This window comes from Thalia democratica, chromosome 2 (genome assembly GCF_965202585.1).
Source record: "Thalia democratica chromosome 2, ktThaDemo2.hap1.1, whole genome shotgun sequence".
Taxonomy (NCBI): Eukaryota; Metazoa; Chordata; class Thaliacea; order Salpida; family Salpidae; genus Thalia; species Thalia democratica.
The window spans coordinates 90,070,403-90,214,581 of NC_139166.1; positions in this window are offsets into that span (position 1 = coordinate 90,070,403).

The following is a 144,179-nucleotide window of genomic DNA, read 5'->3' on the forward strand; positions in this document are numbered from 1 at the left end:
CCGTAACTATTTTTTTTAAGAAATTTGTTTTGTAATACAATTATAAATTGAATAACTTCTATAGAAACTTGGGGTTTGTAAAGTTTTAATATTTCGAACTAATAAAAACCAGTAAAAATTAAAGAGCGATACTAGAATAAGCTTTGTTATTGTAAAAAAGTCCTTTGAGTGTGCATTAAATATCTAATTTAATTAATTTTACATATACTTTGATATTCAAAATGCAAAAAAAAACTTTATTAAGAACTACATGTAATCTCAGCTTAGTAATGTTTTATCTATATTCTTAAATAATTGTCAATATGAAATAGGTTTTTTTACAATATATTAAGTTTCATTAGTTTTCACTTTTGCAAACTTCTGGATTCAAAAATAATATGTACCAATGTTTCGTGTTTATATAAGTTCAAGTTTCGTCAGCTTTTTATAGATAAAGGGTCAAATAAAAAAAAAATAGTATTGTGTGCCGCCGTAGTTTAAAAATGTTTTACTTAAGTGAAATAAGTTGTCACTAAGAAACTTTTCCACTATTTTTTATTAAATTAGAATTTAGAAATATTTTAAGTTGTTTTCTAAAAAAATTTGATAAATAATTTCGGTTAAACTTTAAAACTTAGCTTTTTAGTAAATAAATATAGCACCGTTAAAAACTTATAAAGCAAAAAAAAACTGTCATATTTTTTTCATTGACAAAAAGTTTCACTCTAAATAATTGTACGGTTTTTTTATTATCGAGATTTTATAAATGTTAACTATTTTAATAAATTTTTTTAATAAATTAAGTTTAACTTTAAGACATTTTCGACCATAAATTTCTTTATATTAAAAAAATCTATATACTACTTAATGGTACTAGAACTAAGTAAAAACAATTGAGTTTTTTTATAAATCAATTTGAAAAGTTATAATAAAATAAAATCATTACCTAAACTTTTTGTAAATCAAACCTTAAAATCAATTTCTCTTTTAATTAAACATCATAACTTTATGCAATCATTAGCTACAAAAGTCAAACAGTTTAAGGTACGAGATATGCTAAAAATTCTACAAATATAAATTTTGAATTGACGTAACAATAATCAAAAAAATTTAGTAATGTTATAAATTAAAAATCAAATAACATACATATTTAAATGATGGTTTTATAATAAGCACATTAAACATTGACTAAACTTATATTTATATGTTGTCATCTTTAGTATAATGTATTTGTGAATAAACATATGAAGAAAAAGTTTTGTCAATTTAAAGTTTGTTACTTTTATGTAAATTAACAAGCTATAGAATTAAAAATTAAGCATGTCACTAAATAATATATTATTTAAACATAATTGTCGCCTTTTATTTATAAGTAATGGGCTTGAAATTTTTAAAATGTAAGTCTTTTAAGCTTTGAATAGTATACTTAAATTTATAAATTATTTAACAAATATAAACAATATACTTCATCAACGTTTTATGTATAGTTTAACAAATTTTTTATAAAAAAAAAAGGGTTTAGTTTATTCAAAGAAGTAAATTAAATTTAAATACTTTAACCAATTAGGCTTTGTTTGCCTAAAAGTATTTGTTATATAATAGGACAAATTAGAGTCAATTTCTTATTCATTGAATTTATTTAAACTTTTTAACACCATTTAATTATTAAAACCAGTTTTAAAATAAATACTTAAGAACATTTCTTTTTAACAAGTTAAAACTTTACCTTCTTAAACTGTTTTAAGTTTGTACTTTGAAATTCCACAACATAAAAAATGAATTAACTTTTTCTAATGTAGTTTAATTTTCCTTTACACTACAGTTTTTAACCTAATTTGTTAATTATTGAACACTAAATCATTTCCTAATTATAATTCAACTTTCTAACGAAAAATCACACCTTTATAAAATTTTACATCTAAAGTTTATATTGAAGTAACGGACATTAAAAAAAAAATCCGTTACATTACATATAAAATGGAGTAAATTTTTAGAATAGAAACCTTTTAATTACTAAATATCGTTTCACACTAGTGTTTAACAGTAAACATTAACTGTACAACTTAAACTAAATATATACTAGCCAATATATTAAAAGTCCAATGCTCTACCTACTGATCTAACCAAGCTAACGAATAAAATGGTTATAACGATTAAAAATGCGAGCAACAAAAATTTGAATACAAAACAAACTACCACACTTAACAAATATGTGTGTAACTAAATTTGTAAATACACAATATAGTTTTAAATATACCTAATATAAATACTTTAGTGGTCTGAAATTGTAATATATTTTCTTGTTGTGTAAAGTAAATAATAATGATTAGTAAATTGTGTGGACATATAGTTTTTTATCTAATCAAATATAGCTTTACATATATAGTACAATTAAATGCTAAGTTAGTTAAAACGTATTTTTTAGAGTTAAACTACTCTGATGATTATCACTTTATAAGAAGTTTATGTTACAATTTCATTTATCTTAATTTTTGAGTGACGTAACGAATGTTTAAAAGCAAAACTTTTTTATACTATAGAAATAAATTGAAGCAGTTATAATTCTAATTAAAAAGATGTAATTGTTAAATTTTTAGCTGATAAGAAACCAGCATAAACTTAATTATACAACTAAGATAGCTCTTTTGCTGCTTATAAATATACTCCTATGTGATGTTTTCTTAACTATTTTAAATAGAAAAAATTAATACAACATATGTTGTTTTTACAGAAATCCATTAAAATTCTTAATAAACGATATTTGCTGATATTTTTTACATAATTTACAAACAAAAAAATTAAAGGGAATCGAAAACTATTTTTATTAACAAAACTAGTTGTTTTTGTTGATAAAATAAATTTACTATTTTTGCTCTGACCAAATTTCAAAATTTAAGTGTTACTTAAATTTGAATACCATGTAGATTAAGAACAAAAAAAAAAGTAAATGCTTATTAAGTAATACAATTTATGTTTGAATACAATAGGTTTTAGATATAATTAATGAAAAAAATCTCTTGAAATACCTGAACAAGATTAATGAAACTTAATAAAAATAAGTAATTAAGAATATATCGCTCTATTATATTTTTTTGATATACCAAGATAATATTTTATCAATAAAGCAAATTTTAGTTTTACTAAGAATTACAGTAACCAAAATATGGTTATAATATTTATTTTATAAAATAAATACTAGTGCTAAATTTAAACGCTTAATACTATTTACATAACATAATTTTGTTTGATATATGTTTATGTTACATAAAACTTAAAGAATTGCGAATATATTGAGTAAAACATTTTTAACTACTTTTAACAAAGCTTTTAGATCATAAAAATTATACAAGTAGCTTTAAGTTTAAGTGTGTAACTATTTGCGAACAATATAATAGTTCTATGACTAACAAAAGATAACAAAAGATAACAATGTTAATTAAAAGTTTAGTAAACATTTAACTGATGTGTACATTAAAAGAAGCACTTTAATTGTTTACTTTTTTATACAAAAAATGTAAAACATTAGTATGAAAAATTAAATAAAAAAACTGTTTTTATATTAATGGCCAGTTGGTAAGTTAATTAGACTAATAAAACAAGCAGTTGAGGTAATAAACTTTGAGATAACTAAACATTTTTATTATTTTACTTAAATGGATAGTTTAAACAAAAAAGTATGCTTAAGATAATTTGTTGTTGAAACTTAATTATAATCTTTTTTTTTGATTTAAATTTTATCAATGTTTTTGGTTTTTTATTTGAGAAAATTTTCTAACAGATAAAATCTTTTTGAATCAGTACTGAAGAACTTTCTTTCTCTATAATAAAAATACTTCCTATTATATATAACATTTATGTTTTTAGAAAACACGTGAACAGATTTAAAAAAAAAACAGTTTTTTAACTTTAATTATTGTTAAACGACATTTTCTTTTATATTTACTGTATATCTTAGACTTTATATGTTACTTTAAATTTAAAAAGATGGTTAATTACTTAAATTAACGAAGGAAAAAAAGTGTTGTTTTTGTTACTACACGGTACGGAATTGTTTTAAAATTTGTTACCTAAGTCGTTTATTCTATAATCACAAAAAAAAAAACTTTTCTGAATAAATAATTTTTTCTTAACTTCCTGATCCACTTCAAATCTCAAAAGCATTTTAATTACCTTGATCTCTCAACGCAAAAAAAAGTTTATCTCGGTACAAGGAAAAAAAAACCTTTATTTTCTTACAAGGAAAAAAATCTTTATTACATAGCAAGTAAAAAAAAATTAATTACGTTGTTATAAGGAAAAAAAAAAAATTTACTACTTTACAAAAAAATACTGTTTACTTGTTGACAAAAAAAAACTTTATACTTTAGCCCTAGGAAAACCAAACTGTATCCTTTTTTGGAAGGAAAAAAAGGTTGGAAATGTTGCTTTAAATACTATATTGTTTGTAAATACTTTGTTTATAGAAAAAAAAAGTTAAGTACAGTTTTCGGGGTAGCTGTCTAAATTTCATGTTCGTACAAAATTGCACGAGGGGACAAAATTGCACGAATGTACTTTTGCACGAAGTGATAAGATTGCACAAAGATACTTTTGGACGAAGACACTTTTGCACGAGCAAACAATTTTGCACGAGTTAACTTTTTTTATCTGTCTTTAGTTTTTTTTTAACAATTTTATTGTTTTTCTTTTTTTTACCATCACTATTACCCCTAACCCTTACCCTCGGTTAGTAAGAATTTTTTTTCATTGATTTATTTTTTTACTTTTTTTTTACTGTTTATCTTACCCATAACCCTTACCTCGGTAGGTAGCTGTTTATTTTTAATTATTTATATATATACATATGATTTTTTTTTAATATTACTATCACTGTTACCCCTAACCCTTACCTTCGGTCATTAACTTTGTTTTTTTTTTTTACTTTAAAATAGTTGTCATTTTATTGTTTTTTTTTATTTAATGTTTTTTTTTCTGTATTTTTTTTACTGTCGTGCTAAAATATAACTTGTGCAAAATTGACCCTTTGTGCAAAAAAATCTTCGTGTTTTTTTGTTTTGTTGTTCAGTTTTGTGCCCTTATGGAAATTTAGCATCGTGCAAAATTGGATACGATACTTGCACTTTTTTTAATTAAAAAAGTTGTCTAAAAAAATTTTTACTTTTATACTAAAATAGTTTGGCTTATTGTTTAAAGATAGATAAAAGTTTTGAATTTAGTTGGATTGTTAAATAAAGACTGATCAACTCAAAAAACATTTTTCGATGGTTGTGTGATGCCTGAAGTTGTTTTTTTTTACTACAAACTCGACCCGCATTATTCCTCATAACACAGTTGTAAAATACAAATGCGATTCGTATTATGAGGCGGAAGGTGAAATCTTGAGAAGTTGTGGAAAGGAAAAATACTTCCAAGTTTTGAAACTAATCTACTCGAATGTGCAAGTAAGCTGTTTGATCTAAATGAATTAGTGGTTATTGTAAAAAAATGTTTGTTGTTTTGATTTTCTTTTTAATTTCATAGCTTTTGAAATGTATAGAAGTTTGTTAGTTAAACAATTATTGGACAGACTTATAGTTTTTAGATCATGGTTTGTTAAAGATGCACAAAAAAGTTTTTTAGTTACATTTACAACTCCTAAAAAGTTTAGTTAGGTGCAGAAAACGTTATGTAGGTTAGCAAACTTTAAACTGTTTTCATTTTTTTAACAGGAAAACCACTTTCGTTCAAGGAAGCTAGTGACAACTGTAAGAAGCACAATATTATCCTAGCCCAAGCCAGAATTGATACCACCGCAAAAAGGCAGTTCGTTAAATAATAACAGTTTGATAATCAACAAATTGGTTTGATCAAATTAAAAAACAACAGTGCTTCTTAAAACATTAAACTAACACGATTTTAATGATTTTTAACAACAGAGAGCTGTGCACAAGAAATGGATTGTGAGGAGACATGTGGATCGGGATGGAGAAGGAATCCAGTGGAGGGCAGAGGTGGAGGCTCGCTGACGGGAGCGACGTCCCTGCTTCATTCAACTACGAGTGGGTGGGAGGAAGAAGGGGATTACCCAATTATTACTCAGATGCAGGATTCAATTTCATGCGTGTATGGTGTGGTAGCGGTGGTAATTTCGGTCGGCTCGGTAATTATTCTAATAAACACATTTTCAACCTTATTTGCAAACATCAATAAAACTGAACAAATGTTTCGTTTTAGACTCGTTTTTTACCTTTTAATGGTTTACTTATGTGGTTTTTTTCATTAATCAACATGAAGTTTAATCTGTAAATTATTTTTTGTTTTTAAGTTTACGTACTTAATTGTTTAAAAAAGTTTTTTTGTAAAATTTTTTAATTATACCACACCTTACTAAGGTAGTATCATATACTATCAACTATTTTAAATCCTTTATTTTATCTAATTCATTTTTGACACTTGCTTTACTAAAATTTAAATAATTTTAAATACAGTTATTGAGTTTTTTTTAAGTTTTTTTTTTTTTTGAGTGCTTATACTAAATAAACGATATGTACAAAAAACATTAAAAATAAACAATACTAATAGATATTAAAGTTTATATTGCTGATTATAAATAAAAAATTAAATTACACTATTTTCTTGTACAAAAATCACAATATCATTGATTAAAAAAATAAAAACAGTTTCTAGCGACGTAAAAATTATTAAAAAGAAGAATATTTTTACAAGATGATAATAAATAAGTGTTCGGATAAGATGAAATAAGTTATGTCACTATAAACTTTAAATTGGTACAAATCAGTATAGAATAGCCCTATACTAGTATAACCTAACTGGAGCAAGATTATCGTTAAACAATAGTTTTATAAATTATATATTTAACATAAAATGCATTTTAAGAATTACCTCCAAATTTGGTGCATTTTATATATGCTTATATATTTAAACAAATTTTTAAAAGTATATTACATATTATATACATTAATAATTATCAATAAATCATGTCTGAGTGATGCAAGTATTAAAAAAAAGTAAAATTTTCTAACAAGGTAAGGTTAGATATAATAACTTTTGGTATATATAGTTAAAAAATAAATTAAGCAAATTTATAGCCGGTAAAACCATCATAAACTAGTATAAATCTAGTGCAACAGTTTTATCAAACTATAATAAAATAAGTTATATTTTCCACACAATATTACTTCTAAATGTATTTAAAGTTTTTTTAAACTTATATATGTTGTAAGCAGGTTTATGTATTACACAAGAAATTATTTTATTTTTAAAATACTGCAAAAAAAGGCTAAAATAAGATATTTTGTTTTACAAAAGATTTTGATATAAGTACTATTATAGGAAAGTTTTTGAACGTATTTATATACCATTTAAGTTGCAAATTGAGTTGCAAATGGTATATAAATTTTGATATAAACTTTATTATTAGCAATTTTACTAATTGTTAGTTTGTGTGAATTTTTATCACAAAAATTTTCTTTAACTTTATGATTCTTAACTTTTTAGTAACCTAACGATAATAAAACTATAGAACTTAGTTTTAAAATATATAAACAGAAGCATTTTTACATTAGAATTGTCAGAATTATATGTTTTTTATTTTTGACTGGTGAAAAGCCAATATAAACTTTTTGCAACTTAGCTTTTTATTTACAAATCACTATTCAATCTATGTGCCTGTTATTTGAGTTACTTTAACTTTTTAGTTTGGGAGTCGATCATTTCTAACCCGCTATCATTTTTAACCCGATCACTTCTAACCCGATCACTTCTAACCCAATCACTTCTAACCCGATCACTTCTAACCCGATCACTTCTAACTCGATCACTTCTAACCCGATCACTTATAACCCGATCACTTTTAATGATCACTTCTAACCCGATCACTTCTAACCAGATCACTTCTAACCCTATCACTTCTAACCCGATCATTTCTAACCTGATCATTTCTAACCCGATCATTTCTAACCCGATCACTTCTAACCCGATCATTTCTAACAAGATTATTTCTAACCCAACCACTTCTAACCCAATTAAACCCGATCATTTCTAACCGGATCATTTCTAACCTGATCACTTCTAACCCGAACGTTTCTAACTTATTTTACTTATGTTATGTTTTAATTTTTTATCTTGACTTCATGCAAAAGCAAACTAGTCTTAATGAACTTATTAAAATAATAAAAAAAATATAACTGTTAGTTACTTTAAAACATAATGATTTTAATAAGTTACGTAAATAAGTACAAAATTTAATTTTAGTATTAACTCAACATACTCTAAATTTATTTTTTTTCCTCATTTTTTATTTTTTTACCTACTTATAATTTTAGTTTTTTTCTATTATTTTTTTGTTTTTTCAATACACTTTAAGAGACGTTTTTCGTTAATCATATACAATTTACTAAATTGTTTGCTTTGAAGTATTTTGAACTCTTCTTTGTAGGGTTTTAAAATAAGTAGTGATAATTATATTTTAATTGGATCTTATTGTAATTAACGTGACTACATTACTTTTAATATTAGCAAATTTTAAAAAGTAAACTCTTACAATTGTAATATTCGGATACAAACACTTTTATATTGCGGTTTAAAAACTACATCTAAAGTATGACGTAAATGTTTTATTTCTGCTTACTAATGTATTAACCTTTTATAGCAGGATAGTATTAAGTTTCATCTTAATAACTTATTCAAATTGTTATGCAACTTGCATAGGCCTATTAAGATAATGTAATTCAAACAAACATTAGGAGAAGTTAAAAACTTTTGTTATGTTAAGTGGAAAAGCCTGGTTTTTAATAGAAACATGCTATTAAAACAGTTATGTCATATAACTAAACCGCAAAAGTTGTTATGTCGATTGACCGTCTAGATTTCACATCATTAATAAATTCCTACTTAGTTTTAGAGCAAAAAAAAATGTTTAACACTAATAGTTAAAAAGACAAGTTTATTTGTATAACAAGATCGAGGGTAATTAAATCTCGCTTATGTTTTAATTGCGACTTAAATTAGTACTTTAATTGACAAACATTTCTTTAAAATTATTTTATTATAAGCAGTTAAAATAACGAAAGTAAAAACAAAATAAGTATTAAAAATAAAACATTTTGAAATAGAATAATAAATTAATTATAGTTAAATTAAGTATAACTAGGAGCAGAATTTTATAAAAACTCCATTAAGTTCTTTTTTTCTTTTAATTAAATTTTTTTCCAGACGATTATTAAGCAATACATATTTATTTTTTATTCATTACTGTAAAGCCAGCTTGCAGTCTATTGACTTTATTCTCGGTGGTTTTTTGCACCTCTAAATTTCCATAAATATGATGAGTTTTTTCTTTATTAAAAATTTAAACCTATATAATAGGTTTCACAATACAAAATGGTTTTATTGTTTTGTTACAAGTTTTTAAGTTATATAGTTTACTGTAATAATTTATACTTACATTTCATATCAATGATCGCTAAATAATCTAAAGTTTTTGTGTTTTTGAAAACCTGTAAAACAACAATTTTCAATAAATATCAAGAAAATTATTTTACAAATATCTACTATTAATCGTGAGAATAATCGTGTTTTTGCAGTTTAAAATTTTGAAAACTTTTATATTTTTATGAAAAATGTAAATTTATTTTGCCCTACATAAATTTTATTTCAAAAGAAAAAGAAAAATGCGTAATAATAAGTTTTCGACACTAAACTTTCATAGTTAAGTTTATTCCAATTAATTATGACTTAATTACAGTTAATCTTTATTTACAATTTACCAGTTGATTTAAGAATTAAAATTAAATCAAAGTTCGAGTAAATGACAATTTCTGAATATTTAAAAAACCTTCTACCTCTACTTTTGGCTTTGTATTAAACAGTATGAACTTTCGTTTAAAGAACTTAGAATTTATTGATATTAACTTTAAATGAAACCACCATTATAATTACAATTACTAAATTTTATTAACTGTATTATTTAAATTTTGATAAACGCTGATATTAATATTTTTAAAAAGTTGTATTTCATATAAATTCTCCCTGAACTTGGCGGCAAATTGGTAATCTGGTTTCTACACTTAAAAATATATATTAACCATATAGAACCATTTCAAAAGAAAGTACAGAATAGACTTTATCCGCTGCAATACTCATTATATTTCTTACATTGACGACTATCAAAACTTAATATTTAATCCTTAGAATACAAAAGACTTATACTTTTCCTAATGCTTTTTAAAACTAATTAACTACACTTAATCAATAGTCCAATTTTAAATCTTATTGTCAAAACAATAAATAAACCAATTAACATCAACAATTAAATTTTAACAAAAGCTATCTGAATATTAGGTTTTAATTTAAACAAAATAAACTAAACTTCACAAAAAGAATATTTGTTGAGGTTAATTTGTTTTTAAAACAAATCCTTATCTTAAAAAAAACAAATTAATATATTAATACAGGTCGGCTAAATAAATTTCGGGTTAGATATGATCGGATTAGAAACGATCGGGTTAGAAATGATCGGGTTAAATTGGGTTAGAAGTGATTGGGTTAGAAATGATCTTGTTAGAAATGTTCGGGTTAGAAGTGATCGGGTTAGAAGTGATCGGTTTAGAATTGATCAGGTTAGAAATGATTAGGTTAGAAGTGATCGGGTTAGAAGTGATTAGGTTAGAAATGATCGGGTTAGAAATGATCGGGTTAGAAGTGATCTGGTTAGAAGTGATCGGATTACAAGTCATCGGGTTAGAAGTGATCGGGTTAGAAGTGATCGGGTTAGAAGTGATCGGGTTAGAAGTGATCGGGTTAGAAGTGATCGGGTTACAAGTGATCGGGTTATAAGTGATCGGGTTTGAAATGATCGGGTTAGAAGTGATCGGATTAGAAGTAATCGGGTTAGAAGTGATCGGGTTAGAAATGATCGGGTTAGAAAAGATCGGGTTAGAAGTGATCAGGTTAGAAATGATCAAGTTAGAAATGATAGCGAGTTAGAAATGATAGTAAACCTTTTAGTTTATATTATATTAAAATTTATTTAAATAGTGTCTTTAGTTCATTACGGTGATATTACAACACTTAAGGGAAAATAATATTTCATTGATAACAACAATGTTCACTTTTAACGCTAAGTTTTTGAAAAGCAACGGCTTTGTACAGACATATTCTTTAATTTGTTAATGACAGTTTTTTTAATTATATATAATCAAATTATACTTTTTTTTGAGTAAGCATTTTTTATCACACTCTTAATTGAAGGTTTAATTTGTTTACGTTTTATAAATACAAATTTAGATTTGTAAGCTTATGATAGGTTTGAAGTTAAGCAAAATACTTAAACAGAACTAAACAAAGTATTTGCAACTGACTTTGAAATCTTTGAACTCTCTACATGATTAGTGTATCTAAATAAATTAAACTCATCTTAATTGTAAGTTTAATTATAATTGATTACCTTTTATTATTTTAACTTGAAAAGTATCAAACTTTTTTTGAAATAGTGCTTGTTAACTAAAACTTTTGTACAACTTTTTGAAACTTTCCTCACCAAAATGTATTATTTTTATTTTTCGAAATAAATATTAATATATTTTTACACTTATAGAATATTTAAACTAAATAGAAAATTTCATATATTAGTAGTTTGTTGTTAGATTGTTTTTAAAGGATAAGTGTGAAAATAAATCTATTTATTAGGTTTTATAATGCTAAGATCACTCTGTTGAAAACATATTAAAATAGATTTGTGAAAGTAATAGGCTATAGTCGTAGATAACATAATATTTAAAGTTTACTTACTAATTTAAAACGATAAAAGCTTTTAAAAAATAGGTAAATAAATATTTAAAGCATATTTTTTTGACTTCAATTTTATTTAAAGTGTAAAAATAAATCAAAGTATTATAGAAAAAAAAGAATAAAAAGAACAGCTTAAGTTTTTTTTTTAACTAATTAATTAATTTTGTCTTTAACTAAACATTTGTAGTTTAGGTATTTTAATATACAAAATCAAAACAGTTTTTACAAAAAAAATTTATTAAAAAAATTTGATTAAAATTTTATACATCTAACTTTGATAATGACGTAACGATGACTACAAAGTAAAATTACTTTTTAAAATTAAAATTATAAGAAACAATTTATTGAACGCACCTTCAGAGCACTTTTAATTTCATTTTTAACTGGTAAAAATCAGTATAATGTTTACAGTTGAGTTTTTGAACCAACTTTAAAGTATTTGAGCGTTATTTTTTTTTATAGTTTCTAATACATTTTATTTAGTAAAACCTCTAAATGCGATTTATTTAACTTGTTTATATGCTGTGTCTTTTATTCAATATAATTTATGATTTTTATTCAATACAATAAGTTTTGTTTTTTTAGTTTTTAAAGTTAATAATTCTAAAGAAAACAAAAATAGGATGTCAATAATTAATAACTACTATAACTTATGTCATCTTTAAAACAGGTGTTAGCAGTCTTTTTAAAGTAAATAAATACACAATAATTATTTATTTAAAACAAGTTAACACCTATACAACTAGAACTTTGTTAATTTGTTACTATATGCAAGGATAATGTTTTTTAGTTTACTTTGTAGTATGTACTATTACTAAATGTATTTAAAATGTAATATACATTTATTTACGCTGGTTAAATGAAACTAAAACTTCTTTCAACAATAATAAATGATATATATTCTAACCGAACTAGCGGCAATAATGGATTAGTTAAGAAACTGCAATAAACACGCAACACCTTAAATTATTAAGCTCTAATAAAAAAGTGTAACTATTGTTCAAAAAAAGTTAAAGGAGTACAATTGTACACTCATTTCACTGCTTTTTTGTATGTTTTTATATAAATAAATTAAATAAAAAAACTTTAACCCAGTTCAAAATAAACTTGTAATAAATAAAGAAAGAAGTGAATTGTTATACGTTAACTATACTTTAAACTTTTGTTAAGCCATGTTAGCGTTTTTAGGCAAAAATCAGACTTTTAATAACAATTTAAAGTTAAAACTTTGTTATAAACCGTCGTTTGCATTATACATTTATTTATTTTTTTTAATAATCAAGCATGTTGTGTTTAATTGGTATACAAAAGTTCGAAAAAAAAAGAATCTCTAAACTTTATTCATCTTAAGTTTGCAGTGACGTAACTTATAATAATAAGTTGAATTATCTTATAAACTAAGAATAAATTAAAGCAGTTCTGCAAATAAATGATACTATCTTTACAGCTAAATTTTGACTGGTGTAAACCAGTATAAATTACATAACTCAAAAACAATCCATGTTAACGGTAATTATAGCAGTTCAAAAGATTAATTTACTATTTTACACCTTAATTTTTAAAATTTTATTAGGTAAGATTCTAGATTGCTAAACATATATTTCTATTTATTACATTCTAACTCTGTTATAGCTCATGATAGGGTAAAGTTAAAAAAAAAATAAACAAAAAAATATATTTAATTAAAAAGTGTACAACACTAATTTGAAATGTATAAAATAGATTTCGTTTGTTTTATTACAGAACTTTCTTTATAAAAAAAATTCAAAAACCGTATAGTTAAAAATAAAAAACGTGACAAGAAATGTTTTAATGAGCAAACTTTTGATTTAATGCATATAATTAAGTTGAGAACTTTTTTTTTAAGTTTATTTTTAAAATTGTTATTGTAATTAAGTAAAAAAAAACTAACTTTGTTAAAAACTAATTTTGATGTATATGTTGTATGATATTCTAAAAATAACTTTCAAGAGCTTAAGTAATTTTTATAATAAGGTATACATTAAAAATTACATTGTTTTTTAAATTCAGAAGTTTTAGGGGATCCTGTGTTAAATAATATTAATGGAATTAATAAAACTGACAAGATTTAATCTTACGTACTTCTAAACGCAAACTTTTGTATTATTGTTTAAAAGAACATATTTTAAACGAAATCTACATAACAAGTAAACAAATATATTTATGGTTTATTAGTAAAACTATGATTAGTTTTTTTAGAATTTGAGTTATTTGTGTTAGAGCTTTATGAGCACAGCAGGTTAAAATAAAACCGGCATTTTAATTTAAGCTTTTTTTGTTTTAAAGTAGAAGTTTTATTTAATCATTTTTATAATTATTACTTACAAGAACTATTAAACTGATAAATTTTTCTCGCAAAAAATTTACGTTAATTTCGAATCATATAGTATTTAACATATCTCTGGAAAGTTTGAGAAAGTTAAATGCTATAATATTGTTAGAGTGATTTCTAATCAAAAATATTGCAAACCATGAATCTAAGTTTATAGTGTCGTAACTCGTTTTAAAAAGTAATTTTTTTCATATTATAAAAACAAGTCAAACAATTTTTTTCTACAAATTTGGAAGCCATATAAGTTTTCACATTTTAAACTTTATTTTAAACTACAAACTATAATTATGTCTTATGTAGTATCAACGTGTTGTCAGCATGTACAATTTTATTAAAGTAAAATACATTTATATTTAATGTTACTTCTAATTGCGTTAAAAGTTGTATTGTACATATGATGTAAATTTTTTTGTTTGTTGTTTATGCGATTTAATTGATGTTTGAGTAACTTGTTTCGTTTAGTTTTTCTTATCTTTATAAACAAACGATGTTTCAATTAGAAACACTAACCAAGTAGAAAGTTAGTTTGATACCATGCGATATAAAGATACTTTCTTTTTTATTTAAATTTCAATTAGTATTATATGATAAAACATTTGTTTTTTGAGGCAGAGATTAAATTTTAGTTTGAAAACAGCAATAAAAAATTAAAACATTACTAAAAGCTGTTGTTAACATTCGAAATTATTTTTGTAAAACTAAAAAAATTGTTCAATTGCTATAAAAAAGCATTAAAAAAGGAAAGTTTTATCGATATTTCAACCATCCAAACTTTGTGTTGACGTAATAAATAATGAACATGTAATATTTTAATAAACTAAATTTCAAAAGAGTTTTTTTCATTTTATATTGAAACTTTAACTGGCATTAACCAGTATTAACTATATTATAAAGGTAAAATAAGCATATTTATTTGTTAGTATAATGTGCGTAAATTGTATATAATAAAATGTTTATAAAGATAAAATTTGTTAAAAGACACATTTTTAATTGTTAAAATTTTAATTAGATAATGTTTTTAAGTATTTAAAAAAACTATTATTTCAATTTTAACATTTAAATAAACACCCGCTATTTTTAGCTATTGATAGGTTTAACGTTTAGACATTAATAAAGAAAAAATGCAAAAATATTATTTGATTGCAATATTTGTATAACTAACCAGAATTATTTAAGATAGTTTCCGTTTACTTAGTCTTACAGTTTTATTCTAATAAGTGTTTTATTCTTACAGTTTATTTTCCTACGGTAAGTTTCTACATATTTAGTATTGAGAAATTAAGTTACAATTGATCAAAACTTTGCTTAAAAATTTATACATTTTAAAGTTTTCGTTGACGTGACAACTATTTAAATATTAAACTTATTGCTTTGATAGTTAAACTGTTTAAAAAAACTGAATATCCTAAACTCTAAATCCATAATAGATTTTCAGTCATGTTATCTACACCTGCTTTTGTAAAGTTGTTAAGATGTATTTAAAACAATATAGATAAAACATTTCTTATTTATATCGTAATGTCTTTAAATTTGTTATACAAGTTTTTTTTTGCAATTGTAACAACACTAAAGGCAAAGTGTTTCGTATTCAAATCGTAATGTCGTAAATCGTATTGTTTATTATACAAATTTTTATGCATTTGTTACAACACTAAAGTTAAAATTGTTCTTATATAAATCGTAATGTCTTTAGATTTGTTTTACAAATTATTATGAAATTGTTAAAATACTAAAGGTAAAATAATTGCAAGTTATATCAAATAATAATAATGACCTTTTCTTTCAACCTGGCTATCTGACGAGTGTTTTAAAATAATTGACGACTTTAAATAGTCTTTTGCAAACAAGGTAGTTTTAAAATTTGTGCTCAAAATAACAACTTATTGTTTCTTTTGCAAAAAATTGCTGTTTTCAAACGTTTTAATAAACAATCTTTAGTTTAACCCGACTAATGGTAGTCTTTAAAAAAAAAATTAAAAGTTTTTTGTATACTAGTTTGTACTACGGCGTTCGATTTAATTTTGTCTTTTAATTAAATGAATTCTAAGTTTTAATAAAAATATAATATAGTTCAATCATTATTTCAAATGCAGCTTAAAAAAGAGTTTGGGTTAAACTTTTATTTTAGTGATTAGTTTAGCTACTATAAATTTATGCAAATATCTTGCTAAATATTTACAACTAATTTTTTATAAAAATTCTCATAAAAATTTTTTACACCTAAAGTTTGTGATGACGTAACGATTAACAAAAGGTAGAAAATTCTTATAAAACTGAAATAAATTTATAGCTGTTTCAACTCTTAATATCACATTTGGATAGTGTTTAATTTAAACTGATGTAAGGTAAGTACAAAAATTAAAAATATAATTAAGTTTCAGGATGCTTTAATTACATTTGCTGTTAAAAATTAAATAACTTACAATTTCGGTTTGTATTACCAGTATGCATTGAAGTTTGTGATATAATTATTTTATTTAATTCTAACAAAAAATATTAATATATAATCTTTTTTTTAACCCAGCGGTTAGTAGCGATTTAAACGTAAAGCACTAAATAAGTGATAGTGAGTGCAGCTTTAAAGTTAATACTTTAGAAAATAATGTAAAACAGTGTTATGACAAAGTGTAAAAAATACTTATGTGCTTAATCACTTAACTTAAGTGTGTGTTTGTAAATTTACTTAACTAAGTTAAGTTTTGGTTTATTGATAATTTATAACTTTATAACAGAAGAAATATACTTTTGTAGAATGCTTTTTAACCTACAAAAATTTTGTTAGAATAAATATGTTGTCAAATTAACTGGTCAAACAAATTTGTTTGTTAAAACTATTTAAACTTAAAGTCGAAAAAAAAAAGATAATTAAAATATTAACGCTTTACAACGAGAAAAGAAAATATTATGTCATTTATTATCTAAAAAATTAAAAACTTAGTTGTTTTTTCTTGGAGATCTATAAAAGATAAAATTATAAATTACTCGCTCATACAGATACTAAAGTCAGAATAATAGTAGTTTAAAAAAATAGATTAATTTAAACAATATAGATGATGTAGATTTTTGAACTTAACTTACTGTATAACATAGATTAAGTCAAATATAAGTTATTTTTGTAGGTTTAACAATACAATAACGATTTAAACTAATTTAAAGGTAATGAGTGTTTTAAAAAAATAAAAGTATGTTGATTTTACTTGATCTTAGTTTTAAACTAAATATAGTATGTAGACTTTTATTAAGAACTTAGCTTTGAAATTTGAAGATTTTTTTTATTATTAATAAAGTACACTATACTAATGCTGACATACGATCTCTGAACTTATTTTTTTTATGATATTAAGTTGTTTTCCATTTTGATAAAATTAGTTTTACTTTATGTACTTTTTTAATGATTTCCATTACTTATAAACATCTATGCAGTAGTAAGTAACAATAAAACTTTTTTTGAGTTTGTTATAGTCTTATAAATGATGAAAAAAACTTTATAAGCAAAGTACAACGATACAAAATAATACTTATAACTTGCGTTTGATTTTTTAGATAAAACCTTCTTTATAATTTTACTGGTACTATAGTAAAATACGCGAATTACTTCTACAAAGCTCACAACACTTATATTTAAATATTATTAAGTTTCTTACATCTAAAGTTAATATTTACGTAACTATTTACGTAACTAATATTCTAAAAAGAAAGTTTCTTATAGAACAAAAACAAAATAACTAAATCTTTTAAATAAAAAAAAAAGATTGCTTTGTGTTGAGATTTTAACTGGTATAAACCAGTATAAATACCCATTTTTAATGAGTACGGTTATAAAAACAAACTGTATACCTTATACCGTAGATATTGAAACTCATACTAGGTATGACTCATTGTACGTTATCAAATGAGTGCTTAGATTTGCGAGAGGTGACTGTGCTGAAATTTTAGAACTGCTTTGTAATAAAACTAGAACCATTATTTAATTAGTCACTGTTAAACCTAATGATAAATGTTTTTAATACTACAAGATTAAGTTTATTTACTTAACTTATATTAACTTAAACACTTTAAATTTTGCTTGGTTTACTAAATTAATATTAAATTAATTTGAAAACTTCTAGAAAAATATTTTTTTTTATTTTAAACCTTGTAAAATTGTGTATCTAACTTACATTAGTTTTTAAACTAATTAATTAACAAGTTTATTCTTATGTACTAAAACTACATTTACATTACAAATACAAGAAAACTAATATACCTGTTGTAGTTTAAGTTCTTTCTAATCTAAAATTTTTACAGTTACTCTCTAATTGTTAACCCATTAGTAAACATTTAAGTTTAATTTAAAAAACGACAACTTTTTTTTAGTAAAAATTTGTCTTTATAAATTTAACGTTTTAAGTGACGTAAATAACAAAATAGAGTTTTATATTTTAATATAGTTTATTAAATGGAAGGAGATTTTAAACAATACTTTAGTAATCCATATTAGATTGTTCTATTTTAAACTGGTACAAACCAGTCTATATTTCTTTAGCTGACAGAAATATTATAGCAATATGATCTCTTTATATGTAAAGGAAGTAAATTATACTTATAACCATCTTATTCAAAATCAGTTTAAATCGAGTTAGAACTAGTTTATATCATTAACTTAGACAGCTGTAGAACACTTCTAAATGATAAACAATGCCTAAATTTAAATAGGGTTGTCGGTCAGCCACAATTTGTTGCTTTGCATGCTTTTGAAATATTTAAAAAGAACAAGTATCGCAGTCAAAATAAGGCAAAATTAGTCAGGAACTATATTAAATTAATATTATTTTGAATTAAAGTAAAACTACATTTGTTTTCATAATTTTTCATTAAATAAACTCTACACGATACTGTTTAAAAAACTTGGAAGTATTTTTTAACAGTGAAAGTTTGTTTTACTTCATAGGTTCAATATGGTATTAAAAACTTTTAAATTAATTGTTTTAGAAAATGTAGTTAATTACTTGAATCATTATTTTTATATCTTTTAATAAATTAACATGTTGTGACGAAATCAGAAAGCAGAAGGGACTTTTTTCAAATAGTCTTAAAATAGTTTTATGAGTGTAACTATAATAAATGTTGTATGTTTAATTGTGCGAAATATTTTAACTTATGAACACATGTTAATAGATTTAAGTATAACTTGATAATTTTAATAAACTATATTTAGAAGATAACGTTTACTGTTCAAAAAATGTTTCTTAACGTCTAATTAAAGTTGTTAGATGTCTTTTTTATTGAATGCTGATATGTAGCTATATACTAACTATTAGATCTTAACTAAACATAAAAAACATGTCAGTAATTAGATAAAAAGTGAAACGAAAACTAGAGTAGACTTCTTGTGTTAATAAACCTTAAATATACGGCTCATAGTTTATTAAGAAAGCTGTGATTATTCATCTTTATCAAGTAATAGGAAAAGACAAACTGTTAAAATAATATTTATTTGAACTTAGTTTTTACCTAAACAAAGTTTATAAACTTTTTATCAAACACTTAGCTTTTTTGTAGTTTTACTTGATGTAACTTTTAAATACTTTCTGTTACTAATAAACAACTTCTAATAAGTTATTTCAACTAATATTAGACCACTAATACTGTATGTAATTATAGCTGAGTTGAAAACTTCTTAGCAAAATGCAATAAAAGGACATTCAAACTTGATAAGGAATTTATTTAATTTAGATAAGACAGCAACAATTAATTTTACCATAAGTTGTGCGATTTTTACGAGTAAAATTCAAAAAACTTTAATAAAAAGTTTCTAACATATAAAATTTGTGTTGACGTCACGGTTAAAATAATGTAAGACCTTTTACCAAAAAGGTATAAATTAAATCAATTATAACAAATTAACAGCTACCTCACGTTTGTAAAATTTGAACTGGTGTAAACCAGTATAATTTACTTTGAAATAAGAAAGTTCTTTTTATAAACAGTTGTAGCCGTTAGTGTTTTCTATCACAATTATTATATGTATATTTAGATAAAGTTTTTGATTCTTATAAAAAGTCACTAATATTTAAACTTCAGGCTCAACATATTTTGTAGAACAAGATGAAGTAATAAATTTAGTTTGACGTTTAAATTAAGTAAAATGTTCTCTTAAAACAATAGTGATATTATATATGATTTTATTAATTTAAAAATAATTCTTAATCAATTTATCTTAATCTTGTAAAAACCAGTATAATATGTATTTTAAAACTTGAATATAAGGTTTATAGTATCAAAGTACTATTCATACATTTAAAAAAGTATCATTTTACATTTTAGTTATAAAAACTTATAAATGCTTTGAACATTGATTCAGCTTATGAGTATGTTGTCACCTTTGAAATAATAAGTTCATACGTTATCATTTAAATAAACAATTTTTATTAATGCATAGCTTGTTACTTTATTTTTTAAAATCCTTTAAGTTACGGTAATACATATGTCAATAGTTTGTATTATAATAAATCAGGTTAGAGCAACTAAAAGGAATTTGATAAAAAAAAAATTGCAGTCCACTGTAGCTTTGAGATTTATATTTTAAATAATAAACAGCTAAAAATTAACAAAATCAATCAAACTGTATTCTAACTTAACTTAACATTCTTAACCAATATGACAATAATACTTGGATTTAAGCTTCTCTTAAATATCTACAATAAATAACTGCAATAAAATCTCTTCACTTAAATAACTTTATATTAAATATTTTAACCCTTTAAGCTTAATTTTGCCAACGTAACATAAACTTACATAAAATAGACCAAGAAAAATAAAAGTGGAATTTTTGAAGATTCTTTTACTATAAACTCTGTAAAAATATGGTATTTTATAAAGCAATTTTTAGTAACTTCTAAACTTAGTTACTTTAACAAGTTAAAACTTGTGCTAATAAAAATATGTTTTGTACTTCGGTATAGAAAGATACGTAAACAGTAAAAATTAAATAAATCTTTCTAGTGTAGCTTACTCTCTAGATTACTAATACAACTTTTGAAATTGTTTCGCTGATTAGTAATACGATAGGAAATTAATGTAAATTTAAGGTAAAAGTTGCTACTTTACTCAACAAAATTTTGCTTTTATATTTAATATTTAAAGTTTGTTGTGACGTAACGATTGTTAAGAAATATAATTTAATTCTAAAATATTAAAAAGCAATGCTGACTTCATAATATTATATATTCGTAGGGTACTATTTAAAACAAGAAACTATTTTCCTACTTAATAAAGCCACAAACCTAATATGAAAATAGTTTAGTGTGTGAATAAATATTTTTATACTTTTTTTAGTCTTTTATAAATAAATAGCAAATTTAGAAGAACAAAGAAGACCATCGCAGCAAGTTAATACAATGTAATAAAACTGTCAATAGAGAACAAATTAAAAAAAAATAGTTATAAAATAAACTAAACTAGAAATAATATTTGCTATTATTTTGATTTATGTTTGTATTTTCTTTAATAAAATAAAATTTGATTGTTCTACCCAAAAAACTTTTAATTAAGTACTTTAACCCTTTAGTTCTTTTTTGTTTTTTTCCAATACAAAACATTAAAACATTAAAGAATTCTAGGTTTTACTTAATTTTTTTTTTTTAAACTTTCTGTTAAAAATAAATAACTATGTAGTAGTTGGTTATATTAAAGGTTTTTATCAATTTATGTTTTTTTTTTACTTTAGTCTTATAAAAATTTAAATGAAAGCTTTTAAGGTAAATAATCTAAATCATACTAAACTTGCACTTAAACTTTTTTGACAAATTTCTCTGTGCAACAATGATGTATGCAATTTTTACGTACAAAATTCACAGCAGTATAATAAAAATTCACAAAGTTTCTTACATGTTAAGTTTGTGTTGACGTAACAATCAAAATAAGGTTAGATTTTTTACTGAAAACTAAAATAAAGTAAAGTCATCTTAGCTAATAAATGTCAATCTCTGTGTCTCTCAATTTTAAACTGGTGTAAACCATTATAACCTTTATTTTTATCTTAAAATAATTTTTTGTATAAAAAATTTGCAGCAGTTTGTATTATCTATTATAATATTAAGGTTTATTTAGGAAACTTTATGATTCTTATAAAATTTAATTTTATTAAAACTTAACTTAGTAAGCTGGTAGGTTATATGTTAAAAATTAAGTCATTAACTTAAAAAAAGCTTTAGAACCTAAGTTTCTTTTTGGCAATTAACGTTATGTATATTTGAAAAATTATCACTATCATTTAGGATAGTTTTTATTTTTTATTACTTTTGAAACTAAAGTCCCAAGTTCAGAAAGTAATATAAAGTTAAAAAAAAGCATTTGTAGGTCTAATAAGTACCTACAAACACATTTATTTTTTACCTTTATAAAGTATTTTTGAGATATAGCTAGAATAGCCTGTTTTTAAAATATAGTAATTATTTGTAGTTTTTTTAGTATTTTTTAACGATTATTTTTTATAGTATAAAAATAATGTATTTGTATGTATTATTTTGAATAAAGTACGCATTTTATATTTTTTCTAATTATGTATTGTTTTGGAGTTGTGGCCATTATTTTATAATCTTTTAGTTTGATTTGTCGAAGTTTGAAGTGGTCAAGTTTTAATGAATAGATGTGTCATATAATTTTTTTAAGTTTGTTTATAACCTTAACGAAGTATGTAGGCATTTTTAAATGAATAAGTTAATTTTTTTTTTGTATAATTTTAAATATCTGCTAGTCTCACTGTAACTGTTTGCTTAAAGTTATTAATGTGTAATTATTTATATATCCGATGTAGTTTGTTAGTAAACAGATTTTAGAACTAAATATTATATACCTAAATTTAAAATTTTTAATTAAACAACAACAATATTAGATTAAATTTTAAACTTTTTTAAGTTAATCTAGTAATTATTTTTGATGATTATCGATACAGTATTAGTTTATGCAACTTTTATGTACAGAAGTAAATAAATTTTCTATTGTGAAATTTTGGTTTAAACTTCGGATTAGTAAAGTTTGTATTGACAGAACGATTCTTAAAAATTAAAGTGTTCCTAAAAATAAAACTAATTAAATATATTATTTACGAAAAACAGTAAAAGCACTTTAGTTTTTATTTTTAACTGATATTAACCGATATATTGTGTATATTTACATGTTTGTGAAAAATACTAAACTTGTTAGTATAACTTATTCTTATTAATTCAATAAACATTGATTTAACTTATATACATGCTATCACCTTTGATATAATTATTTTGTTATTAAATACAAAAACTAGTTTTGTTGAGGTATAGGTTGTTGCTATAGTTTAAAATTACATAGGCTAAAAATTTAAAGGTGTCAAAAGTTATAATTAATTTTAATTAGGTTCTCAGCAGTTTTTTTTATAAAGAAAAAGATTTTTAAAAATGAATACATGCTACCGTAGCTATAAAAGTATACTTAAACTTTTTTTTTTGAAGAACACTTTATATTTTTTAAAAACAAAGAAAACACCTAATTTTACTATTTATTTGAATTTATACTTATAAATGTTGATTTAAAAACTAGGGCATAGTTTGCCAACCCTATACAATAATAATTTAATATAGACTAAGAAAAATAAAAGTCACAATGGTATATAACAATTTTTTTTTAATTTTCAATCTTGTCAAAACATGTAAATATTGTAGAGTATTTTTAAGCTGATTTTTTTAGAATGTTAATAAATATGCTACTTAAGATATGTCAAATTCTAATTCGAAATAAAAGTACAATACAAAAAAACAAAAAATACAAGATTAATACAAACCAAATAAATCAATTCTTTCATTGTACCTTAAGTTCTATATTTAGGACACCACTTTTGAACTTATTTCGCTGACTAATAATTCAACTGTAAATTCATGCAAATATATTGCTGAACTTAGTTAACTTTTTTTTAAATTTGCTTAAACTTATACATTTTAAGCTAGTAGTGACGTAATGATAAAAAAAATTGAGTTCTATTTAAAATAAAAAAATAAATAGAAGCATTTCGCATTACAATTACATTATGTATTTTTTTTATTTTAGACTGGTAAAAGGCCAGTAAAAATTTTACACGTCTATTAGGTTTATTTAAGTTTTCTACTAAATAGATGCATGTAGTAGTTGATTGAATTACTTCCAAGTTTTAGTTTGTTAAACACTAAAATTTATTTAAATAATGTCATACAGTTATTAATGCTAATATCACATCATTTTAGGTAAAGAAACCTTTTATTGATAATAAATAGTTTTCACTTTAAGCGAGAAGTTTTCAAATAGCTACGGTTTGGTATAGACAAATTCTTTAGTGAGACACTTTAAATAGTTATACTTAAAATGAATCAGGTAAAATTATAATTTATTAAAAGTTAAAGTAGTACCACTGTTTACTAACAACATTAATAGTTTTTTTGTAAATTCTTATAAAAATCAATGGAGTCGTGTTTGTTTTCAAAAAAATATCAAATCAGTTGTAAAAAACAACTATTTCTTTTTTATTGATATTTCTAAAACATTTTTTAAACGAGTACCAATGTAAGATTTTAGGATTAAGCAAGTTATATTTCTTAATAAATAAGAATAAAATAAAAACAATACTAAAAGTTGTTTTCACGTTAATTTTTTTAAAATAAATAAAACTAGAAATTTCCAATCGGTATACAAAAGTTCTAAAATAGAAAACGTATATATTATTGTACCTAATACTTGCAGTGATGTAACTATCAATTAACAATTAAATTTTATTAAATACAATATATAAATTAAAGCAATCTTGACATATAATTAGATTTCTTCATTTTCGGTATTTTTACTGGTACAAACCAGTATAATTTTTACTATAAACAAATTTTTTGATAAATTTGTAGTGGTAATAAAATCAAGGTTGATGTTTTATACCGTTACTATCGACATTTCGATTAGACAGGTTTCTAAATTGTTCAAACAATCTTTTATTAAAACTGAACATTTATAGAAACACTATATTTGTTTTAGCTGTTGATAGGCCTAAATTTTATCCATGGTGATATAAAAAAAACCTTTATTTTATAGTTTGTCAACCAAATATTTAGTCAATTTGTCATATAAAGTAACAATGATTTTGCTATTAATTGAATCATCTTATGTTTTGAACCTTGAAAAAAAGTGTTAGTATTGGTAATCCAAAACAAAGTATTTATTTAAAACAGAAGTTTTTAAAAAGTTAAAACTTAATAACTAAAATTACACGAAACTACTACTTTGAAAAAAAAAATATTTCAAAAAAAAAGTTTAAGTTTTATACCTTTAAAGTATGATTACTAATAAAGTATGTGTAAAAAGTATATATTTTTAATTACGATATAAATCCAAGCAGTTTTGGTATTGTAATTGGTTTAATCATACTGTAATTTAAACTGGTGCCTAATCAGTAAAACTTTTAATTATGTGCAATAAAGTCACGTTTCGCCGGAAAGTGGTTGAAAATTTAGTTCTGTGTCAATATGAGCCTCAAATATAATGTTTGTTTCTATTAGTTTTAATTATCACAAACCAAACTTATGATTAGTATTTCAACATACTTATGCTATTATTACAATATTAAAGGCAAAACAATGTTTAAATGATAATAAGTAATCTACTATTTAACTTAGCTTTCGGATTTTATGAAAACAAATCTTGATAAGTTTTTTTTTTAAGCCAGGTTAGCTTTAAAAATTATTCTAAAAAATAATGAAAACATTAAACTAGAAGAAAATAGTACTTTTATTTTTTCATAAATACATTATGAGGATTTGCACAAATTGTTATTTAAATGTGACAGAATTATAAATGAAGTATATTACCACTTATGAATATTTATCTAAATTAACACGTAAATATTTTGAAAGTACTACGTATAGCAATTGTGTTTTTGTTTTCTTTAATTTACTTATATTGTAATTAAGAAGCAAAAAGAAATTTTGATTCTTTTTTTTAAGTACAAACTACTAGAAGAAAACTATTTTGTCCAAATATTTTTGAAATAGTTTCAAATAAAACTATTTTGGCATTCTATAAATAATGTACTATAAGAAACTACACCTACACTTGTTTTTTTTGCACTACTTTTTATAACATTCCTGGTCAGTAAAGCTTCTAACAAACTAAACTCAACATATAATTTACATGCTGTCTATGTAAATGTAATTAGAACTATGATTATAGATATGATTATAATCATTTAAAAAGATAAATGAGCATGTTAAATGTAGCTTTAAGTATCATGCAATATACTTAAATACAGAATAAATTTTACTACACATTTTCGGTTTTTCTTAAACTAAATTAGAACTAATTAGTATTAATATATAACCTTGAAATTACAAATTGAAAAATAAATGAAAACAGTTTAAATTACTTTACACTAAATGCTTTAACCATCTAGGATGCTTTTTTAAACTTATATTAAGTTTATTTAATGTAGTATAGAAATAGAAAAGTTTTAAAAATGTTAATTAGTTGTATTTAAACCCTGTAAAAACAAGTTAACATTATGAAGTAATTTTTAATCTGAAATGTTTAACCATGTTATAATTTGTGCTACTGCAGCTGTGTTTATTTTGTACTTCAATTTTAAGACAGTACAAATACAATATAAACAAAAAGTGACATTTATTTTGTTGTAGTTTAATTTAAATGTATTTTCAGAATATAGTGTATGTATCTTTTTAGCTGAAAATCAATCAAACATTTAATTTTTGAAAGTTAATAGCGCAAAAATAATGTTGTTTTATTTAACTTTTTTCATTAAAATTTATTAAAATATACACCTTTGAAGTTTGTAGTGACGTAACGATCAATAAAATAAGAATAATTCTACAAATTAAATATAAATTAATGCGATTTTAGTCTTTATTATGATTCCTTACAACATGTAATTTTAGACTTGTGGAAAGCCAGTACAAAATTACGCTGTTAAAAATTTAGTTTATATTGTTAACTTGTTCTGTTTTAGTTTCAGTTATTTTCACTAGTTAGTTTAAATACATTTAAATTGTTCGATAAAATTACTCGTACTTATAATACTCACCCAATAATAAAACAATTTTTTTGTTTTTGTTAATAAAAATAAATTTTACTTTAATGGGACAATCAGCAGTGTTTGGTAAGAAATAGATTTGTTAAGAAAGAGTCCTTTAGCCAGTCAATAAAGCTTAAAGTATTTTCCTTTAAATAAAATTATAAAATAAATACTCAATAAAAGTTAAACTAGTTTTATTGTTTACTAAAAGTATTAAAAAAAATTTCGTATATTTATATATAAAAAAGGTAAGTTTTGATTTTTTGATTTTTTTTTTGGCGGTGCAAAGTCTTTGTTACTAACAAAAACGAAATACCTTTCATATATGCTTATTTTATTTTCATTCATTTGTGAAAACTGTAAGTGTTTTGAGGGAGAGGTCCTTTTTTTGTTTTTTTGAAACTTACTTAACCAAAATTTAATTAATTACGATTGAGGTGTATAGTTTGACTTTAATACGAACAAATAAAACAAGTTTTTTTCTAGTTTTTAAGTTAACATAATACTTTTTAATACCATTTAAAAATTCAGCGTGACACTGAAGATCATTATTTTGTTTATTTTAGTTATTATTTTGTTAGTTTAAAGAAAAAGTGACGTCACTTCAAACCTTTAATGCATGAAATTTTGAAAAAAAAAATTTCATTTACACTTTTGTTTACCTATTGAGCAAAACATTTTTTTAAGTCTCTAAAAAATCTTTAACTGCAAATCACAGGTTTTAATAATGTTGTAATTTTTATTTGCTACAAAGAATTATAAATTTGATAAATTTCTTAAAATATTATCATGATCTTACAAGCAAAGAAAATGAAATCAATATATGAAAAATGAATTTTGTTTCGCTTTGTAACAAACTGTCTTTGCACCCGGTCAAAGGGTTTTATCTAAAGGCTGAAACTTAGTTTATTTACTCAAAACTTACAAAAGTGATGCTGTTTTGACTTTTATTAAGTTTAACTTATATTATCACTTTTAAGCATAAACTTATTAGATTTGTAACCAATCATTTTAAAAAAATATGCACTATCTTAATGATTATATTTAGTAAACCAAGTTTTACTTAAACCAAATTTTTAACTAACATTTATTCAAAAATAAACAGTTATATTTTAACAAAACATATTTAAAAAAATTTTAATTTTTTATTATTATTATTGTTATTATTTTTATTAAAAAAAATTATAAACAAAGAACTATGAAAACATTAATATTGCAAATGTTTGTTAAAGTAAACATTATTTTAATTTTGCTGATAATTGATATAATACTAATTTATTCAGTTCTAATATACGAATATTTAATAATTTTATATGTAAAACTTTGCTTAAAACTAAGAACAAGTAAAGTTTGTAATGACGTAATGAATATTAAAAACTAAACGCTCTAATAAAAATATAATTAAATGATGTGTTTTGTGCAACAATGGTAGAAGCGTATTTTTTCATGTTTTGAAACGATATTAACCAGAATCAGTTTTGTGATACATGGAAAAATGTGAAAATGTCTTGAATTTCATAGTTACCTGTATTAATTAAAGCTTTAATGATGAACCAAGTTATCTATATATATATATATATATATATTGTCATCCTATACATAATTTATTTTTATGTTATAAGTTAAAACAATAAGTTTAGTCAATGCATATTTTGTTAATTTAGTTTTAAAAATTCACAAGCTTAAAGCAAAGCGAATATAGATTGTAAATAAAAATTATATGATTTAACTTTGGTGTAGCCAGTCTTTAATAGATAAATGACCGGGTTTAATATAAATAATTGCACGTAACTGTAGCCTTGTGGATTATGTATTTAAAATAATAAAATGATCCTAAAAATTTTATATATATTTTTTTATATTTAACTAACACCCATCTTAACAAGTAGTTGAATTTAAGTTTGTATACTTCAAGTTAGTTACTTTAAATTTAAGAGCTTTACCCTTTAGGCTTATTTGCCCATTTCAAAGGTACATAATATAGATTTACAAAAAAGAAAAAATAAAATTTAAGGTATTATTTTTACTTTAATTAAAAACCTTCTAAAGTATGTAATATAAATACTACAAATACAAATAGAGTGCTATAGTTTATTTTGTTTAACAACAGCTGTTTCAAAAGACAGATAGTCAATCTCTTCAGGCTTCAACAAATTAAGAATAAGCACGTTTTAGGCAACTATTAATAAATACAAAATAACTATTCATGCGTAAAAAGAAAGTAAATGAAAGTAAAAAGAGAGAGAAAAAAAAGAGAGAGAGAAAGTAGAAATGCTTTTTGTTAATTTTTTTGATTAGATTGAGTTAGCAATTAGAAAAATGTATTGTATTGTAATTATAATAATAATATCAAAATGTTTGATTATAGTTAAAGGTTTTGGCAAGAGGATTGGCTTTAATTCTTAATATACTTCGAAATAAAACAAAACATTAAAAAGCAACATATTAACTAGTAATGGTTAAACACAATACATGAATTTAATTTAAGTTGAAACAAAATATTTAACATTTAACAAAACAAAATAATAAAAAAACAACAAATAAAACTCAAAATTCAAAACCCTAATTTGAACATTTGTTATGCTAGCTAATTTCTTGCTTCCAATTCATCAACAGAAATTTGTTCCTATGTCTGCAACTGCCCATAAGTTCGGATTTTTTGTTGATACAGTTGTTGCTTGCTTGTAATATCTTGAGGGCTTCTTTCAAGCAAAGCTTGCATGTTGTTTTTCCTGGTTGGTGTTTGTTTACTTTTTCTAGGATCTTCCAATTTAATTTGTAATCCTCTCCTTCGTTTTTCAATTTGTGAATTAGTTTTGATAGTTCTGTTGAATTAACGTATTTATTGTAGTTTCTGTTATCAGGTTTGCAATTGATTGTTGTATTGTGCGTTGAAATTCTTTTCTTTAATTGGTTTGCAGTTATTGCAATATATGTTTTGGTTTCGTTTTTTGCGCTTACTGAAGCTTCATATATGACGTTTTCAGTTCTACAATTGCCACCTTTCAGGGGGCATTTATTTTTGTCCCTGCAATTGCACGTCTCATCTGTGACTTTTTCTTTATTCAACAGTTTTTTGTTGTGGCTTTTGATTGTCATTTCAATATTTGGCATACAGCTGTAACTTAGCTTTATGCAGTTGCTGTTGACATATTTATTTAGTTTGCTTTCTTTGCTAAAATGCTTCTTTATTATTTTTAAGAATTTGTTTCCCACATTTGTTTTCACTGAACAGCAAAACGGTGGGTTAAACCATATACATTTTCTTTTTCTTTTTCTCTTTTTCACAGTTGTTTCATTGGTTATTTTTGTATAATTTTTGTCATGACTGTATCCATTTAGTTTTAACGCTTCATTATATTCTTTTTTTATACTGTCAAATAGTTTTTTGCTGCTTGAATTTTTGGCTAATCTAATATAAATACTATAATATATAATATAAATACTATAATGTTAAAATTAATTTTATAGTTACTTATTTTTATGTTTATAGTAGTGCAATTAACACTTTGTGAAGTTTATATTTCGAAATAAAACTATACAACTAAAATATAAATACAACAAAAGTAAAACTTCTATGGTAGTCTAAGTTGTGTTTTAAAATAATAATAAATTTGTGTTGCTGATTAATAGTCAAGTAGTTAACTATGCAAATTTATAGGTCATAATCATTACTTTTTTAAACAAAAATGTCATACATCTAAAATTTGTTATGACGTAACGATTACTGAAAAGTAGAATCTTTATATTCATAAAGTATAAAGTCAATGAGTTGTTGCAGATGATATATGATGAAAAAGTACCATATTTTAAACTGATGGAAAATCCACTAAGTTCTAAATAATAAAGTTTTTAACTTAGCCGAAAGGTTATTCAAAATTATATACTACATAACGAAACCCTATTTCAAATGTCTAAATGAATAATTCTTTCTAGTCTGTATTATCTCAAAACTCATGTATGTTTGTTACACAACTTACATATGCTTACATACTAAAAAAGGCAAAACAATTATGTTATGGTAATAAGCAATCCTCAGTTTATATTAAATATCAACAGCTTTTCAAGAGTTATACATTTGGTTAAAAAAAGGTTTTTTTAATCCTACTGTATCTCTAAAGAGTAATTTATATATATGTAATAGGTTTAATTTAAGAAAAAAATAGTTATATGTATCTAGATTATAATAGGATGATGTATATATATATATATTTATTTAAATTTTTCAAAAGTTAATTTTGTAAACTAAGTTTCGCCGAAAGAACTCGTCAGTACTTTAAACTAAATTTAATAGTTAATTTAAAATTATTTAAATATATTTTGTACATAAATTCGTGGGTTTTATTCAAGTAATATTCTATTATCATTATAGATTGTTTTTTGAGTTTTGTCGTTCTATAGCTTAAGACTAAAACTTCATAATTGTCACATTAGTTAATTAATAAATAAGTAATGTATGTGTTCTTTGATCAGCATTTTTATCTTAATTAGTTATGCTTGTAAGTTTTTATACAGTAAACTTAGTTTGCATATTATATATGACTAATTTGTTATGTATTTTTTTTTCGAATTAAGGAGTTCATCTTTATTTACTATAGTTATAGCTATATAGTACACATCATTACAAATTTCTTTACTTGGTTAATCTTTACTTTTACTTAGATGTCGGTAACCGTTTATAGATAGCTTACCGAATAGAATTGACTTTTGAAGCTAAGTCAATTTTTAAGACAAAACTGTAAATCAAAACTAGCTTTTAGCTTTACTAGCATCTAAATTAATTGTTTATATATAAATACAAAAGAATAGCTTGATTTGGATTAGCTACTGTATAAAGTTTTAAAATTGTATAAAGATTTGCTAACTAAATAAAAAAGTTAATACTTTATACACTAAGCAAAAGAAAAGTTGTTTATTTTCCATGAAATAAAAACAGTATAATACAATAATAAACAAAGATAAATTGATTAAAATTTCTGATAACAAACCGATTTTCATTCATCTCAAGTTTTTAGTGACGTAATTAACAATACATGTAAAATTTATTCAAGGAATTAGTTTAAATTGAAGTAGTTTTAATAATATTTAGTTTGTACTAACTGCATTTATTTTTAGCTGGCAAAAAGTCAGCATGGACTATATCAGCAACAAGAAAAAGTTAATCGACAGCCTTATTATAAGTATATTTAATGCTGTTCAAGTTATTCTGGGTATGGAACTTAACACAACTTATACTTTTTTATTTATAGAAATATATTTAAATTTGTTTTGCAGATTGCATTTACATTTATTTGGATATATAATCCTTAACTCTAATAAAACTAAAAAATAAAGAATATCAACAACAGTGTTGTAAAAATTAAATTGATTCTTTTTGCTGAAATAAATAAACATAAACTGTTTTTTTTTTGCTCTGTTCTAGTTTTAATATACGAGTTTTACTTTAGTTTCAACACTTTATAATATAGAAATAATAAAAAAAAATTATTATTAATAAATAATAATGTACCTTATAGAAGTTTAACTTGTTTTTGGTTAATAATGGAATACTTTACACAATTTACGTAATAAATACAATAAGTTTCAGATGTTTTTGAGAGCAGTATATTCCAAGCGATTTAAATACAAGTTCAATAAAGCGTTATCAAAAATTGTTTGATATTATAACCTGTAGCAAAAACTTTTTTTATACGCCATGGTAGTGAACACCAGGGGCGTGTCTAGACTTTTTTCAAAGGGGGTTCACAATTTTTTTGTTCTTAATTTGCCGCTTAAGTTCGCATTTCTTTGGTATGCACTGCCAGTGAAGTACGCAATATTTAGCCGAAAAACTCTATGTTTAAAATGCATTTTTTCTGCTTAAAAATAAAAAAACATAAAGTAAAAAAAAAAATATTATATTTTTTTATTTACTATATTATACCAAATTTAGATAAATTAAAACTAAAAGAACCAGAAAAAAGTCATGAAATTATAAATTGTATATCAAAATTCAAATCTGTTATTTAAAACAAAAATATTAAAGACATAATGAACTCATTCTATAAAAAATAGCTATTTTATCAGAAAACAATATTATAAAATAATTAAGACTAGAATAAATTTTAAAAAATAGAATTTCAATTTTGAATAAAATGTTAGTATAGATGAAAATGTTACAAATGTTTCTTTTAAATTTGAAACCTTTTATATTGATATATCTATTTATAATAAAAATATTTTTTTTAAGTAATTTAATCTATAAAAACTGAAATTCACAAAAAAAAATGTTTAGACTTATACAATTAAATTAAAATATCTTTTTAAAATTTTAATTATTTTATAATATTGTTTTCTGATAAAAAAATTAGTTTTAACAGAGTAAGTTAGTTATGTCTGTAATACTATTTTTGTTTTAAGTAACAGATTTGAATTTTGTATTTATAAGTTCATAACATTTAATCAAAATTTAAAGATAATTTAAATTTTGTTTTAAATGTTAGTATAGATGGAGTTCTTACAATATTTTTCTTTTAAATTCTAAACTCTTTTTATTTATATATTTATCTATAAGATAAAATAAATCATGTAATTTAGTCTATAAAAATTGAACTTTCACTAAAAAAAATTTTTAGACTTATAAAAATATCTTTAAATTTTATTAAAATGTTTGCCTGATGGTGCAGGCATTCTAATGATAGTTTTTAAATCTCTTTGAGTTAAAAACTTTAAAAAATCAAGATTTAACTTTGTAGCCAACAGATATACAAAAATTAAACAACTTAAATAAAAGTAATAAAATACAATTAAATAATAAAAGAACTAATTGTCAGGTGGTGTAGTTGTCTAAAAATAATTTTAAAAACTTTATGAAATGAACTTTTAAAGTTTTAAACCAAGTTAGTTGACACATAAACAAATAAAATAAATGTTTAACATTATTAAATAACAACATAACACAAAAACTTCACTCAAAATTATTATATACAATCAACTAAGTAAAATAAAACTTTAGTGATTATATTAGACATATTTTAAGTAAAATTGTACTTACTAATTTAAAAACAATACTTATCAAAATTTATTTACACTAAGTAACAATTTATAATTGGAATTAAGAGCATCTTAAAGTTTCATAGAAACAAAATGCTACTTTAAAGTTTTACCTAAAATGACGTCACAATTAAAATTTTATTTAAAATTTGTTTCAGCTGGACAAAAACTAGCACTTCTTGTTACTGCAACTTTTCAATCTTATAGTGTTATAAATTTAACATTCATTATTCAAAGTTTATCAAATAACCAAAACAAAGTCAATAAACAACGCTTTTAGTGATATTATAAGAATATTATTTCTTTTTTCTTTTTTTTTTCAGGGGGTTTACAGAAAACAGGAAACCAGTCAAACCCCTGGTGAATATATGGTTTAATAACTTTTAGTTTTAAAAATACTTGTGATTTAGTGTGTGAAAAACTGAACTAAATAGTTTATGTTGTTTTATAAAATTAACGCCGTTCGTGTATTTCAAATGTTACTGCAAACAATTAATTCTCTTGAAAAAAATTGTGTGTAACGAAAAGCTTTAACAATAATGTTTACATATAGTAAGTAAATATAAGTAAAGTAGTTAATAATCCTTTAGGTTTGTAACAAACACTATTGCAAAGTTTACCAGCTTAGTAAAACTTTAAAATATGTTTATTTTTTTCTAGTTACATGTTTTTTGTACTTTAGATTCTAAGAAAGTTAAAAAATTCAAAAAATTAAAATTTCAAAGTCTTATAAAATTTGTATATATTTTTTTAACAAGTTTATATTTATTATTTTAGAAAATAAGAACTTTTATGAGTAATGAAGTAAAAAAATTAAAAAAAAAACAATAGTAATTGTAATGTTTGTTTACTTTGGACAAAATCATTAAGATTTAAGTTATTTTTGTCTGTTTGACACATAAGACATTTTTTATCATTTTTGAGTTTAAATTATAACTGATTCTTTTTATCTTTGCTTAGTCTACTATATATTTAAACTAAGTTAGGTGTGCGACTCAATGACTGAGAGGTCTTTTGGTGCACTCAGGTCCTTGAACCATATTTTTTTAGCATCTTTATTTTTTCTTGATAATCTTATTAGAATTAAAATAACTTTAACATTACAATATAAAAATAGAAAGTATTAACTTCACTGTTGCATAATTTTAAGAGTTTAAAAAATTTGCAAGTAGAATAAAAATAACAAGTTTTAGTCATAACATTAATTTTTCGATCCTTCACTAACACATAAACTTTTTCTAATTAAGAAGTTTAAATTTTTGAAAACTGATTGAACGATGATCACAAGTAGTTTTTAGTAAATTTTTATTTAAAAATTCATACTACCAGAATTTTTAGTGACGTATGATTATTTTGAAACTAAATTGTTTTGATAAAATAAGATAAATTGCAAATAGTTTAGATCAATAAGCTAAGTATATAACTAAGTATATAACTAAGTATATAAGTATATAACACTAAAGGTAAAACAATGTTTTGTCATATTGAATAGTCATAGTACAATAATTTGATTTGACTAACCTGTCGGAAGAATTTTTGAAATATTATGAAGAGTACCTTTATAGGTTATACTAAAAAAGAACAATAAATTGTTATATTTTGCAAAAGGTTTGCTGTTTTAAATTAATTCAAAAAAAAATCTATAATTTAATCAGATTATTGGTTTAATCAGATTACTCTTTAGGCCAGTTTTTACTAAAAATTATGTTTAATTTGCTTTAGTCAAACTTATTAATCATGTGTTTTAATACAATAGAATAATGTGCATTAATTATTATTAACGCAGTTTAGAAATTATTTTTGAGTAAAACTATTTTTCTTTGATTAGTTTTTTGAGTGTAAATTACGCAAATTAAAAGTTAAATAAGCCAGTAAAAATATTATAAGATCTGCTGGTAATCTTTAACTTTTTAGAAAAATATTCTTAGTTACTACTTACATATCTTTTATTGTATAATATGATTTTCATTAATAAATGTATTAAAAAAAAAATTGAGAAGAAGTTATGTAAGAGTAGATATGTAATTTATAAAGAAAAATTAAGTTTTAGAGTAAATTTTGCATTAAACTTTTTAATGCTTTTTTTTTATCTTTTTAGGTTAGTTTACGAGCCTAAGTAAATAAATAGTTAGAATTTAAACTTATATTCAAATAAATAAGCTTTAAAAACATTTACTTATAACTTTTATTCATAAAATAAAAACAAGAATTTAGACACGTAGCTACTTTTGCACAAATTCTAATAAAAATTTATGCAAAAGTGTGTGAAACTGTTTTATTTAAGTTAATAATGTTTAGTTACCTATAAATCCGATGTAGCTTTTTAGTAAATACATTTCACGAAGTTTATTACATGTAAAGTTGTTATTGACGTAACGATTAAAAGAGGATATAATTTTTTCTTTAAACAAAATTAAATCAAAGCTATCTAGGCCAGGGTTTCCCAAACTCATTTACTAAATCGCCCCCTTTTCAGTAATTTGAAAAAAAATCGCCCCCCACAATTTTAAAAAGTAGTTTTTCTTTTGTGTACAAACTTTTGAGCTAAAAAAAGTTGTGTTCGAAATGTAATTTAGCCTGGTACTTCTTATGCACGCACTTTTGTGTTCAAAGTAGTTTACAAGGCTTGAGAAAATAATTTACAGTTATTTTCTTAGAAGCCCAGTAAAGTGTATTAAAGTACTTAATTATTAAAAAGCCTTGTGTAATCTGTAATCAATCTTGTTTAATTATGAACTGTTGTGAAACTGGTGAAACTTTAAGGCCAGTGGTGGACAACTTTTGTAGTCAGCAATTCATATTTACTTAAATATCTTTTCTAGTTTCAACTCGTTAAAAAAAGGTAAATGCGGGCTGCATGATTTAAAAAAATAACAAATAAGAAAATTAAAAAACTCGAGCAAAATTGTAATAAAATGATTTAGTATTATTGTGATCTAGAAAATACTATTGTGAACTGAAAGCGAAATGAAAGCGTATTTCAAAATGTTAAGTATCAATAAAATAAATTTTATTTATTTTGCACAAGTAGTTTTCAATTTACTTAACGGGTCGAAATTCAACTGGATCTGCGACTCGATCTGAGCTGTACGTTACCCATCTGAAATTTTAACTGAAACCTGACATTATAATAATATCACATAAAACAAATTTCGGACATTTAGAAGTTAATACTAAGTAACTTATTTAAGCCGCACAAAATACTTAAACTATTTTATAAATAGGCATATTTTAAAATAACTATACCAGAGATTAAAAAACTATAAAATAATGAACACATGGTTGCCACTGGTCAAGCTGAGAAAAATTCCTGACTTTTCCTGACTTTTTCCTGACTTTTTACCAAAATTTTCCTGACTTTTATAAACCAAACTCTTAAATTAAACTTATTCTAAAATACATAATCTAACACTTGAAATTATATAAAGCTTTCAATCTAATTTTTATACACGTTAAAAACAACAGTTTTTTGCTGAATTCAATCATCAAACTTCCAGTACTTAAGTGAAGTAATTTAAAAAAAAGACATAAAAAAGTAAACTGTTGTATATCTATATAACTGTATATATAACTATTGTATAAAATATTTCCTCTAATCATTTAGTATAAAATTTGTAACAAATAAATATACTCTTATTTACTTTAAAAACTTAAGTTACTCTACAAAAAATACAAATAATGTGTAAACTTAATCTTGGCATATACCTCTCTTAAAACTTATTTCATAAATTTAAACAACTTTAAAAAATTATAAAAAGATAAAGTATACACATCAACTTGATCCATAAAATACTAAACTAACTGCTTAACTATAAAGAACTTAACTATTTACTTAAACAAAAAACACTTAGATTCTAAAATTATGCTAGATAAACTTTTGTGTATATATCAGTTTCACTATGGAAGTGTCCTTGCTACAGATTATCAATACTAAAAAGCTTACAAAATCTGCTTGTTAAAGTAGGGTACTTGTTCAATATGTTAATAGAAATTTTTTGCAGTTTTATAAAGGATATTTTATTTCGAAAGCAAAATTATTGGATTCTATTAGCAAATTTCTATCGTGACGTAACTATAGTGGTAGGATGGAGCTGATTTTCATTTCTACTGATACTGACGTCGTTCCAAGGACGCATACAAATTTTCATCAACAATAATCGAGTTACTTTGCTGAAATCATTTTCCAATTTTATTTTTACAATTTCCACTGTGAGGAGTTTTTTATCTTAACTTATACCAGGTGAAGTTATTGGAAATAAAATTAAATATTTTTGTAAATTTCTAGGAAAATTTTGGAATTTTTTTCTGACTTCAAAGGACTTTTAATTAATTTTTACCGTTTGAAGGCTTTGGAAAACAAGGAATTTTGTAAAATTAAAATGACATAATCTGACTTTTTTCTAATTTTATCAAATTTCCTGACTTTTCCTGACTTTTTTCAAAACCCCCCATTTTTTCCTGATTTTTCCTGATTTTTTTCTTTTTTTTTAATTTCTCCTGACTTTTCCTGATTTCCTGACTTTTCCTGACTGAGTGGTAACCCTGTGAACAGTTTATTTTACACATAATAAAATAAAAATTTAAAAATTATTTCTGATCTAGTTTGAGGAAGTTTGACCGACTGGTTGATTATCTTACATGAAAAGTGGTTTCATCAACAGCTTCAATTAATGCAGTAAATTTATTAATTTAAATGCTAAGATATATTTTAAGCAAGTTAGTTGTAAAATTAAAAATTTAATTTCAAACTTTTTAAACTGTTTGTTTTGTAGTACAACACCATGTAATAGTATTTGACTTGGAATAATCTTTAGGGAACTAAACCTTAGTTCTAACATTTTTTTCCTTTATTAAAATTTAAAAATAAAAAATCCAATGTTTTACAGTTAATTCTGAGAACAGAAAGTAATCAATTAAAAAAAACTTTTAACTAGGTTAAATTTTTTTTGTAACTGTAGCAGTCTTTCTGATGGCTTATTTAGTTCTGTTTAAATTTTTTTTTCTAGCTATTAGCCTCTAATAATTTAACAGAGGAAAACAGTGAAAATCTAAAAGCTAGTGTTGAAGTATTAAAATAAACTAAGTATGTTCTAATAGCTAATATATGTTGAATTAAGATAATACAAAAAACAGTTGTATTAATAGTTTAAAACTCCTTATATAATAATAATTTTTTTAACAATAATAAATAAAGTTAGAAAATAAAATTGAGTTTAAGAAACTTTTAAATGAAAACGTAGAAGTCATTTGAAATAGAGACCTCAAATTTATACTCTTTTAAAACCGAAAAATTCTTTATAGACATAAAAATTTTAATGGTTACCAGAATTTTACAACCAGATAATAGTTATATAGTGATATAAGTTATATACAGATAAAACAAGTAGTAACAAAAACCTGTCTTTCAAACAAATATTTTAATCACTATGCTATAAAAACTTTTAGTGTAATGTAAAACGACGAAAATGAACTACAAAATTAACAAGGTCAAAATAAAACTATTAACAACTTTAAAACATAAACCATTTAATAAATATAGTAGACTTCCGTTTAAGTTCGCACTTTGAAAAAAATTAAAAAGTGCAAACTCAGAAATTATTACAATTTTTTTTTTACAAAATGAAAAATTTCAATAAGTTATATGCAATAATGTTAAGATTAAACATGAAATCCACTTCAATATAAAACAAACTTTCATTAAAAAAAAAGATCTATACAAGCTATTAAATATTATATATATTTTGTTTTATAAATATTTAGTTAGTAATTGACTTTACTTAAGTTAAATTTAAGAAAATATAAATTTGCACTTTTTTTTGGGTAAAAAAGACGAACTCAAGAGGAAGTCTACCATAATTAATACTTATTAGGCATTATGCAAACCTGTTGTAGAATAAATAGCTTAATAAAGTGATTATTTTAAAAAGACTACTTAAATACAATACAAACCGGGCTAAATAAGAAATATTTCAAAAGATCAAATAAAATTAAAAAACTTTCAAAAAATAATGTCTGCTACTGAAGTCTAATATTATGTGAAGGATAAGGTTCATGACTGCTTGCAAGTTTTTCTAATCTGATTCTTAATCAGTAAAATAGAGCCTTAAGTCACCTCTTTTATAAATATCTAGATTAGATCTTTCGCTCAAGATGCTGATAACTGAACAGAAAGCTTTCTCAACAACATAGCTAGAAGGAAAAGCTATAAACAACAGTCTAAATTCCTCTCAAATGATTGGATACTTTTGCCTTAGTTTTTGTTGAGTCCAAAAGCTTTCATATCGTTCTTTGGAAGAACTTACATTAAGTTCAAGGTCAGTTTGTAAGTCGTTTACTTCAAAAGTATCTGCCTCGAAGGGATCCATATTTTTATCTATATGATAGCTTTTTTGTGTCAAATCTAAATTTTACTACTTAATATGTTAAAATTGTTAAAAATTCCAGATTTTTTCTAAGTTATTTTTTTGCCTAAATTGTCAAATTTCAGAATTTTCCAGGTTTCTAGGTAAATTGGCAACTCTGTATAGTTTTATTTCTTAGTCTAACTTAGTGACTTTTCAAAAAAAAAAAACTGGAAATATCATGAGGTGATAGTTAATAATAAATAACATAGATTTTTACAAACCATTTATGATCCCAAATAACATATATGTCAGGTTATAAAATAGTGAGAGGGATTTAAATCGTCTATGATCTATGTAATTGTTAAATAAGGAAATATTTACTTGAAAGTAGGAGTCATAAGCACTTGATTTTTTTTTATCTGTTACATAAATAAAAGAAACTTTTTTGTTTAAGTTTCACCTCAGGGTCAAATAATTAATAGCAAGCTAAAATTAGTAAAATAGCAAGAAAAAAAGTAAAAGTCTTATGACAGCCCAAAATTTTGAAATCGCCCCCTTTTCGCCCCCTTACTAGTTATCGCCCACCCTTTCGCCCCCTTACTAATTATCGCCCCCCAAATTACTAAAATCGCCCCCAGGGGGGCGATATCGCCCACTTTGGGAAACCCTGATCTAGGCTAACAAATATCTATCGGTGAGTGGCCAAAGTTTAAACTAGTAAACCAGTATAAGTTTTAATTTTAACTTATAAAAATTTGTTTATAAATATTTTGCAGCAATTTGTGTTTTCTACTATAATTATTAAGGTTATAATATTTGACAAAATAGATTTTTATTTAGATTTTACTTTCACAAGCACAAAGCTTTAACTGTGATATACATAAATAACTAATACTTTTTTTGGTTCAAGTTTTGGCATATTTTTATAGGTAAAGGACCAGAACTTAAAAAATATCACAAGCTAACATGCTTTTAAAGATTTTAATTAAAATAACGTAATAATACAAATTATCAAATTTTAGTATAATTTCAAGTTTTTACACCAAACTAAAATCAATCTTACTAACAGTTTAACTCTTATTTGATTTAAGATTTTTTGATTGCATAAAAATTACTTTTTACTAAAGTATCCTAATTAATAGACGTCGTTTGCCAATCTGATTCAAAGATAATCTAATAAAGAAGTTGATTATGCCTTATGCTATAACTTTGTAAAAACATGTTAATATTTAAAAGGAATTTATAACAAAGTTTTAAACCAAAATTATTTATTAAATTAAATTATTAACGGCTACTAAATGTTAAATATGTTAAGTTCGTACGTTGAAATATAACTATAGAATAACAATACTGATGCTTAAATTTTAATAATTCTTGTTTAGATTGAATTACATTTTTCAAACAAATTTTGAACTAATTTTACTGATTATTAATTCAACAATAAGCTGTGCAAATTAAAGTTAAAAATAGAAACACTTTTAACAAAAAAATATATTCAAAAGCATTTATGCTTTTAGATATCTTCGAATTTTGTTATACCATTTTAAAATTGGTATAAACCACTAAAATTTTTACAGTATAAAAGTAATATTTTGGTAGTTAATACTATATAACGTGAAGCTTGTATACTTTAATGTTGTTTTATCGGCCATCGCATTTTAATTCGTGATAAAGAATATATATTTTTGTAAATTAGATAGCCTTTTAATAGTATTTGTGTTAAACGAATTTAATTGCGTAACTAAACGACTACGTAGATTCGCGAGAAATAACTGCAATAAAGGTTTTAAAACTATTTTTTAATTTTAAACTGGTGTCAATTTTTAATAAGTTACTTTAAAAAATATTTACTAATTTTTATAATAACACAAGACTTAGTTTATAGTTTATTTACTTAAGTCATTTTAAATAAAAGACTTTAGATTGGTTTGCCAAATTATTACTATACTGACTTAAAATGATTGGAAATAGTAATACTCTTTTTTATAGTTATTTAAATTTATTTTATTCTAAACCTTGTAAACATCATGTTTTATTGTTAAGCAAGTTCATAAAAATTTTTAAACTTGTTTGTTTAACAAGTTTATTCTTTCTTAACTAAAACTATATCTAGTATTTCCTTCGAAATGAAAACATACTTTTACAATACAAATACAAGAAATTTCTATTTCTATTATAGTTTACGCCTCTCATTATAATACAATTATAAACCTTCTCGCTGATTATTAAGCCCAAAGAAAACGTGTAAACTTAATTCAAAAAATCAACAAATTTTTTTTCAATAAAAAAGATTCTCCCTAAATGTTTTTAAGCTCTATTTTTTAAAATACTACTTTCTAGTCAATTATGCTTGTTTCTCATTAACTAAACGTAAGATTTACTTGCTGCTTAAAAAAAGATTAAGAGGTTGCTTCTCAACCAATTTATAACATAACTTATACAAATTTTTGTAAAAGTTATTTTATGAATTGTGATAAAAACTTTTTTTATAATACAGTAAAAAAATGTCATTTTATTTAAATTTCTTTTCCTAAGAATTTATTTCTGAATTAATTTCTAGGTTATAAAAGACTTATAGTTCAGTAAAAAGAAAATTTATCAAAAAAAAAAAAAACATAAACTTTTTGATGACTAACCGTAATATTTTTACATTTAATTTTAGTTTATACTCTAATAAAAAGGTTGATCATGCCTATTCGATTATCAGACAACAAGTTTCGGTAGACTGAGACCGGTTTCCTTCTATTAGGACTCATCAGTCAGTCACAACCGAAAAATTTGTAATCATCAATCTATAAACGGTTTATGATGCTTTCCGATGAAGCAACCATTTGCTGGAAATGATTAGTGACGTCAGCATTGTCTTTGCTGTGCAACGTTTAAAATATTGTCCACTAGGCAAGACATCTGGTACGTTCGTTTTAGTACAATCAACAAAAAATGTCGGCGAAAATCTGCAGAACAGAAGTCCGGACTTTCGTTTGCAGTGAGAATTTTTGAACGTGTTTAAAACTTGAGCTTGTCTCACGGCAAACGTATGTCCAAACTTCTGTTCTGCAGATTTTCGCCGATGTTTTTTTGTGGAGTTATAGTCTACTTAAAAGTTTTAGGTTAAAAAAGTGCTTTAAAAAAAGATAAAGCTTTATTGTTATTGTTTATAGCTATAACCATATTGTTTAAAATAAAAGAAATATTTTAAAATAACAAATTGTTTTTGGACATATTTTTGATTTCCTGTGTGTTTATAAACTTTTCTAAAAGTTTTTTTTTTATAGATTTCTAAAATTTTAAGACTAAAAAATTGTTATTTTGTTAATTGGACATTAAATGTAAAAGTTCATTTATTTTTACCGCAACTAAATAAGTTTAGTGTTTTTTTATTAAACCATATAATTGGTTGCAAAGGTAACTCGTAACCAGGTAAAGAAAAACTCTTTTCTTTAGTTTTATTTTTATTTAGATCGTTTAAAAATATTTCTATGTTTTAAGGCAGAGATCAGGTTTTCTACTTAATTGAAATTAAAAAAACAGCACTAAAAGTTGTTGCTTGTTTTGAAAACTTTTGTTTTTAAAAGTCAAGTAAATTAATTTTTGTAAATCAGTATTCAAAAATTAAAAAAAAAAATAATTTAAGTGTAATAAATTAACACTTTCAATGACGTAATTAAAACTAAACTGTTAAGTTTTCTTTTCAACTTATTATAAACTAGTAAACATTACTTTAAAAATTTACCTTTTTTAATAAGTATAAAGCGGTTAGAACGACAAGCTTTATGTTTTCTTCAGTAGCTATTTTTTACATATTTTTTTTACAATTTTAAAACAGTTTTAGAATTATTGCTAAAAGTGTTGTAGAACATAGTAGTTTTTGGTAGTTTTTAGTACTTTTTAATAACTTATTTTAACATACGTATTGTTTTTGTAGATATTAATTAGAACAAAATACGCATTTTATAATTTTTAAATAAATAATTTTTGAGTTTGGCCCTTCATTTTTATTTTTTTAATTTGCATTGTCGGAGTTTAAACTGTTTAAGTTTTAATTGTCACAAAGAACAGACTTATAAATGTCTTTAAATTATTTACAGTCTTAACTAAGTATATAGACGTTTTTAAAATCGATCATTTTGCTTTAAATTTTAGTTTAACTTTTGTTATTGTTTCGTATAATCATTTATAAAATATGTAAATGTTTTGAGCGAGAGGCTAATTTTTTTTTTAGCAAGTATAAATATAATTATTTCTCGAAACTATTGTAAGCTTTAAACATTTATTTTTGTAGAACTAAAAAAAAGCAAATTGTATTAATTGGTATATTTTTCTTTAAAAATGAAGAGTTTTTTTAATTTTAATTATATTAAGCTTGCAGTGACGTAACTAACATTAACATAGTAAAGTTTCCTTTTAAACTAAAACTAAACAAATTAATTTCTACTACTAACTCTCATCCTCATGATGCAGAAACTTTAACTGTTATAAACCAGTATCATCAATTGTACTTCAAAACCAAAACAGTTCATTAAATGGTATATCGCTAACCAACTAAATCTAACTAAAAAAATAAACTCGCTTAACGTTTAAAGCTGTAGATATGTATGTTTAAATTACAAGTAGTTTTAGTAGTAGTACAAACCTCAGAACTTATATAAATTTGAACTTTAGTATATTTTATAAAACTTTGTTTTACTATGTTTATATGAAATAAAGATATTTTTTCTATCATTTTCAATCATATTAACCTTTCTTTAAGTAAGCTTTTGTTATTCCTGTTATAAGTGAAGTTTTTATGTGAATAGCTTATATTAATCAAAATTAAGTTTTGTTTGGAGTTAAGCAAATACCTAGACAGAATTAAATAAAATATTTGTAATCCAATTTAAAAATCTATTAACTCTCCATATGATTGGTGTATATGAATAATTTAAAGTCGTTTTTATTGTAATTTTTAGTTATAACCGATTACTTTTCATTATTTTTCTTAATTCGTTTACTAATAGTTTCCTTAATTCTGTTTATTAATAAATAACCTTTATAAACTTTTAAAAACTTTCACGGCTACGAAAAATTATATTATGTGTAATAAAATTAAATGTAGTAAACAATAATGTTTATAGACAAAAATAGAATAAATTAATTTTTAATTATAATTATAGACAAAAATAGAATAAATAAATTTTTAATAAACCATATTTAACAATTTATGCTTTTAGTTAAACATCAGTAGTTAAAGAAATTTATGTACAAAATCAAAACAACTTTCAATGAAAAATTGTATACATCTAAATTTGATAATGACGTAACGATGATTAGAAAAGAAAATTTTGTTTTTAAATGTAAATAAATAGGTACAGTTTCTGAATATACTACCAAAGCATCTTTGATTTGATTTTTAACTGGTAAAAACCTAGCAAAATTTTAATCATAAGTTTATAAACATTTTTTATAATACCTGAGTCTTATTTAGCTTTCCGGAAAAGTATCTTATACATTTTAGTTAGTAAAACCTCTAAATGTATTTTAACTTGTATATGTGCTGTCACTTTTATTTAATATATCATTTTGGATAATTACTCAAGTTTTGTTATTTGAGTTCTTTAAATTCGCAAACATAAGAAAAAAATGTTTAGGATGTCAATAATTGATATTTACTTTAACTAAGGTCATTTTTTACAAAGGTGTAAACTGTCTTTTTAAAGTAAGGTAATGAATAAGAAAAAAATACAGGCCGCAGTAGCTTAAAAAAAATTATACTCAAAATAACAAATCCGTTGAAAATAAAATTGTCGAATAAAACTGTAATATTTGAAAAACTTATCTAGCATCTCTACTATCATTTGTATTAATATTTGTATATTAAAAAAAAAAGTTAATTATTCCAGATATGTGACTTTAAATTAAACTTACCTTTTGCCAGTTCATTACAAACACACATACTGTTGACTTTTACTATAATCCATAAAGACAATCACTATTGTGAAGCTGTTTTAAAATTATTAAAAAACCGAGCTTTTCAAACAGAACTTAAGTTTCATCTAAACCACAAAAAAAAAAAAATTCTTTTAAATGTATTGTTTGTATTGTAAACCTTTCAAAAACGTGATAGTATTTTAAATCAGTTTCAAAGTAATATTACAATTGAATAAAAAGATTTAATTTAAAACAAGTTAACATTTATCCTTAAACTATGTTAAGCTATTACTTTGAAATAAAACTATACAATAACATTACGTTAATAACAATATTAGTTCTATTATAGTTTAAGTTTTGTTGTTAAAATACAATTTTTAATTTTATTTTCTGATTATTAAAAGTAAGTTCTCCCAAATTTTAGGTTCAAACACCACAATTTTATAATTTTCGTAATGTTTTTACTCCTTAACTTTGTAATGACATAACAATTATAAAAATTAGAGTTTGTTAATTATACAAAAAAATGAAGCTTTTATAGTATCAGAACAGTCATCAAACAGAAGTTTACTTTTTGACAAATGAAAAGCTAATATTAACTTTGTAGAACTAGAATTTTAATTAAAGTTATTTATTATAACTTGCAAGTATTTTGTTGTTATTGTACTTAGTAGTCTCTTTTATCTCAAAATTTATTATATTGTGTTACAAATTTAATTATATTGGTTTACAATACTAAATTATGTTTCAATATTAATGAAGTTTCTAAACTTTAACTGGACAATCGTAAGCCTTTAAAAAATTAACGGATTAAGAAAGAGAATTAAGCGACATACTTAAAAATATTAACTTAAAATCATAATTTTATAAAATTTAAATTATTACCACAGTTTATTCACAACATTAAAGGATTTAATTTAAGTTTTTATAACAATTAAACAAGTTTCGTTAATAAGAAACTCTATCACCTATTGAAACTTGAAAAATTACTAAAAAAAACGAAATTCCTTTCTTATGTTTTAGTTTTATTACAATTATTTGCAAAAAAAATAGAAGTGCTTTGCAGGAGATTTTAAGTTTTGTTTTTACTATCAAGTAAACTAAAGTACTTTAAAAAGCTCTTAAATTATCGAATAACTACGTTTTCATAATGAAAAAATCATCTTGTGTTTACTGGTTAAGGTAACTTTTTTTGAAGAATAAAGTATAAATACTTTATCAAAATTTACCGCATCTAGATTTTGCAGTGACGTAATTTAAAATATGATTTTATAAGCTAATCAGAGAAGCATAAAACCTCGACAAAAGTGTTTTTAACATCTAAAATAAAATTTTTAGCTTTTTTAAAACAGTATAAATCCTTAAAACTAGAATAAATATTTATCATGGGTCATTTGGACTAAATGAATATTTTTGTAAAATAAAAAAAAAAATAGGTTGTGTTCAATGGTATACAAGATTTTTTTATACTGTAAATATTGAAGGTTGAGTAAGGTATGTTATTTTCATAAAATTAATAGGCTTTATTAAATTAGATACTTTTTAAATTTATTGCTTGACAAAATATGTATAAATTTAGAGAAAGTTATTTAAAAAAGTAAATGTTATATTATACACTATTTTTACTTTTACTGTATGCCCTGTAAAATTACGTTGGTAACATGAAAAAAAATCAAAGTAATACTTTAACCGAGTTTCTTAAACAAGTTTATATTTGTTCTACTAAAACTATGTTGATTTTTTACGTAGATATACAAAGAAAAATCTACTATTGAAACTTAAGTTCTATTTTTAGAACTATTTAATTTTTTTTGCTGACTACTAATCAAATAAAAAAGTCAAGTAAGATTATAATATAAATATTACATTTTCTTTTAATTATCTTTAAAAAATTCTATTCTTCTACAGTTTGTTTTGACCTAATGGTTTTTAGAGAATTTTCTTATAAAATTAATTTATTTAATGATTATAAGTTGTCTTTTTTTAATTGGATCAGTCTTTGAAAAATAAGAGATTTATTTTGAAAATGTAAAATCTTTTATTTATGTAACTTTTAAATAACTACTTAAATTTTATGCAATAAAAGCCAAATTAAGACCACTTTTTATTCAATTTTTTTAATAAGTAAATAAAGCATTTTATTTTTTATAGACCCTCTAAGCGAATGCAAAGTTAATAGACGAAACAAAAGTCCATTCTTCATTAAACTAAAACTTTAAAAGCATATTGTAGTATTTTTAAGCAGATATAAAGTTATGTTTTTTATTGTAAATAGAAGTAAAAACAACCTTTTTAAAGCTGTCATTTACGTTGAATATTCATTTTTGTAGAACGTTGTGTTCAATTGTTTTACAATAGTTTTTCAGAATTTAACATTTTCTCAAATCTTTAAACATTTAAAAGGTGTAGTGACGTAACTATAAATAAAGTTTAATTGTTATTACAAACTACATATAAATTAAAGCAATTTTGATAAATTAATGTGGCTTGTTGCCAAGAAACATATTTAATAACTTATTATTTTTGAGAATAAACAATTACTCAGTTTCACCGCAGAGCGGATTTTCAAATTGTAAATCTTATTCAAATAGAATAATTATCAATATCCTATAAGTTGATAGATTCCTGTGTCCTATATATTTGTTCTAAACTCTTTAGTTAAGACAAATTTTTAACTGTTACAAACCCGTGTAAGTTATACTTTAAAAGTAATAAGAATTTTTAAGCGGAACAGGTTTCATGTTTTTATACTGTAGTTGTTAAATCTTTATTAGGTAATAAAGTTTAAGATTTAAAACACAATTTATTAATCTAGCTTAACATTTAAATAAACAACATATTAGTTTTAGCTGGTGATAAGTTTTAAGTTTAGCCATAAAGCTAAAATCACTTTTATAGAACTATTTTTGTTGCAACGTTTACATAACTTAAATTTGTATAAGGTAGTTTTCATTTGTTTTCTGAAATAAATGTTTTTAAGGAGTCAAAAACATCACAGTAAGTTATTTTGAAATGAATTTTTAAATATTAGTTGTTGTTCTGATAGACTTAGTATAAAAGAAAAATGTTAAAAACTACACTGTACTTCAAGTCTAAGTATAATAAGATACTTTGTACATAAATTATTTCAATTGGAATCAATAAAATAAAATTCTTAATAACACAAAGTTTTCTAGAAATTTCGTAAAACAGTTGTTTCTTTACAAAACAAGTTAAAATATTGGAAACCTAAAGTTTAAAAAAGTCAATTCGAAGTTTGTTGCATCTATCAACAACATCAATTTTTTTGGGTATGGAAAACAGTTTATTTTAAAATGTTGATTTGGTTTTAAATGTTTTAAAAATACATATGAGTACTTCAAAGCAGAGACAGACATTATTTTAAGCTAGGAAGTAGAAATTAAAGTATTACCTAAAGCAGATGGTATAAAAAAAATTTAAAGAATAAAAATATTTCTAAAAATTTAGTCCATATAAAGTTTGCAGTGACGTAACTAATAGTAAAAAGTTATATTTTCTTATAAAAGAACTTTAAAGTAAAGCAATTTTGACATACAAATAGATTTTACCCTTCAGACTTAAATTTTAACTGGTATAAACCAGTATAACTTTTACGATGAAACTAGAATAGTAATTTTTAATAGTTTTGAGTTGTTTTAAATTCAAAATTTTTGATCTTTACCATTGTTAAGTTTCTGAGTTTTTCAGTTTTTTGAATTTTGAATAATTATTATTCTAATTAAGTATTTAAAAAAAACTTCAGCTTTTTTTAGCTTGTAATAGGCTTAAAATTCAGCTATAAAAAGAAAGACTTATGGATGTAAAATTAAATTTTTTTAACTTTTATATAAATAGGTTTATAAGATAGTTTTTTTATTGTAGTAGAAGCTTTAATAATACAAATTGTTCTTATATTTATAACTTTATAATACTTAAGGCTGAAAATGTGTTTAAATAATTGTTCTTTACTTCAAACTCAGGTGTCGGCAGCCGTTTCTTTGTCGGTTTAACGAAGTAAAATGAAAACATTGGATTTTTATTTATATAATTAAAAGTCTATAGTGACTTTATGTTTGTAAAATTAAATTTTTCGTATGTATGCATAGTACTAAATATTACAATAATTTAACTAATATAAAATATAAAAATATTTTAAATTAACAAGTTATTTTTGGAACTTTTTTTGATTACCTGTGTGTTTATAAATTTTCCTGAATATTGTTGTTTCTATAGATGTTTAAACTTTTAAGACTAAAAAAAAAGTAATTTATTTTGATTAGTTCTTAAAGTTTAAATTTTCTTTTCGTTTTACCGACACTAAACATTAAACTTTCTGCAGAACGATATTAGGTCATATTGTGTTGAAAACTAACTTTAATTTTTTTTATAGATTTACCAAAGTACGTGAACTAATTATATGTTCACTAATTTTATATATAAAATTTTTTAATATTAAACTTTATTTTTTTATTTTTTTATATAATTTGAAAAGAGCAGCTATTCACACAGTTTTTTTTATTTTTTTATCATTATTTTATTTTATATTATTATTTATTATTATTTTTTTAGTTTAGTCCTTTGAAAACATGTTAGTTTTGTAAAGCATTCTTTTTTTATTATTTAACCAAATTTTTTACACAGGTAAATACTTTGTTGAGGTTTTACTTCAATAGGAAAAATACAAGTACAATGAAAACATAATAAAAAAATTCTTTATTATGGCAAATACTCCACTTTTTTGAACTTGATTGCTAGCAATTTATTTAATAATCAATTTGTGTAAAATTATATTACAAAAATTATCGTTAATTTTGTAATTCTACAATTTTTAATGATGTTATGATTGTAAGATAATAGAATTTACTTTTAAATCTTATATAAATGAATATAACTTAAATATTAAAATGTTTTATTTTTAACTGGTGAGAAGCCAGAATAAATTTTACGCAGCTAGCTTTTTATTTATTTTTTAAGATTAAATCGATGTGTCTGTTATTTGAGCTACTTCTACTTTTTTAGTTTCAATTCATAATAATGCATTTAAAATAGTGTTCTAAAATCATTATGTTTATATTACAACACTTAAGGCAAAGAATCTATTATTGATAAAAATTAGTGTTCACTTTAATCGGAAGTTTTTGAAAAGCGACGGTTCTGTAAAGTCATAGTCTTTAGCGAGATACCTAAAAAATTATACTTAAAGTAGATGATGTGAAGTAAACATATGAAAAAATTATACTAGTACTACTGTTTACTAACAAGATTCATAGCCTCTTTTGTAAGTTTTTACATCAATTAAATTTCGTTTTTTTTTTATAAATAAATCCTTAAGTCGGTTGTAAAGATATTTATGTCCAGGTAAAGAAAATCTTTTATCTTTTGTTTAACTTTAATTTAAAATGTTTGAAAAAGTTTCATTATTTTAAGGAAGAGATCAGGTTTTGTATTTAATTGAGAGTAATAAAATATTACTAAAAGTTGTTGTTTGCTTTTTTTTTCAATATAAGTAAAGCAAGTTGTGTAAATCGGTATACAAAAGATAAAAAAAATCATATTAAAAATTAATGTATGTAATTTATAAAAACTTGCAGTGACGTAATTAAACTAAACAGTTAAATTTTCTTATAGACTATATTTAAAGTAAAGCAATATCCATTTAGAGTGAATTTTCCTTACTACTGTAACTTTTACTGGTGTATACTAATATACACAACTTTATTTATAAACTATTTTAACGGTTATGTCGCGGTTAGAAACGTAAGCTTTATATATTTTTTCAGTAACTATTCCAACTTTTATTAAGTAATTTTATTGATTGTTAAATCCATTTACTATTCTAACTTAACAATCATACAAACACAAGCTTTATTTTTAAGCTGGTAAACAAAAAAAATGATAATTTATTTTAACTTTTCACCGATAGTTATTTTTATATATAACTTTTGTTTGTTTAGTTAAGAAGTTTTTATTAGGTTCAATCTTAATAAAAGATATTGTATAACAAAGAGTGTTTAATTTTTAAGATACTTTTTATAACAACAATAAAATTTTATAGAAACTAAGCTTATTAGTTAATTTAATGCAATACGTTAAAACTAATACGATCTATTATTTATTTGCATTTATAAAACTATGCAACATTTTATTAAAACATTTTAAACAGTTTTACTTGAAGCATTTTTCAATGAAATTTTCGTTACAAATTCATTAACTTTACTTTTTTTTCGATAAATAGCATTATATTAAGTTAATTATGGCTTATAGTTGATAGAATTATGTTTTATAAGCGAACAACAACAATTTAATAACTTATCAAACTATTGTTTTTTATTACTTTAATAGATTTAAACTTGTAGAAAAAGATTAACTTGTATCTCTGAAATTTTAAGTTTTTATTGCCAACCAAAAGCAAAATTAATCTAACCAGGAAAGGTAAAAATCACTTTATTACTTTTTTTATTTTACATCAATAAGAGCTTATTAGCTTGTTAGATTTGTAATTTTAAAATACATGTATAAGTTAAAAAAAAAAATGCTACAGTTTGATTTTTTTTGTAAAGAAAAAACTTACAAACTTAAATTATTGATTAGTAATTTGTACGTTCTTGCAAACTTATAGCACAAATGTCACAATTATTATTTTTTAAGTTTCGCTTAAAATTTCATTATTAAAATGTTAGTGATGACGTAACGATTATTAAAAAATTATTTAATTATAAAGTAATAACAAATTTAAGCAATTATAGTAACAGAATTATTATCAAAGTTGTTTGTACATTTTAGACTGGTGAAAAGCCAGTATAACGTTTTAGAACTAGAAACTAATTTTAGACCAAATTGCATGTTTATTGCTTCATGTTTATTTCTATTGTTGCATGTTTATTGCTGTTTAGTACTTTTGTAGCTTGTATCATCTCAAAATATATTAAGATTGTGTAATACATTTAGATATGCAAGTTATACAATACTAAAGCATGGTTCATAGATGACCCTAACTTTACCCGGACTATGAGCAGTCATTGAAAAGTACAGGATTTGTTAAAAATCTTTAGCGAGACACTTTGAAGTATTATAATTAATAAAAATAATGTAAAATTATTATTCAGTAAAAGTTAAAATAGTACTACTGTTAACTCACAAAGTTTAAATAACTTTTGCGAGTTTTTATATAAAAACTAGAAATTATCTTTTAAACCAAAAATCTGACCAAGTTCAAATTTAGTTGGTTACAAGGCAAAACAAAAGTCCTTTTATTTCTTAATTGTACTTAAAAACTTAATAAAAATATTTTAGTATTTTTAGGCTGAGATCAATTTTAGATTTTTATTGCAAGTAATAGTGTAATTATTACTAAAAGCTGTGGTTAGATTTAAACATTATCTATGTAGAATAAGCAAATAATGTTGTCTTCAATTTGTATACCAACTTTTTAAAGAATAAAATGACTTCCGAAAGAAATTTTAGGCATCGAAACTTTGCAGTGACGTAACTAATATTAAAAGGTTAAATGTTTTATTAAGTTATATAAATTTAGAATAGTTTTTTATAAGTATCTGTACGATTTTTTTTCTTATAGTGTATTCATAATAATATGAGCAAATTGTTTAGTTAATACAAATTAATTTTAGTTTTAATCTAAAAAGTACAAGTTATTCAAACTTTATTATACAGACACAAACAAGGTACTTAAGTAGCGGTTTAAGTTGTCAAAATAAATTATACTGGTTTTTTACCAGTTCCAAAAAAGATCTATTCAATGCATGTAGATCAAAACTACTTGCAATTTATTTTATAGAAACAGTTTAATTTATCAATAATCGTTACGTCACTACAAACAACTATAGAGCTATAAACTTCGAAGCAAAGTTTAATGTAAAAATAGTAATTTTCTTACTAAAAATTTGCACAAATTTAAAACATTAAAGTAAAAACAATTTAATAGTATTTTAATTAATAGAAAAATTTAAGTAATCCTATAACTTAAGACTAAAAATGTTATTTTAATTTCTTTCTTGGTATCAAATTTGCTAAAAATCTTAGAACTATGTAACAGTTTAGTTTGTAATTACTATCTTTTTCGTTTTCGAGCAAAAATGGAAAACAACGATGCTCACAAAAATCTTGATTCAATTTTTCGGTGCACGAAATGACTTGTCGTCCATTAAGTCGCATACCCAAATAAAATTAAAGTTATTATAGCTAAAACAAAGAAAAAACAAAACCTAAATAAAAATATTAAAACGTTATATTTTTTTCTTAAGCGAAGATAGGTAAAGCAAACTAGACAATAAAATATTTTACTTTTACGTTGAAATTTATAACTGTATAAAAAAGTAAAATTTGTTCTATAAAATAAGACTAATCCTTTTATTATTTTAGTTATAAAGCCAAAATTAATGAATTGGATAAAATTTTGGTTATTTCAGTCTTTAGATTTTTTAAGCAAATTTTATTTTAAATAAATATTCAAACAAACATCAGCTTTGTTTTAGCTGGCGATAGATTTAAAATTTAGCAATAAAAAGAAAACCTTATATACCTTAATTTATAATACATGTTTACACAACTATTTTTAAAAAATTGTTTTCGTTTGCTTAGTTAAAAATGTTTATTATATTAGAATTTTAAATAACACAGCTTTTAACTTAAGTCATAACTTTCAAATTAGTTGGCTTATGGCAAATGTAATGTCTACCAATAATTATCTATAACGTAAACCTTAGGTGTCAGCAGTCTTTTTTTATCGGTTTAACGAAACAAAATGGTATTTTAGGCTTAGATAGATTTGAAAATAATAAATAAGAAGAAATAGTTTAATATTTAAAAAAAAAATCAAATACTGAACTAGCCGAGATCTTGACTCACTGTTTATTTAATACATTGATCAACAAACTGCAACCTTCAAATCCCAAATCTGCTGGCTGCGATGTTTTCTTCAGCTTAAAAGATGACTTTGTTACTTTCATACATCTAAAGTTTATAGTGACATAACGACTTTTAAAATGTTAAACTAGTGCATAAAGTTAAAATAAGTTCAAGCAGTTTTATAAATAATTGCCTCAGACAAATTACTTAAATTTCTAGCTGGTAAAAAACCAGCATAAACTTAATTATACAATTGGAATGTTAATTTAACAACTTTATTAATATATTTAAATCTATTTATTGTTTTCTAAGTTATTTTAATGGCTTAGTTAACATTAGTTATTCTTATTTTTTTGTTTGTTTTACCGAAAAACACTAAAATTTTTAATATGTTATATTTTTGCGGTCAATTTTATAAATAATTTTCGAATCTTTTAAAACTAATACAAAAAAATTACAACAATTTAAAAAAAATTAAATTGACTGTTTTAGCTGATAAAAAAATCTAAATTATTTTCATTCTGTTATAGAGTTATTAAACACGCACTTACATTAGTTTTAATATTTTAGTAAATTTAGAAACTTATAAATAAGATACAACTAAACTAAGTTTCGGTTAAACTTTTAAACTTAGCTTTTTAGTAAATAAAGTTACTGTTTAAAATTCATTGAGCGAAAAAAACACTCTCATATTTTTTTTTTAACCAAAGTACTACACTTTAAATAATTGTAAGATTTTTTTATTATTTAGGCTTAAAAAAGGTTAACTATTTTGATAATTTTCTTTAACAAATAAAGTTTTAATTTAAGACATTTTCGCACATAATTTTCGTTATATTTAAAATTCTATATAGTAGTTGAAGATACTAAAACTAAAAAAAAAGAAAAGAGTTTTTCAATAAATCAAGTTGAAAAATTATAGAAAAAGACAATAAAATAAAATCATTAACTTAAACTTTTTTCTGAATCAAACATTAAAATTAATTTCTCTTATAATTAAACATAATAATTTAATGCAATTATCATTTACAAAAATCAAAAAATTTAAGGTACAAAATATGCCAAAAATTCTACAAATTAAAAATTTAAAGTGACTTAGATAATCAAAAAGTTTAGTGATGTGTTATAAATTAAAAACAAACTAATTTATTTGTTAATTGTTTTGTAATGCTTTTACATTTACATTTTGAACTGGTAAAAATCCAGTATAAGTTTAAATAAAAAACTTGAATGTAAACCAGAATTACGCGAATATTACTTACCTATTTATAAATATATTAAGTTTATATCTTCATTTGTTGTCAATGTTGGCATAATGTATTTGTGATTTTTTATATGAAGAAAATGTTTTGTCAATGTATAGTTTATTACTTCTATCTAAATTAATCAGCTTTAGTAATAAAAATTAAGTATGTCACTAAACAATATTTATTTCAACATAATCGTCGCCTTTAATTTATAAGTATTTAAGGGCTTGAAGTATTTTTCTTTTAAAGAAGTTACTTAAGTTTAAATATTTTAACTAATTTGACTTTGTTTGCCTAAAACAAGTTATTATATAATAGGACAAACTAGAGTCACTTTCTTATTCATTGAATTTATTTAAACTTTTTAACACCATTTAGTTATTACAAACAGTTTTAAAATAAATATTTAAGAATATTTCTCTGAATAAGTTAAACTTCAGCTTCTTAAACTGTTTTAAATTTGTTCTTTGAAATAAAACAACATAAAAAATGAATTCACTTTTTCTAATGTAGTTTAATTTTTCTTTTACACTACACTTTTTAACCTAATTAATCAATTATTGAACACTAAACTATTAACTTAATAATATTCAACTTGAAATAATATACCCTAGCCGTTTATTAAAAGGCCAATGCTCTAACGACTGAGCTAACAAGGCCCACGAATAAAACGGTTATGTACGATTAAAAATACAAGCATTTGAAATTTAAATTAAAAACAAATCACCATACTTAACTATTCGATGTGCAACCAAATTTATAAAACAACAATATAGTCATAAATATACCTAATATAAATACTTTAGTAGTCTGAAATTGTAATATATTTTCTTGTTGTGTAAAGTTAGTCATCATTATTTAGAAATATAGTGGACATTAAGCTTTAGTATCTAAATAAAATACAGCTTTACATATATAGTGCAATGAACTGCTTAAATAGTTAAAACGTTCTTTTTAGAGCTGAATTAATTTTAATACTGATTCTTACTTAATATAAAATTTATGTTAAAGTTTTATGCATCTTTAAAGTTAGGAGTGACGTAACGAATGTTAAGAAGCAGAACTTTCTTATATTATAGAAATAAATTTAAGCAGTTTTAGTAATATTTGACAGTGAGGTATTTGACTTATTTTTAGCTGATAAAAAACCAGTATAAACTTGTTTATACAACTAGGTTGGCTTTTTTGGTGCTTATAAATAAACACGTATGTGATGTTTTCTAGACAATTTTATGGCAAATATTAATATAACATGTGTTTTTTTTTAACAGAAATCCATTAAGATTCTTAACAAATGATATGTTCTGATATGTTCTTCATAATTTACGTATCTGATAAAAACAATAGTTAAACAAAATCAGACAATTATTTTTTATTAACAAAATTGATTGTTTTTGCTGTTATAATAAATATACTATTTTTGCTCGAATTAATTTTCAAAATATGAGTGTTACTTCAATTTGAATATTGTGTAGGTTATTAAGAATACATGAAGTAAATTATCTCATTTTAGTTTGTTTTTAGCCTAACTGCTTATTAACTAATACAATTTATGTTTCGATACGATAAGTTTGATATAGTTTGATGAAACTTGTTAAAAATAAATAATTAAAAATATATATCTCTCTAATATATTTTTTTTGATATACTAAGATAATATTTTCTCAATAAAGCAAATTTTAGTTTTTATTAGAGTTACAGTTTAATACCAATATATGGTTATTATAGTTTTTATATAAAACAATTACTAGTGCTAAATTTACACGCTTAATACTATTTACACATCATAATTTTTGTTAGTATAGATATATGTTTTTATTACATGAAATTTTAATTTTTTTCAATATGTTTATTGAAAACATTTTTAACTACTTTTAACACAGCTTTTAGATCATAAGAATTTGTACAAGTAGCTTTGCAAGCACTATAATAATTCTATGACTAACAAAAAATAACAATATTAATTAAAAAATTAGTAGACATTTATTTGATGTGTACATAAAAAAAACATTTTGACTGTTTTCATTTTTAAAGAAGAAATGTAAAACATTAGTATAAAAAGCTAAATAATAAGATTATCGTTATATTAATGTAAGTAAAATAGATCACTGAAAACAACATTTTAGGTAATAAGTTTTAAGATAACAAAAAGTTTTTATAATTTTTTTAAACGGATAGTTTAAACAAAAAGGTATAATTAAGATAATTTGTTGTTGAAACATAACTATAACATTTTTTATTTGTTTTATCCATGTTTTAAGTTTATTAAAGAAAATTTTCTAAGCGATAAAATAATTTTAAACTAGTACTTTAAAACTTTCTTTCTCTTCTATAAAAACATTTCCTTATATGTGTTTAACATCTATATTGACTGGTGAAGTAATTGATTAATAGAAAAAAAACAGTGTTTTGACTTAAAATATTTTTAAACGATATTTTCTATTATAATTTAAAATAAATTAGAACTATAATTAATTAAAATTACATTAGTATTTAAATTTAACTAATATTGGAAACTAACTATAGCGCGATTCTATCTATATTTTAAGTGTAAGTTAAATTTAAAGCTTTAGCTTTACTATTAACTTTTATTTAAATGACTAAAAACTTGATATTAAATATATAGCCTAACAATAACAATCTTTCCTATAAAAAAATCATTTATCTTTTGTTTGTAATAACGTAACGATTATTAAAAAATAAAACTTCTAAAGTTCATAAAAATAAATAAAGCAGTTTTTGTCAATCATTGACTTTTTCCAGTTATTTGTATTTGCACTGGCAAAAGCCAGTATGACCTTAATTTTAAAACTAAAAAAGATATTAGGGTTATTATTATATCTAAGACTTTAAAATTTTATTTGAATAAAGAATATAAAAAAAATTGTTCTTTATGTCACTACACGTTACGGAATTGTATCAAAATTTGTGATTTAAGTCATTTATTATATAATCACAAAACAGAAAAAAAAAAATTTTCTGAATTACTTTTCTTATAATTTCTTACAATTGAATCGAAATGAAATTTTAACTTAAGTAAATTAAATTTTGTTCTTCAAATAAATCTTTCAACCTCGTGCTAAGTTTAAATTATACTAAGCGAAAGATTAGTTTATTATTATATCTTAGTTTCACTGAAATTCTTCGTAACAGTATATTAGTTTTGTGTTACAAATATAAAATTTTGGTTTTCATTAGCAAATAAAATTAAAACTTTACTTAAAGATGTCATTTGCAGCAAATAAAAATTTTTGTAGTATAAAAATAGCATATTTCTTTTAGAAACAATTTGAAAAAATTAATTTTTTTGAAGTTTCATGCGTCTAAAGTTTGCAGTGACGTAACTAAAATTAAAAATATATTTATATTTTTAAACTAATTATAAATTAAAGCAATGATGACAATAGGCTAAATTTTCAATTTGTCACCTTCATTATTTATTAATAATATAAGCTCTTTTATATGATTTGTAGCGGTTATAAAGTCAAGCTTCATGTTTTATACAATAAATTTTTCAGTATAGATTAGTTGTGATTATTAATTATTGTAACAATCTATCATTCTTACTCAACATTTAAACAAACACCAAACATAGTTTAATTTTCTAACTAGAAAAAACATGATATTGAAAATAAGAAATTTTCAAATTTTTTAGTTTATTTCAGCGAAAAAATAACTAAAAAGGTTTTATTACAGTAAATGATTTAAAAATTAATAGTATAACAAAATATGCTTAAATTCAGAGAAAAATAAAGTTGTTTGAAACAGTAATTTGTCTATTAGTAACTTTTTTTATTTATAATTTCACTCAAAACCCTTTAAAACTATGTTAGTAATATGAAACATTTTTAAAGTAATATTTTAGGCGATTTGCTCAAACTAAGTTATTAACTATGTTTATTTTGCTTTTAAACATGCAACAAAGATATTCTACAATTGAAGTTTAAGTTTTTTTTTTGAATAATTTTTGCAACTTAATATCAATAGGTTATTCATTTGTTTTTTATATTTTACTACACAAAGCTTTACAAAACCATACAAGATTTCTTTGTCAAGTGATAAATTTTAAATGAAATTTGAAAAAATTTTTGTTAAGTGAGTAGCTTAAAAAATAGCTTTAAATTATGACGTATATATAAATTAAAATAAATACAAAAATTAGAGAATTAGTAATTAAAACTAAAGGTATGTTTATTAATAGATTGTTAAGAATTTTGTTTTACCATTTAATGCTACTTGCGTATTTAAGTTAGGTCGCTCTTCCTCAATAAATATTGATTCCAGGCTGTAGGGTTCGCTTTTCTTACATCGTTTTAAAATTTTAAAATTTTGAACAATGTCAGATTTTTGACAGGATGTGCAATTAAAAAGATGTTCAAATATTGCGCTGTTTTTATCTGTTCCGCAGTGGTCTGTAATTCGTCGGAATATTTGCCGTGATGTTTCTCCAATGTAAGAGATGCTCTGATCTGCAGAGCAGGTATATTTATAAATAACATTTTCGTCAAATACTTCCGAGCATTTACTTTTGTTGCTGAAGTAGTCAGAAACCTTTTTGCTGGTGTAGGCCGGTTTTAGACTAATACTGTGTTTTTGAAATATGGATGCTATTCGTTTTTGGAATCTTATTGAACAACATCCAACGTAAACTGTTGTAAAATAAGCGTAGTTTTCGGTTTCTGTTTTCTTTTCATTTTTTGTGTTAATATTTTCATTTTGTTTAAATGTTGAATTGTCGATTTTGTGAGCTTCAAGAAATTTGTTGATTTTGGACTCTATAAGGTTTATTGGATACTGATCTTGAGTAAAAAGATTTTAATTTTTGTAAGTTCATCTTTAAAAGCGGTAAAATTTGAGCATATATTAAGCGCTCTATATAGATAAAAGTTTATTAAACTGAGTTTCAAAGATTTAGGACAAATACTAGTATACTGCATAAGTAGACCTGTGTCAGTTGGTTTTCTGTACACATTTGTGTGTAGTTGGTTTGATATTTGTTTTACTTCAGTGTCAAGAAACGGTAGTTTTCCGTCAACGAATCTTTCTAAAGTGAAATCTAAGTTTGGGTGTAGAGTATTCATTTCATGATAGAAATTTGTTAGTTCAGTTTGGTTTTGTGTGACTACGAATATATCATCTACATACCTTGTGTAGAATAGAGGTTTTTTTTTTGGGTCTGTCTGTAATTAACAATTTTCTTTTGATGCTACAAACCAATTGGCTAGGATTGGGGCTTATTGGCTGCCCATTGCAACACCGTCTATTTGTTTGTAGATACTGAATCTCTAATTTTTGTATTTAATTTAATTTATTCATACGTCATAATTTAAAGTTATTTTTTAAGCTACTCACTTAAGAAACATTTTTTCAAATTTCATTTAAAATTTATCACTTGACAAAGAAATCTTGTATGATTTTGAAAAGCTTTGTGTAATAAAATATAAAAAAAATTGAATGACTTATTCATATTAAGTTGCAAATGGTATATAAATACGTTCAAAAACCTTCCTATAATAGTACTTATACTTCAAACAAAGTTGTAAGACAAAAGCCACAATTTTTTCAACAAAAATTTGATAAAATCTAAATTTATAAAGTTTGTAGTGACGTAAAGATTACTATAAACTAAAACTTTCATATTAAACTATAATAAATAAAAGCATTTGTTTTACAGATGTACTGGTCTTACATTTTGGACTGGTGAGAAGCCAGTATAAATTTTGTTCAACCAAATACTTTTCGTTTCCACCTTTTTAATGATAAGTATGTATATTTTTTTTGCTACTTAAGTGACATCCATTTTAGTTTATATAATCTTAAAATGCATTTGTAATATATGGTAACATTAACTAAGCTATCATTACAATATAAAAAGACAAAAATATTTTTAATGATAATAGTTTATCTTGTTTTTAATTGAATAATCGCCAGTTTTTGAACAAACAGGATTTATTAGTAAAAAGTAAAACTAATGAATCATAGAAATTTTAAAGAACTATGGCTTAACTATAAACTCAAATATTTTTAGCTGGTAAAAAAATCAGCATAAATTTAATGAATAAACTAGTAGTTTTTTGTGTGTATAAATAATATATATATTAGATATAAACCTTTTTAAAGTTTTTAAATTATAAAGCCTATAATACAATTTATTTTTAATACCTTATACATCTGATAAAACTTTATTTATGTTATCAATGATAATAATTAGTCTAACCACAAGCATACTTTAATAAAATTAAAACATTTAAAAACAACTAAAAAGTTTAAATTTAAAGTATAATGGAAATATTTTTTTGAACTAATCTAGATAAAACTTTGTCAATTGTAAAATGAAATACACTTAATATTTAATAAAAAACTTCAAACATACTTTTTGGAGTCATTATGTTTAAATACTATTTATTGGTTCTAGGATAATTATTCAAATTTATAGCATTTAATTTAACACTTTTTATTAAAAAATTATAAAATGTATATAAATTTTATAGTAAAAAAATAGTTATTTAAACGCTTGCTTTTCTTACAAGATAAAAGAAAAAGTAGCATAATTGTAAATAAAAGCCTTAAAAGTTTTAATTAAGCTCTATCTATAATAAATAAGCTTAAAAGTGCGATTATACTGTCGGGCTACACAATTACACAAACTTATACTTTTCATTTAATGCTACTTTAATATTTTTTTAAAACTGCAACACATATTTTGATGATTTTTTTTATAGTTTATGTATGTATTTGTTACTTATTATATATAAAAATAATTTGGTATATAAAATAGCTTTTTACTTTAGCTATAACTTTAACATACTTCAAGCTGTAAATGTTATGTGTGTTAGTAATTATTCTCTACTTGAAAATTTAGTGTAAGCGGTCTTTTCTAAGTAGGACTAACAAAACATTTTTTGCAGGTCTCGGTAGCTTTGGATATGCTTAATAAGAAAAATTCTTTAAAATGAAATGAATGAGGAAATCAAAAACAGTATTATACAACACAAAATTCGACACAAATAGGTTAAGAAAGCAATAGTTTTATCGGTCTGTACAGTACCAGTAACTTATGTTTTTGATGAGACATTTGAAAAAATATTGACAATTTGTTTTAATCTATGATATGTCTTTTATATCTATACTTGAGATATACTTTTCTATGTATCAATGAGTTTCTAACTATACTATATACTATAATATAGAATACTTATTTGTAATATTGCTTGATACTTTCTCATACTTGCTGCTTAAAGTGTTGTATGTACAAAACTGTTATATAACTATCCTTTTTTGAAACATAAGTCTCAGCAGACTTTTCTAAGTTGGTTTAACGAAACAGTTTCGTTAGACCTGACCCAGCACAAACCTTTACTCAAAGTCTGTATAACGTAGGGATCAATAAACTGCTGCTTGAAATAATTTTTTTAAGATTTTGCTATAGTAGATGAGTTATTAAAATAATTGTATGACAGAAAACGTTTAGTTAAAGAAGATTGGTTTTAATCATAAAAACTTTATTTTTAGGTGTAAAATTGTATGACAGAAAACGTTTAATCAAAGAAAAAGGTTTTTGATCGAATAATAAATATTAAAATATTTTCATATTATTGTGTACTCATTTTTTTTTCTTTTTTGTACTAATTTTCAAAACTTTTAACAATAATAATTTTTAGTTTTGCAAAAATTTAGGCGATTTATGTTACTTTAAAGGTAATTTTTAACGCTTAGTTGTTTTTTAGGTTGACAATTAGATTTAAAATTTCAAAATCATAAATTTTACACGCCTAAAAATAACGAGATTATTATATGTAATTTATTGGAGTAGAATCAGTTTTTTTAATAAACTTTAGTCTTATATTTTATAGCTACTAATATTTTTTTTTGATTTGTAATACAATAAGTTTTACAGAAAAAACAAGCAACAAAATATTTTGCAAACATAAAGTTTTGGCTTAACTTACGTCTTTATAAATTTATTTACTATTTTTGAATAATTTTGAGACTTTTATTAACAAAGTGCAATTCACTTAAAACTATTAAATCTTCGTATTTATTTTTATTATAAGATATATAAACTATTTCTTTCATTGAAAAGTGTACTAATTTTTTTAAATGGTCTAAAGATAAAATAAATGTTTACAAAATATATTTAACTAATTTTTCCGTAACAATAAGACGTATACGTTAAATTCATACTACTAAAAATATGTTTAGTTTTACTGAATCCAAGTTACTTAAGATAAAACTATATAGGCAAAATATGTTAAAATAAAACCAATATTTGATATTATTGTTGTTACAAAGTAAATTTCAGACTTTAGTTTGCTAATAAATAATATTTATTAGTTTGACTATTAGGAGCAAACTTTCTCAAACTAAATAACAACATTTATAAATTAAAAATTTTGCTAATTAACCATTTACTCGAATGTATAGTGATGTAACCCTTTTTCATAAGTAAATTATTGTATAGTATGAAAATGAAAAAAAGATAATTTTTAACTTATTTAAACCCACTTAAATGTTAGTATTTTAAACTTATATCTAATCAGTAAAATTAAACCACAAAACTAGAATAAGCTTTGCTTGTACTACTAGAGTCTTTTCAGTCTAAATAAAAATATCTAAGTTAATTATGTAAATTGTTGCTAGTCTTACCTTTTTTTTTCATTAACAGTTTAATCAACATTTAACTAATTTATACTTTATATTTATTTTTTGGTTATTGTAAATTAAAAAAAAATATTTTGATAAAATAGATTATTAATTTAGTTTTTTATATACACTGACATAAAGTTTTAAGTGTGATACATAAAAAATAATAGTATTTATTTTATTTAAAGTTTTGGCAGACTTTTATAGGTAAAGGACCAGAACTATTAAAAAAAAAAGCAAGATGTCGTACTTTTAAAGATTTAAACTAAAATAACAATATAATACGAATAACCAAATTCTAATATAAATTCAATTTTATATAACAAGTTAGAATCGATCTATACTAACAGTTGAATTTTGTTTTTTTATTTAATTTAAGATCTTTTGATTGCATGACAGATACTTTACACTAAATTATTCTAATTAGTAAGTGTTGTTTGCCAATCTGATACAAAGATAATCTGATATAGAATTTAGTTATAATTTAGGTCAGTGGTCGTCAAGCTAATCAAAATATGTGTACACCAAAATGCAAAATAAAATCATTGCACCCTATTGTCAAACTTTGTTAAGTGCCGCTAGTGGTGTCACTATGTCCTTTTATTAACATTTTTACTAATTCATTTGTCCTCTAAAGTAATAACTCAGTTTATATTTACATGCAAATCTTCCAACAACTAAAACTTAAATTTATCATTTGATCCTGTTTTTAATAAACCTTTCTATTTTGTTTACCTTGTTTTCATAATGATATTTTATTTGTATGGCTTTGTCTTACATACTTATTAATTGAACACATCTCCGCCATCAACACAAAATTCCCAGTACAGTACTCTTAAAATGTTTTATTTAATATTAATATGTCGCTTAAACTAGAAAAATATTATAATAAAAACTGATTTGTTTCGAATTACTCGTGAAACCTAAATGAGTTTCGTGTACCCTAAAAGTTTCGTGCATCCCAAAATAAATTTCGTGCACACAAGTGTGAACCAGTATACACCTTGACGACCACAGCCTTATGTTATAAATTTGTAAAAACATGTTTATATTCTTAAAAATTTTAAAGGAGTTTTTAAACCAAATTATTAATAAAATTGAACGATTAACGGCTGCTAAAAAGTATGTTAAGTTCGTACGTTGAATTAAAACGATAAAATAACAACAATGATACATAAAATCCAATAAATAATGTGTAGTTTGAGTTATATTTCTGAAATAAATTTTAATCTAACTTTGCTGATTACTAATCCAACATTAAGTTTGGAAAATTAAAGCTCAAAATAAAAACTTATTTTAACCAAAAATTTATGCAATTAACATTGTAGCGACGTAAGGATTATGTAACAAAAAGTGTTATTTTCCCTTTCAATAAATATATTTTACAGTATTTATGGTTTTAGATATATTAGAATTTTATTATTAATAATTTAAAACTGATATGAACCAGTAAAATTTTTACAGTATAAAAGTAATATATTTGGTAGCTAACACTATACATCGTGATAGCTGATGTACTAAAATACTACTTTTAGGAATACAAATTTTAATTAATGATAAAAATATAAATTCTGGTATATTAGGTAGCCTTTTAGTAGTATATGTGTTCAATGAATTAAATGCGTAACTAAACGAGTGCGTAGATTCGCGAAAGTTAACATTAATATAATTTTTTGAACTATCTATAAATACTAAAATAGTGTGAATCTTTTTTAAGTTACATTTTAAAAGATATAATAATTTTTTGAGAATACAAGATTAAGTTTATTTAATTTAGTAACTTAAAATTAAATAGTTATCAATTGGCTTGATTTGCCAAATTAATACTATATTAATTTTAAACGACCAAAAAAAGTAAAAATCATTTTTGTATTTATTTAAACATGTTTTATTTTAGACCTTGTAAACATCATGTTGTATTGTTAAGCAAGTTTACAGCAACTTTTAAACTGTTTTTTTTTTTAACAAGTCTTTTCTTTCTTAACTAAAACTATATATAGTATTTCCTTCGAAATGAAAACATACTTTTACAATACAAATACAAGAAATTTATATTTCTATTATAGTTTACTTTAGTAGTTTTCATTATAATACAATTTTAAACTTCCTCGCTGATTATTAAGCCCAAAGAAAACGTTAAACTTTATTCAAAAAATCAACAAATGTTTTTCAATAAAAAAGATTCTCCCTAAAAGTTTTTTAAACTCTATTTTTTTTAGCACTACTTTCTAGACAATTATGCTTGTTTCTCATTAACTAAACGTAAGATATACTTGCTGCTTAAAAATAGAGAAGCTTATGAGGTTGCTTCTCAACCAATTTATAACATAACTTATACAAATTTTTGTAAAAGTTATTTTATAAATTGTGATAAAAACTTTTTTTTTTATAATACAGCAAAAAAAAGTCATTTTATTTAAAAATTTTTTCCTAAGAAATTACTTCTGAATTAATTTCTAGGTTATAAAAGACTTATAGTTCAATATAGAGAAAATTTATCAAAAAAAAAACTTTAACTTTTTGATGACTAACCGTAATATTTTTACATTTAATTTTAGTTTATACTCTAATGAAAGGATTGATCATGGCTATTCGATTATTAGACAACAAGTTTTGGTAAACTGAGACCGGTTTCGTCCTTATTAGGACTCATCAGTCAGTCACAACCGAAAATTTTGTAATCATCAATCTATTAACGGTTTATGATGCTTTCCGATGAAGCAACCATTTGCTGGCAATGATTAGTGACGTCAGAATTGTCTTTGCCGTGCAACGTTTAAAATATTGTCTACTAGGCAAGACATCTGGTACGCTCGTTTTAGTACAATCAACAAAAAATATCGGCTAAAATCTGCAGAACAGAAGTCCGGACTTTCGTTTGCCGTGAGACTTTTTGAACGTGTTTAAAACTTGAGCTTGTCTCATGGCAAACGAATGTCCTAACTTCTGTTCTGCAGACTTTCGCCGATGTTTTTTGTTGAGTTATTGTCTACTTTAAAGTTTTAGGTTAAAACAGTGCTTTAAAAAAAGATAAAGCTTTATTGTTATTGTTTATAGCTATAACCATATTGTTTAAAATATAAGAAATATTTTAAAATAACAAATTGTTTTTGGACATATTTTTGATTTCCTGTGTGTTTATAAACTTTCCTAAAAGTTTTATTTTAATAGATTTCTAAAATTTTAAGACTAAAAAATTGTTATTTTTGTTAATTGGACATTAAATGTAAAAGTTCATTTGTTTTTACCGAAACTAAATAAGTTTAGTGTTTTTTTATAAAACCATATAATTGGTTGCAAAGGTAACTCGTAACCAGGTAAAGAAAAACTCTTTCTTTTGTTTTGTTTTTATTTAGATCGCTTAAAAATATTTCTATGTTTTAAGGCAGAGATCAGTTTTTCTACCTAATTTAAATTAAAAAACAGCACTAAAAGTTGTTGCTTGTTTTGAAAACTTTAGTTTTTAAAAGTCAAGTAAATCAATTTTTGTAAATCAGTATTCAAAAATTAAAAAAAAAAAAGTAATTAACTTATGTGTAATGAATTTTCACTTTCAATGACGTAATTAAAACTAAACTATTAAGTTTTCTTATCAACTTATTATTAATTTAAGCAATATTTATTAAAAGTTCGCTTACGTAAAGACTGTATTTTTAACTAGTATAAACTAGTAAACATTACTTTATATTTTAACTTTTTTAATAAGTATAAAGCGGTTAGAATGACAAGCTTTATGTTTTCTACAGTAGCTATTTTTTACATATTTTTTTTACAATTTTAAAACAGTTTTAGAATTATGGATAAAAGTGTTTTAGAGCATAGTAGTTTTTGGTAGTTTTTAGTCCTTTTTAATAACTTTTTTTTTTACTATACGTATTGTATTTGTAGATATTAATTATAACAAAATACGCATTTTATAATTTTTAAATAAATAATTTTCGAGTTTTGCCTTTCATTTTTAATTTTTTAATTTGCATTGTCGGAGTTTAAACTGTTCAAGTTTTAATTGTCACAATGAACAGACTTATAAATGTTTTTAAATTATTTACAGTCTTAACCAAGTATATAGACGTTTTTAAAATCGATCATTTTGCTTGAAATTTTAGCTTAACTTTTATTATTGTTTCGTATAAACATTTATAAAACATGTGAATGTTTTGAGCGAGAGGCTAATTCTTTTTTTAGCAAGTAGAAATATAATTATTTCTCGAAACTATTGTATGCTTTAAACATTTATTTTTGCAGAACAAAAAAAAAGCAAATTGTATTAATTGGTGTATGTTTCTTTAAAAATGAAGAGTTTTTTAATTTTACTAATATTAAGCTTGCAGTGACGTAACTAACATTAAAAAAGTAAAGTTTCCTTTTAAACTAAAACTAAATTAATTTCTACAACTAACTCTCATCGTCATGATGCAGAAACTTTAACTGTTATAAATCAGTATCATCAATTGTACTAAAAAAATTTAAACAATTCTTTTAAAGGGTATATCGCTAACTAACTAAATCTAACGAAAAAATTAAACTTGCTTAACGTTTAAAGCTGTAGATATGTATGTTTAAATTACAAGTAGTTTTAGTAGTAGTACAAACCTCAGAACTTATAGAAATTTGAACTTTATTATACTTTATAAAACTTAGTTTTACTATGTTTATATGAACTAAAGATATTTTTTCTATCATTTTCAATCTCATTAACCTTTCTCTTAAGTAAGCTTTTGTTATTCCTGTTATAAGTGAAGTTTTTATGTGAATAGCTTATATTAATCAAAATTAAGTTTTGTTTGGAGTTAAGCAAATACCTAGACAGAACTACACAAAATATTTGTAATCCACTTTAAAAATATATTAACTCTCCATATGATTAGTGTGTCTAAATAAGTTAAAGTCGTTTTTATTGTAATTTTTAGTTATAACCGATTACATTTTCATGGTTTTTCTTTATTCGTTTACTAATAGTTTCCTTAATTCTGCTTATAAATAGATAACCTTTATAAACTTTTTAAAACTTTCAAAAATAAAAAATACAAAATAAAAAAATATCATGTGTAATAAAATTAAATATAGTAAATAATAATGTTTATAGACAAAAATAGAATAAATTAATTTTTAATAAACCATATTTAAGAATTTATACTTTTAGTTAAACATCAATAGTTACAGAAATTTTATGTACAAAATCAAAACAACTTTCAATGAAAAATTGTATACATCTAAATTTGATAATGACGTAACGATGATTTAAAAAATTTTTTTTTTAAATATAAATAAATAGGAACAGTTTTTGAATATGAAAGCATCTTTAATTTAATTTTATCTGGTAAAAACCCAGCAAAATTTTAATCATAAGTATATAAACATTTTTTATAATACCTGAGTCTTATTAAGCTTTCTGGAAAAGTATCTTATACATTTTAATAAGTAAAACCTCTAAATGTATTTAGCTTAACTTGTATATGTGCTGTCACTATTATTTAATATATCATTTTGGATAATTACTCAAGTTTTGTTTTTTTGAGTTCTTTAAATTCACAAACTTAAGAAAAAAGTGTTTAGAATGTCAAAAATTATTATTTACTTTAAATAAGGTCATGTTTTACAAAGGTGTTAACTGTCTTTTTAAAGTAAATTAATAAATAAATAAAAAATACAGGCCGCAGTAGCCTAAAAAAAATAAAACTCAAAAAACAAATCCGTTGAAAATAAAATTGTCGACTAAAATTGTAATATTTGAGAAATTTATCTAGCATCTCTACTATCATTTGTATACATATTTGTAAACAAAAAAAAATAATTATTTCAGTTATGTGACTTTAAATTAAATTTATATTTTGCCAATCGAATATAAACACACATACTGTTGACTTTTACTATAAACCATAAAGACAAGTCACTATTATGAAGCCATTTTAAAGTAATTATAAACCGAGCTACTCAAACAGAACTTAAGTTATATCTAAACCACAAAAAATTAAAATTCACTTTGTATGTAATATTTATTTTGTAAACCTTTTAAGTACTTTAAAATACTTGATAGTATTTTAAAACAGTTTAAAAGTTATACTTCAATTGAATAAGCAGATTTAATTTAAAACAAGTTAACACTTACACTATGTTAAGCTATTACTTTGAAATAAACCTATAAAATAACAATACATTAACAACAAAACTAGTTCTATTATAGTTCATACATTTTTTATATTACTCTTTCATTATTAAAAGTAAGTTCTCCCAAATTTAAGGTTCAAATATCACAATTTTAAAATTTTTTTAATGTTATTTACTCCTTAACTTTGTAATGACATAACGATTATAAAAAATAATATTTGCTAATTAAACAAAAAAATGAAGCTCATATAATATCAGAAAAGTCATCAAACAGAAGCTTATGACTAATAAAAAGCTAATATTAATTTTAAAGAAATAGAATTCAAATAAAAATTATTTATTATAAGTTGCAAGTATATTGTTGTTATTATACTTCGTAGCCTTTATTATGTCAAAATTTATTTTGATTGTGTTATAAATTTAATTATACTGGTTTACAATACTAAACTTTGTTTCAATAATAATGAACAATCTAAACTTTAACAGGGCAATCGTCAGTCTTTAAAAAGTAACTAAGCTACATACTTAAAAAAAGTAATGTAAAATTATAATTTAATAAAATTTAAACTGGTACCATAATTTATTCACATAATTAAAAGAACTAATTCAAGTTTCGGTAAATAAAAACCCTATGACCTATTGAAACTTAAGTTATTACTTAAATAAAACGAAATTCCTTTTTTATGTTTTAGTTTTATTTCAACTATTTGTAAAAAACTTAGAAGTGCTTTGCAGGAGATTTTAAGTTTTGTTTTTATTATCAAAAATATAAAGTATTATAAAAAGCTCTTAATTTATCGAAAAACTACGTTTTAATAATAAAAAAATTATGTTTTGCTTACTGGTTAACACAATTTTTTTACCAAGTAAAGTATAAATACTTTATCAAAATTAATCGTATTTAGTTTTTGCAGTGACGTAATTAAAAATATTTTTTTATAAGCTAATCATAAAGCAAACAACCTCTACAAAAGTGTTTTTAACATTAAAAAAAATTAGTTCGTGTAAAACAGTATAAATTTCGCTTTAAAACTAGAATAGATTTTTATCATGGGTGTGTAGCGGTCTTAAAGCAAACATTATGTAATTATGCTGTAGTTATATAAATTTCGAACGTAAGATTCTTATTTTTTAAGGAATTTAATTTTCTAACTTAAAAATAAAAAAATTAACTGCTAAAACATAACTTTAAAATATATTACACCTTTTTATATCTTCACAAAACTACTTCCATAAATAGTTTTCATTTATAATTAAATAATATATACAAGCATGAAAAAAAACTTAAATATGTATTTTTTCAATTTTCAGTTTTTTTATTTCAAGGGGTTTTTGAGTAAATTGTTTATCTAATTTGAATTAGATAGGATAAAGGCATTGTAATTTTTAATCGTTAATAAAAAGTTAATAAATATCAATTTGATTATCAACACTAAGCCGTATATATTTTCCCACGAAACTGTATAAAAAAATGCTTGAAAAGAATTGCTTTATATTTATTTACTACAAAATTACTGCCGCAAAAAACAGTTTTAGATTAAATAAATATACTGACTTCAAATAATATTAAATAAAAGTAAAATAAAAAAACAATACCTTGAAGAAGCGATAGTTTTAATAGTTGTACTGACTTGAATAAAAGATTAATCAAACTAAATTACAATAACTATAACAGGGATATAACAATTTATTTTTGAAATAAGTTCATTTACTAAAAATTAGATATAAATGTTCAAGTCTAACTTACTAAACTAATTTTAATTTTATCAAATACGAAAAACCTTGAATAAACTTTTTAAACATACACTGGTACGAGCATCTTGTTTAACACTATTAATATTTGAAAAAAAAAAGATTAATAAAACCGAATTAAGATTACAAAAAAAAAAATTTTTCAAAAATTTTGATTATTTTAGAATTTATAAGGCTAAACTAACTTGACTTTTATCAACTACCAAAAACTTTAAATAAATTTTTTAAGCATATTTAAGGCACGAACATCTTCATTAACACTTAAATTTCACAACATTTAGCTTAGCTCACACCAGCCAGTTAATATTTATTATCTCACATTTCTGTACATTTAGTGTTTTTATTGTAGATAAAATATTTTTAATATAATTTATTATGCTATATAAGCTCAACAACTTGCATAATGATTCTTTTACAATATTTCATACAAAACTAACTTTTAAAGAATTGAAAAAGATGTTTCTATTTTATTTACTACTTGACTGTCGAAGATCAAAAGAAATATTGACTAATATACAGTTTCTAATAAAAATGTTTTTATTGCCTCTAGTAAAGTTAAGTAATCTTTCTCTATTCTTTAAAAGCTTTCTTTTTCAAAGTTGTTATAAAAGGTGTATTATGTTACATAAAAGATAAACAGTCAGTTAATTGTTTGACTATCAACCATAAATGTATTTATTTTGTTTTAACAAGCTTTATTGTAACAAAACACTTACTCTACTATTAAATATGATATTCTCTTATTTTGTACTGATACAAAGAGTACAATAGTGAATTGAAATCAAGCAACAAATTTATAGATAATAATCAACCATAAATAAAAATATACTCTTAATTAAGCTTATTTTGCATAAATTCAATAAAATTTGAGAATATTTAAAGAAAATAAAAATATTTCACTTCTAAAATCAGTTTCTGAATATTAAAAAACAATTATCTATTTAAAAATAAGTCTAAAGTCTTGATTACTTAATATAAGTTAAGTTGAACTAAAACTTTGTTATGTAGTTGAATGAAACTACAACCGATAAAAAAAATCATTTTTGTTAAATGCACTAAGTATTTGTAAGAATCTCATTTACTACTATTTGGTGAAAGAAACAATCAAAAAATAAAAACTTTGCTTTTCTACTTCAAGAACTAAATAAAAGTATATTTAAAACTTACAAAAAAGTTCAACAAAGTTAGAACAGGTTTTTTTTATAAATTCATTAAACTTAAAAAACACTGCAACAAAAAAAAACATATTGTATAACTTAGTGTAACAAATTGACTTAGTAGTACTGAAAAAGACGTTAAACTGATTTTTTGGTGTGTGACTCGATAACTGAGAGATTTTGTCTAACACTAACTTCTTAGACCTAGATATTGAGACCTTTTTTGTCGTACAATAAAAATAACAGTATAATCATTATTTAATTTAAATAAAAACAATAATTTAACGTAGTAACAACTTTAACAGTTGTAAAGCTTGAATTTAAAGTAATTAAAAAAAAAAAGTATTCATTAAAATAAAATCGCAAAGTATTTTTCACAAATTACTAATATACTTTTAAATAAATGTAGTTGATCAGTAAATAAGTAAAATTAAATACGCTAAACTAAAAACTATTTTTTTAAATGTTATTAATTAAAAAAAAATTCTAAAATAACTTTTACAACTTTAATCAAAAAAGTTTTAACTCGTTTAATTACATTTGTGTTTTCTTCATACTAGGTTATTTTGTATATGTTTTGCAAAATTTTTATTTGTATGCTATACAAACTAAATATCTTCCTACTATTTTTTCAATAAAAGCTGAAAAGGTAATGAAGCATGTGTCTTTTTAATATAATACTTACCGAATGAGCCAATAATTTTATAGACTATTTATCAAATCTAAAAGTTTTTATTGTCTTCTTAACAAGTCAAGTAAACCATAATACTTTCATAATTTCTCTATTACTAAAAATGCCATTATTTTATATAGTAGAAATTCAAAAAACGTTATATTCTTTTAAAAACAAACATCTAGTTTGTAGTTAATTTTTTAACTGTAATTGAAACTTGAGCTTATAACAAAATGCATTTTGATAAGTTTCATATATTTAACAGTTTTAAAGTTCGTATAAACTATTTTCAATATCTTTGCTTGATTTTTTTATAAATGAATACAGGCCTAAATAAATGTTGTTTTTAACTAATTATAATTTTAAGTTAAACTAATGGTTTATTGTACTTTAGAACCAAATAATTAATCTGAAAAAAGTTGTCTGTCGATTTAAGTTACACTTCATATTTTTATAACAAATTATTTTTTGTTCAAACAACTTCAGCTATGATATTCGTGTTTGAAAACATTTAACATAATAGTATATTTCTTTAAATACTTCTGAATGTAAAATAAAAAACATTTATAATGATATACATACAAAAGTTTTTTTATTTATGATACTGATTATTTTTGGTAAAGTCAACAACCTAATTATTGTTTTTAATCTACTATTTATTTTTAAAGGTATAAATCCCTCGTGCTAAAGTGACGATCGTGCAAAAGTGACGCCGTACAAAAGTGTCTCCTCGTGCAAAAGTGACCCTGCGTGCAAAAGAGTCGCCATGCAAAAGTGTTCCCTCGTGCAAAAATGACCCTTCATGCAAAAGTGACGCTCGTGCAAAAGTGTCCCTTTGTGCAAAAGTGACGCTCGTGCAAAAATAACCCGTTCCCAGAAATATTATAGCTAAATATATTTCTTTTCTGTATGCAAGATACTGCTTTTTATTACTTTGTAGTTTGTATTACCTCAAAATATATTTAAAATGTACGATACATTTAATTACGCTGGTTTAACGAAACTAAAACTTGTTTCAACAATTTTATATAATATTTATTCTAACCGAACTAACGCAAAACTAAATTAGTTAAGAAATTGGAATAAACACGCAACACCTTAATTCATTAAACTCTAAGAAAAAAAAGTAACTATTGTTCAATAAAAGTTAAACGGTTACAATTGTTTACAAAATTTACTGCTTTTTTGTATGTTTTTATATAAATAAATTAATAAAAAAAACTTAACCAGGTTCAAATTTAATTGTTATTAAATAGAAAAAGAATTCATTTGTTAATACTTAACTTTAATTTAACTTTTTGTAAAACCATGTTAGCATTTTTCGGCAAAAATCAAACTTTGATTTTTAATAACAATTGAAGTTAAAATTTTGTTAAAAACCGTCGTTTGCATTAAACATTTATTTATTAAAAAAAACTCAAGCATGTTGTTATAATTGGTATACAAAAGTTTGAAAATATAAAAAAATTCTCAAAACTTTATTCATCTTAAGTTTGCAGTGATGTAACTTATAATAAAAAGTTAAATTTTCTTATAAACTAAGTATATATTAAAGCAGTTTTGTAAAACAAATGCCACTTGCTCTAGAGCTAAATTTTAACTGGTATAAACCAGTATAAATTATATAACTTAAAATCAATCTATGTTAACGGTAATTATAGCAGTTCAAAAAGTAAAATTAATGTTTTGTACCTTAACTTTCAATATTTAATTAGGTAAGATTCTAGACTGTTAAAGATAAATATTTTTCTGCTTTTTCATTCTAGCTTTGTTATAGCTTGTGATAGGTTGAACTTACGCCATGAAGCAAAAAATAAATTAATGAGTGTAACAAAGTTATACAGCAGAAACAATAAAAAGATATGTATGACTACTTTAGTCGGCCTTTTTATTTTATTCAGCCGAGTTATAAAATTTACACACAAATTTTAGTTTGCATACTATTTATGACGTTTTTCAGGCTTTAAACACAGTTTTTATAAATTTAACAACTACTATTTGAAAGCTACTTTATATTGCTTCATTAACTTATTAACCTTTACTTTTACTTAGATATTGACATCAATTTGTAAATGACAAACCAAATATTAAAATAAGATTTTTGCAGTTTATTGTAGTTTTGAAGGTTATTTTACAAGGACTTTTTATAATCAATTTTGTTCACACTTTTATAAAAAAAAATTTGTAAAGAAACAAGTTTTAAGCTTTACTCACATTTAAATAATGGATTATAAATTAAACAAAAAATATTTGTTTGCATAAACTACTGTTAAATAAATTGTATATAAAATTGCAGTTTTTATATAAAACCCGATAAAAAGTTAGTTTAATATATACAAAGCGAAGGATTTTTTATTTCATAAAGAAAACAACATATCTAATAATAAATATAATAAGTTATTCATCATTTTTAATAACCAACAGTTGCATCATTTACATGTAAATAATATTTAAACATTGATTTTTTTTTGTATCTGTTTATGTAATATAATTAATTGAAATTTGATGATAAACTGAAGGAAGCAATTTTATATTAGTTATAAAAATTTCAAGTTAATTGTTTTTAAGAGTAAACATTGTTTTAATTTGCTGATAATTAATACAACAGTGAATTATTCAGTATTTATGTACGAAAATTAAATAATTATCTATGTAAAACTTTGCTTAAAACTAAGAACAAATTAAGTTTGTGATGACGTAACGATTGATAAAAATAAAACGTTCTTATAAAATTTTATAAATTATATTAAAAAATGTATTTTGCTCAGTCAAAGGTTGTAACGCTTTTGTTTATATTTCGAAACGATATTAACTAGAATCAGTTTTATAATACATAGAAATTTGTGAAAATTTCTTAAATTTTATAGCTACTTGTACTTATTATAATATTTAATGTTAAATCAACTTATCTCTATATATTTATTTTGTCATTTTTTATATAACATAATATTGAGTTATAAGTTAAAACATAAAGTTTAGTTGATGCAAATTTTGTTAATTTAATTTAAACAATTCACAAGTTTAAAGCAAAGCAAATTTAGGTTGTAAGTAAATAATATATGGATAAACTTTGGTGTCGCCAGTCTTAAATAAGTCAATGACAAAAAATAATTGCAAGTCACCGTAGCTTTATATACTTAAAACTGTAAATTAATTAAAAAACATATAGTATACTGAACTAGCACCCATCTTTGTAACAAAATATGCATTTTGTTGTATTTTAAATGACCGCCAGGGGGCGTTAGACGATTTTATATCAAATTGCACTATAAAACTTTAAAAATGTTTGTGATAATGCTCATTAGGCCCTAGCTTGCGCACTACGCGCAGTTCGATATGTTGTTTGTTATTTTTGTTTTTGGCTCAGTTAGCCATAAGATCGTGCAAAAAGCATATTAATTTTAAGAAATTAAGACACTGATTTAATTTAAGAACTTTGTTATGATTGTCATTTTATAAGAACTTTATATTTATTTGTATAACTGTATAAGACCGTGCGAGAGGCACACGAACTTATTATAAGAACTATTTTATTATTTTCGTTTTATAAGATCTTGAAGCTTGTTTGCTTTATCGTATTATATTGTGCTTAGTTTAGCCATCGTTGTGCATGAAGCACGACATATATTAAGACTCTGTATTATTAGTAGTATTTTTAGTAAGACCTATTTTGTGTTTAAGATTGTGTCATTCAGACACTTTAAGAACATTATTAAGACATTTTAAGTTGAAGGTTTTGGTGTTTTCTTGTTGTGTTTATATTCGCAGTTTTATTCTACTGATAAATTAGCTGCTTTATTATTTCTACTTCCTAATTTTCACATTTACATCACGTTTTTAATAAACTCACTACATTAAAGAAATTATATATATTAAGTTTATTACATACTTATTAATTACTTAGTTAAACCTAATGAGTAAGGTAAATTCAGTAAAAACCTTAAAAGCTAAACGCGCTAAGCGTTTAGCACAAAAAAAGGGGACTTCCCCTAATTAAAGGTAGTTCCTACCTCAGGCCGTGGAGGACTACATCTTAACCAGTAGTTGAATTTAAGTTTGTATACTTTAAGTTAGTAAGAGTTTTACCTTTTAGGCTTATTCTAAAGGTACACAATAAAGAATTATTAAAAAAAAAACTGTTTATGTATTATAATTACTTTAACTAGAAACCTTGTAAAGTACGTAAGATAACTTAGTTGTTTTTTTAGTTAACTATTTTTTCGTTTACACTAATTTAATTAACACTATTTAAAGTTATTATTTCGAAATAAAACTGTATAACTAAAATATAAATACAACAAAACTAAAACGTTGTCTAAGTTGTGTTTCAAGAATAATAATAAACTTTTTTTTGCTGATTAACAGTCCAATAGTTAACTATGCAATTTTATAGGTCAAAATCATAATTTTTTTAAACAAAAATGTTATACATCGAAAACTTGTAATGATGAAACGATTACTGAAAATTAGAATCTTTCTATTCATATAAGATAAAATCAAACAGTTGTTGCAAATAATATATGGTGAAAAAGTACCATAATTTAAACTTGTGGAAAATCCAGCAACTTTTTAATAATATAGTTTTTAGCTTATCCGAAAGGTTTTTTAAAATTATATATTACATTAATGAATCCCTGTTTCAAAATATCTGAATAAATCATGCTTTCTAGTGTGTGTTAACACTAAATGCATTAATGTTTGTTATACAACTTACATATGCTATTATCGTAATAATAAAGGCAAAACAATATTATAATGATAAGAAGCAATCCACAGTTTATATTAATTGTCAACAGCTTTTATAAAGTGATAAATCTTGGATAAAAAGAGGTTTTTAAAGCCACGGTACCTCTAAAGATTATTTTAGATATAGCTATTGAATTTAATCTTAAAAAAAAAAGTTATATGTATCTAATTTAAAATAGGATAAAATATGTAGATTTTAATTTTTCTAAAGTTAATTTTGTAAACTAAGTTTCGCCCAAAGAACTCGTTAATGCTTAATACCAATCTTAATACTCATCTTGAAATTATAAAAATATACTCTGTACATAAATAAGTGGATTCTTATTCAAATAATATTTTATTGACAACATAGGTTGTTATTTAAAGTTAAACGTTAAATAGCTTACGACTAAAAAAGTCATGATTGTCATATTAGTTATACATCAGAAGCAAATAAATTGGTATTGTATGTCATCTATGGTCGCTTTTTTATTTTAATTAGCTATGCTTGTAAGTTTTTATACAGGAAATATGTTTGCATTTTATTTATGACTAATTTGTTATGTTTAAGGCTTTTTTTTTGAATTAAAGAGTTCAGCTTTATTTATTATAGTTATAGCTAAGTAATAAAACAGCATTATGAGTTTTTATATTTTGATATTCTTTACTTTTACCTCGGTGTTGGTAACCGTTTACAAATAACTTACCGAATAAAAAAGACTTTTGCAGCTCACTCAAATTTGAAGGCTATACTACAACCAATAAAATTTTTCAAGACTGTAAATCAAACAAATTTTTAGCTTTATTTGCATTTGAGTTAATTGTTGTAAATTAATACAATGAATAGCTTGTTTTGCGTAAGCTATTGTATAGAGTAAAAAATTATACAAATATGTAGTTTGCAAACTAAAAACAAAGTTAATATTTTATACACTAAGCGTAAAAAGGTCGTTTATTTTTCATCAAATTAAAATAGTATAATAAAATATAAAATAAAAAACAAAAAAAATAGCTAATATTTTTAGAAAACAAAGCGATTGTCATGCATCTTAAGATTTTGGTGACGTAATTAACAATAGATAAAAAAAAAATTACAAAGTTATTTAAATTAAAGTACTTTTAATTATATAAAGCTTAGACTCTAAGTATTTATTTTTAGCTGGCAAAAAATGAGCATAAACTTTTTTTATTTATCAACAAGAATAGTTAATCAGCCACCTTATTAATATTTATATATAATGCTGTTCAAGTAATTTGCGTAATTAAAATTTACACAACTTATACTGTTTGACTATAGAAATAAGTTTAAATTCGTGATACATTTTGTTTTAATATTATTTAGATGTATAATCTTTAAATCTAATAAAACTAAAAAAAAAAGAATATTTGAAATAATCTCATAAAAATTAAATTGATCTTTTTGCTGAAATAAATAATCATAAACTTTTTTTAGCTTAATATACGAGTTTTAATTTAGTTTGAATATTTTATAAATCAGAAAATATAAATAAAATCTATAATTTACAAAAAACTAAGTTACCTTATAGAATTTTTTTTTATATAAGTTAATAATGTATTTTATCTTACACAACTTATGTGATGGATACTATAAGTTTCAAATGTGTTTAAGAACAGTATACGCCTAGCGAGTTATAAACAAAATTAATAAAGTTTAGTTTTGAAAAAGTGTTTGATGAAATATTATTGTGACAAAAAAGATTTTTATCCACTATGGTAATCAATACTTGGTTTGATAAATTTTAGTTTTAAATTTACTTTTGATTCCGTATGTGAAAAACTGAACTAAATAAGTTGCAGTATAATTGTTTTACAAAATAAACGCCGTTCCAGTATTGTAATATTTACACGCTTATAAAAAAAATAATATTGTTTTCGTTTTTTAAATGTTGCTGCAACAGTTGTTATTGTAAATAAAAGAACTTGTGTTTGACGAAAAGATTTAACAATAATGTTTGCATACAGTTGACTGTTAAGAAAGCCAAGCAGTTAGGAATTTTTTTATTTTATTATTACAAGGTTTACAAGCTTATTACAACTTTTAAATATGTTTCCCTATTTATATGTTTTCGTAGACTGAATTCTTAAGAATATCAAAAACTTAAATAAAAAATGCTTAAAATTTAAAGAAAGCTTTTATACGTTTTTTAAACAAATTCTTATTTACTTTGTGTAACATTTTCCTAATTACATTTTTTTATGACTAATGAAAATAAAAAAGTTCTTTAATGTATGTTTACAATAGATAAAATCATTAAATTATTAGTTATTTTTAGATTAGATTAAATACACTAGATTTTTTTCGTTTATAGCTTTATTTATGACTGTTTTGTTATCGTTATGCTGATTATAATTATAATTTGCGACTTGACTAAGAGGTCTTTGCGGGCATCCAGGTCCTTGGATCAATTTTTCAATTTTTAAATATCTTAATTTTCGTTTAATAAGATTACTTAACGTAAGTGATTTAAACACTATAGTAATAAAAACAATGGGTATTAACTTTACTGCAGCATATTTCTAAGAATTTAAAAGAATTGAAAGTAAACAATATACTATACTAATAAAATAACAATTTTTAGTCACAAATGATCAGATAAACTTGATATCCATCAAAAAATCTAAAGCTTTTTCAACCAAGGAGTTTAATTTTTTGCAAAATTAGTGCACGACCATCACAAGTAGTTTACAATAATTTTTTAGTTAAAAATTCGTAATTCAAAAGTTTTTAGTGACGTAACGACCATAAGAAGTTAAATATTTTGACAACATATAACAAAATGCAAGTAATTGTGATAAATATGACTTAAATATAACTTCTTTATTTTAAATTGGTGAAAACCAGTATAATTTTACTGTACAACTAATATCGATACTCAAGTGTCTTATTTTGTGCCTGCTTAATTTAGTTTAAGTAATTATTTGTTTATAAGTTAACACTGAAGTTAATATATTCTAACTACACAACTTTTTAATACTATTATGACTACATTAAGATCAAAAATGTTTTATTGGTACTGATAATAATTAATCTTTACTAAAAAATAACTTTTTAAAAGTAAAGGACTGGAACTGTTCTTATGCAAAAAGGTTGTGCTTAAAAAGATTAATACAATTTTTACTAATCAAAAATCAAGATCGCAGCATTAATTACTCACAAATAAATTTAGAGCAGTTTTGTAAGTGTAAAAAAAAAGTATAATAAGTTTCTCTCTGTTAAATAAATCTTTTTGCTAAAAGTTTATTAGTCACCAGGCGAACATAAGTTACTTATTTTGTCTTAATTTTACTTTAATTATATGCAAAGCATTTTAGGTTTTTAAGAGAGATGTTTGTTCAATTTTAAAAGTAGGTCAAAACTAAATCACTTCTAAAAACTGTTTTTTGATTAAAACATTTGTTTTTAAAGAACAAAAAAAGCATATTGTGTTAGTTGGTAAACAATTTTTTCACTACCAAGATGTATCTAAAAAAACTTACCTTCTTAAGTTCACAGTTACGTTACTAATAATTAAAAGTTAAATTATCTTATAAACTAAATATAGATTGAAGGATTTTTAACATCTTATTGTCAAAGTCACTTACGTTAAAAACTTTAACTGGTATAAACCAGTAATACTTCTATTATGAAACTAGATGATTTTTTAAAAGAGGTTCGTAGTCCGTTTATAAATCAACCTTAATGCTTTTCACCGTAATTAAATTTCCAAATCTTTCAGTTTTTTAAATTTTACATAATTTTTATCTTAAATAAGTACTGAAACAAACTTCAGCTTTTTTTAAGTTGGTGATAGGCTTTAAATTTAGCTATAAAAAGAAAAACTTTTTGATATAAACGTTTTCTTTTTGATGTTAACATATATTTTTTATAGGATAGTTTTTATTTTATTGTCTTAGAAGCTTTAATAATACATCTTTAAATAATAAATAGTTACTTTATTTAGAATTTTTAAATACTTACGGCTGAAAATGTGTTTAAATAATTGTTCTTCACTTAAAAGTCAGGCGTCAACATCCTTTTCTTTGTCGGTTTAACGAAACAAAGCGATTTTGCGATTTTAAGGCTTACTTAGCTTTGATGATACTAAATAAGAATAAATATAAGAGTAAAAAAATAATGAATCTAAAACTGAAACAGCCTAAAACCTTACTCACTGTTTAATTGCTTAAAAGGATAAAACTTCTTCCCACAATGTATTTTTCAGCTATAAACAAAACATTATTACTCTTATACATCTAAAGTTTCCAATGACGTAACAGTTGTTTACTGAGTTAAAAGACCAAACATTAGATGTCTAAGAAACATAATAAACTTAATTATATAATAAATATACTAATTTGACTAAATTATTAATGTGTTTATGAATATGATGATGTTAAATTTATTTTAATTGCAAAAGTTGACATTGCTTTTACTTTTTTTTTTTTGGTATACATATGGTACATAGTTTATACATCTTTTAAAACTAATAACCAAAATTTAAATAGTTTTTTTTTAACTTCAATGTTTTTTTTTTTGCTGATAAATAAATAAAATATTTTACTGTTATAAAGTTTTGAAACAATTGACTTACATTAGTTTCACTATATAACTAAATCCAAATTTATAGACAAAATAAAATAGAACTAAACTATTAATTTAAGTTTATTACTTTAACAATTGAATATAATAAGTTTAGGTAGTTTTCACATACGAAATCAACACATATTCAGTAAAAATGTTGTTTATATTTCGTACGTCTTAATTTGATAGTGACGTAACGATCGTTAGAAAGTAAAAATTTCTCTTTTTAATGAAAATAAATTTAATCAAAACCTTTATATTTGGGATTCAGAAATTATGTTTACATTATAAGTTATTAAAAACCTGAAATACAAACTTTTTAAAAGCAAAGAATAGTATACCTTTATATAAAAGTATATATATTTTTTCAATTAGTAATACCTCCAAATTCTTTTAACACTGGTTTAAATCTTAGAAAAGCTGTCATCTTTTATTCAGTATAATCGTGAGTTATTATATAAACCAAGAAGTTTTATTAAAAAAAGCTTGCTTATTTAGTTTTTAAAATTCTGTATGTTAAAACATAAATATCTAGAGTCTCAATAACTAGTTTTAAATTTGTCTCTGATTTAGGGAGCTTATATAAGTAAGTGATAATTTAATAACAATATAAAAATCAAAGACCAACTTAGTTTTGATTATTTACTCAAAATAATAAAACATTAGAAAAGAAATAATATCGACATTTTAAACTTAACTAGCACAAACCCTTACTAATAGTTGAATTAATATTTGCTAATTTTAATTATTAAATAACCTTCAATTATATATTTTTAGTTAATTTAAATAGAATACTTTAACCCGTTAAGTTTAATCCTTCTAGTTTAGTCAATCTAATCAAAACATACATACTACAGACTAGGATAAAAAAAAAACACGTTGTTTTCTTATATTGCTTACTACAAGTCTTGTGAAAATATATTAGTATTTTGATGCATTTTTAAATTAATTTTTAAATTGAACTTCATTATAGTATCAAGTTGCTTTAACAAAAAACAATTTGTTAAAATTAATATATGGCGTGTAATTGTGTTTTCCTGTTTACAAAGTTAAGATTTTATTTATACAATATGTTGCCGTGCTGTGCAAAAATGTCGCCGGACGTTCTTAAAAATTTAGTACTAAGCCATAAAGTTGCTATGTAAAAGTACGACCGTGCAAAAATGTTGCCGTGCGAGAATATTGCCTTCCAGAAGAGTCAATGTGTAAGAATTAATTTGACTTATCCACTCGTGCTCATTGAAAAATATTATTTAGAAATATATGACTTTATTATTTTTATTGAATATTCATATATTAACTTTAGAAGTAATTACAAAAAAAAAAACGAATACTGAAAGCCAGTAATAAATAATTTGGTTTACCTAAATGGTTTATTATAATTTCAATTATAATGAATTTAACTTTTTGCCTTGTATATCCCTGTATGAATTATACTCACAATTGAATCAACATTGCAGTGCAAGTATATTCTTAGCTTATATTAAAGTCTTTTATCAAGCTGTTTTAACTAAACTGTACAAAGTAAAAGTTGTTAATAAATACGAAGTTAGTTAAATATAGATCAGGCGATGTAAAAGTCTCTTTCTTATATATTAAGTTTAGTTTCACCGCTAATTTGTAAATACCAGATAAAGTTTGGTAAATTTGTCAATTTTAGATTTATTTTCAATGTATTATGTAGATTATGCGAAAAATATTACATAACTAAAGTTCACTAAAACAGCTCTAAAATTTAAAAACACCTTAATAAATATTTTAAGCTCTTTACTGATATAAATTAATTACCAATAGTTTGTAGCAGAAGTATAAATTTTTTAAACATTAAAACCATTAACTTCATTATATATAATAAAACTTTGTTTTAAACTTGATTTTGTAATGTTTATGAAAACTCAAGATTTTTTAATTATATTCAATCACATTAAATTTTCTCATGAGTAAACAATTTTTATCACGTTCATAGTTGAAGGTTTTATGTTTTAACGTTTTATTAATACAAACTTTATCTTTGTAAGCTGATTGTAGGTTCGAAGCCAAGCAATAAAACTAAACAGATTTAAACACAGTTTTCGAATTAACTTTAAAATCTATAAACTCTTTACATGATTAGTGTATTAAAATAAGTTAAACTCGTCTTAATTAAAAGTTTTATTTATAGCTAATTACCTTTTATTGTTTTAACTTGATGATTAAGTAAACATTTTTGTAAATTCTGCTTATTAATTTTTAATTTTAATGCAATTTTTTGAAACTTTCCTGACCAAAATTTTTTTTTCCGAAATAATATTAGAAATTTCTTTAGAGTGTTTAAACTAAATGGTAATTTTTTTATCTTAGTAACTTTTTATTGGATTGTTTTTAAAGGACAACTGCTAAAAATAAAACTATGTTTTAGGTTTTAAAATGCTAAAAATACAATGTTAAAAATATATTTAAACAGATTTGTGAAAATAACAAGCTATAGTCGTAGATAATAAAATATTAAAAGTTTACTTACAAATTTAAAAACGATAAACGCTTTTAAAAAATAATTAAATAAATATTTTAAGTAAAATGTTTTGACTTCAACTTGATTATGAAGTTTTAAAATAAATCAAGGGGTTAGAAACAAAAAAAAATAAAAGAGGACAGTTTAAGTTTTTTTTCTACCTAATCAATCTAATTGTGTTTTTAATTAAACATCAGTAGTTTAGGCAATTTCATATACAAATTAAGAAAAAATTAAAAAAGATATTTTATAAAAGAGTTTGTTTAAAATTTTGTACTTTTAATTTTAATAATGACGTAACGATGATTTAAAAAGTAAAACTTGTTTTTTTAATTTAAAATAATGAGACAGAATTTATTAAACTCACCTCCAGAGCACTTTTAATTTCATTTTTAACTGGTACAAGTCCAGTATAAGTTTTACAATGAAGTATTTATACCAGCATTATAATATTTGAAAGTTATTTGTCTTTTTTTTAAGTATCTTATACACTTTGTTTAGTAAAACCTTTAAATGCATTTAATTCAACTTGTATATATGCTGTATTTTTTATTCAATATAATTTAGGATTAATACTCAATACAAGAAGTTTAGCTTTTTTTAGTTTTTAAAATTCACAAATCTAAGGAAAATAAAAATTGGGATGTCAATAATTATTATTTTCTTTAACTCATGTCATCTTTCAAACAAGTGTCAGCAGTATTTATAAAGTAAAGAATATATTAAAATTTTAGAAAATAAATAAAGGGCCAATTTATATGAAAGATTAAATACTTAAAATAGTTAACCGTTAAAAAGAAAAACAATCGACTAAAACTGTTTGAAAAAAATTAAGAAGCGCCAATGTCTACTATTAGTTCTATTAATGTTTGTGATTTAAAAAAGGCTTAATTGTTTCAGTTAAGCTAATTAAGACTAAATTTTACTGTTATACTTATTTCTGCTAATCCAATACAAACACATTTGCTGTAGACCAAGAAAACTAAAAGTATTTTTTACTTAAAATCATGTAAGATAATTTACTCTTGTGAAGCCATATAAAGTCATTATTAAATCGAATAACTTAAACAGTTAGATAATTATGCTACTAAATATATGCTAAATTTGTACTTCGGTACCAAATTATACAAAAAAAAACACAAAAAACCCAGATTATATGTTATAGCTGAAAATATACTGTTAAATATAATTATTAGTGTTATTTTGCTAATTATTTAATCCAACAGAATTTTCATGTTTTTTTTTTGCACAGATAACAACACAGTAAGTTCTATATTTATATTGAATTGGAGTAAATATTGTAACTTCTTTTTACTAATTTTAAACTATATATTAGATATATGACAGTATTACTTGCAATAAAAATATTTTGTTTTTAAAATTCGGACAAATTTAATACATCTTAAATTAGTAGTGAAGTAACAACCATTTGAAATTAAAAAAACTATATAGAAAATCATATAAAAAAAATTTTGATGTTTAAGGTAGCTTGACGATAATATTGTCAATTTTAACTGATGTAAACCAGTATATATTTCACTGAACTATTAGAATAAGCCTATTTAGGACGAAAGCGATATGTTATTATTTTAAAAACTTTTTTAAAAAAGTTGATGCAAATTCTAGATATATATATATATATATCTTTAATATGATAGTTTTAAGAAACAATTTTAAAACTGAATCGACTAGTAAGTACGTGTGCTACTAAAACTATGTAAAAAGTTTACTACTATTTAAACAACATAAGTATTATGCAAACAAAATAAAATCGATTTTTCTACTGTAGCTATAGTTTTATTTTTAGAATGTAGGTTTCAAACCTTTTTGATGAATATGAATGTAGTAAAGGGATGTAAATTCATGAAAGGTTATAGCTCATAACCAACAACTTAATATATTAAAGTTTGCTTTAAACTATGCTTTTTAAAGTTTTAAACAACGTATTGATTATCAAATGATAAAATTTACTTAGAAAATGGAAACAAATCGAGTCGAATCTTGGAATTTATAGTTATTAAATTATTATCATAGTAAAGTCTACATTTTGAGCTGGTGAAACTTTTAAAAAACTAGAAGTTTTTTAATATTTTTACCATTATATGCATGCATTTCGTTGCTTGAGTAACTTTTACGATTTCTGTTATATTATTTCAAAATGCATGCAAATTGTGTAAGACAATTAAAATACTTTCATCACAAAACTAAAAGAAAAATAATAATTCAATCGTAGTAAACAATGTTAAATTTAATCATGCGACCTGTAGTGTTTGAAAACTAATAGATTTTACATGAAAATGCTTTTAGCGAGACAACCTAACACAAAGCATTGTACCTAGATTAAAAATCTTTAATATTTTCATAAATAAAAATTAAACTAGTACCATTGTTTATGTACAATAATAAGATTATTTTTGTAAATTTTTACATATTTTTTTTCTTTAATAAACCTTCTATCTAAGTGCATACTAAGTTTGTTATCCGACTAAGTATTTATTACTTATACATTAAGTTTCATTTTATTTCTTGTATAAATATTTTTGTGTTTTTGAGCAGAAATAAGATTTTGTTTTATATTTTATCTGAAAATTAAAAACATTTCACTAGTTTTTTTTATATTATTAAAGTATTAAGAAATATTAAAAAGTGAAAATATTTGTAGAAAAAAATAGTGTTCAACTAATACACAAAACACTTTGAGAATAAAAAGTTATCTATAAAGTTCGCTGTGACGTAACTGATACTAAAAAGTTGTATTTTTAACTAACTATAAAGTAAATTAATCTTCGTTATCATATTATTACATTAAATTGATAAAATTAGTTTCAACTGGTGTAACCCAGTACAAATTGTGTAAAAACTAAGAAACAGCTATGTATTATGATAAAGCTCTTAATTTTTAAAACAAATTTTTAATCTTACTAAACATTTATAAAACACTAGTTTGTTTTAGCTGTCGATAGGTTTAATATTTAGATAGGACTTTAAAAATAAAGATTATGTATAAGTTATATATTTTTTTTATTGTTTTTGGTTGTTTAGTTTAAAATTTTTGTTATAGTAGATGCCTTTTAAATAAATGTATGTCAATCGATGTTTAATTTTAGAGAAAGATTTTTTAATAATATACGTATTATGAAAACTTTTAGATTTACTTATTCAAACAAGCTCTAAATTATTTTGGTGTCATCAATTTTAAAATTATTACCAATAGAAACTTTTGAAAGGTTAGTTGAAGTCAAAACTTAAGATTATAGTTGCTCCTGTGATAGATATATGATTAAAATAGAAAATATTTTTATGTTAAAATGTGTTATAAACTTTATGTAAGATTTATTGTAAGTAAAGTCAACGTAAACAATGAGTTTTAACCGTTTATTCCACAAACGACAAATTATTATTCTTTTATTTTTTCTGACGTAGCTATTCATAAATAGTAATTTTTTGTTTTGCAAAACTAAAACATTTTTAAAAATTTTGAAAATATGTACTTCTAAGCTGATGTAAAGTCTTTATAAATTAACTACATAACTAAATACGCTTTGTTGTAGTACTAGAGTTTTAATAGCCTAACTATAAATAAAAGTAACTAACTTTATGAAGATAACTTATACTTTTGATTAGTGTTACATCTAAAGAAATTGATTTCTATTCAGAATCACATACAGCGCCAACTTAGATATATTTTATATGTATGCGTTCCACAGTGTATGGAAAGAAAAGTTTTTTTCTTAACTGTATAGCTTGCTTCTTTAGTTATAAGTTTCGCAAACTTGAGTCTTAAAAATTGATAGACGATTCAATAACCAGTGCTAATTTTACTTCAGGTTTCGGTAGGTTGTTGTCAATAAAGGGCCAAATTTTGAAAAAAAAGCTTACCACTGTCGTAATGAAGATTTCACATAAAACAATAAAAAAGTACAAAAGAAAAAGGCTCAGGTTTTGATGCTTGAGTCCAACATTGCTCAATAAACAATATAATAATAATAATATAAAAACTCTAACCGAGAGCAGATTTTGTTTATTACCAGACAAAATATTTTTTTTTAAATATCTTACTTTTCCTTTATAGTTTTATAAAAAACATTTTAGTATTTTTAGGCAGATATCAGATTTTGTTTTTGGTTGAAGTAAAAACTGAAACTTTAGCTGTCACTAGCAACAAATAACTTTTTTCATTATATAAAAGAAATTTTATGTTTTTTTGTTTTTACAAAATTCTGAAAAATTAACAGTTTACTCAAAACTTTTCGCATCTAAAGTTTGCATTGACGTAACTAATATTAAAAATGTAAATTTTGTTATACGGTATATACAAATTAAAGTAGCCTTTTAAATGAAAATCTGATGCTTTTACTAAAAAATTATAACTGATATAAAACAGTATAAATTGTATTTATTTTAGTGTAACAGTCTTATTTAATGGCTTTTTGACGGTTTTAAAAACAAACTTTATGTATTATATTGTGAACATTCAATACTATTTTAGATAAGTTTTATTTTATTTTAAAACAATTTATTATTACTACTTAACATCTAAACAATATCCAGCTTTCTCTACTCTTGATAGACTTATTTAGCAATGACGCTAAAATCAAAGACTTTTATAGATGTTGATTCTTTTGTGCAACATTTACATAACTAATTAGAGTTATATATAACAGTTTCCATTTGTTTTTTAACGTTTGTTAAACAATTTTTAAATTTAATGTTATAAGTTTGAGCTTAATTGGTTTATTGGTATTTTCATATAAATGCTGTTTCTAATAAAGGTATTTTAAACAAAGTTAAAAATACACTTTTACCAGAAGTTATGTAAATGAAGCTAGGTTATTTATGATATTACAATAAGTTATACAAGACACACAGTTTCAAAAACACTAAATATATTACGATCATTTCTCTTCAGTAGAGTACAATGATAACAAATGATAAGATTTTACACACTTATATAATAACCAAGTAATCATAAAGTAGTCAAAAGATTAATAAAAGACAAAAGCAATCAGTAAAATATAAAACCAAATAAGTTCATTTTCGATATAATTGATCTACAGTAAAACTAAACATAAATAAAATGAAAACAATTCTTATAAAATGTTACGAAAATAAAGAAACAGTATAGTCAAAATCTTTTTGCTTACATAAAACAGGTTTCCTTAACAAAATAAAAATGCCTTCTAATTTAATCAAATCAAAAACATTGCTATAAATTTTAATAATTTTAAATCTATCTATATTATCATTGTTTGCACGAATTGGATTATTAACTAAATGTTCTGAAATAGATGAACGTTTAGATGTGTTTAAAACCTTAACCGGTATACCATCTTTCGTATTAGACAGGCAAAAATTCTCTACACATTTTGGTATGTGTTCTTTTATTCTCTTCCTTAGATTTCTAGTTGTTAATCCAATATAACTTGCTGTACAATAGCAACTGTACTAGTAGATTACCATACTTTTATTAAATTTTGATACTTGTTCCTTACCAATTGGTGTTATTAGTGGTTAAGAGGTAAAAACAATTCTAGGGTTCGCTGCATAATAAGTATTTCTTACTAATTGTCTAGTTCTCTTTTTTAATTTCTATGAGCTTTTATTAATAAATGAAATTTTTAAAGTAACTACACATTTTCCGGTCCTATTGTCTAAATTCTATCCAACTATTTTACATGTAAATGAATTGTTTTGTAAAATTTTTAAATTAAATAATTTAAAACAAAACGTTATCTCTACTAAATGATAAAGGTTTTAATATACATAAAAAAAGGTTTACAATGGACTAAAAATAGTTAGCTTGGTTACTGTGAAACTGTAACACATCTACTTAACTGAAAGTTTTGAAACAAAGTATAAATTAGTTTAGTTTTGAACAAATTTTCTTATATTACTAACTACTTTTGAGCACAACTTCTTTTAGCAAACCATATAATGTAAATAGCTTGAACTAAGTTATAACTTCGAACAAGAGTATGTAGACTTTTAATCAATTATCAAATTTCAAGTTTATTTTTCTTAATGTTTCAAAAAATTCGACTAGGACAGCTAGTTTTACTGAAAAAAATTAGAACTAAATTTCAAATGATTGTATTTTAGTTTATACATGTAAAACTGATCTGGCTTTATAGTAAATAAATTGAGAACAGTTTTTAAGTCATTAAGAATACAAAAGCTCTTATGTTTGTTAATTAGCAAAGTATATCATACTATACTTTTATACTTTATTTTAACTCATCTTTTTTCTAAAAAAAATTTGCTATTTTACTTAAACTTTTTAACAGAATAAGAATTTTGGGAGCCATGCTAAAAAGATTATGCTTAAAAATAATAAGATTATTAAAACTCAATAAAAATCAAAATGTTACTATTATTTACTCACAGTTAAATTGAGATAATTTTTGTAAGTTTTTGTGAGAATATATCAAGTTTTTGTCTGATAAATAAATCTTTTTAATCCGGAGCAAAGTTTATTTGGTAAGTAGCGAGTTCCTTTTTAGCTCTTATCTTTATTTTAAATATTTGCATTTTAGTGTTTTGAGCGAGAAGTTATTATTTTTTAGCAAGTAATAACAAAGTAATTTGTAAAATCAATTGTTTGCTTTAAACATTTATTTTTACCGAATAAATTTATCATATTGTTTTAATTGGTATATATTCTTTCAAGATTTTTTCAAACTTATTAAGCTAGCAACGACATAACTAATATTAAACTTTTTTTTGATTAGTCAAACGTAAAGTATTTTCAACATATTAATGTCATCAGTGTTATGCAGAAATTTTAACTGTATAAACCAGTATGAGTTATACATCAAAACTAGAAGAACTGTTTTTTTTTTTTTATGTAGCTAATTAACTAGAAAATAATACAAAACTAAACTTGGTAGAAGTTTTAAAGCTCTTGACCGGTTTCTTTAAAGAACAAATAAACTTTAGTTAAAATTTGCAAATTATATAACTTTGAACTTCGTTATACTTATTTGTTTTACGGTTGTTCTTATGTTTATATGAACTGTAGATTTTTTTTTTGATTATTGTAAATGATATTAGCCTTTATTTTGAGTATGCACTTTTTATGTATAAATGTTTTCGTTTTGTTTTATTTTTCTAAATTTAGCTTTGTAAGCTAATTATAGATTTTAAATTAAGCAATAAAACTAAACAGAACTATACAGTATTTGTAATCGACTTTAAAACATGTGAAATCTCTACATGATTATCGTATTAAAATAACTTAGACTAGTCTTAGTTGTAAGTTTTAGTTAAAACAGATTACCTTTTATTGTTTTAACTTGATGTGTTTATAAATAACTTCTTGAATTCTGCTTTTTAGTAAATAAATTTTATACAACTTTTAAAAACCTTTATGGTCGAAAAATAATTATATTTTATTTTGTGAACAAAAAATAATATATTCTTCTACTTATAAATAGTTTAAACTGAATCTAATTTTTTTTTGATCTTAGTAAGATTTTGTTGGATTGTTTTTGAGGATAACGGTTAGAAATTTATTTATCTAATAGGTTTTACAATACTAAGAGTACTCTATTAAAAGTATGCTAAAATAGATTAGTTAAAATAACAATCTATAGTTGTAGATAAAAAGATAACGAAAAATTTCTTACTAATTTAAATACGATAAACTATTTTTTTTTAAATAAGTATATAAGTATTATAAGCATCAAGTTTTGACTTTACATTGATTACGATCTTTATGAAGTTATAATATAAATCAAAAATTTTTAGACAAAAAAAAGTTCAAGTTTTTTTTTTAAATAACCTAACCTAAATAATTTTACTTTAAATTAAGCATCAGTAGTTGAGGAAAGTTAAAGGTATAAAATAAAAACAACTTATAATGAAAAATTATGCTTCAAATTTTGTACATTAAATATTTAATGACGTAACGATTATTAATATGTAAACTATAATTTTAAAACAAAAATAATCAAAAATAATTCTTTAGGAGCTTTATCCAAAGCATTTTAATTTCATTTTTACTGGTAATAATCCGGTATAAGTTTTATTCTGAATTTTTTTTTTAACTTTTTAATAACTATGTTTACTTATCTTTCCACTATATCTAAGTTTAAATAAAGTTTGTTATCAGACTAAGTATTTATATATTATACATAAAATTTGCTTTGATTCCTTGTATAAACATTTTAGTGTTTTTAAGCAGAAATAAGATATTGTTTTATATTTAAAGTAAAAATTAAAGTATTTTTACAAGCTATCGTTTTTTTTTAAATAATATTAAAGTATTAAAACAACATTTAAAAGTGAAAATATTCGTAGAAAAAAAATGTGTTTAACTAATACACAAAATACTTTAAGAATAAAAGGTTGTCTATAAAGTTCGCAGTGACGTTACTGATACTAACAAGTTATTTTTTAACTAAGTGTAAATTAATACAATCTTAGTTATCATATTGTTAAATTGGTGGATAAAATTAATTTCAACTGGTATATCCCAGTACAAATTGTGTTAAAAAACTAAGATACAGCTATGTATTATGCTAAGGCTCTTAATTTTTCAAACAATTTTTTAATCTTACTAAACGTTTATAAAACACCCAGTTTGTTTTAGCTGTCGATAGGTTTAATATTTAGATAGGACTTTAAAAAAAGGTTTTGTGTAAGTTATAAGTGTATAAGTTATTTTTTTATTGTTTTTGGTTGTTTAGTTTAAATTTTTTTGTTATAGTAGATGCCTTTTAAAAAAAAGTTTGTCAATGGATGTTTAATTTAAGAGAAAGATTTTTTAGTAATAAATGTATAATGAAAAACTTTTAGATTTACTTATTCAAATAAGCTCTAAATTATTTTGGTTTCATCAATTTCAAACTATTACCAATAAAAACTTTTAAAAGTTTATTTGAAGTAAAAACTTAAGATTTCAGTTGCTCATGTGATAGATATATGATTAAAATAGAAAATATTTATATGTTAAAATGTGTTATAAACTTTATGTAAGAATTATTGTAACTAAAGTCAATGTAAACAATGAGTTTTGGCCGTTTATTCCACAATCAACAAATTATTTTTTTTTTTAATTTAAAACAGTCTTGGCTTGACTAATTAAAACGGTCTTTATGAGTTTTTGGCGTATCTAAATCAAAATTACAATATAAATTTTGTGTTACTTTTCATATAAACATTTTTTTGGTATAGAACTATATTATTTAAATAACATAGTATACTAGATAAAAAAATTTTCATAGAATACGTATAAAACGTAAAAGTACAAATACAAATTAATTTTATCAATAAAAATTTTTGACAGTTTAGTGTAATAAATAAAAATTAAAAGTTATACTTACAAAATAATTTTAATCTCATTTTCAATTACAACTATATCAATATAAAGTAAACACTACTTTTAACGCTACGTTAAGTAATTTTAAAATCTAAGTTTTTGAGTAAAAACCATAGGAGTAAAGCACTTTAAAATAAACAATTGTTTAAACAGTAGTTTTTTTTTTCTTTTCAAAATTTAAATAAATAAAGTTTACTAATTGTTAATATTTATTAACATGGAAAATTTGTGCATGTTATTTAATTCAAAATCAAAACAGTTTATAATCAAAAGTATGCAAATAATTCATACAAATAAGTAAAATTAAATTTATTCTAACGTAACTATTCATAAAAAGTATTGTTTTGTTTTGCAAAACGATAACACTTTTAGAAACTTTGAAAATATGTAGTTTAAGCTGATGTAAAGTCTTTATAAATTAAACTACATAACTGAATACGCTTTGTTGTAGTACTAGAGTTTTATTAGCCTAACTATATTTAAAAGTAACTAAATTTATAAAAATAACTGATATTTTTAATTAGTATTACATCTTTAAAAAATTTCTATTCAGAATCACATACAGCGTCAACTTAGATATATTTTATATGTATGCGTTGGTCAGTGTATGGAAAAAAAGTTTTTTTTTTTTTAACTGTATAGCTTGCTTCTTTAAATATAAGTTTCGCAAACTTGAGTCTCAAATTTGATAGCCGATTCAATAACCAGTGCTAGTTTTAGTTGAGGTTTTGGTAGCTTGTAATCAATTAAGGGCGAAATTAAAAAAAAATAGGTGACCAATGTAGTAATAAAGGTTTACAAAAACAATAAAAAGATACAAAAAAAAATAATAATAATTTGTTTTGTACTATACGTAACCTTTTTTTTTACAACTTTTATCAGAAAAACATAACTTATTTATTTCACGCAAATAACTTAATAATAAAGTATCAAAATTAATAGCTGTTGTTTAACAACCCAATACGAAGTTAACTTAACATAGACAAATTAAAGTAAATGTGTTTTTCGTATGTATTAAAATAACATTTATTAAAAACCTTTTAAAGCATGTTAATATTTAATTAACTTTTAAGAAATTTTTTAAACCGAATTGCTTAAACAGTTAATAATTATACTGTTACAACTAAACTAAACTTGTAAAATAAATTTTTTTATTTTATAGTATAAGTTTTATTTTAAGATTACAATTTTTATACTTACTTACTATTTATTTACCAAATAGTAAGCAATTTATGAAAGTTTGTTGCGTAAATACCACAACTTTTTGTCTAAAATTTTATACATTTCAAGTTTGTACCGAAAAAAAAATCATTTACAGTAAAATATATATATATAATCTTTACTAAAGTTAAAAACTACTGGCAATGTTTAAGGCAAACTTAGAGTTTCTATTAAATTTTGAACCTAATATAACAAAAACCTTTTATTTTAAAGGAATAATGTTTGCTAACTTGTTACTTATTATTAGTAGTATAATATTCTAACTGCTATAATAAAAGTTTTATTATAAAAGTATTAAGCTTTTAAGGTTAGAAATAATAACTTACGCTAACTTAGAAATGCAATTTAAAATGTAATTTATTTTACCGAGACTAAATACTACAACAGTATAATCAAAGAAAAATAATATTTTTGAGTTAAAAAATTATTTGAAGTTTTCTTTATAAAAGATATTAGGTCATACCAATGTCTCGCAATTAACTTCAATTTAGTTGTAACTCACCCAAAGTATTTGAAATAATTAGCAAAGTATTTTTTTTATTTTTATTATTTATTCATATAAAAGAGCAGATTTTAGGTCGCACAATTTTTTATTATAATTATTTTTATTTTTAATTATTATTATTAATTATAATTTTATTATTTTAAACCTGTTAAAACATGAATGTTTTGTAACGAAATTTTTTTAAACCAATTATTTACACTGGTAAATTTATATGCAACTATAGTTTTTTTAAGGTTTTACTTCGATTTATAAAATACACGTACAATAATAACAAAATAAATAAAATTATTTATTACGGCATATGCTCTATTTTCTAAATTCGATTGCTAGCAATTCTTTAATAGTTAATTTGTGTAAATTTATATCATAAAAAAGTTATTTAATTTTATAATACTTGAAATTTTAGTGACGTAAAGGTTTTAAAATAATAGAATTTACTTTTAAAATAATAATATATAGAAGCATTTTTACAATATAATTGGCAAATTTAAATTCTTCTTATTTTTAACTGGTTAAAAGCCAGAATAAATTTTAAGCAACTAAGCTTTTTGCTTACTAATTGCTATTGAATCCATGTACCTGTTATTTGAGCTACTTCAACTTTTTAGCTTGTATTATTTAATAATGTATTTAAAATATTGTCAAATAATAGTTATGCTGATATTACATCTATTAAAGCATTATATTACATATTTTTAATTGTTTTGAATTTATTAAATTTTGTTAAAACAGAAAAATTAACTTGCAGTAGAGGCTAATATGAGTAAAAAAAAATTAAACCTAGACTTAATCATCAACTAGGTTCTGATAAAGGATCTAGATTAACATTTTTAAATAGTTCATTTGTGATCTAATTATCTATTTTAGTTTTTATGATTACTTTGATTAGTTTTATATTGATTGTTTCTTTAGTTTACTCGTACTTTCTTTAATTAATTAACTTTTGTGAGTATTTATTTTGTGTTGATCAAGAAATTAGTTAAATTTTGAAAGCATTGCTCAATAAACTGTTCAAATAATTTTTTTTTAATTATTAGCAATAAATTGGTACATAGAATCATGTAAACATATTTCGCTACATTCTGTGTAATTTGATATAGCTATAAGGTTTAATCTTTAGAAAAACAATTATATCACAGATGTTCTTGTGCTAAAACTTTATTTCAACTAACGGCGTTTCACTGCTCTCAAATAAATTTAAGAACAGATCTACGGAGTCTATAAAATGTTAACACACATTAGAAAAAAAGCAGAAAAATGCATGTATAATTATGTATAGTATTTATCTAGGCTGAACTATAAATGGACTTTATGGTTTAAAAACAAAGTTTGGGATAAAAGCATAAAATTATAAAATTGTCTACAAAAAAAAAATTTAATAAAAGTAGGGACTAACCTCAAAAAGCTCTAAGAATAGGCCAGTTTTAAAAATGAAAATTAAATTGAGTTGTGCAGAAATGTTACGTCATAATAATTTTAACAAATTGTTCAATAATTTATACAGCTTAAAAACATGAAGTATTAAACTTGCAAGTATATGTGAGTTTTGTGAAATAAATTAGTACATAAATAGAGAGAGTTATTTAAAGTAGAATCGTCGGTTATGGGGACAGATATTCGATAAATCTTGCCGCTTATTCAGAAGTAGGTCTTTATCTTCTGCTGCAATTACTGCTCTTTCTGTATTGCAAGTTGGGCAAATTCTACTTACTCCGTTGGATGCATGTTTTATCTTTGAAACAATACTCCACTCCATGTTTGGCCTTTTACCGTACCTGTGAAAAAAGCTCCAGACATAATCCGATAAACGCGTGCTTTGTTTTTTATTTATATTTTTAAAAGTATGTTTATGATTAGTATATCTATCCTTGAAACTACCTGCTGTACTTTCGATATAAATTTTATCTGTGCCCTTACTTTCAACTTAAACTTTATAAATTACATTTTTAATTAAACAATTACCTTTTAATGGGCAGTTATCTTTGTTTAGTTTACGGCAATTACATGTTTTAGGCATATTTCTTAACTTATTACTATTAGAAAAACAATTATATATATCTACTGTGAAATAGGATAATGTATATATATTCTAATTTTGTAAAGTAAGTTTCGCCCGAAGAGCTGAACATAATATTTAATTCAGTTTATCAAACAATACTTTTTACATAAACTTGTGGGATCTTATTTGAAAATTATTTTATTAACAACATAGGTTGTTACTTAAGTTTTAACGTTCTATAGCTTAAGACTAAAGATTTCATGATTGTCACATTAGTTATACATCAAAAGCAATGAAAATATTAATGTATGTCTTCTTTGTCGGCTTTTTATTTTAATAAGCTATGCTTGTAAGTTTTGTTTACACATTAGTTTTGACTAATTTGTTTTGTTTAAGGCTTTTTTTTTTTAAATTAAAGAGTTCAACTTTATTTACTATAGTTATAGCTATGTAATACAACAGAAAAGTTTCTTTACTTTTTCTTAGATGTCAGTAACCGTTTACAAATAACTTACCGAATAGAAAAGACTTTTGCAGCTCACTCAATTTTGAAGGTTATTTTACAACCAATAAACGTTTTAAAGACAAAACTGTAAATCAAAACTAATTTTTAGCTTTACTAGAATCTTAATTAATTGTTGTAAATTTATACAAAAAAAATAACTTGTTCTGCATAAGCTACTGTATTAAGTTAGAAATTATATGAAGATTTAGTTTGTTAACTAAATAAAAAGGTAATATTATATACACTAAGTAAAAAAATCGATAACTTTTCGTAAAATAAAAACAAAATTATATAATAATAAACAAAAAAAAAAGATTATGAATTTTGATAACAAACCGATTTCCATGCATCTCAAGCTTTAAATGACGTAACTAACAATAATTTTGCAACTTATATAAATAAATAATTTAAATTAAAAAAGTTTTAATAATATTTAGTATACAATAATTGTGATTATTTTTAGCTGTCAAAAAGTCAGCATAAACTTTTTTTATCAACGAGAAAAGTCAATCTGCCGCCTTATTAATATGTATATTTACAGCTGTTTAAGTTATTTTAGGTATGAAAGATAACACAACTTATACTTTTTTGGCTATATAAATATATATAAGTTTGTGATACAATTTGATTTTACTTTTATTTAGATATATAATCTATTAATCTAAAAAAATAAGAATACCAACAACAATGTTGTCAAAATTTAATTGAATCTTTTTGCTTAAATATACTAACAAAAACTATTTTTTTTCTCTTTTCTAGTTTTAGTATACGAGTTTTATTTTAGTTTGAATATTTTACAATTTACAATAAATAAAGAAAACTTATAAATTACAAATACTAAAGTACCTTATATAATTTTAGTTTGTTTATTATTTTTTACAGTTTATTATTTTTAAATAATAAACCGTTAAAAAGGTAAAAATCTACTAAACTTTTTGAATTTCTCTACACACTAAAACTGAAAAAACTTTTACTAGTAGTTAAACTACTCTTTAGAAACTTATAAAAACAAAAAAGATTTAGTTGTTTCATGCAAATATTTTTAAATTAAATCTTTACTCGTCTCCTACCCAATACTAATTTAGTTTAATTTAGATAAGGAAAATTAAAGCCTCTTAATTTAAATATAAAGTTTTTGAAAACATTTTACTGTCTAAAGCAATTATAAAGTTATATTTTATGACAGATTTATAAATGAAACATTTTATTTTCTAAATCTATGTTAAGTTTTAACTTCTAAATATAACTCCACAACTATAATTACAAATACAACAAAACAAAAAAAATATATTGTAGCCTAGGTGTTATTTTTAGAACACAGTTTTCAAACATACTCCTCGATTATAAAAAGTAAATTTATATATTTCATATAAAAGTATCACAAATAAAAATATCAGTATAAATTTTATAAAAAAAGTTAAGATATTAATATGTTAATCTATTTTGTTGATTTAGTACTTAGTTGTTTAAAATATCTCAAAAGTTATGCTGAATGAACTTTTAATTATACTATTTCAAATAAACTTAGTTTTGTTTTACCATTAAAAAAGAACCTTTACTTTAACTGGAAAGTGAGCTGTCTTTGAAAGTAACGGATTTGTTAAGAAAAAAGTCATCAGTGATACACCTTGAATCATAATACTCAAAAATAAAATCATTCAATAATAGTTTAACATGTACCGTTGGTTGTTCACAGTAATAACAGCATTTTTCTAAGTTATTGTATAAAAAAATTAGTTTTTAATTATCAAATAAACCTTCTAACCCAATGTAATGTTTAACTTGTTACTAGGGAAAACAAAATTCCGTTTTAAAATCTTAGTTTAATTTCAAAGGTTAAAAAAAGTAGTGAATTTTTCAAAGCAGAGATTAAATTTTGATGTTTAATTATCAAGTTATTTTGAAATTGATAAAATTTTGAATAGTTCAGTTTTTCGGTTTTTTAGTCAATTTTTTTTTAAATTGATATTTAAACAAACTTCAGTATGTTTAAGCTGGCGATAGATTAACAATTTAGCAATAGAAAGACTTTTATATTATAATTTATTTTTTTTCAATTTACATAATTATTTTCTATTTTTAAAATAATTTTCGTTTGATTAGTTTATAATGTTTACTATAGTAGAAGTTTTATTACCACAGCTTTTAACTTTATTCATAAATTTCAAATTGGTTGGCTTATGGCAAATGTAATGTCTATCAATAATTATTCATAACGTAAACCTTAGGTGTCAGCTGTCTTTTTTTGTCGGTTTAAAAAACAAAACGGTATTTTAGGCTTAGGTAGCTTTGAAGATAATAAATAAGAATAAACAGTTTCAAAAGTAAAAAAAAGAATCAAATACTGAACCAGCCTAAAGCTTGACTCACTGTTTATTTAATTTATTGATCAACAAACTGCAACCTTCAAATCCTAAATCTGTGACTGCGATGCTTTTTTCAGGTTAAAACATAACTTTGTTACTTTCATATATCTAAAGTTTATAGTGACATAACGACTATTAAAATGTCAAATAGGTGAATGAAATTAAAATAAATTCAAGCAGTTTGATTAACAATTGGCTCTGACAAAACAGTTAAATAATCAGCTGGTAAAAATCTAGCATAAACCTAAACTAGAATGTTAATTTAACAACTATATTATTATAACTATAACTATTTATCGCTGTTAAGTTAATTAAATAGCTAAAGTTAACATTACTTATTTTTTATTTTCTTTACCAAAAAACATTAAACTTTGTAATATGTTATATTTTTGCGGTCTATTTTATACATATTTTTCAAACCTTATAAAACTAATACAAAATATATACAACAATTTTTTTTTCAAAAGCTTAAAATGATTGTTTACTGATAGAAAAATATAAGTTATTTTTATTCTGTTAAGTTTTCAAACACGTATCTTACATTAGTTTTAATGATTTAGTAAATTTAAATTCTATACACAAAATACAACAGAACTAATATTTTAGTTGTTTGTTTTTTTAATTCTAATAATTAGTTTAGGTTAAAGTTTTAAACTTAGCTTTTTAGTAATTAAATTTAGCACCGTTGAAAATTTAGTAAGCGAGAAAAAACTCTCATATTTTTTTATTAACAAAGTACTTCACTCTAAATAATAATTAATAAATGTTATTAAAGTTTCATAAATGTTAACTATTTTAATAAAAAAAAAATAATAAAGTTTAACTTTAAGACATTTTTGACCATAATTTTCTTTATATGAAAAAATCTATATACTATTTCATGGTACTAAAACTAAGTAAAACAAATTCAGTTTCGTAATAAATCAAGTTAAAAAGTTATAGTAGAATACAATAAAATAAAATCATAAACTTTTTATGAATCAAACCTAAAAATCAATTTCTCCTATAATAAAACATCATAACTTTATGCAATTATTATTTACAAAAGTCAAACAGTTAAAGGTACGAGATATGCTAAAAGTTCAAAAACTTAAAATTTGAATTGACGTAACAATAATCAAAAAAATTGACTGATGTTACAAATTAAAAATCAAATAATTTATTTAAATGATGGTTTTAAAATAAGCACATTAAACATTGACTAAACCTATATTTATATGTTGGCACCTTTGGTATAATTTATTTGTGAAATATTGTATGAAGGAAAGGTTTTCTCAATGTAAAGTTTGTTATTTTTCTCTAAATTAATCAGCTTTAGGATTAAAAATTAAGCATGTCACTAAATAATATTTATTTCAACATAATCGTCGCTTTTCATTTATAAGTAATGGGCTTGAATTTTTTTAAATGTAAGTCTTCTAAGCTTTGAATAGTATACTTAAATTTATAAATTATTCAACAAATATAAACTATGTACTTCATCAACGATTTTTATCTAGTTTAACAATTTATTTTTATAAAACAATAAGGGTTTAGTTTATTCAAAGAAGTTATTTAAATTTAATTACTTTATTCAATTATGTTTTGTTTGCCAAAAACATCTTATTATAAAATAGGACAAATTAGAGTCACTTACTTATTCATTGAATTTATTCAAACTTTTTAAAACCATCTAATTATTACAAACAGTTTTAAAATAAATATTTAAGAGCATTTCTTTGAACAAATTAAAATTTTAGCTTTTTAAACTGTTTTAAATTTGTACTTTGAAATTAAACAACATAAAAAATGAATTAAATTTTTCTAATGTAGTTTAATTTTCTTTTACACTACAGTTTTTAAGCTAATTTATTAATTATTGAACACTAAATTATTTACTTAATAATAATTCAACTTTCTAAAGAAAAGTCACTTTTATAAAATTTTACATCTAAAGTTAATATTAAAGAAACAGATATTAAAGAATAAAATTTTCCTATAAAATACATAGATGATGGAGTAACTTTTTAGAATAGAAACCTTTTAATGAATAAATGTCGTTTCAAACTCGTGTTTAACAGTAAACATTAACTATACAACTAGCCATAGCCGCTATACCATAGCCGCTATATTAAAAGTCCAATGCTCGACCGACTGAGCTGACAAGGCCCACGAATAAAATGGTTATGTAAGATTTAAATTACAAGCATTTAAAATTTTAATAAAATCAAATTACCATACTTAACTATTCGGTGTGCAACCAAATTTAATAAACAAAAATATAGTCGCAATTATACCTAAATTTAATACTTAAGCAAAATGAAACTGTAATATATTTTCTTGTTGTGTAAAGTAAAAAATTATGATTTGTAAATGATGTGGACATATATCTTATTTATTTAATCAAAACAGCTTTACATATATAGTATAATTAAATACTAAAATAGTTAAAAATTTCTTTTTTACAGTTGAATTACTCTGATGATTATCAATTATAAGAAATTTATGTTACGATTTCATTCATCTTTAAAGTTTGGAGTGACGCAACAAATGCTAGAAAGTAAAACTTTTGTATACTGTAGAAATAAATTGAAGCAGTTATAATTTTTATTGAAAGTGATGTACTTGTTTAATTTTTAGCTGCTAAAAAACCAGCATAAACTTAATTATACAACTAGGGTAGCTCTTTTGCTGCTTAAAAGTATACCCCTATGTGATGTTTTTAAATTATTTGAATGGTAAAAATTAATATAACATATGTATTATCACAGAAATCTACTAAAAATCTTAATAAATGATATTTGCTGATATAATCTACATAATTTACACATAAAATTTTTAAAGGAAATTAACAATTATTTTTTATTAACAAAACGAATTGTCTTTGTTGATATAATGAATATATTTGTTTGCTCTTACAAAGTTTTAAAATATGAGTGTTACTTTAATTTGAATACTGTGTAGGTTAATAACAAAAAAGAATAGTTTAATTTTCGGTTTAACTGCTTAATATCTAATACAATTTATGTGTGGATACGATAAGTTTTAGATATAGTCAATGAGAGAAAACTCGTAAAATACTTAAACAAGTTTAATGAAACTTGTTAAAAAACAAGTAATTAAGAATACATTGCTCTATTAGAACGTTTTTGATATACCATGATAATGTTTTCTCAATAAAGCAAATTTTAGTTTTAATTAGAACTATAGTTTAAAACCAAAACATGGTTATTATAGTTATTCTAAAAAACAAATGAAAATGCTAAATTTACACGCATTATACTATTTACACAACATAATTTTGTTTGTCTAGATATATGTTTTTGTTACATGAAATTTTTAAAATTTCGAATATATTGAGTAAAATCATTTTTGACTACTTTTAACAAAGCTTTTAGATCATAAATTGTTTTACAAGTAGCTTTAAGTTTAAATTTGTAACTATTTGGGAACACTATAATAATTCTATAATTCTATGACTAATAAAAAATAATAATGTTTATTAAAAAGTTAGTAAACATTTAACTTATGTGTACATTAAAAGAAAAATTATTATAGTTTTCTTTTTTATAGAACAAATGTAAAACATTATTATAAAAAATAAATAAAAAAACTGTTGTTATATTAATGGCCACATTGGTAAGTTAATTAGACTAATAAAAGCAACAGTTGAGGTAATAAACTTTAAGATAACTAAACATTTTTATTATTTTACTTAAATGGATAGTTTAAACAAAAAAGTGTGTTCAAGATAATTTTTTGTTGAAACTTAATTATAATGTTCATTTTTGATTTAAATTTTATCCATGTTTTTAGTTTGTTATTTTAGAAAATTTTATAACAGACAAATCATTTTAAATATGTACTTTAAAACTTTCTATATTTATACTAAAAACATTTTCTAGTATACATATCATTTACATTTTTAGAAAAGACGTGAACTGATTTATTAAAAAAACAGTTTTTTGACTTAAAAAACTTTTAAACGGAATTTTCTATTATAATTAAAAATAACTTAGAACTAAACTTAATTAAAAATCACATTATTATTTTAATTAAACTTATAATGGAGAATAAATATAGCACAATTCTATCTACGTTTCAAGTGTAAGTTAAACTTAAAGCTCTAATTTTAGTGTAAACTTCTATTTAATTTACTATAAATTTGTTATAAAATTTATAGCCCAACAATCACAATCTTTACTATAATAATTTAGTTTATATAATGTTTGTAATGACGTAACGATTATTAAAAAACAAAACTTCTAAATATCATAAAAAAAAATTAAAGCATTTATTGACAAATATTCACTGATTCCAGTTGGTGGTATTTGCACTGGCAAAAGCCAGTATGACCTTAGTTTTTAAAGTAGAAAAGACATTAGGGTTATAATTACTGTATATCTAAGACTTTAAAAGATGTTTAATTAGTTGAATTAACGAACATAATAAGAATTGTTGTTTATGTTACTAAACGTTACGGTGTTGTATTGAAATTTGTGACCTAAGTTGTTTATTCTATAATCACAAAACAGAAATAAAGAATACTTTTCTTAAAAAATATTTTTTTTCTTAAGTTTCTGTTTGAAAACTTTTGAAAGTAACGAACTAGTCCTGTGCATGACTTTAAACTGTTCTGGTGTACGACTCGATAACCGAAAGGTTTTTTGTACACCAGCTACTTAGACCAAACCTTTTAAGCGTTTTTTTTGTCGTTCAATAAACAAAAACTTAAAAAATAATGTTTTTAAGTAATTCTTACTTACTTATATTAAAAAATAGTAAAACATATTATTACAATAGTAATTTTTTTATTGTTGTATAGTGTCTTTTCTAGAACTAAATTTTAGATTAACTAACTCCAATGTTAGATTTTAGGTTCATGCAAGTTAGATTGTTTATTTAAAGGAGAATAAAATAAAAACAGTACTTATAGTTGTTTGCACGTTACTTTTTATAGAATAAATACAAATAGTTGTGTCCAATCGGTATACAAAAGTTCTAAAATAGAAAAAGTATATATTATTGTACTTAATACTTGCAGTGACGAAGCTATCAATTAACAATTAAATTTTATTAAATACAATATATAAACTAAATCAATCTTAACATATAATTAGATTTCTTCGTTTTCGGTATTTTTAAATGGTACAAACAAGTATAATTTTTACTATATACAAACTTTTTAGATAAATTTGTAGTGGTTATAAAATCAAGGTTGATGTTTTATACCGTTGCTATTGACATTTCGATTAGTTAGGTTTCTAAATTGTTCAAACAATCTTTTATTCAAACTGAACATTTATAGAAACACTATATTTCCCTTAGCTGTTGATAGGCCTAATTTTTATCCATGGTGATATAAAAAAAACCTTTATTTTATAGTTTGTCAACCAATTATTTAGTCAACTTGTCATAAAAAAATACAATGATTTTGCTATTAATAGAACCATCTTTTGTTTTAAACCTTGAAAAAAGTGTTAGTATTGTTAATCTAAAACAAAGTATTTATTTAAAACAGAAGTTTTTAACAAGTTGAAACTTAATAAATAAAATTACACGAAACTACTACTTTAAAACAAAATATTTTCAAAAAAAAATGTTTAAGTTTTATACTTTTAAAGTATGTAGTGACGAACATGTGTAAAAAAATATTTTTTTAGTTACGATATAAATCCAAGCAGTTTTGGTATTGTAATTGGTTTAATTATACGGTAATTTAAACTGGTGCCTAATCAGTAAAACTTTTAATCATGTACAAATAAGTTACGTTTCGCCGGAAAGTGGTTGAAAATTAAGTCCTGTCTTAATATGAGCCTCAAATATAATGTTTGTTTCTATTAGTTTCAATTATCACAAACAAAATTTTTGATTAGTATTTCAACATACTTATGCTATTATTACAATATTAAAGGCAAAACAATGCTTAAATGATAATAAGTAATCTACAATTTAATTTAGCTTTCGGATTTTATGAAAACAAATCTTGATAAGTTTTTTTTCAAGCCAGGTTAGCTTTAAAAATTATTCTAGAAAATTATGAAAACATATAACTAGAAGAAACAGTACTTTTTTTTTTCGTAAATACATTTTGAGGATTTGCACAAATTGTTATTTAAATGTTACAGAATTATAAGTAAAGTATATAACAACCTATGGTTATTTTTCTAGATTAACACATAACTATTTTAAAAGTACTACGTATAGCAACATTTTTTCTTTAATTTACTTATATTGTAATAAAGAACCAAAAAAAATTTTGATTCTTTCTTTTAAGTACAAACTATTAGAAGAAATTTTTTTGTCCAAATATTTTTGCAATAGTTTCAAATAAAAATATTTTGGGATTCTCTAATTTACGTACATTAAGAAACTACACCTACGCTTGGTTTTTTTTGCACTACTTTTTATAATATATATTATTCCTTCTTTCACTATAATATTCCTTGTCATTAAAACTTCTTATAAACTAAAATTAAGATATAGTTTATATGCTGTCTATGTAAAATTTAAACAGAATTATGATTTGTAGGTATGATTATAATTATCTATAAAAATAGATGAGCGTGTTAAATGTAGCTTTGAGGATCATGCAATATACCTAATTAAAAAATAAATTATACTAAACTTTTTCGAGTTTTCTTGAACTAAATAATCACTTATTAGTACTAGTTAGCACTAATATATGTACTTGAATTACAAATTCAAAATAAACGAAAAAAGTTTAAATTACTTTAAACTAGATGACATAACCATTTAGGCTATTTTTTTTGACTAATATTAAGTTTACTTAATTTAGTTTAGAAAAAGAAAAAATGTAGAAAATTAAATTAATTTTTTTTAATTTTATTTTAAGACAGTACAAGTAAAATATAAACAATAAATGAAATAATACTTTGTTGTAGTTAATTCATGTATATTTTTAGAATAGAGTGTCTTTACCTTTTTAGCTAAATATCAATTAAACATTTATTTCTTGAAAGTAAATAGCGCAAAAATTACGTTGTTTTATTTAACTTTTTTCATTAAAATTTTTTATAAAATTGCACACTTATGAAAGTTTGTAGTGACGTAACGATCAATAAAATAATGATATTTTTTTTAAATAAATATAAATTAAAGCGGTTTTATTTTTTTATTATTATATTATCCAGCATGTCATTTTAGACTGGTGGAAAGCCAGTATAAATTTATACTACTAGAAATTTAGATTTTATTATTAACGTGTTATGTTTTTGTATGAGTTATTTGCACTAGTTAATTGATATTATTTCAAAATACATCTAAACTGTTCGATAAAATTACTCTTTTTAACTTACATCATAATAATAAAAAAAAATAATGTAACGATTCATATAAAGCGAAATTTTGTTGTAAAGTAAATATAAGTTCAAAAAAAATTTTTAAATTGGTACAAACCAGTATAACAATTACTACACAACTACAACAAGTTTTTAAAAAACGACTAATATTAGCCTTTAACATCTAAGTAACTTTTATTTTCTAGTTAGCATTATTACAAAAGACATTTAATGTTGTCAGAAACCAATGTATGCTACCAGTTTATATATTATTTCAGGTTTAGTTACCTCATAAACTGTTAGAGTGAGTTTATAAATAGATAGTAAATATATAACATTAAAAAAAAGTTGTTTAGCAAAATAATTTTCGCTCAAAATGTATTAACTAGAAATACTTAATATGATTATACATAAATTTATTGGTTCTTAACAAAAAATATTAACATTATAACGTTTACTAGCTTAAGCCAAAATCTTTCATCGGTGTCGCATAAGTTATACAGAAAATAACAATAAAATGAGTTATGTATGTGTATTTAGTTGGCTTACTAATTTAAGTTAGCTATGGTTGTATTTTTTATACACTAAATTCAGTTTGCATATTATTAATGATTATTCAGTTGTCTTTTATGCTCGAAAAAAGGATTATTTCTGTTTAATGTATTTAAATTTGTTCACTATAATTATAGCCATGTAATAAAGCTTCCTTTTAAATTTCTTACTTTATTAGTATTTACTCTTACTAAGATGTTGGCAACGATCTATAAGCAGCGGTTGAAAGAAAGTACTGCAGTCAACTACAGTTTTGACAAATATATTGAAAATATTGAAATGTTTTCAAACATAGCTCTGTATCTATCCTAACGTTAACCATTACTCACATATAAATAAAATTGAGTAAATTAAAAAAGACAAAAAAAAAAAAGATGGTGTAAAAATCTACAAGTTTATTGCAACATTTTGTTTAAATTAAGTTCGGACAACATTCCTTTATCAGTCAACTTTAAACTAGCAGAACTAAAACACATTCTTGCAATAAGGTAAATAAAATAAAAGTTAAAAAATATATTAGGACGTAGTAGTTTAAAACTGTGTATTAAACCAAATTTTTAAAGCTAGACGATTTTTTACATTATAATGATAATTTTGTATATAAATGAAATCTAAATGAAATTAAAATAAAAACAAACACTCTACCGATATAAACTTTAAATTAAAAACTGTCTTAGTAAAGAACTGTATGATGTAAGTTATTGTTAATAAATAATTACTGCTATCGGCGAAATATGAACAAAAATAAAAACTTTTCCGTAAATTAGAAGAAAAGGATTTATTTGTTATTTTAAAATAATTTCTGACCTAATTGTATATATATACTAACGTTAAACATTACTCACATAAAAATTAAATTTTGTAAATTAAAAGAAAAGAAACTATTTGTTTTTATAAGCTTACTGTAAAGTAACTCCTAATTAAAGTTATAGGTTACAAACCAAATATATAATTAATTTGTTATGCTTTTTCTTAAAAAAAAAATGATTGATCAAAATAATATTTCGTCTTTTTTTTAAAGAGCCGACCATTGCAATATTTACATAATCAGAATGTTTTTACAGCAGTTTTTATTCAATGTCTAGTCTGATGAAAACTTTTCATTAATAAATGCTAAATAAAAAATCATATGAATAAAGTTTACTTTTAGAAAAGGCTTCTAAGTCAAACAAATATTTTTTTAATTAATTTTTAATAACCTCTGTGTTAAATAACATTAAGATTTAAAAAAAACTTTTATGATTCGTAAAAGGTTTCTTACATTCATTAAAACATAACTTTTAACATCTGAGTTAATTTTTACTTCATTACATATTCAAACTGAACATTTTTAGTTTGAATTACCTAGAATTCGACTTTGCTAGTAGTTTAGTTAACGTTTGTATTTTCTATAATAAAAAAAACTTTGTTATTTTAAGCAAGAAATTTTATATTAAGTACTTTAACCCTTTAGTTTTGATTTGCCTTCAGAGTTACGTAATAAAAAATTAAAAGTCCCTTACAATTTGTTTTATTAATATTTAGCTAGAAAAATTGTAAAAATATTTTTGTAAAACTTACAACGAAGTTAAAATTTTTGAAAAGATAATACTTATGTAGTTAAATTTTAAAAAAGTTAACTATCAAACAAAAATATATATACATGTTAAGCATAAACATAACAAAAATAACTATTCTAATGTAGTTTAACTTCTATTTAAATATTTTTTTTTAATGTTTACTGATAATTAATCGTACAATAAATTTGAGTAAATTTTTAATTTTTATATATTCAAGTTTGTTTAGATTTAAAAATTTTACAGTTTGTAGTGATGTAACGATAAGAAACAAGTACTTTTTTTTATTAATTAAGATGCAAATCCAAGCAGTTTTAAAAGATGTTATCGGACTGTCTAGATGCTGTAATTTGAACTGGTTGAAAACCAGTAAAATAAGATTCATGCTATTTCATTTAAAATGGAAGTTATTATAAGTTAAGTTTCATGTTGTTATAAGCTTATTTTATAATGTGTGAGTGTATCATACGTTTTAGGTTTTATTATCTCAAAATGCATCTTATTTTGTTATACAACCTCATTATAATGTATTCACAATACTAAAAGCAAAATTCTTCGTAACGAAAAATAAGAACAATCTTTAATTTAAATCAGCTGTCGACAGTTAGATAAATTATAACAATATTAGTTTATATTTAACTTGTTTTTCAAATAAATCTTGTTTTTTAGATTATTGATAATCTAAAAAAGCTAGTTAATGCAACAAAAATAAATACAACTTTCATTGCAAAATTTTGCTTAAAACGTCGGAATAGTCAAGTTTTTTTTGACGTAACGTCTTTTGAAAACTGAAACGTTCCTATAAAAATAAAATAATTCAACTTTCTTTTTGCTATAAACAGTAATAGTACTACATAATGTACATTTACATAATTGTGAAAATATTATAACTTTTTAACTACTTATACTTATTAACTCATTAAACATTAATTCAATTTGCATATATATATACTATTAATAATATTATTTTATTAAATACAAAAACAAGTTTTATTGAACTATATGTTGTTTCTTTAGTTTTAAAAATACACAAACTTCAGGCTTAAACACTTCAGTTTTAAAAGGGTTTTTAAAAAATGTTTGCAAGCTACCGTAGCTATAGAGGTTATACTTAAACTGATTAATTTTTTTGAAGAACATTTTATACTTAATATAATTAAGAAATCTTCTAACTTTATAAATAGTTGAATTTATACTTACAAATTTTAATTCAAACTTAAAACTAGTTCGTTTACTTAAATTACTTTTAAGAATTTTTTTTTTATTTAAGGCTTAATTTGCCAAACTTTTATTTACATAATAATATTGATCATAAGTAATAATTTACTCTATATAATTTGGTATAGACTAAGAATAATTAATGTCACTTTGGTATGTATTAATCTTTAATTTAACTTTAACTTGCAAAACATATAGGTATTGTATAGTATTTTTCAAGCTGATATTTTTAACATGTTAATAAATATGCCACTTAAACTATGTCAAGATTTTAATTTGAGATAAAAAGGTATAATATATTAAATAAGATCTTAAAACAGAACTTAATTAGTTTTAATAAATAAAATTTGTTTAAAAATTTATACATTTTACGTTTGTAGTGACGTAATGTTTATAAAAATTGAGTTCTATTTTGAAATAAAAAAAAATAAAGCATATTACATAACTATTACACTATTTAATTTTCTTTTATTTAGACTGGTGAAAAGCCAGTTGAAATTTTACGCATCTATTAGTTTTTTTAAGTTTTCTAAAATTCAGTAATTGTCTTACTTCTACTTTTAGTTCATTAAACATTGAAATCCTTTTAAAATATAAAAGTTAATTATATTATTATTACAAGATTTTAGGCAAAAAAACCTTATATTGATAATAATTAATCTTCACTTTAAACGAGAAGTTTTTAAATAGCAACTTTTTTGTATAGACATATTCTTTAGTGAGACACCTTAAATAATTTTACTTAAAATAAATCATGTTAAATTATAATTTAATAAAATTTTAAGTAGTACAACTGTTTACTAACAGTATTAATAGAGTTTTTGTAAGTTCTTATACAAATAAATGAAGTCTCGTTTCTATTTTCAATAAAATATCTAATCAGTTGTAATAATATTTTGTTATCAGGTGAAAAAAAAAAAATTTAATTATTGTTTCTTTAAATATTATAAAACGAACTCCAATGTTAGATTTTAAGTTTAGGCAATTTAGATTTTTTATTTAAAAGAGAATAAAATAAAAACAATACTTAAAGTTGTTTGCACGTTACTTTTTATAGAATAAATACAAATAGTTGTGTCCAATCGGTATACAAAATTTCTAAAATAGAAAAAGTTTATTTTATTGTATCTAATACTTGCAGTGACGCAACTATTCATTATCAATTAAATTTTAATAAAAACTAAAAATAAATTAAAGTAATCTTAACATATAAGGACATTTCTTCGTTTTCGGTATTTTTAACGGGTACAAACCAGTATAATTTTTACTATAAAAAAACTTAAAAAAAAAAGTAGTGAATATAAAATCAAGGGTAATGTTTTATACCGTTACTATCGGGATTACGATTAGATAGGTTTCTGTATTGTTCAAGCAAATTTTTATTCAAACTGAACATTAAAAGAAAAACTATCTTTGTTTTAGCTGTTGATAGGCCTAAGTTTTGTTAATGGTGATATAAAACGGTAAACACTTTTATTTTAAAGTTTGTCAACCAAATACTAACTTAATTTGTCATAAAAAATAACAATGATTTTGCTATTTAATGAATCTTCTTTTATTTTAAACTATAGAAAAATGTGTTAGCTTTGTTAATCTAATACAAACCATTTATTTAAAACAGAAGTTTTTAACAAGTAAATACTTTATAACTAAAACTACCAAAATCTACTACTTTGGTAGTTTATTATCGAAATAATGTTAAAGTTTTACACTTCTAATGCAGGGGTCGGCAGGCAGTTGGTAGTCGCGGGCCAAATTTCAAGTTTCCAAAGTCTTCGCGGGCCGCAGTTTTAGTTTTAGTGACATTTGAGAAAAGTTTTACTTCTATTCACCTTATTATTTTAAATGACTTTTAGCTATACATAGGATGCCTATTTAAATTAATATATATTAGATTAGAATTTACATTGACTAATATATTTAAAAGTTAATAAACTATGTACTTTTATAAGCACTTAATAAGTTAAACTTAATACTTTTGTAACTTTACTTACAACCTAACTCTCTATAAAAACTTAAATTGAAAGACAATTTATGGGTTACGTTTATACAGATGTTATGTTATCAACCCTTTTTTTATATTTCTAAAAATACTTACTTAAAAAAAAAATTTGCGTGTTAAATAATTTAAACTCAATAATAAATTTAGTAGATAGTTAACTTAATAAAATTAATACCTGTTTTTATTCCAGAAAGCTAAAACTAATTCTTTTACATAATTAATTCTCAAATACTTTTATAAATTATCTTATTAGTAATTAGTCTTTTACATGGTTGCCACTTAAAATGCAAAAATGTCTGAATTCTATCGAACCAGCCTAATTTTATTAAATTTTGAGAAGCTAATAAATAGTTGTTAATCAAGCTTAAATACCTAGTTAAAATATCATCATTATCAAAAAGTACACAAAGTGTAAATTACAATTAGTAAACTACACTACAGTCATAAAAACAATTCTGAGAATTGGAAGATTTCTCTAAAGTGTTTGAAATAAAAGTTTTACACACACCTGAGTTTTCAATCTTTTAAAATAGCCTGTTTGTATGGGAACGGGTCTAAATTGCGCGAAGACAAAATTGCAGAAAGATTACTAAATTGCACGTGGGTACTAAATTGCACGAGAACAAAATTGCACGACTGTACAAAATTGCACAAAGATACTTTTGCACGAAGGCTAGTTTGCACGCGGGCACAAAATTGCACGAAGGAACAAAATTGCACCAAGACTATTTTGCACGGAAGTTCAATTTTGCACGAGTTACAAATTTGCACGGAAGGTCAATTTTGCACGACAGACAGTTTTGCACGGAGGGTCAATTTTGCACTAAAAATACTAACTTAAAATCACTAAATAAAAAAATATATAAAACCCTTTATTTAAAAAATTAAATAAGTATGTATTACTGTAAATAATTTTAATTTTATTAGGTTTATGTTAATTTTATTTATATATTTTCTTTTAATTTATTTAGCTTTTTTTTAATAAAAACTAAATTATTGTGTTCAAAACTAATTAAATTAAAAAAAAAATTAATAAAATAAAACTTGAATTTCATTTTTTAAAAATATTCCTTATTAAAGAATAAACACGTATTGATGTAAACTTAAATTAAAATTATACTAAACTTCAATAACAAATAAAAATAAATAAATAATATTTACATGAGTAGGTGTTGAAATTGCACGAGCGTACAAAATTGCACGAGGGGACAAAACTGCACGAATATAATTTTGCACAGAAAAACTATAAGTCAGCTGTAATGGACAATTAAGTTTCTTAAACAAATTTAACAGAAGTATAAAAGTTTATTGAGTCATTAGCGAGGTAGAAAAAATTATTTTTTATTAAGCATTATAGCAATTCGTTATATGCAATAAGAATATTGCATTTGAAAATACTAATTGTAAAATATAAGACGAGCTACAAGAATAAAACAACGTTAGTTAGGAGTTATTCCGAGAAACGATAAAAAAACTAATCACCAAAGTCAGTTCCAACAAGCACATGATCATCTGCAGTAATTACAGAAAATTCAGAAAAAATTTTTAAGGCAAGTTATAAAATAGCAAAAATTAATATTTAAAATGAAATACCGTTTATAACTGAAAACTTTTTTAAAGAATTTATGTTAGCGATAACGAAAAACTTTTGTTTATTTCTTCAATGACAACAAGAAGTTGTGTTTAGGAAGTGCATTAAGGTTATAAAGTCGCATAAATCAAGTTAGGACTTTAATCAATCTGTTAAAATGAAAGCACTGAAAGAAAAACTATTGCGCATCTGAGAATTTTTATTAGAGTTGTTTTTACTATCTTTCACAGTTTAGTAAAGTTTCTTGGTTTAGTTCCAACGCGAGGCATAACAATGGGTGAAATTTTACAAGTAAAGATGCGATGCAGCAATACAAAGTTTTTGAAAGTACAATTTCTTCTTTTATTTTTAGTATAAAGATTAATAAAAGTTAAAAAATGTCTTAAAAAATACTGTTAAGTTACTTTATTATATCTTTTAATGAAAAAGTTTTTTTTCGGTAGTTTTTTTGTATCAAATCGAAATTTCATTACTTAACATGTAAAAATTGTTTGAAATTCCGGGTTTTTGTCAAAAATACTCAAATTCAAGTTTTTTCCAGAAGTTTTAAGTATAAATTTTCAAATTCAGAGCTTTTCCGGGATTCTTTTTTTTTGGCAACACTGATTGTTCACAATAATGTAAATAATATTTTAAATTATATTAGCTGCAAGACTTAAAATCTAAAATATATTATAACTTAAATTAACACTGTGGATTGAGCAAAACATACATCATACGTTTAATTTGCCAATCTTTTAAGCAAAAAAAGCTAGCCTGAGTCAACAAAAAAATTCCTGATATTTTGTATACAAAATGCAATTCTAGCCAAAATCTTTAAAAATGACTTAGTTGGCCTGAGATTTGAAGTCTTCAAACAGTGATAGTTTGAGTGTGTGGCAATGTTTAGTTGTTTATTTGGTTGAATTTGAACTATTTTGATTAACAATGTACAAACTTAATAAATTTTCTATTCCTAAAAATAGTTTGTATTAAATAGGTAGCTCCAAAAAACAGCAATTGTTGGTATTGATATGCAAGGCATAAAATTTAACAAAGTTTGACAAAAACAATGTTTGAAAAATAAAAATGTATACATAACAAAAACTATTTTAATTTATGTCATATATGTTGTTTTAAATGTGTCTGTACAAATTTATATATTACATATAGATTCAACAATGTAAGAAAATTATGCATAAACTAAACTTAAACTAACTAAAGTATTAAATAAAAAGTGGTTTAAAATATAAGCATCATTTTAAGTTAGTGTGCATAGAAACTAATTTAAAGAGCAAAGTAAACTTCTAAAAAATTAAATAAATCAAAACAAAAATAAAATAAACCTTATTTTTTATTACTATGTTATTGTAAATGTTTTTACACTAAAATATAACATTTACAAATAAAAATATATAATATAAAAGAAACTTAGGAATAAAAAATGTTGATAAAGAGTATCTAAGCTATAAAATAATGACACTAAAGTTAATTATTGTGCATTGCTTTTGTACAATATAGAAAACATTTGCATTTAGTTTATTTGATAAATAGGTATTATATAAGTAACTTATTAAACCCAAGGACTCTTTATATTCTTTTTACAGATAATTACTTGCTGTTGTAAAAGAGAAATTATTATGAAACTGAGAAAAATATCATCTTAGAGTGCTATTCTGTCGTTTTCATATTTTTAAAGTAAAGCAGTAATTTGCTTTAATTATTTTATAATGTTATACAGAGACTTAAAACCAAACTAATCAAATTAAGTCCAATTACCGAAAAAAATTTAACTTAAATTATATCTTTGCCCAGCGGGCCACATTTACATGCTCGCGGGCCAGAAAATTTTCTTTAGCGGGCCGCATTCCATTCAAAAAAATAACGTGCTCGCGGGCCGCACATTAACCCTTCGCGGGCCGCAATTGGCCCGCGGGCCGCAGTTTGCCGACCCCTGTTCTATGTTATTGTAAAAAAATATAACAAATTTATAAATATTTAAAACATATACAAGCAGAAATTTGTAAAGTAAAGTTGTAAAATTTTCTAACATTAAATAAATTTATTTTGAAGATTTTCAAAGCTTTTTATCAACTAACAGCAACGAAAACATTAAACTTCTAAATTGGTGTTCAAGTTAGGTAAATATTGAAAGTTGTGAATAATGAGCGTAGATTACATACTTAGTAGTTGGTAAGCAACTAAACATTTTTAAATTAGCATATAAGTTGCTTTTATGTCGTCTTTTATAATAAACACTTGATTTAATCTATACAGGTTTGTGTTTCAAGTATAAAACTTATAGGCTTAAAAATAAGAAATTTTTAAGAAAAAAACTTATCTTTTTTAGTTTACAAACAAAATTGCATATGCAACTAAATGATAAAAAAATATTATTTTAAAACTTGCAAAACCTATAAAGTCTATAAAGTTCAGAAAAAGTTAAATTAAACTATCATTTTAATAGTTGTATAGTATTGTAAATTATAACTTTGTATTGTATTTTTCTTAAAATAACAGTAAATAGCCGATTTATTTTAAATATAGAGTAAATTTTTTTAAATACTTAGATTTTAATTTTTTTTAGGTTTATAGTTAAAACGACAATATCAAAAAACAGTTTAAATATGTTAAGTTTACATAAGTTAAATATTATTTCTTATGAAGATACTTAAATTTGACATATATTTTTTGCTAATCGTAACCTTTAGATAAAAAAAACTAGTTGTATTAGGATGCAGTTGTAAGTGTTTCCGTTTTTATTTAGAAATTTTATTTAAAACAAAATTTCAACACTTTGTGCCTCTTACGTCACAATATACTTGTCAACGCAACTATTTAGATAACAAAAAAAAAGTTAAAAAATTAAGTAAAACCTACAATTGAGCAGTTTTGAAAAAAATTAGCTGCAATCATACATTTCACAAAACTTTTATAAAATCAGCTAGAACTGTATAGAACCGATCTTTGAATTAATTTAAGTTCTACAATTGTTGTTGTAACGTTTGCTTTATTCCTTTACACATATCTTTAATTAAAAAAAGAAGCTTATTGCGTAAAAGTAACTACTCAAATATAAATTAGTTTTGTTTCATAACTTGAAAAATTTTTATCTTTTGATAATTGTTTATAGAAATTTCATATAATCAACATATAAATTACATTTTGTCAAACTTTTTGTGATTTTTTTTTAAATTATTACTTTATTTATATATATATTTTTATATTTTTGTAATCCTTTTAAATATATCTAACTACTTTTTTAGGTTTTAGTTTTGTTTACAGAACAGCACAGTTTTAAATGCTTTAAAATACTTTTAAAATATTTGTAACAAGAACTTAACTTTCTACAGACTGAATCATTTGTTTATAATTGTTCGTAAAACTTAGAGCAACAAAGCATATGACTTCATTTAAAAACCAAATGGAAGCTTTGTTTGGGTTTTAAAAGTTTATTTTTAACATACGTGTACTTATTTTACTCCTATTAAAAAAATGGATGATAAAAAGGTCGTGAGAGTAGTACAACCTAAAACCCAAAAAAAAAATCACCAAATTAAAGTGAAGTTTAAAAATGCATATTATGAAAATAAATTTGTTAATGTTGTTGTTTGAAAATAGAAAATATTAGACAGTATGTGTTTTTATTTAAGAACCTTTGGTAAAAAAATTGAAAGTCGCTCAAAAAAACTATTCATTTTTAATTTTGTTATTTCTTTTTATAAATTTATGTTTATTATAAATAATAAATGACTTTTAAATTAAATAATACACCAGTTTAAAGGTAAAAGAAGCTCAAAAAATTTCAAAAGTTTTAACAACATTAGGGTTTGAAAACATTTTTTTAGTTTTAGAAATTAAAAAAGTAATTTGAAGAATAAAAATAAAGTTCGAATATTCTAGTTGACTCTAATATATTTTAATTGTTTTATTTTTTAATTATCAATTAAAACAAATTTATTTTAATATCAAGCTTCATATTTAGTAAGGTTTTATATAAACATAAAGATGTTATGCAACTCTTTAAAAAAGTACATAATAAACTAAGATTTGTTTTGGCAAACTTTATCTAAAAACAAATTTAAACAAAAAAAATATTTTGTCGGAAACAAAAATAAGTATTTAAAGTGAAAGTTTTTATTTGCTTACTATTTGTACTTTAATTAAACTATTTTATACAAATGTTGTTATTTAACATAAAACGTTAGACTATAAATTTTTATTAATAAATATTTATATCTATTCAAACGTTTTTGATAGGCAATTTGATATATGTTGTACATGCTGTTTATTTTACTTTAATAAAATAATTATATAGTTATTAAATGTTGAACCTGATTAAAAATTCTTAAAATCAAAAAGAATATGATTATCAAATACTTTTTAACTTTAAACATTTTAGCAATACTTAGAAATTGTATTCTCATAGTCATTACATTTCTACATACAAAATTATAAAGTAAATTAACATACTATTACTTAATACACATAACTTATATCAAAATGACTATAAAACTAAGTTAGTTAGTTTTACACTGCTATTTTCATTAGGTTAACTTCTTTTCAAGTTTCTTAAGTGGGTATGCACTCATGATCAACTTAATGTTAATTTTAGCACTTTTATTAGTAGCACTATTATAATAATCCTGTGTTGAACAAAAAGTTCAAATAACATCAATAAAACTTATTTATTATCGAATGTAATCAAATGTTTTGTTGGATACAAATGTGAGTGTTTTAAAAGAATTTATAGCTTTTATTTGCTTAATAGTAAGTGAACAGATGGTATTGAAAATATTTTTAAACTTAAGTTGTTAGTAGTCGTAACTATATTGTATGCAAAAACAAAAGAAAAACTGTTTAAACTTTTAGTATATATAAAGTTTTTGTAGGTCAGTCTAGATTAAAGTAGATTTGTACCAAATCAATCTAAAGTCTTGAGAAATACTGTTTATAACAAGTTAACAGTGTTGTGATACTTTAAGTATTATCAAAAGATTTTAAAGAATCTTACTTTTAAGAAATAAGTTAATGTTATTCTTTAAATTAAATAGCTTAAAAAAAAAAATTTACACTTATTTGTACCATATTTTTTAACTTTTAATCACCGTTGTTAAATTTTTTTCAAGCTATTTAAAACTACTATCATAAATTGAGGAAAAATATTAATAAGTTTGATGATTTAATTCAAATACGTAAAAAGTACAACGATAGAACTTAACATTTAATAACAAAAGAAAAAAAAAGTTATATTTATCCACAGTTTTGTTTTTATATTTGTGTTTCTCAGTATCAAAAAAATAGTTGTTAAATTTTAATACAGTACGATTGTTTATTTAAAAGTGAGCTACAGTTTATTTAACTAAAGTCAACACACATAATCTTTTAGGTTATTTTCAATTTATTTAACTTCAATACAAATACCAAAATGCAGGTTTGTTTCAACGGGGATCTTAAAACCAGTGAAGAGGAAAACGACAAAGACGAAACGGATAATGATGAGAGTTCAGACGAAAAGAGTTCAGATGAAACGAGTTCTGATGAGAGTTCAGATGAAAAGAGTTCTGATGAGAGTTCAGATGAAACGAGTAAAGGTGAGAGTTCAGATGAAACGAGTAATGGTGAGAGTTCAGATGAAACGAGTAATGATGAGAGTTCAGATGAAACGAGTAATGATGAGAGTTCAGATGAAACGAGTTCTGATGAGAGTTCAGATGAAAAGAGTTCTGATGAGAGTTCAGATGAAACGAGTAATGGTGAGAGTTCAGATGAAACGAGTAATGGTGAGAGTTCAGATGAAACGAGTAATGATGAGAGTTCAGATGAAACGAGTTCTGATGAGAGTTCAGATGAAACGAGTAATGATGAGAGTTCAGATGAAACGAGTTCTGATGAGAGTTCAGATGAAAAGAGTTCTGATGAGAGTTCAGATGAAACGAGTAATGGTGAGAGTTCAGATGAAACGAGTAATGATGAGAGTTCAGATGAAAAGAGTTCTGATGAGAGTTCAGATGAAACGAGTAATGGTGAGAGTTTAGACGAGTTTCAAGATGAGGAAAGCTCTGACGAAGAGTCCTCAGATGAGGAATACAAGGTGTGTGATAGCTGTCAAAACGTGGGATGTGAAATGATAAATGCAAAAGAGAATAATAAATGCTATTAATTATTACCAAGTGCTTGATTTATTTCAAACTTCTGTTTTTTTATTTTGTAAATAATATCACTGTTTAATAATACAAATCAGTTCGATTATACACACGAAATTAGAATACAAGCTGTTTTAAAATATTAAATGTGTTTATAGCATATCATCATTTGAATAAATTTATTTAGATAGGAAAATTCGAAATACTTTTTAATTTTTTTATTGTATATAAAACAATTTGAAAAAAACTAATAACTTGTTATAAGATTACAAACATCGTGTTAGACTTAAAAACAAGTAAAGATAATAATAACAAGTAAAGATAGTATATATTTGTTGAAGATCAAACAAATAAAATAATACTTAACAATTGCAAAGACTAGAAATTTTATGAGACAATTTACTAGTTATATAATCTGTACTACTGTCAAATACTTAATTCTTAAATTCTTAAATTCTTAGACACGTGGAATAAATGAACTAAAAACTAATAAGATTTTGTAATGGTATTCATATTCGTAATAGAAAGAGCACAAATAGATCAATTTACAAATAACTTTTTGAAGTGATACCTTGTTAGTTTTCCTACTAAAAAGCAAAGGTAAAAATAACCACAAAAAATTTACTTGAGTTTATTACAAAAACAATGTAATTAAAATTTAAGCATGAAGCTAAAGTTTATAATTTTTTTAATTATGCAGGTATAAATCACAAGTATTTAAATATTATCCAAGTTGCGATTGTTTTCAAAGTCTTATATCAAACAAAGCTATTTTTTATTTTTGTCAACGCAGATTGCTTTATCGGTTGATTTGTGAACAAGTAATAAAAATGAAGTTTGTTGTTATCAATCTTATTTAAGCTTTTTTCGATCATCTTACTAATGTTATCTAGAAATTGCAGATTGTAAATATAATGTTTATTAACTTTTTTGTGTATTAGTAAGGTATGTTTTATAGTAGTATATTTAGAAATTTTAATTGTTATTGAATTATCCATTTTGCTTAAATAAAGTCTATCCCTGTACTATTTGTTTAAGTAAACAAGTAAAATATTTTTTGTCCAAAGTAATACTAAAGCTCTATGACAAAAGGTTTTAGAATTTGTTATCTGCATTGTTTTTACTTTAAGTAGTACTTCTTATTGTGCAGACTTGTATACAAAAATATTTTATGAGAAATATATATCATTACAACTGAGTTGTAAATATCACCAACTACTAACACTTTAAGTAAATAAAAAACTATTAACTGTTTATTGGTGTAACGTTAACGTCTCCTACTAATATTAAATTACAATTTATTTTTAAAGATTGTCAAATATTTTTATAGTAGAGTCACAAACATTGTAGTTCAATTTGTTTTCTTAAAACTGTCAGGCGAATGTTAAACAAATGTAAAAGTTTTGATTACAAAATAGGTTTTAGAATTATTAATTCATTTATTAAAATATATGAAACTTAAATTTGCTCTCTTGTTTAAATGTAAACGCAACTAAACTAGTTCCTGCTTTATTTCCTTCATAAAACCCATAGTTCATTAAAAACTTAAAAGCTGTTCAAAATCACATAGAGTTAACTTTATAAGACTACATTAGTAACAAAATGTAAGAGCTACAATTTACTATTTAGTTGACTATATCTAAACTTAGTTGTTAGTACACTTATTTTTGATTAAGTCAGACAATTCCATCATGTTAAAATATTTCTAAATATCTTTTAGAAAATTTTTAACATGATGACATTTTCTGACTTAGTCAAAAATATTTTTAATGTTTAAATAATTTATTTTTATTATATAGAGTGAAATTTATAAATTTATCTTTAATATTTCGATGTTTGAAAAAGCTAATAGATTTAAGTCTAATAATTGTTTTACTTGATCGAAGTATTAACTTTATCTAAACATACTTAATTACTTTTTTTTATTATGGGATAGCTTAAAGAATTTAAAACGTTTTTTTTTCAAGATTAACCGTGTACAAAATATGTAAATATACATTTAAATGGTAAATTAAATGAGACTGTTAACTATAATTTAGTTTTTTAATTAGTTATAAAACAGGTATTTTGTTTATTCTAACCCTAAATTTATTTAAATTCTCGTAAGATTGTTTTTATAGTGTTCCCAAAAAATTATAAAGTTAAAATAAAATTTATTAGAAAAATAAAATGTATATACTCACTTGTAAAACTTTTACAATTGAAAAAAAATCTAGTAGAATGACTTTGTATATAATAAAGGTTCTTTTAAAGATTTTCATTTAATATGATAAACAATAGAGTAAGCAAATTAATTAGATTTTGTTTATAGCCTGAATTCTCCTAACACGGTTTTTGTTTAATTAAAACGATTTGTATTTAAAAGTCAACTATTTTGAATCAATTTACATCAAGTAATATTAAACACTTTTAAAACTAATTTGATACTATATACTATTAAAATTTAATATTTAATAAACGAATTTAAACAGTTAAAGTAAAATATAATTGGAGGTAGTGACTCTTTTTTTTAATTGTAAGCTTTGTAAAAGAAATAATTTATTAATAAACTTAAATAGGTTTTATTATTTCTTTGTTATAGTAAATATATGTGTTTTAATGTTAATAACTTAATAGTGTTCAATATTATTACAAGAGTTAAAAGATGGACTTAATCAAACAAATTGTTTTTGAACATAAATTAAAATGGTTATCAAAACAATTTTTAAAGAAGGTCTTATAAAAAACTTTATAACTGACTTGTAGTTGCAACTAATAAAGTTTAAAAAGGCTGTATAAAAACTTTATGCGAGGTCTTTGATTAAGTTAAAAAAAAAAAGTTAAAAAAAAAGAAAACTTTAAAATAATAGTACGATTTTGTTATATTATTTTAAAAGCATTTTAAAACTTAATTGTTACTTTTTACAATAAAAAGATTAAATACTTTTTTACTCTTAAAAAAACTGTATAACTTGAATATACCTAGAAAGAAGTCAGAAGACATAAAAATAACTTTAGAAACTAGTTATAACAAAGCTAAAACATTATAAAATGTATTTATTAAACATACTATTTATTAGAAAATGACAAGAAGTATGCTTGTTTGAATACAATAAAAAAATGTATAAGTACTTTTATCATTTACTAAAAAATAACAAAAAGTATGCTTATTTAAATACAATAAAATGCTGCTAAAAGTAATTTTATACTTGCCTTTTAAGCAAGATTGAAAATGTTTACTTATATAAAACAGATGTTTTAAAAAGGTAGGCTTTTATCTTATATTTTTCTTCAATCAGTCGATATTTTTGGTGAAGGTTAGTTGTTACAAGCTACATTCTAAAGAGGATTTCTCAAATACCCCCCCCCCCCCCCCCAGAGGCGATTTAAGTAAGTCGGGAAACGAATTTAAAACTTTAGGCAGTCATAAAACTTTTAATTTCTATCTTGCTATTTTACAAATTTTACTCGCTAATAAATATTTGATCCTTAGGCAAAACTTTAACAAAATAAGTCTATAAAATTAAAAATATACTAAAATATGTAAAATAAAGAAAAAAAAATAAGTGCTTTTGATTTCCATTTTTAAGTAAATTACATACTTTTATTCATAATTTTCTTATTAGGTCATAGACGATCGGTCATAGACATAGGTCATAGACGATCGGAATCCCTCTCACCATTTCATAACCTGACATATATGCTATTTGAGATAATAAATGGTTTTCAAAACTCTATGTTATGTATTATTAACTATCAGCTCATGATATTTCCAGTTGTTATTTTGAAAAATCACTTTGTTAGACTAAAAAATAAAACTATACAGGGTTGCCACTTTGCCTGGAAACCTAGAAAAATCTATAATTTGAAAAATTAGACAAAAGAAAGCCTGGAATATTTGACTGATTAAGAACCAAGTATAGAAAAACTTACAAACAGTGTAACAAAATGTATATTTTGTTGTTTTTAAATGACCGCCAGGGGCGTTAGACGATTGTTTATCAAATCAACACACAATAAAACTTTAGCATTATTTGTTATTTCGCTCAGTTAAGCCATAAGACCGTGCGAGAGGTACACTAATCGATTTTAAGAACTATTTTATTATTTTCATTTTATAAGATCTTGATGTTTATTTGCATTATTGTATTATATTTGCTTAGTTCAGTCATGAGATCGTGCAAGAAGCACATAACAATTTAAGACTCTGATTTAATAGTAAGACCTATTTTAGTATTTAAGATTTTAAACACTTTAAGAACATTTCTATTTGTAGAACATTGTGTTTACTTATTGTGTTTATATTCGCAGTTTTATTCAACTGATTTATTAGCTGCTTTATTATTTCTACTTCCTAATTTTCACATTAACATCACGTTTTTAATAAACTCACTTCATTAAAGAAATTATATACATATTAAGTCTAATACATACTTATTAAATACCAAGTGAAACCTAATGAGTAAGGTAAATTCAGTAAAAACCTTGAGAGCTAAACGCGCTAAGCGTTTAGCACAAAAAGGGGACCTCCCCCAATTAAAGGTAGTTCCTACCACAGGCCCTGAAGGACTACAACAGTAATGAAGCTCATCATTCACATTAGATTAGACTTCAATAGTAGACATTATCTTGTATAAGTTTTATTTTACTTGATTTTAAAAATATTTTTTTTAACCTGGTTTGTATTGTATTTAAGTAGTCTTTTTATAAAAACAGTCTTAGTTAGTTATTTATTCTACAACAGTTTTGTTTAATGTCTAATGTATAGTAATTACGGTATATTTCCTCTTGAGTTCGCACTTTTAACCAAAAAAATGCAAGCTTATAATTTTTAAGATTAATTTTCAATTAAGTCTGTTACTAACTTAGTATTAATAAAACAAAAACAATATTATACTTAATAGCTTATAAAGATCTTTTTTAAAGAACTCCCCTTATATAAAAATTTTTGAAAAATTAGCAAACGTAATATTCAAAATGGTAATATGACTATTGAATTTAATAGAATATCATTATAGTTAAAAAATATATCATAAACAATGATAATTGAAAAAAAAACTTTATCTAAAAACTATTGATAAAAACATTAACATATACAATATATCACAGTGGATTTTTAAAGTAACAAAGTTTTGCTAGAATTTGCGTTATATTTACCATCTTTCTAGTATTAGCCCAACTTAACATAGATACATGTAAAATAGTAGAATTTACATAACCAATTTTACTAAAACTCAGACATATATAAATATACTAAACTATTAGTATTGTTACCAAGTTTTTCAAGCTTTTTATTTCTATAATATATTCTAGTTAATTATTTTCACCAAAATAGATTTTCTTTTTGTTAAAACTTTTCTCTACGGAACTTTTGTTACTTTTTAAATACCTAGATACACTAACATTGAAATATGATACTTAGTTTAAACTTTTTTATGATAAAATTAAACAATTTAAGTTTTAAATAGCTTTATATACTCTTATGTCATATTAGATTGAAACAGTTGTTATCTTATAAGGCTAAATAGAAACCCAAATACTAAGTTGAATAATTGGTCACCTATAAAAGTATTATATATTTGATTAATCTTAAAATATATCTATACACACAAAATTTGTAAAGTCAGGGAGCAATACCCGAAAGACAGGATAGAGCTGCAGAGTATTCCAAAAGTTCGAGGACCGAAGGAACAGAATTGGGGTTGTATTGAACCCCATTATTTGAATGTGACCAGAGGTCAGATACTAGTTCAGTTCAACTTCAACCCTAAAAAAAATGAAAACTCAAAAGCAAACATGGAGAACTATTATATCGATTGATAGATTGTAAAATTTTACAGAGTTGCTTTATTGAGTGCTACTATTTAGTGTTGTAAAAAAGTTATTGTATGGATTATTAGTTCGTGTCCATTAAAGTGAGATTTATATGTAACACCTTAAAGTATTTGAAAGTTTTAGAACTGTATTAGAATAGGTATTGTTTTTCTTAAAACTAAGTTTTCTTTTATAACGTCAGATTTTTAAGAGTACCAAAGTATTAAATTAAACTGGTAAACTTACTATTTTGTGTTTTAAAGTTTGAGAATTATCGTTTATTGGTTATTGATTATTTTTTAATGAGTACTTCAGAATTTTGGGACGGTTTTTAAGAAAAGATGCAACTTCTAATTAAAAAAAAATATAATATTGTTTACATGATTGATTGTTTTTTAGAGAAAAAATAGGGTCTATGATTTCTCAAATTGAACTGGAGTTACACAATATTTGAATGGTGAGATCTATAATACCACTAATTGACAATATTTTGCGTCTGTTTACTTATTTTGGATACATAAAAAGATTAAATTTTAGCGAACTGATAATTTATTAAACTTTTTATGATAAGCAGGTAATATTAGTAACAAATATCTTAAGTTCTAAAACTATTCAGACATATTATGTTAAATATTTAAATATGGAATTTCAAATCAGTTTTATATTTAATTTTTAACTGTCTTTTTAATATCTATTTATGTACTTTAATTAATTACAAAGCTTCTAAATTAAAAAGTAGGAGTCCGTGGATTCCATAATTCAAGGTTTGCTCTTTCAAATTAACTTTATGACGTTTTGTTTTTGCGCTCCATACTTTTAAACTTTTTCTACTAAATCTTCAGCGCTGAAATTCAAATTCAGTAAAAAAAGCGTTATTTAATTTTTAAGTAACTTTTGAAAATTTTTAGTTTAAGTGTTTGATTATACGGCCGCATTGTTTTATTTAAAACTCGTTTGCAAGCTGCATTTAATTAAAATACTTTTAGTAAATGAAATTCAAAAAAAACTATTTCTATCAAAAAATATATAATAAAATTTAATAAAACAAATGTTTATGCACTGCTTTGGTTTATTACCTGGTTTCGGTGAGCGTTAACTGACCTTGTCAAATAAATTCAAAACAGTAAATAACATTTAGACATTGGCAGTAATATGAATCTGAACTCATTGATGCGTAAAAACATAAACAATAACTATTCAAATTTTAATGTAAAATGCATAATTAGGTGAACTTAGTATTGGTATTAATAATTAAAAATGTAAAAGTTTTAAAAAAACTTAATGCATATTAAAAAATATAATAACATAGCATCAGTAATATATTAAAGTAAATGTCTAAATGTAAGTTTCAAACAAAACTTTTGTTTGATTTATTTTAAAAAGGAATAATTTTTGTTAGAAAATATTTTGCAAAATGCAAGTTTTTGCTCTGTGGCCTGCGGACCGAAGTGTACCAATCCTTGTTGTTCTAACTGGTAGAGTATTTTAAGAACTACAGCACTTTGCACTATCGTTTTGCAATTAATTGATAAATGATAATTTGGAATCTTAATTTTAAGACTGAAAAATTAGCTATTATTCGTTCAAATTCTTTAAATGCTATTCTTAACATATGCCTATGCTACTCAAACGACTAAAAAATATTTTTCTAAAATACTTACCTTATTAGTTAGCTGGACATTTTGTACACTAAAACTTCATGAAATTAAAAAAAAAACTTTATTGTGATCGTTTTCCAAACTATCAAATAGCTTATTTAATGTAAATAAAAATAATAACTAAAGAAAATGACAATTTATTAGGCGAAAAAATTCATCAAAAAACATACGAGTTGTTATGTTCAAGCAAAAACAATTCGTTTATATATTTCATTACGATATAAAGCATTAAATCAAAATTATCTAAACAATCAGAGGCCGTTATACAAAATTAAAATGTTTCTTTTATGCAAACCTTTATGTACAAAATAACTCATTGTCTGACTATTTAACGCTGTTTTAAAATTTCTAGTATGTATACAGCAAGTTATATACTGTAGTAACGAAACTTCTTCAGTCAATAAAGTATTTACACAAAAAAAAAGTGGTTGTTTATAAATTATGGATTGCAAACGTAAGCGCTAAAATAAATGATTTGCGGAAACCTGATGTGTATAGTTACTACAGTTTAGAGTTTTGTTTGTTAATTAGCATATATTTTGCATAAGCACTAATAAATTTACTCTAAGCTGATGCAATTATGCTCATGTGTTAATTTTTTGCCTCTGAAGTTTCGGGATGGCAATCTTCGCATACGTATTAGTCTGTACGTGAAACGAAAGTAGTCATGAAAGTCGATGGATCAATAGGTGACATAGGAACCGCTGGATCAAAAGTTGGCATAGGAGGCAATGGAGCGTAAGTAGGCATATGAGGTAATGGAGCGTAAGTAGGCATATGAGGTAATGGAACGTAAGCAGGCATATGAGCTAATGGAACGTTAGTAGACATATGAGCCAATGGAACGTAAGCAGGAATATGAGCCAATGGAACGTAAGTAGGCATATAAGCCAATGGAATGTAAGTAGGCATAGCAGGCAATGGAACGTTAGTATGCAAATGAGGCAATGGAACGTTAGTATGCATAGCAGGCAATGGAACGTTAGTATGCATAGCAGGCAATAGAACGTTTGTATGCATAGCAGGCAATGGAACGTTAGTATGCATAGCAGGCAATGGAACGTTAGTATGCATAGCAGGCAATGGAATGTTAGTATGCATAGCAGGCAATGAAACGTTAGTATGCATATGAGGCAATGGAACGTAAGTAGGCATATGAGCCAATGGAACCTGTAAAGTTTTATCTGTAATCATTTCAGAGTCAACTTCTGTAATTTTGAATTTATTCAAAAACTCAGGTGTAGGACCAATAACAATCAAGTATCTCGGAACTACAAGACTTTCATCTGCTACATACTCATCTTCTTCACTAAAATTACTCACTGCAACGTTTCTGTATTTTCTTCCTAAAGCATCTTCCTTGTAATTATTTTTAGTTGGTTGCTGGCTTCCCTCAAAATAATGTTTTTCAAATGATTACTCCGGCTTGAAATCGAATTCCTCCATCTTTTGATCTTTGTTGTGTTTGAATGTTTTTAGGTTATCTGACTCTAGAACTTCGTTGACAAATATATACATCTTACGATCATGAAGATTACTGTACCTTGAGGCAGTTCTTGAACAGTCTGTCATATACACACCCCTTCCAAACCAACCTTTTTTAGAGTTTATAAAACCTTTTGTTAATATTCCTTCAACTCCTGTATTACTTGTGCCGTGAAATAACATTAAATTGTTGCGTTTTTCTTTCAATGGATTGCTTTCCAGAATCTTGTAGACGTTATAATCAGCTGAGTTCTTCCAACATGTTGAACTGACATATGTTTTTTTAAAGAAATCTTTTACAATAATGTGTTCATCTGAATCATAACCAAGCTTTTCTACATGATATTTGTAAGCATTTCTCATGTCATTTGTAAGTATATTCATTATTTTAAGATTTACTGTAAATATTAAGTACATGAATATAATAAAATGTTGTAGTATACTTAAAATATTTAATTTCAATTTAAAAACTAAACAGATTAAAATAACATTTTGTTACCTCAATTTTTTTAGCAGTTTTTAGTTATACAGTCTATGGCTATAACTTTTTTAAATTAGAAAAACAATTAAAAAGTAAATCTATATAGTAGAACGTATTGTTTCTACATAAACAATTTTTACACATTAAAATAAATCTTTATTTAAATCCGTTGAGTTTGTTAGTTGTTACAGTGAAGCTTAAACATTTTTATTTTATAAAATGTTACACTTTAAAAATAAAATTTGTTTGTTTTGTTTATTAAAGGCCAATACTAGGCTATTTTGAAACTTTAGCATATCCCTCACTGTTTTTGTAAAATAAAATTATTTAATTTAAGTCATGTAATTTAATAATTTTAGTTTTAGTAATACAAAGTAAGTATTTTTATTTTTTTGTTTAATTAATAATTAAGTGTTTACTACAACAATTAAACATTGATAAACTATTTTTAAACAATTAATAAAGTTTATTTTTATTTTATATGTTCAATACAATTTACAACTTTGGTTACTTTTTTAATTTTTTGGTTTAAATTTTACTTGTTCACTAATACATTTTGGATATAACATCATAAAAAAATCATATAAAAAACTGATTAATGCATATTGTTTTGAGGCAACGACAAAATATGTAGCATTTCACTTAAACCTTTTAACAACCAGTTAAGACCATGTAAAACTAAAAAAAAAACAATTTAAAACAAACTTAAATAACTACATATAAACCAATTAGGTATTGGAATTTAAGATTATTTTATAAAGAAAAATCTTGGTTGCCTGAGGTTATTAAAAAACCTTCATATATTATAAATCTATTTATTGAATTACTAGCCTACTAAACTAAGTTAAACAGATTAAAAGTAATTTTAAAATTTATATAACCTGAGAAGTATGTTGAATTTACAACTTTTAGAAGCATATAAACAGCTTAATTATATCAGCAGTTGATTTTCTAAATAAATTTCTCATAAATCAATAGTGCTTAGACTTCACATAATGTTGGTAAGTAATTTAAAAATCTTCATAAAAATTGTTAAAAATAAAACTAATAAATTATTTTTTTTTCTTTTATTTAAAATTATCCTTGTACGTACAACAACCAATAATTTTACTTTTTCATGTTTACCTAAAAGATAGTTAATTTATTAAATACTTTAAACAGTTTAATAAAACAGAAAGTATAGCATTGATACTTACTATCATTATTAACAAATTAATAGTTTGGTAATTATTACTTTAATACAAAATTATTACAATGTTTCACCGCAGAGCGAATTTTCAAATTGTAGATCTTACATTAAAAATTAATCATATTATTAAAGTTAAATAAGTAATTAAATTAAGCTTTACATATTATATTGTAAGCACAAAACTTTTTACAGAATATTTTATTAATTTTATGAAAATTTGGCAATCTTCTTATACTAATTTGGCAAGTATGCTACTAAGTCTAAAATGTCTGGTTATGACTTAATAATTACATTAAATATTCTTATCTTAAATATGCTTTATTGTAACAATAAAAATAAAAATTTCTAAATAATTTGAAACAAAACAAATGTGATAAGTTTCAGCTTGATGTTGTATATGATTAATCTTTTCAATAAACAGCTCTATCAGCATAATATAGTCAGATTTTACATCAAAGTTGTAGAACTATCTAAATGTTATAATATCTAATGATAAAAAAAAATTATCTTAAGCACGTAATACTTGTATAAACTTTTCTCTATAGAAAACTTATTTCAAAAATCAATTAGAAAAGAATATACTTAAGTTACTGTAAAAAACACATAAAAAAGTAAACTATATATCTGTTATACAAAATATTTCCTCTTATCATTTAGTATAAAAGTTGAAACAAATATTTTTACTCTCATCTAATCTTATACATAAAAACATTTTAAATATTTAAGCTAATCTACAAAATTTTATAAATAAGTTAAATTACAATAAAACATACCTCTCTTAAAACTTAGTATACACGCATATACTTGTTACATAATATACCAAACTTAGTGCTTAATTATGAAGAACTTAATCATTTATTTAAACGAAATACACTTTAATTATTAAATTCTGCAATACAAACTTTTGTGTATATATCACAGTACCACTATGGAAGTTTCCTTGCTACAAACAGGGTTTCCAAATGTTTTTGTCAATTTTTATCCAGGTTTTGAAAACTTCCTAAAGGTTTTTAAAATTATACGTTTTAAGGTCTATTTCTAGTTTAAAATGAAGTTTAAGCTATAAACTGTGTTAAATAGTAAAAAAACATGGAAAATACATCTGAAAAATTTTTTAAATGTGTTTTATAAAAAAAAAATTGATGAACACAAAAAACTTTTACCTATATGATATATTTTTAAGTGAAATCAATATTTTACTACTGAACTAACGTTAAAATTCTTAAAAATTCCAGGTTGTTTCAGGTCTTAATTGTGTTTTAGCAACCCTGCACATATAATCAATACCAAAAAGCATACTGAAACTACTTGTTCAAGCAGTGTAGTTGTTCAATACTTTAAAAGAAAATACTTGCAATTTTATGCTGGATTTTTTAATTAATTTATACCAGACGAAGGCATTGGAAATTAAGTTATTTTGTAAACTTCTAGGAAAATTTGGCAATATTAGTATGACATAAGGATTTTAAGTTGATTTTAACCATTTGAAGGCTTTGGAAAGTAAGAAATTTTGTAAATTTGAACTGCCAATATCTAATTTTTTCTTAATCTTTGTTAAATTTCCTGACCTTTTTTCAAAAAACCACTTATCCTGACTTTGTTATTTTTTTTTAGTTTTTCCTGACTTTTCCTGATTACCTGACCTTGTAGTAACCCTGTTAGATTTTTCATGTCAAATAAACATTTAACTATATACATGTAAAAACTGTTTAAAGTTATAGGCTTGCCAGGTTGTTTTGTAATTAAGTTTAAATTCTAGGTTTTTTTAGACTAAGTTGTTACATTACAGTTTTTTCCAAGATTTCAGGTTTTGTTGAAAAACTGATTATATTTGATTTAATATAATTTCAGTTATTCACATGTAAATATTTTAAAATGTTCAAATCATAGTAGAATCTAGGTTTTTTTTAACTGTCAAGAACAGACCACACTTATACACTTAAATTTTAAAACAAATCTTAGTAAAAAGTTTTTTTTTTTAATAGTTTTAGTATGAACTGATTCATCTAAAATTTTGTTTAACACCAATATAACTGGATATTGGAATATTCTTATCAAAATTCCGTTATATTTGTTGGTATTCATTATATGCAATCAACTTTATAAATAAAGCACTATAATAATGTGAAACATGGTGGTTAATATTTTTATGCTTCACCATAAAACTAAAAAAGAAAAAAAGAAACAATTAATTGTAAAATAGAAAAAGAAAAGATTCAAAAAAGACAAGGCAGGTAATTTTTTTAACATATAGTTAATCAATTATAACTTAACAATGATAAAATGTAATGAACTTTTTTAAATTTTAGTTATTTTTATCTAGATTAGAAATGATGTTTAATTTAAAATGATAAAACTAATAACATCTTTAAAAATACTTCAACCACTTTTGTCATACTAACATGTTCAAAATCTGGTACATGTCAAACATATTTAACAAGGTACACTAATAGATTTCATTTTTGTTGATTTTTTAAGACAATAAAACTATGATTTTTTTTTTTACCTGGCTTCAGAAAACAACTGTATACTGTCTGCAACACACAAGTTAAAATTTTCAAACAAGACTGTTTTCTTAACAAGAATTTTAGTACTTTACACGAACATCAAATGATGATCTCCTTATCACATAATCTTAGATAATGTGAGACAAAAGAATTTAATCAGTAATTGGCAAAATAAAGAACTAAAATGAAGGTTAGAATTCATATAGCAGAAAACTTTAGTAAAAGAAACTAACTATAGTCAGTCTGAGTTAACTAAGTTTTTAAAAGTTTAAGGTCTACAAAAGTACTTATCTAATAAACTGTCTTCACTGGTATTTATATATAGACAATAAATAAAACATATTAATCTGATAAAAAGCATGAAAAATCTCTTTATAACAAATACTAAAGTAATAATACACACAGTGATTTCATATATTTTTATAGTTTTACATATCATGCTTTAAGCAAAATCTTTTTACAGGAACTTTTTATAAGTTTTAATTAAATGCAAACACTACAAAGCAGGGTTGCAAGAATTAAAAAAAAGTTTTGATTACTGAACAAATATATGGATGATTTACTTAAAAAGAGCTAAAAGTTTGGCAATTATGCTACTAGGTTTGAATTTTTTTTATAATAATTTAACAATTACTTTAAAGAATTTTCTCTTATATATGTTTTATATGTTTTATAGTATTAAAAACACTTGTTTATTAAAAAATTAAAAAAAAAATAGACTATTAAATTTTAAAAATATATATTAAGTACAAAAAAACATATATACCCAAAAAATTATAGTATCTAATGCTATACTCATATAAAATATACATTGTGCTATACGTTAAAAGGAAAAGATTTAACCTGAAATAGTTTTAAATCTAAGAATCATAAATAATTTTAACAAATAACTTAACCTTTTATATGTCTGAAAAAAAAATTTAATAAATTTGAAGTTTTAAAAAGTATGTTTAAGAAATGGATACTACTGTCTACTTACTTTAATTTATTTAAATAAGTAACAACAAAAAAGTAATAAAACATTAAAAAATAAAACTACAATGTTTAGAAAAAAAACCAAAATAAAGCTATATCCAATAAAACTTAAGATTTTTTAAATATTTAAATTGTTAATGGTTAAAAATAACATTAAGTAAATTAATATAAATTAAATCTTTTATAACTAGATTTATGTGAAACTAGCCTGTAATATGCTAGAGCTCGGGAATTTTTATGGAACCCATGAAAACAAACTTGGGTCAACCAGCTAGACCTTTCAAAAAGTTTAAACAAGACCAAATGTGTAACAACACTATATATTTATTGTTCAAATATATTTCTCCCTAATCAATTTCATGACCTATTTACGTAAATTTCAAGGACACTTAAAGTTGTGTAAATAATAGAATTATCAGAAAAAAAAATGATTTGAAACAATTTTTAAGTAAATTAAAATTGAAATATTTTTAATTAAATTTTATTAACATGTTACACATAAAACTTAAACTTTTTGATTAAAATTACATTTTTCCATTATTAATAGTCACTTACGAAACACTCTTAATGATGCTTGATAACTAAAATCTAAGGTAATAACAAAATAACTTGCTAAAACCTAATGAGAAGAAAACATTTAAAGTTAAAAAATGGCTACATATTTAAATTCTATAATAAATCAAGGTAAAGTTACAATGAAAATTAATACTAGCTTCAGTCAGACTGATTTTTCATTAAAAGTTTAAATTAAACTAAGTTGACCAGAGTTCTCCTAGAACTTCTAGCTTTTACAAAGTATACTGTAAGAAAGTAAAAATACTTTGAAACAAAATTAATTTTGAAATATATAAAAACTTATAAATAAACATTGTCATGTTTGTGGTAAAAAAAAAACTCAAAGTTCTATTAAAATAGTTGCCAAGTTTTTATAGCCAATTTTATCAAATTTATTTTAGGTTATTAAAATTACCACCAGTTTTTCACAAAATCACATTTTCAAGTATATTTTATTTAAATTAGGAAGGTAAATAACTGTGTGAAATAATATAGAGTAATTAAATAGCTTATGAAAAATTATGATGAAAGAAATGTTTTATGGTAAAATAATTTTAATGATAACAAAAGTTTTATTTTTATGTTACAATTTTTGTGTCAAAAAAATTTTTTACCTAGCTAGTAAGAATTGTTCAACATTAAAGTTTTTTTAGTAACTATTGTTCAAATTTCAAGGTTATTCAAAAGATTTTTTTTTAAATTTCTCAAGTTTCACATTTTTTAACCTGAATTGTCAAACTCCAGGTTTTTTCAGGTTTTTAAATTTTTAGGGAACCCTGCAAAACTTATTATTATTAAGGCCAACAATACTCAGTGACAATAAAAATAATGAGTAAATGTGAATTTAGCAAAAACTCATTCTCAGTAACCAAGTAAAAGTTTAAACATTAATATTCTGTATTTAAATTAGAATAACAAAAATTATATTAATAAAAGATCTATAATAGAAATCTATTTGTAAAAACAAATTTCGAAACTCATTTTTGTCATAAAAAAGAATTTTTAAAAACACCCTGATATTTGAGAAAAGTTACCATTAAACAAAAGTTTTCCAAAAAGCTTGAATTTAGTTTTGGTCAACCAGAGTTTTTGTAAATAAAAGTTAACAAGTATGTTTAACATTATTATATGTTAACCACTCTTTGAGTCAGAAAACAATTTAAAAACTAGACTTAGTCACAAGTAACAAGCTAGCCTTAAAGAGTGGTATACATAAGCAAAAAACTAATCCATATTAAAATGAAATTTAGAAATTTATAGATCTTATATTTTTTAAAAATAAATAATTAATTACAAATTAAAAACTTCAAGTAAACAAACAGTTAATGATTATTAAAAGATATCAAACTAACTCAAAATTTTTAAGTAATTTATCTCTAGTGTCAGTCATGCTAAGTTTTTGTAAAGATATTAAAATTAGCCTCAATTGGTCTAGGTTTGTCATGATTTTAAACTAGACTTAGTTAAACTTAGAAAACTAAGTATGTGACAGCCCTGATCTTATTGACCTTTTCTGTAGTTTTATTATAAGTTTAACATAATGAGTTTTAAGGCCAAACTAATTTTAAAAAAATATCAGTTGAATAAGCTGATTAGTATAGTGATATTTAATGTAGCAAAATGCTTTTAAACAATAAGAGTTAATAAAGTTATGCATTAATAGAATACTAACCGTTTTATTTTGTTTTTTAAAATAAATTGGATTTCCTCACTGCAGTTATTTTTAGTTGGCTAAGGATAGTAGATTTCTACAGAAACAGAAGAGTACGAAAATGGTCGTTTTTTTAACAGCAAAATGTTCAATAAAATATCAAGGTTGAATTTTTCTTAAGTGTAGAGAGATTTTAAAAAACTTTAAGTTTAATTTCTGCGCGAAAAAAATTATTGTACCCCAAAATAAGTTTCATGCACCCCAAAAGTCTCATGCACCCTTAAAAAATCATGTAAACTAGTGTGCACCAGACTCGTTAAATAAATTATTTAGGTTTCCTATTTTACAATATATGAATATCTCTTGTAGGGAAGACCCTTTTTAAAAAGTATATGAATGATATTTGCTTGGATACAAAATCAAACAAATAATAAAATTATTTCTAAGTTAAAAGTTTTTAATTTTAAAGTTATTTTTACATGGTATTTAGTCTGTTAAATATAGTTTTTATACCAATTGTCAATCGCAAGCTTGTTGACTTTACCATTAAGACTTTTTTTTATTACGTTGTGAACAAACTAAGTTTATTTTTTTTATTTAGAACAGGGGTCGGCACCGGCAGGCAGGTAGTGCTCGAGGGACAAATTTCAAGTTTTTATAATCTTCGCGGGCCACAGTTTTAGTTTTAGTGAACTTTGAGTAATTTTTTGGCTTTATTTTCGGTCACACCAGAGATATTTATACTTTTATTCACTTTATTACTTTAAAAGACTTTTAGCTACATATAGAATGCCTATTTAATACATACATATCTATTCGAATAGAATTTAAGTTGTTTTACATACTTAAATCGTAATAAAATATGTACTTTTTTAAACGCTTAGTAAGTTAAACTTAATAAAATGATTTTATTATTTACTTACAACCTAACTCTTTTTGAAAACCGAGCTTGAAAAACATTAATGGTCACTTTTATTTATTTATTATATTATAAACTATCTTTTCATATTTAAAAAATGTTAGCTTTTGAAAATATTTATTGTGTCTTAAATAGTTTTTATTCTTTAGAAAATTCAGTAATAAGTTAATTAAATAAAATTAATTCCTTTTTATACTTTAGATAAGCAAAATCAAATTTTTTAATGCTGGAATATATTAATAAAATACGTTATTACTAATTAATTATTTTTTACATGGTTGCCACTTTAAAAGCAAAAAGTTTTGAATTATAAATAAAGTTTATTTTAAATTAAAATAGCTAATAACATTCTGTTAATCAAGCTTAAATACATAACTAAAATATCATTATTATATTAGCACAATATGTAAATAGACGAAAAAAACACAATTAGTAAACTTCATTACCGTCACAAAAACTATTCTGAGAATTCGAAGATTTCTTCAAAGTTTTTGAAATAAAAGTTTCAAAAACACCTGAGTTTTATAAAAAGTTCTTAAACAGCCTTAACCTAGTCTGAATTAAAATAAAAGAAATTAAATTAGCCTGTTTGTTTGGCAACCCTGTTTAAACTAAAGTTAATACCGAAGTTTTTAAAAAGTGATTTAGTTATATAACTAAAACATACTACTATTCAGCTTGAATGGACAATTAAGTTTTTAAACGTTTTTAACAAATTTATAGAAATTTATAAAGCTATTAATGAATTAGAAAAACCTATTTTCTATTGAGCATTATGGCAATTCTTTACCTGCAATAAAAATACTGCATTTAAAAAGAGCTAATATTATTTATAAGAGGATCTATAAGAACTATAATACGTTAGTTTCAATTTATTGAGAGAAAAAAAAAACAAATTGCTTAAGTCAGTTTCAACAACGCACGTGATTATTTTAGGTAACTACAGAGTGATCAGAAAAAAACTGTTAAGGTAAGTTATAAAGTAGCAAAACTAATTACTAAAAAAAAGATACCGTTTAGAGTTGAAAATTTATTTAAATATTTTCTGTTTGGGTCAGTAAAAAATGTTTTTTTGTTTCTTCAATATCAACAAGAAGTCGTGTTTAAAAAATGTCTGAAGATTATAAAGCTGACAAGCTAAATTGAGACTTAATCAATCTTTAAAGATGTGAAAACTGATATGACAGATGTTGCTCATTTTAAAATACTTATTACAGGTGGTATTTTTAATTTTGACGTTTATTTAGAAGTTTAGAAGACTTTATAGGTTTAATACAAAGCACAACAATAGGTAAGTACATTTTAAAAGCAAAAATGCAATGCACTAATATAAAGTTTTTATAAGTACAACTTTGTGCTTCTATTTTCAGTATATAATTAAATTAAAGGTAGAAAAAAAAGGTTTTCAATAATATAAAAAATTCAAAAGATACTGTTAAGGTACTTTAAATGTGTTTTTTAATTAAGAATATTTATATGGTAGATTTTTGGTGTCAAATCGAAATTTTATTACTTTATATGTAAAAATTAATTAAAATTCCAGTTTTTTTCGATAATTTTCAAGTTCGAGGCTTTTACAGATTTTTTAAGTATAAAATGTCAAATTCAAAGCTTTTTCGGGATTTTTTGGCAACTTTAGTTGTTCACACTTATATGTATATATTTACTGCAAAAAATAGTTCGAATTATATTAGCTGCAAGACTTAAAATTTAAATTATATTTTAATTCAAACCAAAACTGTGCATTGAACAAAACATTCATCGTAAATTTAATTTACCACTCTTTAAACAAAAAAGTCAGTTCGAACGACCAATACAAGATAGTTTAGTAAAACGAAATTCAAGCTAAAAACTCAAAAATTACTAAATTGACCTGAGATTTGAAGTCTTCAAATAGTCTTAGTCTAAGTGTAAGATTTTTTATTTGTTTATTCGGTCGAATTTGATCTATTTTGATAAAAATGTACAAATTTAATAAATTACCATTTTTTAATCTACTTTGAATTAAGTAGAAAGTTCCAAAAACAGCAACTGTTTATATTAGTGTGCAATGCATAAAAATTAACTTATATTGCTAAAAAACATTGTTTGAAAAATCAAAAAGTATATCTAACAAAAACTTTTTTTTGACTAATGTCATATATTTTTTTTAAATGTGTCTGTACTTTTGAAATAATTTAAATTAATAAAATGAAAAGTGGTTTAAAATATGGGCATCTTTGTTCATTAGTGTGCATAGGAATTAATTTAAAATGCAAAGAAAACTTCAAAAAAAAATCAAAAGTGTCAAAACTAAATTAAAATTAACCTTATTTCTTCTTATCATTATTATTAACGTTATTTTTTTTTATTATGTTATTATTATTATTATTATGTTACTTTTTTGTGCACACTAGAATAGAGCATCTGTAATAGAAACTTAGGTATAAAAAACGTGTGAAAAAAACTAAACTGTAAAGTAATGACATTTTAGTTAATTACTGTGCATTACTTTTGTACAAAATGGAAAATATTTGCATTCCATTTTTCCCAAATAAGTATTATATAACTACTTTACTAATTCAGAGCACTTTTACAATCTTTTTTCAGAAATTATTTTGCTGTTGTATGAAGAAAGTTATTATGAAATTGAGTCACAAAACCTGATGGAATGCTAACTTGTTTTTTTTTTTTCACATTTATAAGCTAAATCAGTAAGTCTTTTAATTGTTTAAAGATGTTATAAAACTAAGTTAATAAAACAAGTTAAACTTAGAATATATTTTTGCTCAGCGGGCCACATTTACATGCTCGCGGGCCGCAAAACATTCCTTCGCGGGCCGCATTCCATTCAAAAAAGCCTGCGGGCCGCAGATTTACCCTTTGCGGACCACATTTGGCCCGCGGGCCGCAGTTTGCCGACCCCTGTTCTAATGTATGCTGCGACTTTTGGTTATTAAAAAATAGATTTTTTTTAAATTACGATACAAAACCAAACAGTTTTGGTATTAAATTTAATTTAATCATACTGTAGTTTAAACTTATACTAAATCAGTGAAACTTTTATTCATGTACGTTGTCACGTTTCACCGTAAAGTGGTTGAAAATTAAGTTATACACTAATATGAACCTTAGATATAATGTTTGTACCTTTAAATCTTAATTATCATAAAATAAATTTATGTTTAGTGTTTCATCATACTTATTCTATTATTACAATACTTAAGGCAAAACAATATTTAAATGATAATAAGTAATAAAAAGTTTAATTTAGCTTTTAAATTTTATAAATAACAGATATTGATGATATTTTTTTAGCCACTTTGGCTTTAAAAATTATTCTAAAAAACAATAATGGTTTATTAAGAAAGAGCCTTTAGCGAGTTAATAGCTTGAAAAACTGTTGTTAAAAAAAATAAAATCTATGTTTAATAAAATTAAAACTACTATTATTGTTTACTTACAGTATTAAAATATTTTTTATTTATTTTTATAATAAAAAGTTTAGTTTAGATCTTTTAAAATAACTTTTTACCACGTTTAAAGCTTATTCTTACCAAGGAAAACTTTTAATTACTTTTAATTAATTTTAATCATTCATAACAACTACTGCAGTTTCGAGAGAGAGATCATTTTTTCTTTTTTGAGCAAATAAAAACAGAAGTATTTTTAAACGCTGTAGTTTGTATTAAACAATTAATAGTGTATATTAAAAAAAAACTATTTTTTTCATACGAAAGCTCTTAAGAACAAAAAGTTTTCTAAAAATTTCATGCAGCTCAAATTTGAAGTGACGTTTAAAAGTTAAAATTTTGTTTTTAAATTATGTAAATTTAAGCTCTGTTGGTAAAATAACGGTTGTTAATGACATTTAAATTTTACTGCTACTCATCAGTATTATTCACAAACTAGAACAAACTTGTTTAAAGTGTCTGTATTAAACATAAGCTACACTGCACCTTACATTTATTTATCCTATATGTATATGTTGTCATCTTTTACATTATGTCGATTATTTATAAATATAAGATTTTGTTTAAGCATAG